Source organism: Lactuca sativa, chromosome 6 (genome assembly GCF_002870075.4).
Source record: "Lactuca sativa cultivar Salinas chromosome 6, Lsat_Salinas_v11, whole genome shotgun sequence".
Classification (NCBI taxonomy): Eukaryota; Viridiplantae; Streptophyta; class Magnoliopsida; order Asterales; family Asteraceae; genus Lactuca; species Lactuca sativa.
The window spans coordinates 159,404,267-159,548,445 of NC_056628.2; the positions used below are offsets into that span (position 1 = coordinate 159,404,267).

General features: G+C 38.5%; 1 protein-coding gene across 2 annotated transcripts in view; it reads left to right on the top strand.

Moving 5' to 3' along the window:
• The first annotated feature begins 143,992 nt into the window (after positions 1-143,992).
• LOC111903728 (amine oxidase [copper-containing] gamma 2) overlaps positions 143,993-144,179 on the top strand; it is a 3,504-nt gene continuing 3,317 nt past the window's right edge. For both annotated transcript variants that reach the window (XM_023899489.3, XM_042895922.2), the window contains exon 1: positions 143,993-144,179. This exon is cut by the window's right edge and continues 1,206 nt beyond it. In XM_023899489.3, the coding sequence (XP_023755257.1) occupies positions 144,090-144,179 (90 nt within the window). In that variant the 5' untranslated portion in view covers positions 143,993-144,089.

Consider the following 144,179-nt stretch of genomic DNA (forward strand, 5'->3'; position numbering starts at 1 on the left):
TCCCTCATCTTTCGTCTTGGCACTCTTTTGGACCTTTGTAATGTCCAAGATCCGATTTTTCTCATTCCATGTTGCTAGGTCTTGGGTTTTGTCCCTTTAGCTTCCTGTTCTTGAGAGTTGGAAATGTTAGATCTCATAAAGTTTGCAACTTTATGAATCCCCAGGTCAAGGTGACCTTGTAGAGTATTGGATCTGGCTTATAGTTGAGTTTTGATGTCATGCATTGAGATTAGTTCATAATCCTCATTATTGAACTAATATGGATTCAAGACATGCATTGGACATGCATGTCTATAAAGCACCGACCTTTGGGATGATTTTAGTGCTAAAACTTCTTCTGGAAAGTATTGGACATCAACTTTAAGGATTGAGTGCTTATTGGTTAAGTCCTTGCATCTTCTAGCTTTATAGATGGGTTTCGGACCCTTTGGAGTAGTCCCAGAGGGATAAAGTTGGAAAATTTATCCTCCTTCATATCATTTTGTGTAACACCCAAAATCAGAAAGGTCAAGAAAGGAAAGGAAAAACCCTAAGTTGAAGAGGGTTGACTCGTCGAGTCCAAGGAGAAACTCGGCGAGTCGGAGCGGGATCCGGATGTAAAGCAATTGACCGACTCGGCGAGTCGGCAAGTGGACTCGGCGAGTCAGGTCTGGGTTTGGAAACCCTAATTTTGGGGCTTGGTACCCTATTTAAGCATCTCATTCTCTTTCCTAGGGCTCAGTTGCGGCTCTATAGTCCAGAACCAGAAACCCTAAGCCTCCATTGTTGCTCATTCAAGCTTTCTTGCCATTTTGGGTGATTTGAAGGAAGAAGGAAGAAGGCACACATTAGGGATTCAAGAATTGGCAGTAGATCCAGAGTTTGTGAGGTCTTCCAGAGCATTTGAAGGTAATGAGTCGTTACCTTCCCTCTTTTGCATATAGATAAACCTTTATCATAGGATTTGGGGCTTTTAGGGCAAGTTCTTGAGCCATTTCGAGTTAGAAGCCCATATCTGAAGTTGCTACTTCAGATCTATGTGTATCTTGGCCTAGAGAATCATAAAGCATCAGTCTATGGGTTGATTGTTGAGCCCCTTTGCCTCAAACCCTAAGTTTATGGTGTATGGAAGGGTCACAAACGTCAAGAATGCACAGTAGAAGTAGAGTTATGCCATCGTTGTCATCAGCCTGGCCATGTTAGGGTGAACTGCCCCGTTCAGCGGTTGGGACAACCTCATTGTCATAGTAGGGTTCGAAAGTCAGAGGGATTTGAGGATCCTTCAGAGCAGGTTGCGGGTATGATTCTTTTCCTTCTATTTTATTATTTATGATATTATTGCTATGTTGCTGCATTGATGTCAATAAGCATATGTGTTGGGTATTATGTTATCTGCTTGTGTCGGAGATCTATGCCATCTGCATACCTTGGAGTTAGAATAGTGAATTGGAGGTCGTTCCCTCCAGATCAGGTTACTTCGGATACAGTAACTGTAGCATGTATGTGTAAGATGCAGTAGTGCCTTACTACTTGCGGAAGGCGTTAGTCGGGTAATGATCAGTTATATTCTCAGTTGTGATAGTTCAGAGTTTTTAGTGGAGTAGCTAGCGGTCAGTAAGAAAGTGGGTTGGGGAGGTGCACCCCAAACGCAGATTCTCGGGATGTAGTCCCTAAAGCAATTACAGTTAAGGACCGAAGGGTGCTCAGTCAGATAGCAGGAAGGGTGCGGATCTGGTAAGAGTTAGTTGGAGCGCTGGCAAGGATAAACGTCGGCGGACAGCATATCGCCCTTCTAATGAAAGGAAGGTTGGAAATCCTTTCGACCAGTGAGCAGTAAGGATAAGAGCCACGTGGACTCAGAATGAGTGCGCGGCCTCTGAGAGGAAATGATAGTAGCACAGTGATCGATGGATCGAGAAGTTCAGAATTGGGAGTTCGAGGACCTTCCCAGCAGTTAGTTCATGTAATCGAGATGGGTAGAAGCTGGTTGAGAATCCAGGATTGGAGGACCACCTGTAGAGGCTCAAGTGAGTCGGAATGAGGATCCGGAGAACGGTTAGCAAGAGATGTCTACGTATTAGTAGCCAGTGTCAGCGTCAGCATGCAGGATTGTGTAGATTCAGGAGTTGGGAGTTTGGAAACTTCCCAACAATAGCTTCTTGTATCCGGATTAGTGGACGGTTGGTTTGGGAACCAAGCCGAAGAGTTCCTCGACGAAGCGCTAAGTATATCAAGGATATAAGATGTCGAGGACGATGCAGTATTCAAAGATTGAGGGCTGGTTTTGAGAAATCGGGATGAGGAATCACTAGCGAGACTAGGGATAATCAGGATGTCCTCGAGTAGTAGTAGTGTTGTAAGTCTGCGGGGGTAGCCGTAGCATTCACTAGCAGTCAGATAGTAGTAGTAGTGTTGTAAGTCTGCGGGGGTAGCCGTAGCATTCACTAGCAGTCAGATAGTAGTAGTAGTGTTGTAAGTCTGCGGGGGTAGCCGTAGCATTCACTAGCAGTCAGATAGTAGTAGTAGTGTTGTAAGTCTGCGGGGGTAGCCGTAGCATTCACTAGCAGTCAGATAGTAGTAGTAGTGTTGTAAGTCTGCGGGGGTAGCCGTAGCATTCACTAGCAGTCAGATAGTAGTAGTAGTGTTGTAAGTCTGCGGGGGGTAGCCGTAGCATTCACTAGCAGTCAGATAGTAGTAGTAGTGTTGTAAGTCTGCGGGGGTAGCCATAGCATTCACTAGCAGTCAGGTAGTAGTAGTGGTGATGTAAGTCTGCGGGGGTAGCCGTAGCATTCACTAGTAGCCAGATAGTATTAGAGAGTTGTAAGTCCGCGAGCGTAGTCGCAGCCTTTATCAGATTGGTAGGTAGCATGAGCGCGTGTTGGACGCAGGAAAGCAGTAGTACCCACCAGTTCGAGTGCAGCAGTGAGGATATGGGAATCCACGGGTTAGATTTCGGATTTCCCAAATGGTTCAGTTATGGCTAAGTCAGCAATTTTGGCTATAGATCGTCGCATCAGTTATGAGATTAGAGTAGCAGTGGACCGTTGGGGTTCGGGTATGTTAAGGGCTACCGTCAGTCTGGGAGCCATCATGTTGTTAGTCGTGGAATTGATGATGTCAGGATGTGACGTATGGACCCGATCGGTTGGATCGGAAGATTGTTAGAGCCGTAGTGACAGGATAACTAGTGGAAACTAGTTCCCAAGAAAGATTTTGTTTAGAAGTCGTGGGAACGACTAAGTGAGGAGTCCTTCGACTCTACGGTTGAGCTGGAACTCAGTGTTTCAGGCAGTTCGGTGTATCAGGCGGCTCAGTGTTTTAGTCAGATCAGTGTTTCAGGCAGCTCAGTGTTTCAGTCAGATCAGTGTTTCAGGCAGCTCAGTGTTTCAGCCAGTTCAGTGTTTCAGGCAGCTCAGTGTTTCAGTCAGTTCAGTGTTTCAGGCAGCTCAGTGTTTCAGTCAGTTCAATGTTTCAGGCAGCTCAGTGTTTCAGTCAGTTCAGTGTTTCAGGCCGTTCAACGTTTCAGTCGGTTCAGCGTTTCAGGCAGTTTCAAAGTTTCAGGCATGTTCAGTATTAGTATTTGATTTGGAAATGGCAAGTCCCCCTCAGCAGGATCAGTCGAGCCTTCTGCCAAGTATAAGTGATCTGTAAGGATAGCTAGGCAGGCAGTTTTTCCTTCAAGATGGAAGACTCGAGTTAGTAGGAGTTGAGTAATCAGATGAGAGATAAGCAGGCTGGCTCCAGCAGCATCGTTTCAGTATGGATGGCAGAATGGAAAGAACAGTTATAGATAGTCGAAGTATCTTCAGGAGTCGTCGGGAACGACTAGGAGATGGTGTCGGAGTACAGTGACCGGTGGAAGTCCGGTAACTCAGATATTGACAGATTAGTTAGACCTGGGTAGTCTCAGTGCATCCGGTAGGCGGATGAGGGGCAACAGGATTTCAGTCGGAGGAAGTAGCGTAGAGGAAATTATAGAAAAAAGAAGGATTCAGTATGTACCAACAGTAGTGACCGGCACTGTGAGTGGCTGGAGTGATGGACAAAAGGGTGTTAGTTTTTCCAGGCAGAGAGTTGGAGGCAGTTCGCAGAACAGTTGGCCATAGCAAACTTCGAGGATGAAGTTTAGTTTAAGTGGGGGAAAGTTGTAACACCCGAAATCAGAAAGGTCAAGAAAGGAAAGGAAAAACCCTAAGTTGAAGAGGGTTGACTCGTCGAGTCCAAGGAGAAACTCGGCGAGTCGGAGCGGGATCCGGATGTAAAGCAATTGACCGACTCGGCGAGTCGGCAAGTGGACTCGGCGAGTCAGGTCTGGGTTTGGAAACCCTAATTTCGGGGCTTGGTACCCTATTTAAGCATCTCATTCTCTTTCCTAGGGCTCAGTTGCGGCTCTATAGTCCAGAACCAGAAACCCTAAGCCTCCATTGTTGATCATTCAAGCTTTCTTGCCATTTTGGGTGATTTGAAGGAAGAAGGAAGAAGGCACACATTAGGGATTCAAGAATTGGCAGTAGATCCAGAGTTTGTGAGGTCTTCCAGAGCATTTGAAGGTAATGAGTCGTTACCTTCCCTCTTTTGCATATAGATCAACCTTTATCATAGGATTTGGGGCTTTTAGGGCAAGTTCTTGAGCCATTTCGAGTTAGAAGCCCAGATCTGAAGTTGCTACTTCAGATATATGTGTATCTTGGCCTAGAGAATCATAAAGCATCAGTCTATGGGTTGATTGTTGAGCCCCTTTGCCTCAAACCCTAAGTTTATGGTGTATGGTGCCTAGATCTCCTTCTCTACACGTAAAGTTTGCAACTTTACGTGGGGAATAGGCTTGGGAAGGGTAGATCTGCAGTATGGAGTCCATGGATGGCTCAAAAGTCCTCTGCATGTATGAAGATCTGAATAGACTCGACGAGTCCTTCGAGTGGACTCGGCGAGTAGCTTGAAGATGAGGAGGAACTCGACGAGTGAGATGAACAGCTCGTCGAGTCGGATGAAGTTAAGCATGAACTCGGCGAGTTAGAAGAACAACTCGATGAGTTGGTTGAAGATTGCCATGGACTCGGCGAGTCTATTAGTGGACTCGGCGAGTCAGGTCGCGAAACCTCAAACCCTTCGAGTTAAGATTCGAATCAGTGAGTCGGGTGGTGACTCAGCGAGTTCGACAGGTCAGGACTTGGAACTAGTTGGACTCGGCGAGTCATAGAATGACTCGGCGAGTCGAGTCGCGAATAGAAAGACCCTGAGCTTATGAACTCGACGAGTCATTAGGAGGACTCGGCGAGTAGGGTTGACCTGAAAGGTTGACTTTGACCAGGATTTTGACTTTGACCAGAGTTGACTTAGTTGACTGTCAGACTAAGTGTTATATGTATATTGATAGCTCGGAGAGCTAGAGGAGCAGCGGTTCAGGGGATTGTCAAGTAGCAGCCAGAGGTTTATCAGCAGAGCTCAGCAGTTCAGGTGAGTTTCCCTTCAGTAGGAACGGGTCTAAGGCCACAATGCCGGCCCGTTTAGCTAGCAGTAGTTTTCGGACTTCGGTCCGATGTAGGGGACAAAGGTCCCAGTCAGCTTCAGACTTCGGTCCGATGTAGTAGTTAGTATGTTTGATGCCTTTGTGGCTCAGACAGGGTTTATGTGTTTATGCTAGTTGATATGTTTATGCTATGTTCAATCAGCTTCGGACTTCGGTCCGATGTAGGGGACAAGGTCCCAGTCAGCTTCGGATTTCGGTCCGATGTCAGCTTCGGACTTCGGTTCGATGTAGGGGACAAGGTCCCAGTCAGCTTCGGACTTCGGTCCGATGTCAGCTTCGGACTTCGGTTCGATGTAGGGGACAAGGTCCCAGTCAGCTTCGGGCTTCGGTCCGATGTCAGCTTCGGACTTCGGTTCGATGTAGGGGACAAGGTCCCAGTCAGCTTCGGACTTCGGTCCGATGTTGGGAGCAAGGCCCCAGTTAGTCCGAACTTCGGTCCGATGCAGTGGGCAAGGCCCAGTATGTGCTTTATATGTTATTGTGTGGTATGTGGTAGATTGGGGAGCTCACTAAGCTTCGTGCTTACGGTTTTCAGTTTTGGTTTCAGGTACTCGGTTTTCAAAAGAGGAGCTCGGGAAGATTGCAGAGCACACACCATAGTCAGTTAGCTTGGGAATTTTTGACTCTAATAATGATATTATGTTTTGAATTTAATACTCGAAAGTTATGTTTGACTTATGATACGCTTTTATAAATCTAGTTTTAGTAATGTTTTAAAAGAAATTTTTTAGTTGTGATTTTTGGGTTGTTACATTTTGGTCCAGATCTAAGCTTTGGAGCTCTGGGAATCGAAGGAAGCAACTTAATGGATTAAGCTGCTAGAACTCTGGAAAACACAACGTGTTTGCAAGTCAACACGATGTGTGGGTTGGGTTTTTCCCGACTCTTTGGATGCGGGAAGCACACGATGTAACGCCTGTAGATCAGGGCTAGTCAATTTAGAGACAATAAGAGTCAAAAATGACTTTTTGATAGAAGATTATTCAGGATGAATAATCCTAACTAAGTTGTAGTATATGTTACAAGGTTTCCGTGCATATAAAGAACGCCAAAATCCGAGTTATAACAAAGAAGTTATGACCTGTCGAAGTTTCGCGACAGAACCAGCACGACGCAATGCAACGTAAAAAGTGAATTTACGTTAGAGCGGTATTTAGCCGAAGCAATCTAAATGAGAATCGAAGATCTCATTGTTGGTATCGAAGCGATAAAAAGTTAGGCGAGAACGGACGTCAAACGAAGAAGTTATGAATTTTTTAACGAAAGTTTCTGTCCCGGCCTATTAAAAATAAATAATAAAAATAAAAGTCAAAATTAGCCGACGGAGTCTAAACAAAAGTTGTAGATCGTAGTCTCACCTTCGCGTGGATATAAAGAACGTCGAAAACGGAGTTCGTATGAAGAAGATATGAATTTCCGAAGATTATTAAATAATTTGTATTTATTTTTAATCTTTAATTCGGAAGCATTATCCGAAGGAGTCACCGGTCTGATCCGAGGTACGCCCCGCGTACTCTGAAGTGTCGACATTCGCAGCAAGTGGCTTCGGATGACGAACGCAGTGACGTTTTTCGGACCAGTACGCCCCGCGTACCCCGAGGCTCCAGCCTCCTATAAATAGGATGCGAAGGCAGCCGACCCAATTGCCAATTTCTTCTCTTCTCTCTCCCGTTTTGCATCGTTTTGCGTGCCAGAAATACCCCGACACCCCGGTATTATTCTCTAGCCCCGAGGCAAGTCCCGAGATCCCGAAGATCCCGAGAAGTGCGGTTCCCGAGCCGAAGCTCTGCCCGCGAGAAGTTCGATTTTTGTGGAGATCTTCCAAATCTGCGGTGGATTACTACTTCTGCAAGTCGTAGTGCTGTCCGATCATCTTCTGATCAAGTGAGTGTATACTACCTTTCATAAACACGATAATAATACAAGTATGGTTTGAGTGTATTAAGTATATTGTTGTTTATATGTGTGGGTGTATAGTTGTTTTCTTCTAACACATCAATATGAAGTATTTGCTATGAAATACGTGCTATGTGTTTATATGTTATTTGTCTATTTGAGATGGACATGGAAATTGGAGTTTTATACAGGTGTTAAATGATTTAAACTGTGTAAGTAGTTATATCTACAAAATTGTTGGGTAGAACAAGGGTAGATGGGATAGTTGGTGACTATGGAGTTAGCGCCTATTGTATAAACCTTGGTGACTATGGAGTTAGCGCCTATTATTAGGTAAACCTTGGTGACTATGGAGTTAGCGCCTTTTGTATAAACCTTGGTGACTATGGAGTTAGCGCCTTTTGTATAAACCTTGGTGACTATGGAGTTAGCACCTATTGTATAGACCTTGGCGACGATGTAACTTCGTGCCTATTTGATGAACCTTGGCGACTATGGAGTTAGCGCTTGTCAAGTGAACCTTGGTGACTATGGAGTTAGCGCCGCTTGAGTGAACCCCAACGACTATGGAGTTAGCGTCTGATAACTATGGATTTAGTACTCGATAGATAAACTTTGGCAGCAATGGATTTCGTGCCGATTCCTTAGGAATAAGTGAATGAAGAATAGTTGGTTCTTAGGGTGAAACATTAAGAAGATAATGGGGATGGGTATTTGGGTTGATTGTTTGATAATTGAATATAACAAATGTATTATTGTGGGTTGAAAACCCTATATGCTCACCAGGCTCCCAAGCCTGACCCACTCAGTTTTCTTTTCATTACAGGTAATGACACAAGAGTATAAGTCGGCGGACTTGACGAGAGATTTTGGATTATAGATCAGTAGTTGAATAACTATTGTAAGGTCTATTTTATATTGTTTATGCTTTTGGTCTGTAACGAACATGACATCCCGAGGTTTTATTATTTAATAAAAATACATACTTTTCGAGAAATGTTTTGATAAAATGGTTATCATATTTTATTTTGGGAACAAATTCCGCAACCGTTTTCTTTAAACGATCACTCTGATTTTAAAAAAACAAAGCATAAACAAATCGGTCTTTTCTGGCCATGAAATTGGGGATGTCACACACGACATGTTTGTAAGGCAACATGGTGTGTTGGAGTCAACACGAACTGTTGACTTTAACTTTTGACTTTGACCAAGATTAACCTTGAGGGTTATTTTGGGTATTTTAATGGTTTTTGGTCATTTGGATGGGTAGGTATTGGTTGGAGCTGAGATTCAGAGTCAGGGCCTCATCAGCTATGGATCAGATTGGGAGGTGAGTTTTCCTCGCTATACTTTCGGGTCGAAGGCACCAAGGCCGGCCCACTGGTTTGATAACCTAATATTGTTGATATGCTGAGTATAAGATAGATGTGCATGCTCTTTTTGATATGCTAGTCTGGTAAATCTATAGGACTACCTATGATTCTGTCTGCATGATTATCTATATATGTTTGTTATCAGTCGGTATATTGTGTTGGGTTGAGGTTGTACTGCTTCGTGTTGTAGCTAACAAACCCTGGAACATTCCATATATGAGCTGAGGGCTGGGTAGGGCATGATAGACTCATACTGAGGGCTCAGTAGCATTCCAGATACGAGTTGAGGACACGGTGGTATGCCAGAACCGTATTGAGGGCTTGAGGGTATTGGAGCAATCTAGATATGAGCTGAGGGTCGGGTAGGGCATGCCAGACTCATACTGAGGGCTCAGTTGCATTCCAGATACGAGTAGAGGATCGGTTGGTATGTCGGACTCGTACTGGGCTGAACATTATATGCCAGTCTAATGAATGATTGGGCTAGGGAGTAAGCCAGACATAAGCTGTGGGCCTCAGGGGCAAGCGAGACTTATGTTGTGGGTTCAAGAGCAAGCCAAATATGAGTTGTGGGTCTGATAGGCAAACCATACTCATATTGTGGGCTCAAGGGTAATCCAGTCTTTTAGCTGTGAACCCAGTACATGTTGTTATATTATGTGTGCTATTTGATTGTGTGTTGGTACTTTGCGGGGAACTGACTAAGCTTCGTGCTTACAGTTTTGGTTTATGGTTTCAGGTACTTCAGTGGACCGTGGCAAGTTGAAGGCGTGACCGTACACATCCTTGTGTTTTTGGAACTTATCCTTCCGATTTTTTTTTTTTTTTTTTTTTTTTTTTTTTTTTTTTTTTTTTTTGTAATTACCTCTTTAGTGAATGGGTTGTTTGAAAAGTTAAAAATATATTGAAAATTTTAGAATGTTACATCTAAATTAATCATATTTTTCATTTCATAGGATTATGATATACAATAATTTAAAATTTTTATCAAAAATTCTATTTTTTTTTTCTTATAAATACACTATAATATCAACATACTTTCATATTAATTTCTGATTCTCTAATTTCTAATCTTTTTGATTTCGTATCTTATGTCATGAATCTTTCATTTCCAAATAACTTTTATTTGAATTTCGATGGCTCTCAAAATCTTCCAAATACACAATGCTATGAAAAGTCTCTGTTTTTTCTTTCAAATTCAAATAAAGTATGTCACTAACCATCTTCAAGTCTCACAAAATATTAAAAATTAATATTATTAATATATTTAATTAAATAAAAAAGAATTATAAATTATATTTATTTAATAAAAAATGATTTGGGTTGGGTTATTAATGGGAATGGAAGTTTAGATTTAGTTGGATTGTATAGATAGAAAAAAAAAAGAAATTAATTTTTTAATTAGTAGTTGGGTTGAGTTTGGTTGTGAAAGAGAATAATCTAAATACTAATAAATTTTGTTTTCAATAAAAAACAAATATTCAAAAACTAATTAATCTTAATTATCTAATATTTTTGCAAGAATAATTTGTTGAATTCCCGTACTATATACGAATATATTACTTATTAGGATTTTAGAATTGTGTTTATTTAAAATTGGTAAAATTGGATGTAAAACAATATGTTGAAAGAACTTGTTACATTCCTAAATGGTATGTGGACAATATTTTCATATTTAGTATGTATTCTATTAATAAAAAAAGAAAAAAAAACAATGATTATTTATTAGATTATTTATAAAAACATTTATGTAATGATTTTAAAAAAGTAAAATAATTATTGCAAAACATGTACATGCAACTATTCAAAAAGGCGAATTTGATCATCACAATGAGTCATTGCCAAAGGATGGGTGTTATGTCACAAAACCACTTTATGGTAAAGCAATCCCTCACAATAATTAAAAAAGCTTCTACACCATTTTACCTTTTGAACCTTTTTTAATATTAAATTCTAAGTATTTTCCACATAACCTAGTTTCAGAATTTTGAAATGAGCAAGAAAACCGCATTATATATTGAATTATAAATTCAATCAATGGTCATAAAACCCACCACTACCTCTTTTTGTTGGTATTTATCTCATTACAAAATTGATAGGATTTCATTTTGTAAGAATCCAAATGTCTTATTCTTATGAAGCAAAAATAACACATATTGTAATTTGTTTGACAAATATTGAACCCAAGCTCAAATTGATTTCAACATAATAAAATTATAACTTGTATCCTACAAAAAAGAAAATAAAACAATATGATAGAGACTCCTTCTACATATTTTGTCTTTTCAGATTAATAGATTAATCATCCTTATTTTATAAATGAAAATACATTTAGAAACTTTATTCATTCCAATATTTTTTATGAACTGATTCATATATAATAATATTTCTTTCATATATTAATTTATGTTACATAGAATTATACAATACAATCCGATAAAACACAAATTACTATGTATCGAGAAAAACTTTTATATATAAATTATTTCTCTTTTAGTTATGTCATGTATAATATAAAAGTAACAAATGCAAATGATTCATGACTTACATAAAACAAAATAAAGATAAAATACTTTTATGGTTGAATACTACTATAAAATTTTTTTTTATAAGATTACAACGCTAATTTCTATGTGCTTATATAACATATTTACAATCATCTTTATCTAACAAGATAACCCATATCTATATACAACTTGTATATGTAAAATGATATCAGAAAACTTATTTTTGTTTTTACCTACTTAAAAATACGTAATTGCATATAGCATGCTTTCATTAAAAAAAGAATTGAATTCAACTAATTTTGTTTTAATAGATTAGGTGATTCATATGATAGTTTATTCTAGAAAAAGTTGAATAGAAATAAGAACATTGAGACCGGATGTGTGACATAAAAATCACTTTTTGGTGAGTGAAATGAGTAGAGTAGAAATAATGGAGGGGTGTAAAAGGCAATAGTACAAACAATTAGGTACCTTTTTATAAACGAGGGGCCTAGTTTTTTAGTATTCACCAAATTAATTACCCACAAATTCAACTTATTGTCGGCAACACCGATTTTACAATAATTATTTGGGGTATTAACACTGACCTCTCAACAACTATTAAAAGAAAAAGGGTATGTATGAAATATTAAATTTGAATAAGTATAAAATTTTAAAAAGACAGTTGTTTATGTAACTACATATTCGTAGTGTTAAAAGTTAAAACTTAAAAAAAATGTTTATTTAACCCTTTTGTGTTTTTTGGTGAGACATAATGTAAATGTGTTAAAAGGGTGTAGGGTTACGACATTTACAAAATTCGATTTAGTTTGGTCATATTTTTGTTATTTCGAAAAAGACGGAGCGAAATTATTTAAGAAAACTTGGATTTATTTTAACATATTTTAGTTAATAAATATCTCCATGCTTGTTTTAATAGATCAAAAATAGTATCATGTAAATGAGTTATTATTTTAACCGAGTTACCTTAATCATGAGATTTATGTATCCCAATCAATTTGTTGATCATTTTCCAGATTTTATTGTTGGAGTCGCATATATTAAAAAATAAAATAAATATGTATTAGTGTTGTAGAATAATGATGATATATAATTATGACAAATAGTAGTTAATATTTAAAATCGATATGTGACATGTAATAATATATAAATTACCATGGATGTAATTAACTCGAATCAACTTGTGAGATATTTGAAGCCAATTCAAAATATATTTGAAGCTGAGTCGAGTAGAGCTGAGCTACTCAAGTATATTATCGAATCGAACTCAAATATTGAAATACTCGGCTCGTGAAGCTAACGAACGTTAATCAAGCTTAGCTAGGGTTTAATTTCGAGGGACCTGTACAAAAAATAAAGTGAGTCCTAAATATATTATATAGTTTTTATATATAAGCAGAACTGTTTAATATTGAGATAAGTCGAATATTATAAAACCAACTTAAGCACAAGAATGATTATATGATATATATAATCTTACATAATTACATAAATCGCGAGGCTTTCAGAACATTCTTAGAATCAAGGTTGGTAAACTCTTCATAATCATTACTCTCCAATATATCGTTCTCCATAACTATCATTGTCAATCCATTAAATCTTTTTTGAGACATCATGGACTGTAAGTAAGACTTTAACAACAATTTTAAGAGCCTTCTTTATGCGGACACTGATGTTACTGGAATAGTCTTCAAGATTTTATATGCAATGATTGCAATAGGAAAATAATCGATTTTTTGCATAGATTTTTACATAGGTGGGGTTGATAGTTTCACTCAATAAGAGCTTTACCATACAGAACCCTCTTTCTCTAAATTACTAGAAGAACTTAATCAACATATCTACTTATTTGATAGTAACATCGAGAAATATATCATTTGATTGTAAATTTTTGTTGAGCAAGTTTACCATTCATAGTTTTTAGCTTAAACTCTTGGAATAGAAACAAAACATGAGCTTTTGTCTTTGGATTACCAAATTGACAATCGTTCGACGTGGGACTGAGTTGAATGTAAAACTGGCCCTCCACGACATGGGACATGTGTAATCGCCCACCTTGCATACCTTTAAACAAGTCCCTTGAGCTTAGTTATATTTATACCTTTACCGTTTTATTTTATTCACAATTTACATAATCGAACAAAGTCGAGTCGACCTCACGAGCTTAGTCGTACTTCTATTTCAATTTAATATAATTTGATATTTTTAATAACTAATCGAGTTGAGTCAAGCCAAACTTGAACGTGCAATTAGTTTATTAAGCTTGAGTCCGGATTTAAAATTGATGCTTGAATCAAGTTTTAAGTTTTTTTAGTCAAGTCAGTTTCAAGTTTGACAGTAGTCGACTTAATTCGACTAGATTACACCCCTATACATTATACAATACCATTTGTTTCATGATAGTAAAAATGATATATTTAGGGAAATTGACTTATTAAGGTAATTAACTTTTTGGTTTGTTCACATATGGGTAACTATTTTTTTTACACATCTAGGTAACAGACTTTTTGGAAGTGTTCACATATGACCATTATGACCGGCTATAGCAGGTTAAATCCGGTCATAATGATTATATGTAAACACTTCCAAGAAGTTCGTTACCTAGACGTGTATAAAAAATAGTTACCCAAATGTAAACAAACCAAAAAGTTAATTATCTTGATAAGTCAATTTCATTTACTTTTTATTTTACCTTCTAATTTTGATTTAGTATAAAATTTAACCTAAATGGTAAATATTTTTAAAACCATACCATTTTGGTAAATATTTTTTTTAAATATATTACTTAGGTAAAATAACTTTAGATTTGACATGAAAAAAATATATCGTCCTTTTATAGAATTTTATTATTTAAGATATTAAATATAAATATTTTAATTTACTAGAGACTAAAAATATCAAAAATGGAGACCAGTAATATAAAAAAACACACATTTTGATGAGTTAAAGTTTAGAATGTTGTTAATAGAGTTTCAGGTTTTGATTTACATTTCAAGTTATGGTTTTCAATTGATATGGTTCTCTAAATTTTATTTCTGGTATCAATTTTCTTTTCCTGCAAAGATTGTGATGCATTATGTTGTGGTGGTGGAAAATTCAATGAAAAGACAATGAGTTGTGGTGTTGGTTCACCGGAGTTGAATGATTGAAAGAAGAAGGGATGATGAAGATGTCGATGTCACTAAACTAAAGATGAAAAGAAAATAAAAGTTGAGGAAGATGAGAGATGAGATGATGGCTGATTGGACCCAGATTAAATTTCTCAAATGTGGTTTCAAGTTTAGAGTTAGAAAATACAAATATGTGAGGTTTATTATTTTTTTTTAAATAGAATTAATTTATACATAAATAAGTCAATTAATTAAAAAGTAAATTAATAAGAGCACAATAGTCTTTTTAGGTAAGACAATGACCAAAGACGCAACAAAATTAAACAGTAATTTGAGTTAAAAAAATAAATTAAGGACCAAAGATGCAAATTACTCCAAGCCACAGAGATCATTCATGTAATTTACTCTTATATTTTTGTTTTGTTGATATTTAGATAAGTTATTTTATTGTTTACAAACTTGTTGAAACTATTTATATATAACATATGACCGGATGTAACATGTTTACATATACGAATGTTTCTAAATGAATTATAAATATTATTAGCGTTATATTTACAATGGATATCATTCTTCTTACCGAAAAGTTAATAACATTAATAAGTCAATTTTCCATATATTTACAGATTACAATGTATATCATTCTTCCTAAATGAATTATATATATTATCGACATTAATTGAAGAGAAAAAGACGGATATGACAAATAGTTTTCATTCGCTAGTTCAAGAGAAAAAGATGGACATGGCAAACTGTTTTCATTCACTAATTTCATTAGAATTGATTTAATATGTTAAAATACAATCTTTTCTTTCTATTCTAATAAAAAGAATAGTTTTACTATCATTTTGCCATGTGTCATTATAATAAACATCCTAATTAATACCAAGTCATGTATCACTTTATTGCTTCTCAATTTTAAATTTACCCCTCAATCAACAATAAATGTGACTTAAGAAATCAAGATATAATCTCATAAAATCAGCATTCCTTTTTCAAAATACTATAAATAAACAACTATCAAAAACCTAATCAAGTATACTTTAAATGATTAGATGTGTAAATTATGTAAAAAAATATTTATTTGCATGATTAATGATTGTTATTCTTATAGGCTCTATGTTATTTTATTAATATTAACCAAGCAGTACACGAGTTATCACCTAATAAAGAATATATAAATATTGGAAGACATATATGAATAAACTGTTTCAAATATAATATAAAATAATCGAAATTTTATTTATTACTAATTAAATAATACACCCCCAAGATGTATGAAAAACATTTAAAAACTGATTATTTATTATAAATAGCTATTTAAAAGCATATTTGTTGCTTCATTCTTTGCATTTTATAAAAATGTTTTAGCTTTTTTGAATAAAGGTAAAGCAGGTATAATGATTATTGCAAGGATGACAATTTTTCCTTTTATACAAGAATCTTTCCTTTTTCTATGCTATACTCGGTCCCTTTATCGTTGGTTTCTCTCTGTAAAAATAACTAGTTGGTAAATAATTTATGAAACATTTAAATATCCTTTTTACCTTTTGCTTCTACTCATCTATAGTTTTATATTTATATTCTATATTATACTATAAAAAATTATTTTTTTTACTCATGCATTTAAAACCTTCAAATTCTTTATATTTTATTATAATATATCTATTTTATAATTTGAAATGTTTTATTAAATATCAAATATTATCATATTAATGGTGGATGTTTTTTCCATTATCAATATAATATACTTAAAATGTTAAGTTAAATGTCATGTTAAATCCAAAATATACTATATTAAAAAATAAACATATTTTTTTGTCATATATATTTGAAACCTACAAATTTTGTATATTTCATTTTAATATATCTATTTATAATTTAAATGTTTTATTAAATGTGAAATATTATCATAATAATGGTGGATGTTTTTATACTTAAAAATGTTAATTTAAATGTCATGTTAAATCCAAAATGTAAATCAAAATATCAAATAAGCTTAAAAATATTGAAAAGTATTATTTTAAATAGTTTAAAATGTTTAAATGTTTTAAATGTAAAAGTAAATTGATATGTCGATTTAACTAAAAATATCAAAAACAAATTTTTTTATAATAGTTAAAAACTTCAAAATAAACACTTTTTAAATTAATTAACAATAACAGTAGTTAAAATAACATAACCTCATAAATTACATTGCATTACGTTACACAAAATGTCAAATAGACAATTTTTAAATTAGTTAATCATAACGTTAAAAATAACATTAAATCAAGAATTATATATTGAGTTTTATTTACACGTTAGTTGTGAGTAGCGACCATTGAATCATAAAAATTAATAGATGTTATATAATATGGTTAAAAAGCATTACAAATTTATGTAACAATTTAGTGTAAGAAACTATTATATCATAGTTGATATCAATAACATAATTACTTTCAATATGAACTAGCCAAATTTTAATTATATAATTTAATTTTGCGCAACGTATGAATATTCGACTGGTATAGAATAATGACATGTTAACATCATTAATTTTTTCTCTTAATTCCCTTACTCATTTTGATATTTGTCTTTAAGGGATTTTCTTATATGTGCCTAAGGGCACATATAAAAAGTATTAGAAATTAAATAGTTCTTACATTTTCTTCCTACATCTTAAATAATGACATATGTCATATTTAATGAAAATCATAATATGTTAATATTTTTATGTGACACATGTCACCATTTAAGATAAGAAGATATATAGGAAGAAATATAAAAGGATATTTAAATGATCAAAAAGTATTAATTAAAGTATTAATATATTTTATATTTAGTTATGGTAATATTACACATAATTAATGTTTATCATATTTAATTATGGTAATATTTTGATAATTAATATTTAAATTAATGCTTTTTATATGTGCTTTTAGGACACATATTAAAAAATCTTCTGTCTTAGTTTAATGAGTAAGAGAATATGTAGAGTCAAAAAGTAAAAAGATATTTGATTTCTTATAATTTATTTAAATTTAGGCGAACATGTTCGAAGTCAAAGTTTAGGAATAAGTCATATTTGTTTGGTAAATAAAAATTAGCTTAGTTTTTTAAAAAGATAGTCATATTAGTATTAGTGTTTCAACGAGTTTAATGGATTTTTTAAAATTCTTCAAAATATATCCTTTATTAATCATATGTAGAAGAGTTTAATCAAGTATTAGAATCAAATCAGAGTAAAAAGATGTAAGATGAACACACGAAGTAAATAAGATTCGGTTCAGCTCATATTATTCTCAATAAACACGAGTACAAAACGATAGTAAAAATGGAAAAACACTACCATCAACTCTATGTCTAGCTCCTATTTATAGGAGGCTGAAAGTACAAAAAATACTAAGGCTAGACATTACGCTTCGTTAAAATATGCCTTAGCAAATACATAGAAAACATACGAAATTGACAGATACACAGACTTCAACATATTACAAGATATTTTGACTCTACAATCTCCCCCTTTGTAATAATGTCGAACTTCTCAATTCGTGAGAATCTGTGCAGCAAAGTGCATCATCCTTCGTATCTCTGAGTACCATGTCAATATCTTTTTCAACTCATCTTTATCTCAATCATTATTCTTCTTGCAATTATTCATACGAACAATGAAATTCGTATATTGCGAAGTAGTGTATCTTTCCACTTCACTTGCTTGGAACAAAAACCTCTTAGCTTTGCCATTCTTATCTTTTCCTACAAAGACCAATCCAAAAGGTTTTAAGCAAATCTCCCCATCAGCATATTTCTTCAATTCAGCTTGGGTCTTCGACAATTCCATAGCAACTTGCACTTCCCATCCCATTGCTGATGCTAACTCCTCATCAGTCAATGTTAGACAATCATAGTAATTGTCTATGAAGATTTTGATATGAGAAAGACCAAGCCTCAAAACATCTTTGTCAGTCCCTTGAAGTTGCGAAGCCTTCATTTCTTTCAAAATTAATGCAACTTGAATCAGGTCATTCAAGTTAATTAGAGGAAAATCAGCAACTAAGAAATCACAAACTTGATTGTTCGCCCTTACAACATGATACCGAAAATTTAGTATCATATTCTCGAACAATACATCTTTTGTTATACTGACAACCTTCTTTATCTTCACCAAAGACCATATTTCTTCTGGTTCTTTTCCCACAACTGCATGAAACCTAAGTTTCATATGGATAAAATCATCCTTATTGTCGAACTTCTCAACAATCTTGTACTAAGCCATGATAAACACCATTTCATTCACAGGAAAATCAAGTTGACTCATATCAGTGTTAGTGATAGAGTAGCTTTTCTTAGGCTTTTTATCAAACGCATACATTCGATTGTAAGCAACTCTTGCTTCAATATTCTCATAACTGAACAACTTCTTTGGATCTCCCTTATCCATACCAGGTGGATCACTTTGACGAAGTCTTAATATGCTCTGTATCTAACTTTGTTTTTCCATTTCAGCTTCAAGTTCAGCCTTCTTCTCTTCTTTCGATTATTCAATCAAAATCCCCTTCCCTTCTCCATCATCATCAGAAGGTTTTCGTTTAGACGAACTTGAACTTACTCCTTCAGTAGAAGTGCCTATAACAATTCCCTTCAAAATAGGTTTTGTTGTTGTCTTGATGGCTTATGTTGTAATCACCTCTGAAACTATAGGTGTTGGGACTTGAGTAGATACAACTTTCGTTACTTCACCGGTAGTAACAATCTTCTCTATCTTTTTCAACTTTTCCACTCCTTTTGTAATTTTCGAAGATTTTCCATCTTGAATTTTCTTTTCTCCCCATTGCACCCCTGTAACAATAGGAGGGGCACCGGTTGGCAACATGTTGGCAAATTTCGTAATTGGAGCAACAGCCTTCTGAATAGCTTGATCCAAACCATGTAACTTCTGAGTTAAAAATTCAGGAGTTAAGGACTGTGGAGCAGGCTTTGAGACAAATTCTTTATGCTCGCCAAGTAACACCTTCAATTGATCGAACTGAGCCTTATCGTCTTTATCCTTGGCTTCGAAAGAAGGAATATTCGACTGAAAGGTCTAAACAAAATTTGTAACTGCTCCTTCTATGATGTCTACCTTCGAAAGAATGGATGAGTAATTAGTACTCAAAGTGTTTAATTCTTTCGATACATCAAACTTTAACTCTTCTAGCTTCTGATTGACATCTTCACGAACTTTCTTAACATCTTGTACAAAAAGAACATGGTGTTCTTTTGCAACTTTCCAAAGCTCCTAGATTTATGAATTAAATGAATCATCTTGAGCTTTGACACAAAATTCATTATTCTTATCAATTGCATCCAAGTGCTTTTGCATTCTGAGCTCAACAGCCTTGATCATCACATCAACTTCTATCCCCGAAACCAAATTCATGGCTCCAGAATTAGCTTGTGATTGAAGGATAGAATTGAGTTTTCGATTGAGAATCTTAAACTGCTTCCCTGACATCAGCATATGATCAGGTATTTGCTCCTCTTCGGAATCAAACTCCAAATCAGCAAATGTTCCTTCGAAACATCCTACATCTGTTTCATCATCGAAATTTGGTTTGGTTGATCGGTGGATTGGGATTGGAAAAGTGTAGTGATGGGTTGTTGTAATATGTTATCGAAAGTAGGTGAAGTAGGGGTGGTTGAAATATGTTGAATTAAAGGTGGAAGTGAAATAAATGTACTTGAATTAGGTTCGGAAGAAGATGTAATAGGAATACCTTGAGATGATGGATCAACACTCACAGAAACATGTGCACTCGTATTAGATACGTTTGAAACAATGTTAGAAATTGGAACCTCCCCAGTATTTGATTTGGTAAGAACAATTTCGAGTGGAACTGTTGTTGTTGGCAGTGAAACAATTGTGAGGATTAGTGGTTGTGAGAGTTTTGGGGAATTCGAACCCAAAGGTGTTTCTGGTACGATCTCACTATCTGATGACTCATCACGAATTTACCAAATTTTGTTTCTTTGTCTTCTTGGTGATGTGCTTCACCACACCCTCAACTCTTCGCTTCTTTGAGGGTGGTGAAACTGGTGCAGGAATCTCACGAACTTTTACTCCTTTTCTATTAAGCTGAGGTTTGCGAATAATAGGAGATTGATCTTTTGATGAAGTTTGTTTCGTATAAGAGAATTTCTTCACCCTTTTGAACACACCATATTTCGAAGGGATCAATTCTTTCGATGATTCATCAACAACCTTATCCTTAGGCTTCTCAGTTTATTTTGTAATCTTATTCGGAGACTTAGTCTTAGCTTGTTTCTTGGGGCTTTCGTGGACAGCATCATCAGCTCCCTTCTTCAATTTCTTAACTTTCTTAGACGATCCTTCATCACTGATTTTCAGCAAAATCCCAGTTTCGATTGAAGGGTTAACACTTTTCAAGTATGCCACCAACACTGAGTTTGTTGGATCAACTTTCTTCAACATACCATCAGGAATTCGAGCAACATTAGGGAATACTTCTAAATCATCTTTAACAATATTTGGAAAATGATACTTCATGAACTCTGCCTTAGCCTCATCTGCAGGAACTTGAATTTCTTCTTTTTCGTAAATCTTCTTGAGGATTAAACTCCAGTAACGAGCACATGAAATCCCTTTCACCATGTTTGCGTTTTCCAAGCTTTTAACAAACTCCTTCCACATCTGAGTTGCAAAATCTACATTCAAGTCATAATACAATCCTGCTACTATAGCATAAATTTCCATTCTCCACTTGTCAAGCCCTACACTTCGCCCAATTAAGCAACGAAGGTATATCCCAACCAAGAAATTCCAGATGCAAGGTAGACTAGACTTCTTGAAGTCACTAATCTTAACAGGTGGTGGTTGATGACCCATCTCGTTAAACATGAACAGAATCTGAGTACTAGAAGGTTGAAAGAATGGAGGTGAATTCGGAATCTCCAAGATTTGAGTAAACATCTTCTTCATGAGACGAATTCTCTTTTCATTCACCATATTAAAGGAGATACCATTAGTAGCTTTGTTGTAAGACACAGTAGAACCAACCATGGATAACCAGGTCATCGGAACTTCAAAAGAGTTAAACATGGTAGTAGCAAGAACAGAATGTTGAAGAGCAACAATCAACATCTTCAACTCCTTAGGGTACAGTGAGACATCGCCTTCAACATGATAATTAGTGCTTTGGATCTTCATAATGGGTTGCGATACAACTTCTTCAGTAGTGGTAGTTGGATCAGCCGCCATTGATTAGGGTTTTGAGAAATTATTGAAGAACAGAGAAATTTAGGGCTTTTTGATCGTCTGTGAATTTGAATGCATAATTATATAAGGAGATAATAACTTCCTTTTATATGTGTCCCCAATTGAATTCCAAACATTTTCTTTAAAGTGTAAGCCACGTCTGTCCTTGAATGTCGCACCATTAGCCGTTAAACGCGCCATGTCAGATAAAGTACCTTGGAACTTGCACCACGTTGCAAACGGTCACATCAAATTGTTTGTGAGTACCAAGTGGATAAGATCGAAAAACCTTCGGTATGGAGGTTAGGCTCTTTCGTTTTTGGGTATAGAAATGAAGTCATATGCTAGACTATCGAAATCATCAGCCTGAGTTGGTCATACTTAGAACCTCAAGGATTTCGTGAGTGTAGTGTGCCAATAGAATAAGATAAGAAGCAAACTATCGAAAATTTGGGATCTGTGATGTCGAAAAATAAGATTTTGACACAAATGCAGTTAAACCCCGGGCAAAGGTTGCTTTGTTAATTATCAAGAGAGATAATCAACAGCTTGTGTGGTTTCCCATGAATTACAATCAAATACTTATAAAGAAGTATCGAAGGGCTTCTTTTTCAAGGCTTTGTGGGTGGCTTAAAATTTCGTTACATATCAACCTAAACATAAGGTGAGTAATTGTAACAGAAATTACTTGTGTGACCAGTGTAGTCGGTGAAAAGTATGCTTTAGATTAATTTGAAAGTGACAATTGAAAGAGTTGATACTTACACGAAAATCATAATCAAAGAAAATTAGTTTCAGCTGGATCCTGTTGGGTAACAAATGTTGTGGGTTACAAAAATTTGATCAAGACCACTCATAACGAAAGAATATGATTTAGAGTATCGAAAATTTGATACTAAAACAAATGTTTCGTGAAAATCTGGAACAGAGTTCCCCATCAATTCGTTGAAAATTTAGAAAAGTGGGTTTCACTTTCATCACGGCCTCATGAATCAAGATCATAAACACAGAGTTTTGATATGTATAAGTCATGATTGGTTTGATCAATGACCTCTTAGATATATGTCATTGTGTGTGAACCGTGTTAGATGTTTGAGATGAAAAAGGTTGTTTCGCGAATTCAATTGTACCTCTGTTATGTTTGGACCAAACATAAAACTCTTAACTCATTTGAGAAGATTTAGGTAGCTCAGTAGACTAATGTGAATGCAAGCTTGATTGGGAAGAAATTTTCATACTGAAAAATTTCATTAAGGCTTTCGAAATCACACATTGAATCAATGGAGGCTTGGGTCGACATGCTGCAACATGCTTCTAGGGACATTCTAACTAGTACAAAGTTTCGAAAATTTACCTTCCCCTAGAAACGTAACCATGACCCTTGTAAAACTTTCTTGATTCTGCACTAAGAAAGAAAAGACAAAGTACAAAAAAAAAGAAAAATCTTTTTGGATTTTATATTTTTGAAAAGAAAAAAAGTATTTTTGTGATTTTGAATTTTTCCAAAAGAGAAACACATAACAAAAGAAAATCTTTTTGGTATTTTTAATTTTTTGAAAAGAATACAAATTAACGAAAATATTTTTGGTTTTTCCAATTTTTCAAAATTAAAGAACAAATGAAAACGTAAGAATGAACCAAACTAATGAATCTTTTCGATCCCAAATGTCGAAAACGAAGCGTATCGAAGCATTGAACGTGAATAGTAACATCTGAATGGTTAATACTATTAGTCTCTGAATGAATCATTATTGCCTCTGAATCGACACATTTGCTTATCACTTCTTTGTCATTCTTTCGAAATTAGTCCTGGAACAGAGTTTGCTTCAATCATCCCCAAACCTTGCAAAATTCTGACAAATGATTTTCTGTCCAATGGTTTTGTAAAAATATCAGCAAGCTTATTAGTTGTGTTTACAAAATGAACTTCAATGTTTCCATCTTCCACATGATCTTTAATGAAATGATAACGAAGTGCAATATGTTTGGTTTTCGAATGTTGTACTAGATTATGACAAATACATATATCACTTTGTGAATCACAATACAATGTAATCTTTTTCATATTAATTGCATAGTCACGCAATTGACTCTGGATCCATATGATTTGCGAAGTAAGCGGAAGCTGTAACATACTCAGCTTCAGTAGTTGAAATTGCAACACTTGTTTGCTTTTTCGATTGCCAACTTACAAGCTTCCCATCCAACAACTGACATCCTCCACTTGTACTTTTTCTATGTAGAGTACATCCTCCCAGATCCGAATCTGAAAATGCTTGAATGAAAAATCCTAATTTCGAAGGATACCACAATCCTAACGAAATTGTTCCCTTGAGATAACAAAAAATATTTTTCACTGCAGTCAAGTGTGGTTCTCTTGGATTTGCTTGATACCTAGCACAATTACATGCAGAAAACATGATATCAGGTCGAATTGTTGTAAGATAAAGCAATGACCCTATCATACTCCTATATAAAGTAAGATCAATAGTAGGTGTGTCTAACGAAGGTGTTAGCCTTGTTCCAACTGCCATTGGTACTCTTAACTTCGTGCTATTTGTCATTCCAAAAGTTTCAAGCAAATTCCTGGTATATTTTTCTTGATTGATGAAAATTCCTTCTATGCTGTGATGAATGTTTAAACTAAGAAAATTATTGATTTTACCCATAATGCTCATTTCGAATTGGCTCTTCATCAAACATTCGAATTCACTAGACAAAGCAGGGTCAGTAGAGCCAAAAACAAGCATTAGATGATTCCCAACTTTCTTTCAAAATAATTCGGGGTCAATTGATCCTTGTTTAAATATTTTGATTATTTTAAGAAATTGGTAAGAGTTGCATACCAGGCTGTTGGTGCTTGTTTTAACCCATATACTGCTTTATCTAAAATGTAAACATGATAAGTATATTCTTCATTAACAAAACCCGAAGGCTGTTCCACATAAACTGTCTCTTCCAGTTCTCCATTCAAAAATGCACATTTCACATCCATTTGATAAACATCAAAGTCTTTATGGGCTGCATAGGCCAAAAATATTCGAACAACCTCGAGTCTTGCGACAGGGGCGAAGGTTTCTTCATAGTCTATTCCTTCTTGTTGCGAATAACCTTTTAGTACAAGCCTATCTTTATTTCGAACAATATTACCATTTTTTCTATTTTATTTTTGAAAATCCATTTTAATCCAACTATCGAAACATCTTTTGGCTTAGGAATTAGTCTCCAAACCTTGTTTCGATCAAATTCAGCAAGTTCAGAGTGCATAGCAACAACCCAGTCAGAGTGTTCCATTGCAATTTTCACTGTCTTTGGTTCTATTTTTGAAATAAAAACATTAAACATGCAAAATTCTTGATGAGTATTCAGTACCTCATTCTTTGCACGAATTTGAGCTCTAGTCAAAACACCATCTTGTGGATTCCCAATGACTTGTTCTTTTGGATGATTTCTTGTCCATTTTTCCAGTAGTGGATATGTTGGATCAAAGTCCAATGGTGCATCTTCGTACATTTCTTCATTTTTAGATCCTTTAATCGAAAAATTATCATTTAGTTCATGAAATTCATCGTTTTGATCAAGATTTATGGTTTCAGTATCATTATGCTCCCCCTCAACATAATTGTCATTCTGATGCCAATCACATTGTTTTTAAACTTGGAACCATTATCACTTTTGATTTTTCTAACTTTCTTCTTTAGGCTCGTCTTAGTTTTTTTGATAAATTCGATCATTGTTTGAGCGACTTCATATTTTAACCTGAGAAAATACACCTAAGTAAATCGTGAAAAATCATCAACAATAACCAAAATGTATCATTTCTTGTTGAGTGTTTCAACAGTTGAAGGTCTACAGAGGTCAATATGAATAAGTTCCAACGGTTCAATAATTTTCAAATCTATGACAATTGGATGCCCTTTCCGATGTTGTTTTCCTTGTTCGCAAGCTGCACATAAAGTATCATTGTCAAACTTGAGAACAGGTAAACCTCGAACAAGATCCTCTACCACCAATTTATTCAAATTTCGAAAGTTTAAATGAGAAAACGACGATGCCACAACCAACTAACATCAAATGGAGCTTTCGAAAGCAAACAAACTGAGGGTTTCCCAACAATTGGTTTGATGTTAAGAGTGAACATATCGCCATATCTTTTTGATTTCAGCAATACTTCATTCGTCTCAACATTAGAAATAATACTTCCTTCTTCGTTAAACACAACTTGATTGCCAGTGCCCACAACAAGTTGTGAAACACTTATCGAATTATGTTGAAGACCTTCGATATAAGCAACACAATTTACAGTAAACTGTCCTTTCGTTACCTTCCCATATCCTTTTACTTGAAATCTGTGATTGTTCCCGAACTTCACAACACCAACATTTTCCAAACTTCTAAAATCTCTTGTGACACCCCCCCTCTGGCACGTATCACAATATTGTCCGCTTTGGGCCACTCGGCACTAGGACTTCCCAAGGGGTCACCCATCCTGGTACTACTCCCGCCCGAGCACGCTTAACTGCAGAATTCTTATGGGATCTGCTGCCCTCACGGCTTTAAAACGCGTTGTGACAAGGAAGGTATCCACACCCCTTATATGGAGATGTTTAGTTCTCCTTCCAAGCCGATGTGGGATCAGATCTAACCCACTTTCACCCCCCATTATAGGGTTCGACGTCCCTGTCGAACACAGCGACCTGTGCCCTAGCTCTGATACCATTTCGACTTGGAAGGAGAACTAAACATCTCCATATAAGGGGTGTGGATACCTTCCTTGTCACAACGCGTTTTAAAGCCGTGAGGGCAACAGATCCCATAAGAACTCTGCAGTTAAGCGTGTTCGGGCGGGAGTAGTACCAGGATGGGTGACCCCCCTGGGAAGTCCTCATGCCGAGTGGCCCAAAGCGGACAATATTGTGATACGTGCCAGAGGGGGGTGTTACAAATGGTATCAGAGCTAGGGCATGGGTCGATGTGTTCGACGGAGAAGTCGAACCCTATAATGGGGGGTGAAAGTGGGTTAGATCTGATCCCACATCGGCTGGGAAAGAGAACTAAGCATTCCTTATAAGGGGTGTGGATACCTTCCCTATCACAACGCGTTTTAAAGTCGTGAGGGCAGCAGATCCCATAAGAACTCTGCAGTTAAGCGTGCTCGGGCAGGAGTAGTACCAGGATGGATGACCCCCTGGGAAGTCCTCGTGCCGAGTGGCCCAAAGCGGACAATATTGTGATACGTGCCAGAGGGGGGTGTTACATCTCTGAAATTTTCCTTTCTTCTAGTCATGTGACGTGAGCAACCACTATCAATATACCATTTCTCATCATATTGCTCGTCACACAGTACCTGCAATCATTAAAAGAATTTAGGTACCTAAGGCTGTTTGGGTCCTTGGTCATTAGTTTAAAAAAAGTGAATGAAATTTAGAACCTAAAGCCCAATTTCGAACTTTGGTTTTGAAAGTATCAATTAAGTCAACATCATCAGTTAAAGATATCGAAACATAATTTTTCGATAGTTTTGGACTTTCACTTACTTTCTTCTTATGCTTCTCAGTGTGCTTGTCCTTTGAGATTGGTTGCCATTTTTGAACTGGAGTATCTGATTCTTTCGAAGATGAACTTCCATATGAAGTATCATTCAAATGTTGTTCATAGGCCTGCTTGATTTGATGTTGAGAAAACTTTCCCGATTGATACTTTTTCCCTTTTTCCTCAAGCCAATGATTGATGGTTTCCACCCCATACGAACCTTTTGTGTGCGAAACTTTAGTGGCTTTGTGTGCAGATGGATTCAGAAAATTTGGTTGTTGTGGAATAAAATTTCCAGATGTTTTGGATTTATCATTCACAAATGTTTGATTGTCTGCAAACTTTCGAACGTTTTCAAATTTTCAAACATTTTCAAATATTCGAACATTCTCAAATTTTCGAACATTTTCAAATTTTCGAACATTCTCAAGTGTTCGAACATTTTCAAATTGACGAAGATTAGCAAAATTTCGATTTGTTCTATTTGAAGAAAATCTGTTTTGATCGTTTGTCGGTTTTGGAAAAGATGAATTTGAAGTTCAAAACTTTTGTTGACTTTTTGAATGAAATTTTTTTTGATGAGCATTTGTTTGAAAAGTCTTTGAAGATGATGATTTTGAAAACTTTTGAGAATTAGACGAAATTGGTTGAGCGGGATTTTCCGTTTTATCCGAATGAGTTGAAAACTTTGTTTGTGCAGGTTTAGACAACCATTTTTCAGACATTTTCTTGATTGTTATTTTTGATTGCTTTTCATTTGACACATCTTGCCAAAAAGTTTTCTTTCGAGCCTGTCTTTTTGAAATTCCTTTTTCATTCGAAAATTTTTCAACAAGATCCTTAAATTCTTGTGAATTAAATTTCACATTCTCATTTGTTTCATTTGATTCTTGTTTCTAAATTTCTTTTGCAATTTCTTGTTTTTCAACCCATTTTCGTTGTGGTTTTTGTCTTTGAAAAACATACGAATTCTTTGTTAGATTATTTTCGACAATGCTTTGATTTGAAAAGAATCATTCGTCAGATGTTTTTCTTGTTATCTTCTTCGACCATTTTGTTGAACTCCGTTTTGATGTTTTTAACATTCCCAGTAGTGACAACCACCTGATTCGGGAATACAACATCATCTGTACACTTAAAATTTGGATACACCATAGTGTTCGTTTCCAGAAAATGAGCACCTTGTTCGACACTTCGTCTTCATTCTCATCATCACTACTATCCGTTTGACTGTCTCTTACACTCACATGATCAAAGTCACAAACATACGAAGTAGATGGTCTATCAGTGTCACCCTCAACCATCTAATCATCACAAATTTCTTTACCTTTTGACTTAGATGTGACGTTAATGACAGATAATTGAGAACAATTGATACTTTCCTCCTCAATTTCACTGATTTCAGTAAAACTATCAGTATTATCATCGATATCAGTAAAATTAGATTGAGAGTCAAGTTTCGAATTCTCAGTTCTTTTCAAAATTTTTATTTGTTCACTTGTCTTCAAAGTTTCATTCACTATCAGGCACTTTATCGAATTCTGCTATGGTTTTCTTACAATCGTAGGACAAACTATCCACTTTCTCTCTATCGAAAACAAGAAAAGGCAATAATTTCCTATGTTGTTCTTTGCATATATAAGATGAATGATGCAATGAAGTCAATTTAGCATATAATCGACTTGCTAAATTACAATAAATGTTTCTCTGAGTAAGTAACATTCGAACTTCATTATCTAGATTTTCCTTATCCTTATTCACATTATTCAATTGCAATTCCAGATACTCTACTCTGCTTCGTTTCGAATCTAGCAATTTTTGGGTCTCTAGCAACTGGGTGTTTAGTTTCTTAGCTTCATTACTAGCAGACACCACAATTGTATCAAAGTAAGCAACAATATCATCAAACGCAATTATTTCAGAATCATAAGCTTGTAAAGGAATGTTAAAAGATTGAAGAATAGAACGTACATTCGTTGTCATCGGTGATTTGTCTCCTGATTTGGTCATGAAACAATGACCAGTCACCATTTTGTCCTCACCCTCTTCAAATTGTGCAAACATAGCCCCATGCGTCGGATTACGCATCTCTTCATCATCAGATCCCGAAGACCATATCTAATACATGCCATCTTCCTCACTTTCTCCTCTTGCAACCAATGACATCCCTTTCGCTTTTGTTTGTACCTCTTCCAATTTCTCCACATAATAGGCTTCGTCCTTGACCCTATTCTTTTTCTCTTCCTTCTTACGAAGCATGCAATCATTAGCCAAATATTTTTCTCCGTTGTAGTAATGACAGTCAATGCCCGAATCTCCATTAAGTTTCTTCTCACTTTTGGCTTCAGTTTCCTTCACATCATTCTTCTCGAATTTCTTCTTCTCCTGACCCACAAACTTATTCACGAAACTTGCTTTAGCATCACCTGGCTTTACCTTGTTTGGGTCATGCTTCGAACCCAAAAGCTCTCATCTGACAAGAGCATGGAGAGAGGCTCTAACACAACCCTCAACCTGGATCCAACCAAATATTTGTTATCCATCACTACGAATGCGCCACCCAATCGTTGAGAGTTTCTGAACCCCCAACCTTGTGCAAAAATCTATCCAGATTGCCACTTGAACTGGTTTCCCTCTCGACTAGGATGTGGAACTCATCCTGGTTCCACACCTAGTTATATCCTCATAATCCAAACGGTTCTCCCCGACTTGTATTTAACTACACCCTGCCAACCTTACTAAAGACAACGAATAATGAACCCCTTTACTAGAACTTACGTATCGCCATTCCAACATCCCACTTACCGAAGGACTTTTGCATTCTAAACATCTTCAACCAATATAATTCGAAATTCCCTTTCCAATTCTCGCTCACACGACCATCATCATTATCTACTCATCACCGCTCCTTCCCTAATAACGGTAACGATAAGACCCGAGAGTCCATTAATAAACCACATCCGTTCATACTAAGCGATGCAAGCACTTTTCAACTTTGACTTTTTTGTTGCAAGACGGGACAACCAACTTCCAAGAGATCTTTTGCTTAAGCTTCTAATGCAAGGACTACCCTCATGTCTTGAGAACATTGAATTGTCGGCAACCCTCTTGCACATAAATCCTAATCAATCCTCTACACCGCACATCTATCTTGAATTTCCAGAAGTCAACGGACTTGCATTACAACTTCCTCTGCCCCGATGTTGAACTAACACGCTAATCTATCTTCTAATCTTCCAAGCGGTAACCCTAAATCGCTTCCACTAATGGGCCATAACAAAGTGCCCGACAATCTAATTCCAGCTCAACAAGACGTGCCCCACTCATAACTCTCGGCATGAAAAATGACATATAACGCCCCTTGATAATCTTAACCAGACAATTACAGAGAAACTAAACCGAAGACAATGACTTACGCATACAAGCACATGATTAAAAAGAACATATATACGAAAAATAAAGCACACGGGAAACAAAAGATAACATACCCACGATAGCACCTAATGAAACTCTGGCCTCTCCCGACTGATGTTGTAATGTTTGAATCCTCACTGCTGGAGCTTCCTCTATGTCCTCATCACCGTCAGTGATCCTCAAAGTAGCTGGAACAGGTTCCCTCACTGATCCAATCATCAGCGTTGGGCAATCGGTCTTCTTGTGTCCGACCTGATTGTAGTGTAACCACATCAGAACCAATCCTCATGGGCAGTCCCTACTGAAATGACCCATCTGACCATAACTGAAACATCCCCTCCTTGTCTCTTGACAATATCCCTCAAGGGTCCTCCCACACTTGGCACAATGGCCCCGGACCTTATGGCTTCCCAGACGCAAATCCTGAGTCCTGGTCCTCTTCGCTTGCCCCACTGCGATCTAAATCTGCTCTAAATTCCTTTTCCCAGGGTACTCCAATACAATCTCCCACTCTCAGGCTCTAGCAATCATATCATTCAAGTTCTTTCCCCCTGACAAGCTCACAAACTCCCTTATGTCATCTCTCAACATATCATGATACCTAACATTCTCCATCTCCTTATCCACCGCATACTGCAGAACCAACAAGCCCTCTCCCAAAACTTGGCAGTGATCTCTGCCACAGTCTCAATACTCTAATGAAGGTCCTAAAACTTCCCTCGCCAGTTGTTGCACCTCAATTTCTGGTGTGAACTCCTCCTAAGACATTGCCACAACGGTCGTATATCCAAATGCACTACCTACCTCCTCCTACCAATCACGAGCTAAGTCTCTCAAAAGACAAGATGTAAATCCCACTTTCGCCCCCACGGGGCAAAAACTCACCCGTCGAGCATTCTCCATGTCAGCGATCCATCGACGGCTAGCAATGGGGCCCTTTGTCCCAAGGAAAATTAGAGATCCGCTAGCCAAGAACTCCCGAAATGAGGGTGTCCACATTCCCAACTGTCCTGCTACGATCTTGGGCCAAAAATCCCCGAGTCGATCATACAACAACTCTATAACCCTAACGTGATACGTGACCAGACACTCTTGCTCCATCTCCATGATCCCCTCCTTAATCGTACCAAAGATCACAAGATTCTTTTCCAAAATATTGCGGGTGATCTCCGACGAGAGGAACTCCCGCATCCGCTCATCAATCTGCTTAGCACCAGCACCTGAGCCTGAACTAGAACCCAAACCTCCTCCACGAGTGCCCATCACCATTCTCAAAAGCAACCAAACAATAATCATAACGTGCTCAAAGAGTCCTCATCCCATAGGCTTACTAAATTCTCCGTGACCATCCTTGATTTGAGTATGGATCCAGTGCTTCTAGTAGTATGGGTCCAATACTACCTTCCATGCCTAACCATACTTTCCTCAAGAGTTTTCCCAAATCCTCTAAGTTAACCTCTCAAACTAGTACTCTAAATATCTACTAAATAGTGCATCGATACCCAGTAAAATACCTCATAGGCTCTCATAGGTTCCTCATCCTCACCCTGCCATCAGTTGCTGAAGACTTTCACTAGTGTCAGCTAACTACTTCATGAATACAATCACATGCACACAAAGCTTAGATAATCCTTCGATTAAAAGACTCAATCCTAAAACAGTTGGACTCAGACAAGAGCTGCGCAATAGGGTCAAATCCATCACTCCGAGATTATTTAACATTTTCAGCATGCAATTTCACATATTCATAAAATAATTAGCTCATATTAATATGAGTCCCACAAAGCACAAAGCATGCAGCATTTGGGCATCGGAAAAACTAACCATCGCATCACCTAATCTGTCCATTCTATTCCAATCATCTTAAATTCATACTAGTAAGCAATTCTAAAAGGTTAAATAACAAGCATATAAAGGCATCTCTCCTAATCATGAAATCTTGAGCAAATCCTTAGCCATATTCTAGCATGCAATTCTCATAACATATATCATAACAAGCATGTATAGGTATTCTGGGAATCACTTACTTGAGTTGGGTTGATTGCACATATCACACCACTTTTTATTTAGGAAAACAATCTTTTTTTTCAATTTGTTTTTCTTTCAAAAGGTTACCAACTGCTCAGTTTGAGTTCGGATACACCTGAGAGTGTGCCCGAATCCTTCAAACCAAAGCTCTGATACCAACTTGTAACATCCAAAAAAGTATAAGGTAAAATTTTCATTTTTAATTCAACCTTCAACACCATTTATCCTTTTTTAATCATTCAAAAGCACATCAAAGTAAAATTAGTTATCATAGTGCAATCCCAAAATCACAAAGTGCGGAAACATGGGTGGATGCATTGCGATCTTGTCGGGACTTTCCCTTACAAACTAGAAGTACATGAAACCATAACCATAAAACTGTAAGCACAAAGCTTATGAGTTCCCCAAAATACCACATACCAAACATACATACATCTATCAGGCCCCGCCCGACATCGGGTCTCGCTTGGTATTCATCACTCCCCGCTCGACCTCCATCAGGCCCTGCCTGGTACAAATATGTCAATAACATGTGATGGGTCCTGCCCAATACACTCATCAGGCCTCGCCTGGTATCAGGCACCGTCCGAAATACATACAACACATGCAAGAGTCACACAGAGAACTAGCATACAAATAATAATAATCCATGGGCCGGCATTGGTGCCTTCGACCTGCCAAACACTGGGAGGAGACTCACCTCAAACCGAGATAACCAAAACACACGCGCTGCTGCTACCGAGTTCCTTACACTAAACACAACCAAATTATCCCTAGTGAATAATTAAGATAATTCCCCCTAATCAAAGTTCCAATTCAATCTCTATCATTACAAAGGGTAAAAGAGCATTTTACACTTCCCATATCTGACCCAACAACTCATGGCCCAACTTACAAAAGACCCAAGGCCTAAATGGCCCGATTAAAGAACCTTGCGAGTACACCCTACGTACCAGACTTGTATGCCACTCATATTGCTCGTTGATGCTTAAGGTACAACTTGCCACAACATGAAATTGGGAAGAAATGCTTTACGATGAGCGTACGTATATGTACACCCAACGTACCCCTTGGTGACCATTTCTCATTTTAGGACTTAATGCTTAAGACCAAAACTTCCAAACTCGGATCTAATCTCAAAACATTGACTTAATTCATAAAGTTTCCACCTTTATGACTTTCCTTGGTTTTAAAAGGTCCAAAAGCTAAAACCCTAACTTATTTATCCATTAAGACATCTTAACTCTTGCATGGAAGGGATAATAGGTCCAAGATCACATTTTTATGGTTCCTAATAACTCCATAATGGAAAAAGTTTCCAACTTTATAATTAGAATAGTCCAAACAACCAAGATCTAGTCTTTAGGTCTCCAAGGGACCAAAAGTTCATCTTTTTCAACTTAATCCATTAACTCCAAGTCTCCAACCTTCAAATCTGAATCAATATAATGTTTAGATGGATAAAGTTTCCAACTTTATCCATAACAATGTTACAAACTTTCAAGATCTAAACTTTATGCACTAAAGTGACCAAAATCTCATAACACCCAAAACTAGTTAGATCTAACAAATGCATCATCAAGATTCAAGCTTTATACATATAAAAGAAAGATCAAGGTGAACAAAGTCTGGATCTACAAGCTCCAATGCATCCAACACTTCTCCGATGAGCTCCTTCTTCTCCAAGATGCACCAAAACACTCCAAACTTAAAAGCATCTTCTCTTTGCTCACAAGGCTCAAACTAGGGTTAGGGTTTCAAGGGATAGTTTTGGAGAGGTGAATGATGAGAATGGAATGAGTTTGGGGAAGGTAAGGAGCTTAAATAGGGCTCAAACCACGAAAATAGGCTTTGGGCACTGATTGTGTATGCCTAACGTACTCAGGGATATCCTAATACGCCCAATGTACTTCCCTGTATGCCCAGTGTATGCCGCTTAACTCAAAACCATCCTTACTTCAAAAGGTCATAACTTCTTCATTTCAACTCCGATTTCGACGATCTTTATATCCTCATAAAGGTATTAAGGAGCTCTACAACTTTATCTAATTACTTTTAACTTAAAACATATCGAATTAAAACCTGAATTCATAAAAATAAGTCTGAAACACCATATTTCCCATTATACCCTTTGGCTCCAAAGCACAAACCGAACTCTTGGATCACATAATGTACATTACCCACATCCAAATTGGTCTAAACCTCTCCTTCCCTAAGGCCCGAAGACTTATGATAATTGATCTTCGGGTCACGACCCCGAACTTTGGAACGAATCGAAACAGGGTGTTACAAACAAGAGCCTAAATATCATTGGAGTTGGGAATGTTGTCCTCAAGACAACTTTGGGTCCAAGTGGACTTTAAAGATTGTCAATTTTATTACGAACATGAAAAGGATGTTGATATTAGTGGGGGGACGTTGGATGACGAAGGATAACACGTTGATTTTGACAATCACCAATGGAAAGTAACAAAAGGGAATCTTAAACTTGCTTAAGGTCAGAAGCGATTGACATTGAATGTGGCCGAAGCTTCGAAAAATAGGGTGAACTCAATGGTTAAAGATATAAAGACTTCTACTCAGTTACATGAGTGAGAAATGAATCAAGATGTAAGCTTAAAAACATGTAATACCGGAATTGAGAAGTACATCGATAGAATTCTATGAGCCATGTGTACCTGGAAAACATGAGAAGGTTACCTTCACCACAATTGGTTAAACACCACAGGCCAATAAGCAATAACTTGTTCATTCATACGTTTTTGGACCAACTTCTATCTCTTCCACAATAAGGTCTCAATACTATATTACTTTTGAAAGATGATTTTGCATGGAAGGTGTGGATTTATTTTTTTAAGAATAAATCTAAAGTCTTTACCACCTTCAAGACTTGGAAGGTTTCTAAGGATGAGACGAATCTCAAAGTCAATTGCCTAAATTCAGACAACGGTTTTGGAGTCACCTTAGAAGAATGACATGTCGAAGATGATGAACAGAACATTGAATGAAAGTTTGAAGCGAATGAGACTACTTGGAGGGTTCCAAAGATGTTATGGGTAGATGCAGTTAGTATTGCAACCAAGCTAATCAACAGAGGACTCTAAGTACATGTAAGCTTCAAGGTTCCAGAAAAAGAATGACTAGCCTCGCTCATCTAAAGGTCTTCATGTGTGTCTTTTACATCAAAATAAAGAACACAAATAGAGAAAAGCTAGAGGCAAAGGAAGATAGGCGAAGCTTTATTGGCTACCTATTAAATTCCATGAAATACAATTTTTGGGATAACCACAACAAAAGGGATATCCAAAGCCGAGATGTGACATTAAAAGAGAATAATTATATAAATATGATCTAGCTACTACCTCCAAACAGAGTGAAAAATCCAAAGGAAAAAACAAAGTGACTTTAGATGGGATGTCAGAAGAAGACATCATGAAACTTTCTAACATGGGAGTAAAGCTAAAGGAAGTGGGAGCAAAGAAATACCCAGAGATACCAAAGTGAATAGGAGTAAAGCTAAAGGAAGTGAAGATCCAGTCAAGAATAGAAAGCTTCAATTCGATATTCTCCTTTAGCAAATTATTTGATGCTGATCGAGAATAGAGAGCCAAAGACTTATCCAGAACCCTCGAGGATGAACAGTTCCATATAATAGGAAAAGGTAATGAAGTGTGAGTTACGCTCACTTGACAAGAACGAGACTTGGTCCTTGATCAATTATTAGCGAAAAAGAAGGCACTACATAAGTAGGTATTTTCAAGTTCAAAGACAAGGTTGAAGGACGTAAGATAGACATGCTAAATTGCTAGTGAAAGGGCACTAATAGAAGATAGGAGTCGATTACAATGAAAGTTTCTCTCTAGTCGTGAATATGTCTACCATCATAGTGATCCTTGGTATTGTGGTTTTAGAAGATTTGCATGTAGAGTATCTAGATTTGTGGTTTTAGAAGATTTGCATGTAGAGTATCTAGATGTGAAGACAACATTCTTGCATGATAACCTTGATGAAGATACCTACATGGTACAATCAGAAGGTTTTCAAATTGTTGGGAAAGAAAAAATTGGTGTGCAAACTAAAGAAAAAATATGTATGGCAGTGGACATTGGTAATTAAAGTTTGGTGAATTCATAAAGAGGAACATGTACATGAGATCTAAGAGAGATCACTACTGTTAACTGAAGAAGTTTAACTCATTTTATATCATCCTCTTACTTTATGTTGATGACATATTGGTTGTTGTGTCCAAAATGCAGGAAATCAACAAGTTAAAGAGGAAATGGTCTAGAGAGTACAATATGAAAGACTTGGGGTTTGTGAAGCAAATTCTTCGCATAAGCAGGTTAGATTTAAAGTTTTCGGAACTCTAAGACCTTTTCAAGAGAAGTATATATGCAAAGTGTTAGAGAAGTTCAACATGACAAATGCTAAGGCCTGAAGTATACTTCTTGGGAGTCACTTGTAACTCTCCAAAAGTCAATCCCTAAAGACCGAATAAGGAAAAGCAGAAATGGTGAAGGTTCCTTATGTGTGATCTGTTGTTAGCTTGATGTATGCAATAATTTGCACTGGACCAGATATTGCTCATGCAGTGGGAGTCATCGTCAAATCTATGTCCAATCTGGCGAAAGAACATTGGGAAGGAGTCAAATGGCTGTTGCGCTACTTGAAAGGAACTTTAGACGTTGCTTTATATTTAAGAAGGGAGAAGATCTTCCTTGAAGGCTTTGCCGATGACCTCGTAAGTTGTGTGGATTTGTGAAAAAACACTACGGGTTATGTGTCAACAAATTGAAGAACAATCACAAGTTATATATCAAGGCTAGATAAGAGTGTTGTTTCTTCAACCATCAAACTTAAGGCCAAAGTGTATAAGGATTGGTCATTTTGGCCAAGTGTATAAGGATTGGTCATTTTCCAAATGTATAGGTTACTTGCACAAACATAGCAAATGAACCACTTAATATAAATCCAAAGGTGGTCATATGGGATCATAAAGATAAAATACATAGTTTAACCCCTGAGTATGTTTATCCATGCAGAGCTTAAGAATATGCATCACCTTTTACTTCTACAAGAAATTTATCTGCTTTTTGTTTAACATTAATACCCTAATGTCTTTATGCATGTACATGGCTACATTTTGTATATTCTTGCCGTGTTTTTTTATCATCTTTTATTTTTCCGCATACATGAGGATTTGATTTGATCTCCAGCGGGAAGGATACAATCTAAGCAGTTATCGCGGTCCAAATTTCAATAACGGTCACATGCCGCTATTTGAAATCGCGGTTATCGCGGTGGTATAGCAGTGGTATAGCGGTTTTTTAATAGTATGTATAATTTATATTATATATTTATACAAAATTTATATATTAGATTATTAATACTATATGGAATTAATATCATAAAAAACCATACAAAAACATAACATAATCTATATATAATATTCTAATATAGTTATATGGAAACTAAAAAGTATCAAAATGTCATTACAGCTTAAGTCGTTCGTGATTTCTAAGTACTGAAACAGACGAGTAAGGGAAGTTGTCATTTGTTGATTTGCAGTTTGTAATTAATTATATTTATTATTTGGACTTATTAAGACAAAAAGTGTAGTGGACTAGTTAGAAAAATAAAGATTTAATAATGAAATAACACACAATCGTTTTTTTTCTTTGTCAAAGTAGCCAAATATGTACGAAATTGTAAAAGCGGGTGTAGCGTCGCTATAGCGCTGATGAGTTTCGCGGTAAATAGCGCCGCTAATAACGCCACCGCTATTTGTCAACGCTATTTTAAAATAGCGGTTCAGTAACACCGCAAAGCGCTATAGCACCTCTATAGCGTGTTATTGATAGCATAGGATACGATTGAGATGTCATAACATGTTTTTATATATTTTGCGGCTTTTTTATTTTTGTTGAGGATTTTATAAATGTTTTTATTATTTATTTATTTATTTATTTTTTGTCAAGAGTATAAACTGAGATGCTCCATAAGGGGCGCAATTGCGATTCGTATAAAACAAAATCACTTGAGAGATTACATCTTAAGATTTTTTAAAAGTTTTTGATGAAGTTTCAATTTGTTTGGGTTATATATAAGACTCATAAGTTCATATGATCCTTTTACTTGTTATTTACGTGGTTTATTTCTCCAATATATGGTTGAGTTTTGTTGAAGTTGCCTCCAGTTCAATTTCTTTATTCCATAAACTAGAGAATTCAATATCGATTTCGATCATTTAATCAAATGATCAATGCAGCATCTATAATAGTCTTTTTCATGTTCATTTGAGAAATTGTTACCTCAATTCTTCTCCAGATATTCATTTTAAGTAAGCCTTACATTAATGATTAAACCGGCTTCTTTACATTTTCTAGCAATTCGATATTGATCGATATTCAGAGATTCTTATAAATTTCCAAATTATACTTTGTGGACTGTGCTTAGTACGACTCTACCCGTAAATAACTCTAATTTATCGTATATGCTAATTGCATAAGCGGTTTGAAAACATATGTAGTGCGGAAGTATTTTAGTTTTGATTGTATACATAGGATAGATAAATATTGTGTACGTGGATAAGCATAATTAATTAGTAATGGTTATTGGTGGATCATCAATAGTTATTTTTCAACGATCGTAATAGTTTCTCTATTAGTAGGTTCAATGATATTAACTGGTTATTTAATAACAATTTTTTTTTTGGATTGTATATTTTTCAGATCTTTGTGGATTGTAATTTCATAAAAGCTAAACTTAGGATACTCCAACAAGGTCCTACAAGTTCCCTACTATAGCCTAAGATATAGAATACAATTTATACTCTAATATTTCAAGCAGTTATATTATTATTTAAAATATTTATTATGCTTAAATTATTTTAAATTTATGAAAAATTTCAAGAACTATGTTGTTTTTAAAAGATTTAATATATGTACATGATAAAAGACTCCATATTTCTAGTGTATTTTAAATATATGAGAATTATCAAGAAGAATGTTGATTTATGCGATTTAAATATACGTACATGATAAATGACTCCATATTTTTTAGTGTATTCAGAACAAGTTTAGTTATTATAGAAGCCAATATTTGGGCTTTAGGCTTGAGGGACTAGGTTTGGTAGAGTGTGCATTTATTTACCACGTCAGCTTGGAATACCACCTCTTCCTGTTGTAGAGACCGCACTGTGGCACCCTAAGACCATTTTCAACTCATCTCCATTCCCCTCCATAAACGGAGTAAAAAATAAGGTAAATAGTGTTTCATCTCCAACCTATTCTATTTTCTACCATATTTTTTACTCTAAAAAATATATTCCTAGAATATTTTATTTTTATAACTTATATATATATATATATATATATATATATATATATATATATAATAAAATACACCCCTCTACTAATTAGATTTTAACAAATATTGTAACGCCCCGATTATCAGGTATTGTTCAAATTATAGTCTCTTGGTTTTGGCCCTACTCGACGAGTCGGTTACCCTACTCGTCGAGTAGCAGCGCGATTGGATCGCGACTTAAGTGACTGACTCGGCGAGTCCACTAGTGGGACTCGTCGAGTAGGATCTGGCAAGTGAAACCCTAATTCCCGGGGTTTGTGTCCCTATTTAAAGGAGCCCTAGCCTCCCTTGGGTCTCCTTACATGTAACAACGTAAAATTCCAATTAAATTTTTAATTTTTAAAACCACCAAATGTATATCATATCATAATTTCAAATCCGAAACAACAGTGTTTTCAGAAACAAATCCCAAGATCTCTGTACATAATAAACTCCATCGGTGTGTGTACGTGTCAAGCCGTCGCCTTCCCACGGTCCTCGCTGGTATCTGAGACATCAAACACAACAACTGTAAGCATAAATGCTTAGTGAGTTCCCCAAAATACCACATACCACAAATACGCCACTCAAGGCTAAATCCGACCCTCTGGTCTAAATGTATCAGCGGGACCCTCCAATCCCGCAGCTCGTCGGACCCTCTGGTCCAATCATAGCTCATTGGGCCCTCTGGCCCGTTCTGAATCGTTGGACCCTCCAGTCCGGTCTATATAGTCATACATCATACAAATAACACATAGCATACAATCTCATAAATAGCACATAAGACCCTCTGGCCAAACCAGAATACCACTCAAGGTAACGTATAGTGAGAAGACTCACCTCGCGTGTCTCGGTAACTCGTAAATCTCTCAACCACTAGTGCTCGATCTCCCGAGCTATCGTCCTCCTACAACACAAGTGTATTTCTACTTAATACTACTTGACTCTAGCTGACTAATACCACGAAGTCAAACCAGTCAACACTGGTCAACGGTCAACGATCAACGGTCAATGGTCAACGGTCAACCCGACTCGCCGAGTCTGGCGTGGACTCGCCGAGTTCCTACGGGAACCCGATCCCTCTGAATCTCTTCCGACTCACCGAGTCACTCACCCGACTCGGTTACTCAACCCCTGGTTCGAAATCGTTGAACAACCCGCACCAACTCGCCGAGTCTGGGGAATGGACTCGGCGAGTGCATTCCATGCACAACCCCAAACGACCTTCTGAGGTCAGATCCGCTTCACTAACTCATAGATCCAGTCTCCTTAATCTTATTGACCACGTAAAGTCCAAGTCTTGATGCTCATCAAGCATTGAATAGCTCATGAATGGTGATATAGCCTCAAATACATTGATCCCAAGCCAATACCTCCATGGATGTATATAAAGCTTTGGCAAGGAGGTGCTCTGGACCTCTATGGGTCCAGGTCCAGGACCTTAATTCGCTAAGGGACCACAAGGACACTAGATCTAGCCACCCTAAATCTACATGAACATCACAATAACACAGAATGATTCGAGATTGTACCTCAGCTGTGATGTTCTGGACCTCAAATCTTCAAGAATCCACCCCTCTCTTGCTTCCTCTTGGCTAGATCTCCTCTTTCCTTGCTAGACAACAACTCCAAGATCAATAATGGCTCCTTCCCTCACTTGAATCACTCAATCGCTCTAGGGTTTCACTCTGGGGACTGATGAGTGCAAATGACGGCCATAAGGCCCTTTAAATATGCCTCAGACCCGAGAAATTAGGGTTTCATTAAACAGCGTGGACTCGCCGAGTCCACTCTTGGATTCGCCGAGTCCGGACGCGAACCCGCGTCCAAATCCGCGGTCATACTCGGCGAGTCTAGGCTCCAACTCACCGAGTCTCCTCTCAAATTACCAAAATAAATAAATGAATAATACCTGGGAATCCGGGCTGTTACATTACAGTCTTAGAGAGTCCCTGATTCGAGTGAGTGTGCGTGTTGAGTGTGTGAAGCTTGATTTGAAGATTTTGAGGGAGAAGGCTTGAAGGAAGAGGAGGTTGGAGTAGGATAGGTGGGGAAATCAACACTATTTTCAGTTATCATCTTCCAGAGGTATCCTAAATTACCATCTTTTCTGTGAGTTTTCCTTTAATTGAAGTTCTAGGGTTTTCTATGGACCTTAAAGGTTGACAAGTTGAACAATGAGTTGGATCTGAAGTTGTAACTTCAGATCTGAACCCTCTCTAAGCTCTAGAAACATAAAGTCTCAGAATTGATCATGTATGAGGTCCCACTTGGACATGAAGCCCCATTAAGAGCTTAGATTTGGCATTTAGAGCCTTAAATGCAATGCATGTACGTAAAGTTTGTGACTTTACGTAATAAGTATACCATAGAAGCCTAGATCTATAAATTAGAGCCACTGCATGGCTCAGAATAAGTCTGTATGGAAAGAGACCAAACGGACTCGGCGAGTCACAAGTATGACTTGGCGAGTCTGATGAAGGGAGCTGTGAAACTCAACGAGTTGGATGAACAACTCGGCGAGTCCGATGAAGAAAGCCTTGAACTCGACGAGTTGGATGAACAACTCAGCGAGCCCGATGAAAATCGTCATGAAACTCGGAGAGTAGATGAACAACTCGGCGAGTCAGATGAACTTTCCCAAGGATATGCCCACGTATGCACCCGTCGAGTTTTTCTTAGGAAACCCGACGAGTGGCTTTAGAGTTCAGTCGAAAACGAGGGAAACTCGACGAGTCACTCAATGACTCGGCGAGTGCACCGGAAGCCAAGGAAACTTGGCGAGTCAGATCAACATGGACTGTTGACCTTGACTGTTGACTTTGACCATTGACCTAAGTTGATCTATTGACTTTGAGGACAGTTCTAGAAGGATCAGAATCTTACGTATGCAATTTGTAATCGATATAGGAGGTGGGATTCGTGACAGTAACCTGAAGGTTGGAACTAATTTCTGTGAGTCGACGTTTCGAGGTGAGTTATCATCACTATACTAAGGGGTGTAAGGCACCAAGGCCGGCCCATTGGAATTGATATCTTAATAGTTATTGATATGTTGAGTTTGAGTTAGTGATGTATGCCAGTTGATATGCTAGTCTGGTAGATCTGTAGAACTACCTGTGATAATGGCTGATTATCTGTATGTGCATTTATCCGTTACATGTCGACATGTTATGTGGGATGGGTTGAGGTTGTATTGCTTCGTGCGGTAGCCAACAAACCCTGGAGTATTCCAGATATGAGCTGAGGGCTCGGTAGGCATTCCAGACTCATACTGAGGACTCGGGAGCATTCCAGATACGATCTGAGGGCCCGGTAGGCATTCCAGACTCATACTGAGGGCCCAGGGGGTAGTCCAGTTTGAAAAGTTGTGGACCCAGTGCATGATGTTCTGTTTTGATTGATATGATACGCTAATGTTGATATTGCTATGTGGACTGTATGTGTATCGGTATTTTGGGGTGACTTACTAAGATTTCGGGCTTACAGTTTCAGTTTATGGTTTCAGGTACCTCAGGAGATCGTGGCAAGGCCAAGGCGTGATCGTACAGCTCCTCCTACTATGTTATGTTTCTGGGAAAAGACTCTGATAATTAATGTTTTGAAATCTAAATTTGTAATGTTTTGATGAACATGACATATTTTTAAAAGTTTAAATTTGCTTGAAATTTTGGATGTTACAAATATATATTCTATTTTTTCATTACAAAAATATTACAAATTATATTATAATAAATAAAATGTTTGTATATAAAAATTTAAATTAAGTATTACTTTATTATAAATAATTATTAAATAAATAAGATTATATTTATAATAAATATATCAAGATCACGAACATATTTGATTACTATATTTTATAAATTATATTATCGTGTTTAAGTCTTAAATATATATTTAATTTTTTATATGGATTCGATAAATAAATATTAAACTCTATATTTACGATTAATTAATATAAATTAGCATAAAACATGATATTATAAATATTTAAATTATAATTAGTAGATAAAAATAAATTAAAAATATGTAAAATAAAAAGAAGTGAGACTAAAATTGACAACCGAAACTTCAACTTCATTTTTGAAGATATGAATAGTATTCCCCCAATGTGGGGGAATACTATTCATATCACCCAAAATAGAGATGAAAATGGGGTTATGGTTTGAGGAGAATAGAGGAAAAAATAAGGGAAAAAATAGAAAATATGGATGGTTTGGAGATGTCCTTAGGGTGCGCTTCTTTCTTCATATTGTCATTCCAATTGACCGTTGATTGGTTAGATTTAAAAAAAAATGTTTTTTTTTTCTTTTTTAAACTTTTTAAATTGAGTGTGGCATCACTCTGGGTGTGGCATGAAACCACACTTTTGTGGTAATTGATGATGTGTTGCTTACGTGACAGCGAAAGAAGTGTAACTTTTCTGATACCACTTCTTCTGGGCTTAATCAAAAGATTAGTATAGAACTCATGCGGACTTCATGTTATCACTACAATCCATCCAATCAAACTACAAAATCGTTTCGATTCATTCATTTACCTCTTCAAATTTATATTGCAAGATGTATATTGTTTTAAATCAAATAATATATTGAAGTTGGCGTTCATTTTCATGAAGCCCAATGTTTATTATTGGACTATGAATGGATTACATTCAAAATTGTCGAAAAGCCCAATCTTATGCTTTTTGAGATATTCACTAAAATATCATGCTTTTTGAGATATTCACTAAAATATCATGCTTTAGCCTATGGTATTATAAAATCATTTTTTTATTTTAACCAAATGTATAATTATTAAGGTTCGAAAGAGTGTGAGGTATGGCGACGTGAGACAGTGAAGTCTTAAGTTTTACCGGTAATGGCGATTCATGACTTTTTTTCAATGCACATACGGCTTAACGCCACAATTATATATATATATATATATATATATATATATATATATATATATATATATATATATATATATATATATATATATATATATATATATATATATATATATATATATATATATATATATACACAAAATTGCAAAAATGGTCCCTGTGTTTGTCAAAATTACGTGGTTTTGGTCCAAAAAAGTTTGATGGTGTATCGGTGGTCCAATTTTGGATAATCTGTGCGATTTTGGTCATTATAGTTAGCATTTTCGTGTGACTTTGGTCTATACCCAACCTAAAATGACTAATATGCCCTTAAAAATATTTTTTTTCTATTTGTTTTAATTGAATTCTAATTCCTTTAATTAAAAGAAAACAAAAAATATATATCAACCCACAAATCTCTCTCTCACACACAGAACTAAACATTTTAGATCAAACATTCACCCAAAAAAATCATATGTGTTCTTCAGTGTTCTTCAAGGTGTTCATCAGAAAAACAAAAAAAAAATTATCAACGATTTCCATTTTATGATAAACAAAAAACTCCTCGTTATCTTCAACAGTTAATCATCAGCAAACTTTTAGATCACACAGCTCATATCTCAAATTGATGTACCCCTCCTTCTCTCACAATCACAGGTACTCTCCTTCCAGTTCTAGCTTCAATCGATAACAACCACGACCCTCCCTTCCTCATATTTTGTTCTGATTTGATTCTCACCCTACCTTCTTCGATTCAGATCACACGATCTTGGTGATGGTGTGTCTGGTGGTGCTAAATGGAATTCTGTGGTAAATCAAGAAGAGATTAAGGTTGGTCAACATGAGAGAAGAAGGTGAGGAGGGCTGATTTGAAGGGGTGGTGACAGGATGGTTGTCGGATCTCCATTATTTTTCACCATTATCGAACCTCCATCATTTCCCACCATAGAGCTTTCAAACGACGGTATAAGTAGAGCATGAGCTTTAAGATGATGGTGGAGGCAGATCAGGAGCTTTAAAGCGACATAAAAGTTCAATCAAACAAAACAGAGCATCGAAAAACTAACTTAGAAAATGGATGAGATGGATCCCCTGTGGAGGAAGAGAAGCACGATCTGACGCAAGACCTAATTTTAAAAAAACGGGTTCAGGGGGACTTGGAAGAATCTTCGATGGTTGATGATGTTAACGGAGAAGCTCCGAAGGTGGCTTTAAAGAGAGGAATTTTGGAGAAGCTCCACCATTATCAGACATTGGATGCCATGTTTCAATTAATGGTCATAAGATGTAGGAGAACGAGAACCTGTGGAAAACAGTGTAAGGGTTGATGAAGCAAGGAACAAACAAGTGGGGGATACAGGGGGTAAGTCGAGTGGTGATCGTATAGAACAAACAGTAACGACCTAAAATGCAGGTCCTAGCTCCGACGATAGCTTTGATGCATCGATGTGGATTTTGGGTGAGTGTGTGTTCTTGAGACTATATGTTTGTGGAGTAATGGACTCCGATCTAGTATCTGAAACCGCTTGCTTACAGTAAAATGCAAATGGGAGAAGGCCACTGAAACCCTAGAAGTATCGGGGTCAAATGGAACCGGTGATGAAGGATGTTGGTTCCAGATAATGTTGTTAGTTCCAGATATCAGTGATGAGGATGGAACCGGTGATGAAGGGCTTCTTTCTTTAAGATAAGAGTGGGGAATGGGTTATTGTTTTTATAATTTTTGTTTTAAGTTAAAAAGATATAAATTAAATTAGTTTATGTATTTCAACAATTAAAGAAAATGAAAAATATAAATTATAAGGGCATAACTGTCATTTTAAGTGTATAGGGACCAAAACCAATAGAAAAATCTAATTTTGGACCAGTGGTGCACAAACATTTCGTTTTGGACCAAAATCATATAAATTTGCCAACCACATGGACCATTTTTGCAATTTTGTCATATATATATATATTGAGAAAAAATAAAAAAGGTTCAGAATTAAGGAATCATTTATTTTTGCTGCAAAACATTCTGGTGTACCGAACCGACGGAGGATGAGTAATATTCATATATGAATACACCACCTCCCCTTCGCCACCAACCACTACCTCCGCCACCACCACTCCCTCTACAACCAACCACTAACAACAACTGCCACCGCTGCTACTATCCACCGCCGTTATATTCATATATGAATAATTAATTTTGTTATACTTATTCGTGTATGAATATATATGTATTCATATATGAATACACCTATTCATATGTATTCATAAATGAATATGATTTGTTCCGTCGACCCGATACGTTGGTATGCTTAAGGGGTAGATTCGAAATGAGTAACTCGGATTCATTCTCTCGTTCTCAACTTTTTTTTTTCTCAATTGAACCCTCCATATATATATATATATCAAGAAATATCATAATTATAGATTTATATAAGATGTATTAAGTGTTTAGAAGAATTATATAAATACCTAATAACAAAAAAAACACTAAATGCTTTGATGTTCGATCAGAAAAAAAGCATCATCAAAAGAACCTCGCACCACAACGAGTCTTGGTTCACCATGGCATGCGCCACACCTAACATCGCCCTTATGAAGATTTCAGAGATGGCGTAGCTACACCTTGCCACCATGACATGCCTTGGTGATTCTTTTAGAACCATGATTATTATCGTAAAAACAAAAACGTGAAATCATGGCGTTTTCTTGTTTAGACATGAAGCATGTCAATAAATTTTAGTAAGTTCAATTTTATTCTTCTTGAAGAATACTTATGATAATTCATGATCCCAGTCTAATAATGCTCAATAATGATTTGCGTGCTAACTTTTTTCCTTGTGAGTATTTGTGTTGTAACACCTATCTTCCACAATGGACCAACGAAAGTCTTAAATGAGCCAAAGTTATGGTTTTTTGGAGAAAACCACATGCCATTTCGTGGTGGATTGATTACCACGACATGACATGGAAAATTAGTGAAGAAGGTGTTTGGTTTGTTTGTCACGACATGGTAGTTGTTGCTGCCCAAGCCCATGATTTTAGGGTTTCTCCCATATTTAAAGACCTTAACTTTAGGGTTAGGTCATTCTCTTCAGCCTCCACCCTCATATCTTGAAACCCTAGTCCCTTTTGAGTGTTCTTGAGGTGCTATTGGTGTTCTTGGCCATTTGAAGGCTCATTTCTCATGTCTTGGTGTGGAGTTTGAAGATCAAGTTGTTTGAAAAGTGTTTTAGTGAAGAGTTCAAGTGTACATCTAGCAAAATGAATTCATTTATGGACTTTTATGAGTATAAAGCTTCAATATTTGCTTCTAGTTTGTTAGATTTAGCATATTGTCCATTTTTATGTTTTTGGTCCCTTTTTGGTGGTGTGGTTGGAGTTGAGGTGATTCCAGCCCCTTCTAAGCAATAACGATTGTATTCTAGACCTCTTCTTGTTTGGAAGTTGGTAGCTTGACCTTTTCCTTGGAGCCATTAACGTTGTGTGAAGGATTTATGACATTTTTGGACGTAGGGTGGTAGATCTTTCTTTGGAGTGAGGTCCGAATGGATAAAGTTGAAAACTTTATCCATTTAGTCAATGAGAAGGATTAGATCTGAATTTTGGGCATTGATATGTAAGGATTAAGCTCTTAATGAAGAATTGTAGAATCTACAAGCAACCACGACGTAGGCAAGGACTTGCCACAGCGTGGTGTAGTCCAGTTCCATGTTTTTATCCTGACATGTCCATGATGTAGCAAAGATGGCCCACGACATGGTGATGTCCTACATGTCGACTATTTTTTCTGAACATGTCTACGGTGTGGCCAAGAGGTCTCCACGCCGAGTTGAGCATTGACTCGCTTTATAGTTGACTTTTTTTGACCGTTGATCATTGAATTTTGACCAATTTGACTTGGGGTCAAACTTGGAGGATTTGGATTTTCGATTGAGTATTTATCTCTTTTGGTGTTAGTCGGTTTGCGAGATTTAGCAATGCAAGGTGTAAGAGTGTTTTTGTGCTTCTTCGGTTCTTTGGTTCAGGTGAGTTTCTTACCATGCCACGTATCTAATTGTATATCCTTTGCATGGTAGGATAGAGGTACTATTAGAGTACAAGTATGCTAATTGAGTAGGATAACTCCTTGTTATGCATGTGCAGTTTAGGACACTTGGTGTCTTGGTATGCTAGACCGGTAGGGTATTGCATATGGATCGTATGAAACTTTTTAGAGTTATGTTTGGTTAGGGTAACTAGGGTAGGACAGTTATCAGGATTATGTATGATTGACCATCGAATGAATTAATTGATAAGTGGTCAATGGCAGGGTAACTAGGGAAGGCTAGTTGCTAAAGGAATGGATATTCTAGTATCTGTTATGTGTTTATGTTACATCATTATGTGGTAATGTTAGCATTAGTTCTATGCAGTCTAAGTTGGATAGACTGAGAACTCTTGGTCTAATGCCTTATTGCGATGTTTTTATATGATTGTTTGCTCTCGAGTGGATCATCTGTTTGAGTGTCTATCTAATCTTTGACTTTTCATGACTTTATATTGGTATGAAAGACCAGGATTTGTCCCCTGGTACCTATATGTAAGACCAAGATGTGGCCCCTGGCATTGTATGGAAAGACCATGGGAGGACCATGACATTTATATGAAAGACCAGGATTTGGCCCCTGAAACTTGTATGTAAGACCAAGATGTGGCCCCTAGTATTAGAGGAAAATACCATGGAAGGACCATGGCAATCGTATTGAAGACTCTAGGAGCACCATATCATTCACACGTTCTCTACTGATATGTATGTTGATAGGTCGGCGCTAGAGGCGAGGACTTCGTTTCGATGCAAGGTATGTATGATGGAATATGTGGTATATTGGGGAACTCATTAAGGTTTATGCTTAAAGTTGTGCATTAAACATTTTCAGGTCGTTCGTGAGAATAGATCAACAGGACTGTACACACGCATCAAAGATATCCGTTTTCATGGTTTTGTAAATTTAACTATGATAATGTATGATTTTCAACCAATCAAATGTTATTCAATGGTTTTTAAAACAAGGGTTTAATTGGTTAATCTATTTTAAAAATGAAAAATCTCTTTGTAATTTTCGAGACAATCTGAGCTTTGGTATGAGTGATTCGTGTGCACCTTGCAGTGTGTCTGAACTCAAACTAAGGACTAAGAGATTTTCTAAGGTGTTGTTTGTTTTTTGTCTGCATGTCTTCTTGACCTCTTCTATCTACGCCGCGTAGACCATGCACAAACATTAGTCTTCACAAACTGTTTGTTTTCTTGAATACTGCAGACATAAAAATGTATGTGTGTCATCTTCTTAGCGCATATGTGGACTAGAGTCTTCTAACATCTTTAGACGTCTTATAGCCTAAAAAGCACATATGTCTTTATTTTTTTTAGTTTTTTATTTTATATTTATTCCAATTTTAATATTGATAAAGAATTTGAAAAAAAAATACAATACTTAAAAAAAAGGTACGACGACACAAACATGACATTTTGACAAATTTATAAATTAAGATTTATTACAATAATGGTCGTTGAAGTTGTTTATATATATATATATATATATATATATATATATATATATATATATATATATATATATATATATATATATATATAAGAAAAAATCATAGTGTATTTTTATATTTTTTGTACCAAATTTTATAAAAGATTATCTAATACAATATTATTAACTTCTTGAGAAAATATTTATGGTATGTTTTTTAATTGATTTAATTGAAATAATCGAAGTTTATTTTCATCCATTTATGTATCAACCTCTTTTATTCCTACAGGGTTTAGGTATAACTTTGCGACCAAAATTGTGAGTTTTTAGCAAATGAATACGTTAATTTGTACCATTTTATTTTCACTTTTTATACAATAATACATAAAAGTTGATCAAGATTTGTTTATTATTTATAACAAAGTCATAAAAATTAAAAAAAAATCACTTTGAAGTTTAAAAAAAATCAGTTTATTTTAGTAGCCTGCAGATGTTAAAAAAACAAACAATCTTCTTTTTTCAGACTGCAGACCTTTGATCCACCTCTTTTATTGTAGAGGTCCATAGATGTGGTCCGCAGACTGCAGACATTTTGCCCCCAAAAAAACCAACAACACCTAAAAAAGTTTTGTAACGAGAATGCTTTTATTCCAGAAAATGATTTTTTAATAAGATTTTATAAAAAATTAGAGCAAATGATGCGTACAGTTGGTTGGAGCTCAGGAAGTAAGTAATTCCTAATCTACCCATATATTTTTGTATTTGTGCTATGAATTGTTGTACATGCTAGATTGTTGGCTGTAGATCTGCTCAGGAATTGCATGATAGAATTCCCTAACATTTGTGATGCCTTATAACCTAAGGAATCCATTTTTATGTGCAACTTGAAGTTTAGATTGATAATGTTAATTGATAGGTGTATGTTTTAGAGTTGTACACGATTAGGATTATCTAGCCTTAGAATGATTGATTTAGCATTATTTCTTGTTCCTTTCTTGGTTGTGGGGGGTAGGGTAGAATCACTTATTCGTCAGTCTATTTGATCTTTTATTGTGTATAACTTGCATGCACGAGGCTACCAATGGTGTTGGTAGAGATTTCTAGCAATGCAGGAGTGAGTGGGAAGGGAAAAATCCTAAAGGGAGAGTCTTGGAACTGTAGTATTATGCATATGGCTAGACATATGCATGCATGTGAGGAATTTAGAGGAGTGTTGCGAAATTACTTGGGAGTCTTGGAATAGTCCTCGGAAAAAGTATGGATATGTGTGGAAGGTAGTATTGGGCCCGTACTACTAAAAGCACAAGATCCATACTTCGATCAGGGGGTGTTTCAGGAATACCGAGGAGCTTATAGGTGGGTACGTATAGTGTGGGTTTGTATTGTGAATTGGTTTTGATGTGTCCTCGTTATCTTTCAGATTCAGGATGGTAACGTTTCGTGTTGGAGAATCAGGCCTAAGTGAGAGGGATGTTCGCAACATCATAGTTGCATAGATTTTTAGATTCATGAGAGAGAATTTTCCTGGTTTGATCAATTTTTTCAAGAAGGAGATTATTTTCGTGATATATGAGCACCTTAGGAATCTTCAGGCTGATTTGGAGGCCACTCGACTTAGGACTTGGGAGGTTTTCTTCCGGGAGGTGGATGTTTATGGAGCTCCTCGTTTCTTTGAGGGAAAGGATGTTGGATTAATGTCTAAGTCCATAACTATAATTGGTAAGACTTGACCCGACCCGGCATGGTCCATTTGGGTTGCATGGCATTGGGACAATTGGATTGATAAGATGAGGAAAAAGGATACTAGTGATTTATATTAATATATTATAAGTTCTAATATATTAATATAATCATATTATTTAATTAGTATTGATCAAGAATTAATTTGTAATTAATTAAGTGATCAAAAGGAACTAATTAAATATGGACTCTTAGATATATGTGTGTGATGGGCCAAGTTCATTTAGGTTGGGCTAAGCTTTTAGGGATAGTCCATGGAGTGTTTAACCTATGGATCATATAAAATGAAAGGTCATGGTTATTAGGGTTTAACCCTAATCTCCACACTATATAAAGATGTCCTTGGTTGGTGAAATGGTAACTAGTGTGTGTACACAAAAAGGGCAAGGCCGATTTCACTAGAGAGAACCAAAGTATACTTATTCTCAAGGTTATTCCAAGTGTTCATGGTGTTGTGTGAACCATTTGAGGTGTCACACTTGGGGCACTAGGCTCTCGAGCATCAGGAGTCAAGTTACATCAACAAGGTATGTATTGTATCTAGTTTTTTGTTATCCTAGTACATATGATTATATGCTAGTTAGGGTAATACCTTGGAATATTCATATTTGCATGTATAATAGAAAAAACATAGATCCAAGGTATTTAGGGTTGCATGTACACTTAGGAGTGTTAGAATGCTCAAAACCCAACAAAGGAGCCTATCCTTAGTTGTGTTGGATTGTCGACGTGGAGAGCGCCTTTCGCGCCAACATCTATCCAGTGGATGTCAAGGTCAGATTTGCGACATGTATTCTGCACGACAAAGGTATGGATTGGTGGTGCGAGGTTGTCCATAATCTCGAACCAAGAGAAATTGAGTCTTTGAAATAGGAAGATTTTGCCACCAAATTCAAGAGAGAGTTTGTGCTAGGAATTGAGGTTCAACAGTTGTCTCGGGAGTATTTGGCACTCTAGCTATAACGACCCGAAAATCCATCTGTAAAAATGTTAGATTTCCGTTGCTCAAGAATCAATTGTTGTAAAAAATATTTTGATTTTAAGAGTATTAAAATGAAAATAAAAAAAATAAAAAAGGTGTTATTTAATATCTATAAGAACTAACCAGGAAATAAGAGGGATATAATCCAATTAAATTGGTTTACGGGATTTATAAGGTAAATATAATTTATTTAATTGGTGTAAATAATGTTGAGGGGCTATAATGTCATAAAAAGAAACTTAATTTGTCAAGGTTTCTAGGGTTAGGTGGGAAGGAATTAACATTCAAAATTTGAGGGACCAATTAGTATAATTTGATTGTAACCTACAATGCAAGTTAGCGATTCTTTTCCCTACGTCCGTTCCATCTAACTCTTGTGTGAAGTATATTAAAAAAATGATCACAGGGGTAGGGGTTATGAAAATCAATCCAATTGTTGGTAAAATTCTCTACTTGTTCTTCTTGTCATGTTTACATCTCAATTGCTTGTTAATTGGTTGAGTTGTGGTGTCAAATCTCTTTCTATTTGGTGTTAATGATCACATTTTCTTTCTCCTTGCAATCCTTTAATTTTCATATGGTTAATTTCCAGATTATTGGGTGTATTTTGATGGCCAATTTCTATCAAAATTTTGCTGTAAACACCCTTAAGACTTTTAATGGTCATGTTCTTGAATTACTCTATGTTTTGGGGACATTGTCTTCTTTGTTGACTGTTAAAATTCATGTTCTTGCTATATTGATTCAAGAGGATAATTTTCGGTAAAAAGACAATTTTTTGATACATCTAAAAGGTCTTCCAAACATTCCTTAAATGTATTAATATGAGGGTTGATGGTGGAGGAAACTCAAGCCCTAGTGGTGTTTCTCTTTTAGTAATGAACTTTGTTTTTCCTATAAAAGTAATGTACTTTGAATAATGTCTTGAGGTTGAAATTGTTATTTTAAATTCTTTACATATTGCTACTTTCAAGAACTCAATTCCCATCTTTATAGTTGATTTTGGTTATGGATTAAAGGGTTAATTTGTCAAATAACCCTTAAAATGCAAAGCTGGGAATTCAGGAAAATTCTCATTCTGTCCCTGTTTTAAAAAAAAAAAACTTTACAAAAATCATCAGAAATTGGATTAGGGATCCGTAAACTCTCAAAGTTTTCTTTTTGAGCTTAGATTGTCCCTGATTTTTCCCAGGACCTGATGTTGTGTCTAACCAAGGTGAAAATCGTCATTTTTCACTGAGTGGCCAGAAATTAGCTGCATTGGCATCCCATTTTGTAAAATTCATAGAAAAGTTTAGAAAAATCATATGGACTTGTGCGAACACTTTCTGAAAAGATAAGACTCCAAAATACTAGAATATGGAAAAAATTTATGACTTTTGTAGTCTTTGGTTGTGCTAAAGTTGCATTGAACAGGATGTTGTTTTAGGTCAAAATATGAGAATTTGGCCTAGTAATTATTTTACATGTTTGGAGTATAGAATAACTATCTGTGATCTTGCAGACTTATAGTAATATAATTATTTTTGATGTATTAGCGGAAAGCTTGATACCTCAAGTTCTACAAGAATTGGAGTGTGGAAAGGGTGCTTTTTTACAAAGGTGGGTCATTTCTTGTGTGGTTGAAGCACTAGTTTGGAAGGATAGCATGCACCTATACTTGTGTTCTTGTCTATTTGATGATATAAACTAAATTTCAAGGGTAAATTATAACATGTACATGTAGTGTTATTGATGATGGTACTGAATTTAGGAATCCTCGTATGATAAAGTTCTTAAACTAACCACTTGATGCCATTTGAGAGGGTTAGGTCCATGCTAGATGGGAGGACATTTTATATGCTTATAATTATGATGATATGCATGTTATATTTTTGTTTTTTCACTTTTGGTTAAAATTAGGATATGCATGCTAGAAGTTGTTTGGTTGAAAGTTGTATCTCCTTACATGTTACCACTTGATGCTATGTACATTTATGTTGATATACCTTTGATGCATGTTTGGAAGATGTAGTATATCAAGGAATAATTATAATAATAACTCACTAGCATGATTACATAATGATATTAGTGAGGTGTGTGTTTTCCCATGTGAGAGGAATCAATTCATTATATAATTAATTAAAATAAAAAGGGAATACACATAGCGAGGTTAAAAGGGTAGTAATCTAACTTAGGTACATGCCCTTACGAGATATCGCAGTGCAAGGATATTGTTGGAGGAAAAGAGCTTAAGACAAGTCTACGTTGAATGGTATTCTAGTTGACATTGAGGAAAAGAGATATTAAGGCATGGTTCTGGTGCACATTGTGTACGGGAATTGGAGTGATGTTGGCTACTTGGGGATGCTGGATCAAACATCGCATTGTCTTTGTATGTGCACTGTCAGAGTAACGAAGGCGGAGAACCAAGGACAGTGTTACGGGTGGGAGTCGCACCCTATTTGGTGCACTGGGTCGCCAGGTCACGTTAGTAGTGAATGTGGTCTTTATCTGGGGAGTGTTGGCAATGTAGTAGACCCTAGTTGGCGAGGGACATTAATAGTAATTAAAGTGAAGCTAAAAAATTAATAATTACTATGATGAAAGAATGTCCGGATTAATGTATATACATATATATTAATAATTATCGATATATGTTGCATAGATTAATGTGTTTGCATGACTTGACATGATGTATATGTATGCTTTGTTTCCTTCTTACGTGCTTGAGATTGATTCACTGTGCTGATGCGGACACTTGTTTCTTGCCTGTTGTTGTGGCTTTTTCATTGGTACAGGTAGCTTGATATTGATGGCCTGGTGAGGTTGGGATATTTTGGGTAGTTATAGTTCTTTGATTATTAGTGATGATAGCAATTTGAGACATGGTATGATGTTTCATTTACGTTTGGTTTTAACACTTGTTTGGCTTGGTTTTTACAACTTTGGATTTTGATGGATTGTTTTTCAAAGATTTTCTAAGTAGCACTAATGATATTTTCTTAAAAAAAAGACTTCCGCTAACGTTTTCTGATTAAAAGTTGTAAAAAACAAAAGAAAAGTTTTGGGCAAAAAATCACGGTGTTACACTAGCAGAATTTGGAGACGGTGGCTGAGATCACCACCAAGTACAAGGAGAGAGAGCTAGAGTTGGAGACCCAGCAACAGAAGAGGAAGCAGGATTAGATTCATGATTCAGTAGACACAGTCAAGAAGACCAAGGTGACTGGCTTTCAGTTATGAGATTGAGAGAATCGCGGGTTTTAAGTAAGGTATGGTCTGGCTTATTGGGGGAGTTTGTCGCGTGCCACTTTTAGGATGTTCCAGATACGGCCAGGAAGGTCACTACATCCGAGATTGTACTTAGAGGGAGTCTAGGGTATGTATTTTTTGCAATCAGCCAGGCCATGTGAAGGCCAGATGTCCTCTGAGAACGGATGGTGTGGTTTTGGATCCAACATGTTTGGCTTGGTAGTTACTGGATGGACGAATTGGGATAGCAGGTGTCTCCAGGGTTGGGGTTTGAGTTATTAGTCCTCTCCAATACAGTCTGCGCAACATTTGCTGGAGTCATCAGTATCACTTATGGTATGTTTTTTAGTCTCAATTACAATCTTGGACAATCTATTTAAATGATAATGTCTTAATCAACTGTGGTTATGTTTTGATTAATTATTTAAGATTAGGTTGTTGTCGTTCGGTGTGTAGTTTTATGTGGGAGCTCTTGAGTTTTGATTAAAGAATTCAGACTCACTTATGCTTTTGGACATCAGGCGTGGTTGTTAGGAACCACGAGGTGAGGTTACTTTGTTGGCCAGGAAGTTCAAAAGATTATGAAGTCATCAGAGTTTAGGCAAATCCAAATGGGGGAGAATCGCCTTGTTAAACTGAAATTTTCCGAGCAGGGCATCCTAGAGTTTCTTATTCAAGGATAGGAGGATAGCTGGTTTTGGTTATTGTTCGGATTGAAGCTTATGTAAGGAATGATGTCCAATAGTTAGTTACGAACAAGAAAGCAGATGTAGAGGATTCAAGGTTATCTCGTCATGAAAGACTTGAAGCATCAGTAGCAACACAAGATAGGATTTGTAGTTAGGCTCGGGTTGAGGGTTGCGTGAGGGCCTATCTTCCTGTTCTTGTCTGATGAAGGATTTTGGGTTCGAAGTACGAACCGAACACCTGATGCGGTCTAATAGACTAGGGGTCCTTCTCGTGTCAAATTTGCTTGCTATCTTTGTAGATTTGTTTGAAAGACCATGGGGGAGCCCATGGCAATTACAAGAGTGTTGCATCACTATGATTTGGCTTGTAACATTCACTTGGATGAAATAGGTCGGAAGTGATTGTAAGAATATGGTTGGATCATAACATTCACGTATGGAAGACCATGGTTGGATCATGGAAGGAAAGACTGGAGTCAGGATGTAGCAATGTTAGTGATTTTAAGACTATGGTTGGATCATAGCATTTACATAGAGAAGACCATGGTTGGAACTATTGGGTTTTGAGCAATCTAACACTCCTAAGTGTACATGCAACCTTAAATACCTTGGATCTATGTTTTCTCAATTATACATGCAAATATCAACTTTCCAAGGTATTGCTCTATTCTAGCATACAAAACTTTGAATAACACAAGTTAGAATAACATACCTTTTGTTGGTGCTTGTCTTCATGAAGGTTGAGTGCCTAGTGCCCCAAGTGTGACACCTCAAATGGTTCACACAACACCATAAGCACTTGGAATAACTTAGAGAGAAATTAGAACACTTCAAGAGTCGGCTTGCCCTCCATGCATATCTAGTCACCGATTTCTCACATCAATAAGATGCTTATATAGTTGTTACAATTAGGTTAAACCCTAATTGTCATGGCTTTCCATTTCCTTGGATCCATGGGTTCAAATACACCATGGAGCATCCAACGGGTTTGAGCCCAACTTGATAATCCATGGAGCATTAGCCCACTATATAAGTATGGATGATTTACACTATCAACCCATATATTTAATTAGTCTTCTTTTGATCACTTAATTAATTCTAGATTAATTCTTGATCAATACTAATTAAATAATCTCTATTAATATATTAGAACTTATAATATATTAATAAACCTTAAGTGTTATTTCTCTCATTTTATTCTATCCAAGTGCATGATGCCATGCAACCCAAATGGACCATGCCGGGTCGGGTCAAGTCTTACCAATTATAGTTATGGACTTAGACATTAATCCAATAGTTTCCCACTTGGATAAGTCTAAAACTATTATTGCAAGTATGACTTTAGAACCCGACTAGCAATCGTAGCTCTCAAAAGCTTCTGTCGAACTCTGACCTTGTAGATGAACTCTGTCCTCTGTCAATGACTTGTCCATTAGATAAGTGATCATATATTCCTCCATTCTAGATATCATATGGACTGAGACATGGATTATAATCATTCTCTCTGTCCATTTGTTATTTCCCGATTTCTGATTTATGACGACTGACTAATTGAACAAATCAAATCAGTCCAGGCCCGGGCGAGCACTTACTTTTGTTATCACTAAATCATCGAGGGGACCATAGATATCACTTTTATCCCGAAGGTAAAAGGAATGGATAAACTTCGACTCATATGCTTGTACTAACTGTTTGTTGAATCATACATAAAGGCACGTTTTATAACATCGAGTTACCAATGCGTTTACGTGCAATCAATGTATAACCAACTCATAGTCAACAACTCATATCTCTAGGTTTGAAGAATATAAGATATTATCGTCTCATGATTCACTCGTGATAAAATCCATGAAGTGAATCCAAATGAGCGTGGGTTGAATCCAATACTCAGCCCTTATGAGTACTCATGAATGTTGTAGCAACAATTGCATTGTCTAAAGCACTTTAGACAAATCATACAAGCACAATTCACGACAGTCTTGATTCATATCTACTTCCAACATATGACCGACTGTGGATGGTTTGAATAGCTTGGTCATTCAGGAGAATGACCTAGTTATTCTGGAAGTCAAAACATGCAAACTGAAACACAAAATAATACTAGTCCTATATGGCCTCAACACTTTGAGCGTAAATAAAACACCTTTTATCTAAGCACCATATTGATCACTCATTATTCATGTTTCGATTAATCAACTTAATACTTGAATTGAAACAATAGTGATGCCATGCTCCAAGCATGCATACTATGTTTCTCTAAACAATAGCTATGCCATACTCCAAGTATGCACACTATGTTTACATATGGTCATCTCTTTGTGAAATGTATATCAATTGAACATGACTTCAATGATTCTCATTTCACAATCCCAATCCTTATTGTAAATGTAAGAATACCAAGTTCTTGTCATTTACCGTAATATATGCAATGATCCTCTTGTAATGATATTCACACAAGTCACAAAGACTTGGCAACAAACATCACAAAATATTCCAATGGAAAGCAATTCCATGGAGATGAAGTCTCAAATTCAAAGTACATTCCTTTGAACATCCTTCTTTGCATTAAGTTCTTTAATCTTACACAGATTCAAAGAATAACTTCCACCTATGGAAACAATTCCATATTCCCATCTTGACCATCACTTTTGAACAAGAGTTGCCTCTTTCCAAAATATGTCAATATGATCCTTACTCTATACTTCCAATTGTCCATGAGTAACCAAACTTTGGAAAACCCCAAATTGTTCTCGACAATTGCTTAATCATCTTAGTCATATCCAGTTCTATCTATACTTCCAATTGTCCATGAGTAACCAAACTTTGGAAAACCCCAAATTGTTCTCGACAATTGCTTAATCATCTTAGTCATATCCAATTCTAATCCCTTTTCCCTTCTTAACGCCCTAAGCATTAGGAAAATTTAGAATGGCTGGATATTATAACACATGCAATCGATCCTATATCCGAAGCATATGGGATACGATTCATGCTATAAAATTTTATTTGGCATGTTCTCATAATTCGAACTATGAAGAGGGATGCCGTAATCATAATCGAATTTTGAGAAAGCAACATATATAGAAATTCCTTATGTGGAACCATTCCAACATAACATTCATATATATTCTTGACTAAAGTTGATTAAAATCTCAATCTAAGCTTGTAGAATTGAAATGAAGTATAAATTTCTCTCCGTTAATTATAGTAAAACAACTTTTCAAACCGAGTTGAAACTTTTGTTTTCTATAATTAACATTGCTAACTTGCAACATAATCATCATGCTCCCACTAGCATAATGATTATTATCTAACTAGCATAACACTTTATGCTCCCACTAGCTTTGACATGTACCTAGAAATCAGTCAGATTTCTGATACTAGATTGCCTTGATAAGTCTTTATCAAATCATACACCTGGAGTCTAAACCTTTCCTTAGATAGCTCACATGTGAGTCTAAACCTTTTCCATTCTCATTAGTTAGTGTGCCGGTTAACCACACACGCTCCACTAACCACATGAGAATGCAAACTTCACACTTGCTATCCACTTAAATCTACTTAGTGAAAGAGTTTCCTCACTATCATTTTCATGAATCGGAGAGAAACCTTATGACACTTAGATTTTGATGGTGTATGTGTTCCTATCCATGTGAATTTGACATAACCATAATCACACGACAAGGTTAATGACAAATCCAAACTCATATTGACTGAACTCAATCTAATTTCTTGCCACCTGGCAGCTCTAGGGCCTGCCATTGCTTCCAAGTTGTTATGCAACCAATTGAGAACTCTTAGAACTCCAATGCAAAACCAACTTTAACTGGAATGGGCACATAATATGTCAACACGATAGGTTACAAACCTCAAGTCGTGGTCTAGTGATTAACAAAACTCTTGATTAGTTCTTGAATCTATCTTAAGATCCTTTTAAGACTCCCACTAACCTCTTGACATACAAGATTCTCTTTGTCAAGAACCATTCGTTGACAAAAACGAATATTCAAGAGTTAGTGTAGATTCTTATCAAGTTAAACACTTCTCACAATTGGTCTTAGTTGGTCTTTGTTTTATCCAAAACATCACAACCTACCAATTTCAAATGTACAAGAGTAAGAACACATTTTACTCTACATTTAACAAGTGTTTTAAACCTTTCTTAAGATTATGTCACTCAAGGCTTAATCTTGGAGTATGACTCTAGGATTTAATTTTTGGAACGAAGTATAATTTATCTTTTGATCTAACCATTTCAACAATTCACGATTCCACTCCTTAGCCAAACAAAATGAACTAAGGTGTCCTTAGAGGATCAATTGTGACATGGTTTCATAATCACTAAGATAATCATAAAACAAGATACTCAAGTACTCTCCCATCTCTTCAGATTAGAGAAACTTTTATCTTTCTGACTTATTTGATCAGCGCACACCCAAGTGTATCCGATCCCTTTGTCCTTCACTTGATTCACATGTACATGTGAACATGGAATTATACTTAATTTCCCAAATATATAAAAAAATTCTCATGATCATATAATACAAGTTGCATGATTCCAAGTTTCTATCCAACTGAAACTTGGGTGATGAGAATCTTTCCTTATTTGGTAAATTATGACACTTCCACTAATGAAAGAATCAAATCCATTTACCCATATTGCTTATCAATGGAAATATATAATCAACAATTTTTCACAAATGCCATTGTAAGGATACTTAAAATAAATAAAATCAAAACCATTTTTCTTTTTATTTTAAAACTTTGCGGAAAAATTTATCCTTACAATCCATATGGAAAACTTGTTGTTATCTATTCCTATGCAATATATCATAACTCTTAAGTAACAGCTCAAAATTCTGATCACCGAACCATGCGATCGAAATCCATCTTCGCGATCAGAATCAGCATATACTTCCTTTAAGTTTCTTCACCTTTTCTTTGATTCTTAAAACATCAACATGTGACCTCGTCACATTATGCAATAAGAATCTCAGAATAGAAACTTAATAGAGTTAGACAATGGACTTTACCTGAAGTAGAGTCAAACCTATTGACTTTACCATCCTTAAGATGTTTCAGGTAAATTTAGCAGCTTCGCAACCAATGTCTTTCCTTTGGCAATAGAATCTTATGGACTCTTTGGAAACGGTACATGGGACTATCACAGACTTAACCTTTCTCTTTACCATTTGGTCAACCGAGTTGACTATGGCCGATCCCTTTCCATTGGGAAGAGAAAGTTTTTCCTGGACCTCCAATGTCACCATTTTCAATGTCCAAATAGGTTTGGAAAGTAGATCTTCCAATCCAATTTGCTTTTACTAATGCTCCAAATCATTGTTGATTTAGCATCATCAAGCAAATAGGTAAGATCATTAAGGGTCTTGTCGCGACCTGTCATCAAGGAGTGACTGAAGAACCAAGTCAGCAGCCAGCTACCTCGAGACTTCGACACCCGACTCTCCCGACTTGTCAATATGTGGCTTAATCCCCAAGATCTAAGCACATATAGACTTTGCTTGCCAATAGGGATTGAGTGACTTAGAACTTATCAAGTCTTAAAACTTGTGGGGTAGGGAGATTTATTCGAGGAGGTGGATGAAGTGAAGTATGATTTCTAGTTCCATAAATGCCCAACAAAGGGATTGATCTTTCACCTTGATTGCCATTTGGGATATCATCTTCATTAGGAAGCTTGTTCCTAAAGATTTGGGAAGACCATAGCTGTCTAAACTAGACATCTATAATGGGAGAAATTCAAGTTAGTTGATAAAAAGTCCTTAATATAACACCCAATATGAAATATTAAGGCTAGGACCCAACAACCTATTTATAACTGGAAGAGGGATGTCGTAATCCAAATTATAAAATAGTTGAAGGTAGGTAAATGACGATTTACCAATTTCCACCATGAAAACGAAATATTTTATTATTAGGTTTTATTGGTTTTGAAACTCCTAGATCTTTTGAGATACATTGAACTTTTCAATGGCATGTTTGAATCTCGATTGTGCCCTCTCAAATTTGTGACTGGGATGCCGAGGATCACAAACAAGGTGTGAATAACCATACAAATTGACTTGGTACCCTTAACAATATTACCTAATTGATGTGCCGGTTAACCACACACGCTCCACCGATCTATAATAAAGTCAAGTCACCCTTTTCCACTCTTACTAGTCCATGTTAGTGTGCCGGTTAACCACACACGCTCCACTAACGACTAGGTAAGGTACAAAGTGTAATTTTATGGGCTAGCACCTTTTCACATTTTCCTAAGTAACTAAGATTGGGAATTTATAAGTGTTTAGTTACTTAGTATTTTTCATTATAATTTTAATGAAGGGAGAATTATAGTCCATTCCTACCCGTTCGGCTAACGACCCTCTACCAGTCAAGGAAGCGGTGGGTGAGAGTGGACACCCATTAAACTGCCATTTTATAGGCAATAACCTTATACCCCACTTATAGACCGGCTTCGTGGATGAGGCCTACTAACGGTAAGATTGACTTCCTCTTATACATATCTATATAATTAAAATTATAATAATAGTATAAGGGTTGAATTTTAAACTTTTTAAAATTTCAATGTTCAATTTGGAATTAAAGTATACATGAGGAGTAACTTTTTCAAATTCCAAAACTTGAGGGCAAGTTTTGAAACTATTTCAAGACTCTTTAAATCATAACTTATGAGTTTAATGGTTCATTAAAATGAAGACTCTTCATTTTAATGTAACCCCTTATTCTTTAAAAACACTTTAAAGAAGTGTCTCTTCAACATCCATAACTTGAGGACAAGTTATGGAGTCATTAAACTATTTAATGGAAAAACTCTTACATTTTATGTAACCTACAAAACTTTTATGAGTTTTTAAGATTCATAAATATGACTTTTCACATAACTTGAATACAAGTTACAAAAACATATTTTATGAACTTCTTTTAGACTAATCTGGATTGAAAACAACTAAAACATAATTTTTCATTATCAATCTAAACTAACTCATAAATAAAGGAAGCATAAAATTCTTGAAAATTCATAACTTGAGGACAAGTTATGAACTCCATATAATTTTCAGCAAGATCATGAATTATATCAACAAACAATTTGCACACAATTCCTATGATCTAGCAAAACTCATAAGCATGATCATTCATAATCAACAATTTTCAAGAATAACATGAACACATATAAACTTGAAACTTTTATTATAACATTGAAATTGGTTTAACATAATCATTACCACATTCAAAACAAGTTTTATAAGCCCAAAACAGTCAAAGGTAATGATTCTAGACCAATTCCAGCACCAAAACTCGAAAATATATTGTCTGGGGGTCCAACTCATCGAGTGCATGAACAAACTCGGCGAGCTGGATGCATTTTGCCTTGGAATCGTCGAGTCCCTTCATGGACTCGGCGAGTCTGCTGGGTAGACAGCACCAAAAGTCGATTTTTAAGCAGTTTAAGCAAGTACAACAAGAAAACAAGCCTAGGCTCTGATACCACTGTTGGGTTTTGAGCAATCTAACACTACTAAGTGTACATGCAAACCTAAATACCTTGGATCTATGTTTTCTCTATTATACATGCAAATATCAACTTTCCAAGGTATTGCTCTATTCTAGCATACAAAACTTTGAATAACACAAGTTAGAATAACATACCTTTTGTTGGTGCTTGTCTTTATGAAGCTTGAGTGCCTAGTGCCCCAAGTGTGACACCTCAAATGGTTCACACAACACCATAAGCACTTGGAATAACTTAGAGAGAAATTAGAACACTTCAAGAGTCGGCTTGCCCTCCATGCATATCTAGTCGCCGATTTCTCACATCAATAAGATGCTTATATAGTTGTTACAATTAGGGTAAACCCTAATTGTCATGGCTTTCCATTTCCTTGGATCCATGGGTTCAAATACACCATGGAGCATCCAACGGGTTTGAGCCCAACTTGATAATCCATGGAGCATTAGCCCACTATATAAGTATGGATGATTTACACAATCAACCCATATATTTAATTAGTCTTCTTTTGATCACTTAATTAATTCTAGATTAATTCTTGATCAATACTAATTAAATAATCTCTATTAATATATTAGAACTTATAATATATTAATAAACCTTAAGTGTTATTTCTCTCATTTTAGTCTATCCAAGTGCATGATGCCATGCAACCTAAATAGACCATGCCAGGTCGGGTCAAGTCTTACCAATTATAGTTATGGACTTAGACATTAATCCAATAGTTTCCCACTTGGATAAGTCTAAAACTATTATTGCAAGTATGACTTTAGAACCCGACTAGCAATCGTAGCTCTCAAAAGCTTCTGTTGAACTCTGACCTTGTAGATGAAGTCTGACCTCTGTCAATGACTTTTCCATTAGATAAGTGATCATATATTCCTCCATTCTAGATATCATATGGACTGAGACATGGATTATAATCATTCTCTCTGTCCATTTGTTGTTTCCCGATTTCTGATTTATGACGACTGACTAATTGAACAAATCAAAATCAGTCCAGGCCCGACCGAGCACTTACTTTTGTCATCACTAAATCATCGAGGGCCCCACAGATATCACTTTTATCCCGAAGGTAAAAGGAATGGATAAACTTCGACTCATATGCTTGTACTAACTGTTTGTTGAATCATACACAAAGGCACGTTTTATGTCATTATTTGTTAGTTAGTTTGTTGCTTGTTTGTTAGTCGTCCCTCGTTTAGACATATGGGCTATTAGAGTCGTGTTGATATATAGGCTAGGCCAACCTTTTTCTGTTGGATGTTTGTTCAAATGTTTTGATTTGGCATCTGTGTCCGAGGTTGTTAGCGGTTGGTCATGGATTCCATTCTTCACTTATCAGTAAGACGACGTAAGGTCTGGAAGGTTTTGGTTGGATCAGATCTATGAGTTTTTGGTCAGCATGATATTTATGTGTGAAGGTGGCCTTGTTTGCCCTTGTCTATCTGGAAGTCAGACGTGATCTTAGAGTCTTCAAGTAATGGGCGAGGAAGTTAGATCTTCTCGATGTCTGATAGTCGTGATGAGTTAGTGTTCATTTCTCGCTAAGGATTGAATTGGATTTTGGGATTGAGGAAGTGTTCATTTAGAGCATTGTTCAAGTGCTGCAGCGGACATGATTTTGAACTTTGGGAGTTTCCCCATGGGTTTGGTATATGCACCTGGTTTTGATTATCCTTATGTTTATAGTTGCAATTTCAAGGGATCAGAGTGTTGTCGACTCATTCAAGATAGGAGTGGACTTGGAAGAACCCACTAGGGGTTCAGAGGTTGTTTTAAAAGTAGTATGTAAGGACATATTTAAAGGATGAAATCTAATTTAAGTGGGAGAGAGTTATAACACTCATGTTCCATAATAAACAAGCTAAAAACTTAAATAGGCCAAAGTTATGGGTTTTGAAGAAAACCACATGCCACGGCATGACATGGTAAATTAGTGAAGAACGCATCTGGCTTGTTTGCCATGACGTGCTAGCTATTACATCCCAAACCCATTATTTTAGGGTGTCTCCCATATTTAAAGACCTTAAATTTTGGTTTAGGTCATTCTCTTCAGCCTCCACCCTCCTATCTCTAAACCCTAGCCCCTTTTGAGTGTTCTTGAGGTGCACTTGGTGTTCTTTGCCATTTGAAGGCTCACTCACTACTAGAAAAAAATGCTTTTTATGACATACATTGTATGTCATAAAAAGGTATAAACGTCACACAAATGGATGTCATTAATGCGCCTGTCATAAAGGAAGAAGACACACATTTGCATGCCATAAGCTTATAGCGTGCATTTACAACACACATTGCACATCATTAAAGCAATTGTCATAAAGGAAGATGACACACAACTTGCTTGTCATAAATTTAAGTGCTTTTAAAAAAATAGGTTTACTAATTTTTGAATTAAATAAAAATTAATGTCTCATAATACCAAAAAAAACCATATCATACACAAAAAAAGAAAATCCTTTTTTCTCTCTCTCTCTCTCTCCCTCTCTCTCTCTATATATATATATATATATATGTGTGTGTGTGTGTGTGTATGTGTGTGTGTGTGTCAATTACAAATAATCATTGAAATTGTAAATAAATTTAATACATTGCTAATATTGGTTACATATTCCTATAATTTGTAAAAGTTCAGAAAATTCTCATATCACCTTCTCTTTCAAAGTCATGTATTACATACCTTACAAAAGCATTTATCAGAACCTTCTAATGCTATTATCATCAGTATTAATAACATGAAGCTTTCTGTCCTTTCTAAAAAAACATGTGACATGAACCTTAAGGATTTGAGGTTGATGAAGATGATCTACTACCCAAATAAGGCTACACTTGTTTATAACAAACATATATATATATATATATATATATATATATATATATATATAAGTAAAATCCAGAAACTAAACTAAGTACTCAGCTTAAACATTCTCACAACATATATAGATTAACTCATGTTGTAGACATTTAGTTGTAGTTAATCTACAAAATTGCCTTCCTTTTACTATTTGTATGATAAGATTTTTCGTTTCTTGTACCAAAACTGCTACTTACCTGAAAATATCACAGATATCAGTGTTACATTCTTACCTATTGTTAGTCTCACTGATTATATATTAGATTTAGATTTGATGATGACATTATAATATAAGAACATTCATATTTTAAGTTTTGGTACTTGTTTAGGTTTTTGTTTTTCCAGTAGCTGTATTATACTAGTTATCCTTTATGTTTAGTATAAATTAGTTCATGTAGATTGAAGTTTTTTTTAAATATTTTACCTTTACAACTGAAAGTATCCTTCCAGTATATTTTTTGTCCTTTGTTTCCCTTGTTCTTCCTACGTATATATGTGGATTGAGTTGAATTATCTCAACTATACCCTAGTGAATAAGGTATAATCAGCAACCTACAATTCTTATTAGTTGTTATCTTTCATTCTCATTTCTATCCTCTCTTCTCGTGCTTCCCTGTTCAGTAGCACAACATTGTATAAGAAATAGATCAAGTTCTAAACCTTGTTCAGACCTGAAAAAGAGAAAAGAATGAAAATCAATCTTACAAGAAGGGTAAGAGGATCTAATTTGGAATTTTTTGCATACCAACTAATAGAACGATACCATTCATAAGATAATATTGCAGCATCCATGTTTTTTTCTCTTTGTTGAAAAATGCTCCAACTACTACTAACCGAGTGAATATTTGTAATTGAATGACCTAACAGAGCATGAATATTTTGCAATTGAATGACCTAAAATGAAAGGTAAATGCATGTTTTAGTTTACTTCTTCTACATAATATTTGTTTTATCTTTTTTAAGGGCTCGTGCCTTAGAAAAAATCTAAAAGTTTCATCCATGTTCTTAAGATATCACGCCTGTCACATGTCATGTATTTTTGTATTGTTGAGTGGCCCAAGGCAAATCGAATGTATTCAACCACACGGTGAATTATTTCACATAATTTTCCCTATTTGGAAACCTGGAAAAATATATTATCAACATTTTCATAAAATCTATCGCAAGCCTAGTCTTCCAACATTAATAAACTCATAGATGATAGAGCTAAAGACGGAATTGTCAAAAGGGTATTTATATTTCTCATCAGTAATCAATTCTAAACCTTATTTTGCTCCATCCGTCTTGGTAAAGAAAAAAAATCATGATTTGTACAACCCGAAAGAGCCAAATAACAACACATCTCAGGAAGGAAGATGTACACAACATGTTACATGGCCAATGTTTTTAGGCTTCAATGGTGGTGGCAGTAACTTAGGATTTATAGAGAGAATATAAGGGGAGAATCAAGGTCGTGGGAGTTCATAGGAAGGCGGGGTACTTCAATGTTTTTAAGAATTTCGTTTTGTCCCTAGATATTAAGAATGAAAGATGTGGGTTCTCAAAAATTTATAAAACGACGACAATTTTTAGGACACACATTTTTGCGTATCATAAAATTGTGTGTGTCATGGTTCACATGTCATTAAATTCTGATATTCTAGTAGTGATTTCTCATGTCTCGGTGAGGAGCTTAAACATCAAGTTGCTAGAAAAGTGTTTTGGTGAAGAGCTCAAGTGTACATCTAGAACAGTGACTTCATTTCTAGACCATTGTGAGTATAAAGCTTCAAGATTTACTTCTAGTTTGTTAGATCTAGCTTATGGTCCATTTTATATGCTTTTGTTCCCTTTTTGGTGGTGTGCTTGGAGTTGAGGTGACTGCAACCCTTTCTAAGCACTAATGATCATTTTCTAGACCTCTTATTGTTGGAAAGTTGGTAGTTTGACCTTGTCCTTAGAGCCATTCATGCTTTGTGAAGGATTTATGCCCTTTTTGGACTTAGGGAGTGAGATCATAATGGATAAAGTTGGAAATTTAATCCATTAAGCCAATGAGAAGGATTATATATGAAGTTTTGAGCATCGATCTGTAAGGATTAAGCTCTTAATGAAGAATTATAAAATCTGCCAGAAACCACGACGAGGTGATGTCATGTATGTTGATTATTTTGTCTACGATGTGGCGATGTCCTACATGTTGCCTGTTTTGTGTGAACATGCCCACGATGTGGCCAAGAGGTCTCGACGCCGTGGTGAGTGTTGACCCGCATGATCGTTGAATTTTGTTGAACGTTGAATGTTGACTTTTGACCAGTTTGACTTGGGGTCAAACTTGGAGGATTTGGATTGTTGATTGAGGATTTATCTCTTTTGGTGTTAGTTGGTTCACGGGATTAAGCAGTGTGGTGTAAGAGTGTGTTGTGCTTCTCTGGTTCTTCGATTCAGGTAAGTTTATCACTATGCCACGTATACCATTATATATCCTTTTCATGGTAGGATAGAGGTACAGTTAGAGTACAAGTGTGCTAGTTGACTAGGATAACTCTTTGTTATGCATGTGTAGTTTAGGACACTTGGTGTCTTGGTATGCTAGATTGGTAGGGTATTTCCTGTGTATCGGATGAAACTGTTAGGAGTTATATTTTGTTGGGGTAACTGGGGTAGGCCATTTATCAGAATTATGTATGATTAACCAACAAAGTAATTAATTGAGATTTGGTCAATGGCAGGGTAAATAGGACAGGCTAGTTTCTAAGGGTATGGATATATTAGTATCTAATATGTTGTAACAACCCAAAACAGTGATAAAAATTTTCATTTTTCTAAAACCAATAGTTTCATTCACCAAATATCTCCAAGTTAATAACCAAATACAATATTTCAATATCAAAATATCATAGTACAAATATCCTAAAAGTGTGGAAATCATGAGGGGAGGATATTGTGTCATCATGTCGGGCCCTTCCATTTCGTATCGAAAGTACCTGAAAACCATAAGCATAAGTTATAAGCACAAGGATTCATGAGTTTCCCAAAGTACCATATACCAAACATATAACTGGGCCCAACATCGCGGTATATTCCAACCCAATATGAACATATGGTTTAGCCCTGGGATTTCTTCCAACCCATCATATACTCATGGGCCCATCCATGGGGTTTATTTCAACCTAATCATACAATAATGGGCCCATCCCTAGGGTCTATTTATGAATGATTATAAAAACATGTAAAAGTTATATAACATTTAGAATTCTATATAAATAATATGGTGGGTCGACATTGGTGCCTTCGACCCACAAGCACAGTGAGAAGACTCACCTCTAACCGAAGATAACTGAACCACACACTCGATCTGCTGCTATCTCAGATCCTCACACAAATCAAAACCCAAAGACAACCCTAGTTAATAATTAGGGTTTTAACCCATAATCAATGGTCTAAATCATAATTTATCTTCCAAGGGCAAAAGACCCTTATTCCCTTCCCATGCTTGACCCAAAGATACAAGGCCCAAAATCCCTAACAACCCAAAGACCAAAAATGGCCCAAGAGGGTTTTCTGGAAGGACTATATGTGTACTGCTTTTTACACTCAGCGTACCACTTCAAATTAGAAGGTTTACGGGGAAGCAACCCAATACGCCCGACGTAGGTTACTCCCAACGTACCCTTCAAACGTCTAAAATCCATGTTGAAGCATTATTTCATTAAGACTTAATGTCTAAACTTCAAATCTAATCCTAATCAACATTTAAAACCATAAATTTGCAACCTTTTTGCCTTTTCATGGCTATAAGGAGTTCAAAACCGAAAACCCTAACTGATAAACCATCTAAGACCCCATAACTCTTGCATGGATGAATATAAAGGACCAAAAATGTATTTTTATGATATGAAACACCCACAAATGTCCCAAAGGACAAATCAAATGGTCTGGGGAAGACTATACTCATAGGACTAAGGTTTTTTGTAACATCCCAAAAATACAGGCCAAAAATTTCATTTTTAAATACGTCATTATAAAACCAACAGTGTAATAAAACATTTGTATTATCATGTCATGTCAAAACCAAAGTAGGAATAATCAAACATGTTATCATAAAACAATATCAGAGTGTAATCCCAAAGATCTCATGTGCGGAAAACCATAGTGTGATGCGCTGCGATCAAGCCGACTCCTTTCCTTTAAATACGAAGTACCTGAAACCAAAACTGAAAACCGTAAGCACGAAGCTTAGTGAGTTCCCCCATCATACCACATACCATACAATCACATAACATACATATTGCCAGGCATTCCTGGGGTGCCCGACCTACCTGGTACGACCTTTATGGGGTGCCGACCTACCCATGTGACCATTCTGGGGTGCCGTCCTACCCGTGTCAAGCCATTCTACGGTGCTGACTACCCATGCGACCATTCTGGGGTGCCGTCCTACCTGTGTCAACCCATTTTGGGGTGCTGACTACCCATGTCAAGCCGTTCTGGGGTGCTGACTACCCTTCGGTCCTAACGACCGAACCTCGGGGACTATTTCACCCCCTACTACTACTACTACTATTATCACATATCATAACATAACATATTATCAGACATATCTGGGGTGTCTGAACTACCCTTCGGTCCTAACAACCGAACTCGGGGACTGCTCCCCTCCTACTACCTCAAATTCATATAACAGGTCATGCTAGCATATAAACATAACATCACATACTGTCAGACGTATCTGGGATGTCTGATTACCCTCCGGTCCTAACAACCGAACTCTACTACTATCACATATAACATATCATGCTAGCATATAACATATCAGGTAGTAGCAAACCTAGATGATATCACAGAGACAATCATCTATCATATGTCTCCTACTGGTGGGCCGGCATTGTGGCCTTAGAACCACCGCTACTGGAAGGTAACTCACCTCACACTCCTAAAGTCCCGAAGACACAATCCTACACTTGCTGAAGTCCCGCAGACTCGACCCCAGCTGCTGGCTGACAGATTCCCGAACTGTCAACACCAAAATAACACCCAATTAATAAATGGGTCCCAATACATAACCATACGTACATTATTTGGGTAATTACTACATTACCACTCGCTTGGCTTATTTAGGCCCAAGGCCGAATCCGTAGGCCCAAAGTCAATTAGGAATCAAAGCCCAACACATGGCCCAATTTTCCAAATTGGGCCTAGGCCTATACATGGTCTCATTCTAAGGCCCAACATCATGTACTCATTAAGGCCCAAACTATGGCCCAATTTTCCAAATTGGACCCAAGCACCTTACATGGGCCTTACCCTAGGCCCATTAACTTATTCTAGTCCAATTGCTTGACTTTGGATGGCCCATTAATAACCCGATCATCAAGGCCCAATAATAAACCCAAATGAGATTAGGGTTTCACATAAAATGACAATTAGGGTTAGGTTTCCTACTTAACCCATTAAGGACTTAATCCTCTAAGGACTTTAATCCATTAAGTCTAATATCGTTTAGATTAATCTTTGTCAATGATTATTATTTAATATCTCAAGTTATTAAATAATTTCCGTGTGTCCCGATTAATTCCCCCAAATTAGGGTTTCATGGCATTAGGGTTTTCCAAACCCTAATTAGGGTCTCCAACCAAATACTAGCCCATTAATTAATTTGTTGGGCTTTTAGATCAATTAGGGCTTTATTGGGCCTATTAAGCCCACTAGAATATTATTAAGCCCATTAAGGTTTCATTAGGGTCCATTAAGGTTTTATTATGCCCATTAAGTCTTATTGGGCCCATTAGGGATTCCTTGGGCCCATTAGGGTTTCAAACCCCCAAACGAATCAACACAATCGAGACAAGGCACACCGCCACCCGACACGGTGGCGGGAGGCGGCAGCCACCACCTCACGGTGGTGGTTTTGATTTTTCCTTTCATTATTCCAATTTTTTTTTACATTTTACAATGAACCCATGAACTAAATACACACACCCACTACACTAAAATAACACACACGCAGCCACCTTGTGGTGGCTGGCGGCGGCAGATGGTGGCAACCACCACCTTACGGTGGTGGTGGTGGCGATTCTTCAATTTCCAGCCAACCAACTATTACATACAATATTACACTCATTAAAATACTCATACACACACTAAACACACCTACACGGCGGCATATGGTGGCAGCCACCACCTCACGGTGGTGGCAGTGGTATCTTTTGGCTTCCAATCACGCAGCAACACAACACACGAACTTGAAGCTGAGATGCACACCACCCAAACCCACAGTCGCCAACCACGACACCAAAAATCGAAAAGAACGAAGGAATGGGAAAAATAAACGACATATGACCCTACCAGCGGCTTCTCGGCAGATCGCGACTCGAGCAGCAAAGAAAGCAATGTATTCCTCGTTCCTCGGTGGTCCTCCGGGTTATTCCTGACGTCTCCGGCCGGCAGCAGCGTCTCGGCGGCGCTCTAGTGACGAAATGGTCGCTGGCGGCCTCGACGGATCAGAAAACGCACAAGAAGGAGAAAGAGATGGCGGCTGAACTCGGCTTCACACTTCGTCTTCAGTAGCAGGGGTCGTCGTGGCTCACACCGGTGCGCAGTATGCGAACGGTGGAGCTCAAATCGACGGGAAATGGCGGCCTAGGAGCTCTCATGGCGGCGGCTGGAGTATTGCATCCTAGGGTTAAGGGTTTAAGATGCGCGATGGGAAGGCACGGGTGTTATCCCATGTTCCATTTGAAACTTCAAAGCATTATTACAAGTCTGGCCCCTGACCCCACAAATCTTTTCAAATTTGATAAAAAAATTTACTATTCAGCTCCCAGCTCCCAAAATCTCTTCAAATTAAGTCTAGATAACTTACCAAGTGGTCCCTATCTTCATAAATAATTATAAACTTAGTCCGGAACTTACACTTTTAATCCCCGACTTCTAAAATTGTGATCAATAGCTCCCCGAGACCAACACCTTGCTATATAATTATTTATTTTAGGGCTACTATTCGTTCATTAATTTATTTATTTATCAAATAAATAAACAGGGTATTACAACTCTCCCCTACTTAAATTATATTTTGTCCTCAAAATCATTCCTTACTCGCCCAACCACTCTAGTAGCATGGTCAAGAATCTGGGCACGCCCTAGCCTTCCCAGGGTAGCCACGACCAATCCTCGTAAAGCCCTAAAATCCGTAGGCACCGAATTCCTTGCAACAAGACCACATGTACTCTGTCAGGAATCTGCTGTCTCGAGATGGTCTGAATCCCTGACAAACCACTCATACTAAATCATTATCGATGATTCTAGTATGTTCATCCCTTAACTGACTACTTAACTTCTGATAACATGTGGTTCCAGCCATAAACCTAGATGACAAACCCAATTATCTCTGCATATCACTTATTCTCGGCTAAGGCTCAGCTAATCCCACTGTGGGTGACTTGTCACTCCCCAATAAACTAGTTATTCCGTGCGCATATGCAACTAAATCACACATACTATCACTGCCCAAATGTTGAAACTGCTCGAACACTGAACCGCCTAAAGCAGCATACGCTGCTACATAGTTGCTTACAAAAAGCTACCAAGACCTCATGGGTCTTAATTCGCTTGCCAATCCTCTGAAATACTAGGTTTCCACCCGACTGCGGAGCCAAAGGACTTCCTACTTAGTCGCCTCACACGACTTCTGAACGGAATCCTTCTTTTGAACTAGTTTCCACTAGTTATCATGCCACTGTGACTCTAACGACTTTCTGATCTAACCGATTGGGTCCATGCATCGCATCCTGTCATCATCCAATCCAAGAATAAAAGTGATCGCTACCTAACCAATGGTATCCTTACATCACCAACGCCCTTACGCAGTCCATTACATCCCCGGTCTCACAACTGTAGTGGCGTTCCTACAGTCTTATCACTGGCTCAACCAGATCTAATCCATCTGGGTAATACCGAAATCAAATACCTGGATTTCCATATCCTCACTGCTGCACCCGAACTGGTGGGTACTACTGTTCCTTCCGTGTTCTAACAACACGCTCATGCCATCTACCAACCTAGTGAATGCTACGGCTACACCCGTAGACTTACAACACTCTAATACTATCTGGCTGCTAGTGAATGCTACGGTTACACCCGTAGACTTACAACACTCTAACATTATCTGACTGCCTGGTGAATGCTACGACTACACTCGCAGACTTATAACACCCTAACACTATCTGCCAACCTGGTGAATGCTACGGCTACACCCACAGACTTACAACACCCCTCACACTATCTGCTGCTAGTGAATGCTACGGCTGCCCCCGTAGTCTTACAAGACTTTCCATACTATCTGACCGCTAGTGAATGCTACGGCTACCCTGTAGTCTTACAGCACTTTCCAAACTGGGTCGAACACGCACTTGACCTAACACACCACTACACTTGAGTCCTAACCAGAACTCTAACCTGATTCCCGAAACTTGCTATCATGTGACCCCACTGTATCAGTACCGTACCCATGCCCGTGATCTAAGCGTCACAGTAAACCATGAAACCATCTATGCCCTCCTGTAGGGTGAGAATCAGTGCCTGGCACAACCACCGTCTGGGGGTCTCGAAGGCTGTCTATTGCTCAGGCCCCCAATGAAAGGTCACCGACTTCTTGGTCATTCAGGTCAAAGGAACCACAATCTCGGAGAAGTCCTGCATAAATCTCCGGTAATAACCCGCTATACCCAGGGAAATCTGAATCTCAGATGGAGACCTCGGAATCTCCCACTGCATCACAACCTCTATCTTGGCCGAATCAACTAGAATACCCTTCTGGTTGACAAGGTGAACAAGATATTTCACCTTGCGCAATCAGAACTCACAGTGGGAGAACTTTATAAAAAGTCTCTCCCCCATTTAGATTTGACTAAGTCTTCACATTACATGAGAATTGAAGGATTTCTAATCCTCCTCGCTTTCTAATACCCTACTGATGACAACCTGTGTCTGCCAATGATAGCGTTTAATCACCGATTATACCTTGAGATCTCACATCCTCAGAAGTCTCGATGAGTAGTCTTGAAATCTGATCCAGTCTGACACGTCACTCCATTTAACATGCTATCAATTGAAGACTTTAATCTTCACTCCAGCTGACGAATCCTCATTCCCACTGCCAATCTTGCAGTACCACTAAACTCTAACCGAACACAGCCCATGCGAAAACACAATTCTCTTGAACATCCAGTGACCAACCACTTATGCATCTAACACCCGCGACTGACACTACCCTCTTCCTGTCACCAGTTCTGTCCTAGCAACGGTAGTGCCTTGAACTCATAAGTTCATCCATAAACAATTACCGACCATACCTGAACAATGATAGAACCTTTGAATGCTGACTTCATTGGAGAACAATCACTCCAACCCTGATCGAGTATCCTCTAAATAATACTCCTGCATAGATCCTGACAAGGATCCGAAATGATAATGGTATGTGCGGAACCCACTTCTCAAGATGTGTCCCTCTGTGGGTTCATCAAGGACCTTCCGACATGCAAGATGGCATATACAGTCCTTGATAACCGAACAATTGCAGAAAACTGACTCGAGATCCGACTTATCCAAACTCACTCGCAATCCCAACGTGATACGTATTCCCATTATCCCTCTAATAAGATGACATACCCGCAACATCTGGAGAAATACTAATCACCTTCTGTTGACATGATCAACCCTGCTACCCAGAAGTAGCCTAAATCCTCGGAGCGACAAACTCCCTTATGTACATTATCATACACGCTGCTCTGACTCAGGCTCTGCTGGCCTTTCACCCGATGATCAGAAGTCATGGGTCTCTTCCCGGGACCGTCTACTATACCCACCTAGCACAACCCTCTCTTTCTAGGGTGCTCCAAATCGATCTCGCATCTACAACCTCTTGGAAATCATATCCTTCAGGGTCTGACACCCTGTCACACTCACTATCTCGCTTGCCAATGGCTAAGCTGCAACAACTGGAACATCCTCTGTTCCCAAACTGGGTCACAAACTCTTCCCTGAAGCTTCTTAGATTCTCCAAGTCTCTTACTGATTCGAGTATGGATCCTGTGCTTTCAGTAGTACGGGCCCAATACTACCTTCCACACCTATCCACACTTTCCTCAGCAATCCTCCCGGATCCTCCAAGTCACTTCCTCAACTGGTACATCCAAGTGTAATTGAGCCTCACTACTAACTCACTGAACTATATCCTAGGTTTCCCTAGGTTCCCGAACCCACCCAGTCCTCAGCTGCTGAAAGATTCCAAGTAATGTCAACTAGCTACCTCATGAATATAGCCACATACAACCAAGATCAGATAATCCTTCGAGTAATAGACCCATACCTAGAACGGTTGGACTCAAACAAGAGCTGCGCAATAGGGTCAAATCTATCACTCTGAGATTATCCAGCCTGTGCCACATGTGACTTAGCATATTCACTTAGTAGTTAGCTCACATTACTAAAAGTCCCACAAAGCACAAAGCAAGCATCATTCAGACAGTGGAAACTCTAACCATCATATTTCAATCAAATCATTCTATCCTCTATCATATTTCAATCAAATCATTCTATCCTCTAATCAGGAATCTGTACATGCAATTCAAAGGCTCATACAATCAGGCATAACCTAAACAGGCTATCCTATCACTGACTGATCTGTACTAGCATGCAAGTCTACAATCACATATAGTAGGCATATAAGGCATCCTCCTAGATCCTTAGCCCTAATCTAGCATGCAGTTCTCATAATCATATCATATCATATCATAACATGTATGGGTATCTTGGGGAAAACTTACTTGAGCTAAGCTGATTGCACGCATCACACACTTTGTTCTTCTCAAAGTTCTTTTCTCTTTTCAGATGCTTTTCAAACTCCTTTTATAAAATGGTTTTACTTTTGAAAACTTTCATACCAAGCCCTTAGTTTGAGTTCAGACACACCCGAGAATATGTCTGAATCCCTCAAACCAAGGCTCTGATACCAACTTGTAACATCCCAAGAATACAGGCCAAAAATTTCATTTTTAAATACGTCATTATAAAACCAACAGTGTAATAAAACATTTGTATTATCATGTCATGTCAAAACCAAAGTAGGAATAATCAAACATGTTATCATAAAACAATATCAGAGTCTAATCCCAAAGATCTCATGTGCGGAAAACCATAGTGTGATGTGTTGCGATCAAGCCTGCTCCTTTCCTTTAAACACGAAGTACCTGAAACCAAAACTGAAAACCGTAAGCACGAAGCTTAGTGAGTTCCCCCATCATGCCACATACCATACAATCACATAACATACATACTGCCAGGTATTCGTGGGGTGCCCGACCTACCTGGTACGACCTTTCTGGGGTGCCGACCTACCCATGCGACCATTCTGGGGTGCCGTCCTACCCGTGTCAAGCCATTCTAGGGTGCTGACTACCCATGTGGCCGTTCTGGGGTGCCGTCCTACCCGTGTCAAGCCATTCTGGGGTGCTGACTACCCATGTCAAGCCGTTCTGGGGTGCTGACTACCCTTCGGTCCTAACGACCGAATCTCGGGGACTATTTCACCCCTACTACTACTACTATCACATATCATAACATAACATATTATCAGACATATCTGGGGTGTCTGAACTACCCTTCGGTCCTAACAACCAAACTCGGGGACTGCTCCCCTCCTACTACCTCAAACTCATATTACAGGTCATGCTAGCATATAAACATAACATCACATACTGTCAGACGTATCTGGGGTGTCTGACTACCCTCCGGTCCTAATAACCGAACTCTACTACTATCACGTATAACATATCATGCTAGCATATAACATATCAGGTAGTAGCAAACCTAGATGATATCACAGAGACAATCATCTATCATACGTCTCCTACTGGTGGGCCGACATTGTGGCCTTAGACCCACCGCTACTGGAAGGTAACTCACCTCACACTGCTGAATTCCCGAAGACACAATCCCACACTTGCTGAAGTCCCGCAGACTCGACCCCAACTGCTGGCTGACAGATTCCCGAACTGTCAACACCAAAATAACACCCAATTAATAATTGGGTCCCAATACATAACCATACGTACATTCTTTGGGTAATTACTACATTACCCCTCGCTTGGCTTATTCAATCCCAAGGCCCAATCCGTAGGCCCAAAGTCAATTAGGAATCAAAGCCCAACACATGGCCCAATTTTCCAAATTGGGCCTAGGCCTATACATAGTCTCATTCTGAGGCCCAACATCATGTACTCATTAAGGCCCAAACTATGGCCCATCTATGGCCCAATTTTCCAAATTGGGCCCAAGCCCCTTACATGGGCCTTACCCTAGGCCCATTAACTTATTCTAGTCCAATTGCTTGACTTTAGATGGCCCATTAATAACCCGATCATCAAGGCCCAATAATAAACCCAAATGAGATTAGGGTTTCACATAAAATGACAATTAGGGTTAGGTTTCCTACTTAACCCATTAAGGACTTAATCCTCTAAGGACTTTAATCCATTAAGTCTAATATCGTTATATTAATCTTTGCCAATGATTATTATTTAATATCTCAAGTTATTAAATAATTTCCGTGTGTCCCGATTAATTCCCCCAAATTAGGGTTTCATGGCATTAGGGTTTTCCAAACCCTAATTAGGGTCTCCAACCAAATACTAGCCCATTAATTAATTTGTTGGGCTTTTAGATCAATTAGGGATTTATTGGGCCTATTAAGCCCACTAGAATATTATTAAGCCCATTAAGGTTTCATTAGGGTCCATTAAGGTTTTATTATGCCCATTAAGTCTTATTGGGCCCATTAGGGATTCCTTGGGCCCATTAGGGTTTCAAACCCCCAAACGAATCAACACAATCGAGACAAGGCACACCGCCACCCGACACGGTGGCGGGAGGCGGCAGCCACCACCTCACGGTGGTGGTTTTGATTTTTCCTTTCATTATTCCAATTTTTGTTTACATTTTACAATGAACCCATGAACTAAATACACACACCCACTACACTAAAATAACACACACGCAGCCACCTTGTGGTGGCCGGCGGCGGCAGATGGTGGCAACCACCACCTTACGGTGGTGGTGGTGGCGATTCTTCAATTTCCAGCCAACCAACTATTACATACAATATTACACTCATTAAAATACTCATACACACACTAAACACACCTACACGGCGGCATATGGTGGCAGCCACCACCGCAGTAGTATCTTTTGGCTTCCAATCACGCAACAACACAACACACGAACTTGAAGCTGAGATGCACACCACCCAAACCCACAGTCGTCAACCACGACACCAAAACTCGAAAAGAACGAAGGAATGGGAAAAATAAACGACATATGACCCTACCAGCGGCTTCTCGGCAGATCGCGACTCGAGCAGCAAAGAAAGCAATGTATTCCTCATTCCTCGGTGGTCCTCCGAGTTATTCCTGACGTCTCCGGCCGGCAGCAGCGTCGCGGCGGCGCTCTAGTGACGAAATGGTCGCTGGCGGCCTCGATGGATCAGAAAACGCACAAGAAGGAGAAAGAGATGGCGACTGAACTCGGCTTCACACTTCGTCTTCGGTAGCAGGGGTCGTCGTGGCTCACACCGGCGAGGCAGTATGCGAACGGTGGAGCTCAAATCGACGGGAAATGGCGGCCTAGGAGCTCTCATGGCGGCGGCTGGAGTATTGCATCCTAGGGTTAAGGGTTTAAGATGCGCGAGGGGAAGGCACGGGTGTTATCCCGTGTTCCATTTGAAACTTCAAAGCATTATTACAAGTCTGGCCCCTGACCCCACAAATCTTTTCAAATTTGATAAAAAATTTACCATTCAGCCCCCAGCTCCCAAAATCTCTTCAAATTAAGTCTAGATAACTTACCAAGTGGTCCCTATCTTCATAAATAATTATAAACTTAGTCCGAAACTTACACTTTTAATCCCCGACATCTAAAATTGTGATCAATAGCTCCCCGAGACCAACACCTTGCTATATAATTATTTATTTTAGGGCTACTATTCGTTCATTAATTTATTTATTTATCAAATAAAGAAACAGGGTATTACATTTTTGGGACAAAAGGCTATAAGTTGCAACCTAACAAGATCTAACATGGAAAGCATCAAGATTTGAACTTTATACCTCCGGGAGATGCACAGAGATGTAAAGAATCTGGATCCAAAATCTTGAGTGCAACACCACTTCTTCAAGGATCTTCCTTTACCACCAAGAACACTAAAATAACACTCAAAAACTTCAAAACTCACACACAAGAATTAGGGTTTCGAGATGGGGGCTAGGAGGGATGGAGGATGGAGGTAAGAGACGGTTCAAGGCCATAATGTTCTTAAAATAGCATCCAAACCCTAAAAATTAGGGTTTGGAATCTTTGTGAGTATGCCCTGGGTACTCTTACATACGCCCATCATCTATAATAACATCTCGGCCATCCAGTTAATGAACTATGCTCGGCGTACCAAAAGGTACACCCTACGTAAGGACTGTTTTTGCAAATATTATTATACTAAAAGTAAAAAATGAAAGGTACCTCACCCCACATATCTGATCTTCGACTTTTCATGACTTTATGTTGGTATGAAAGACCAGGATTTGGCCCTTGTCACCAATATCTAAGACCAGGATGTGGCCCCTGGCATCAGAGGGAAAGTGTGACATCCCCATTTTCACGGTCAGAAAAGACCGATTTGTTTATGCTTTGTTTTATAAATCAGAGTGATCGTTTAAAGAAAACGGTAGCGGAATTTGTTCCCAAAATAAAATATGATAACCATTTATCAAAACGTTTCTCAAAGAGAATGTATTTTCATTAAATAATAAAACCTCGGGATGTCATGTTCCGATACAGACCAAAATCATAAACAATATAAAATAGACCTTACAACAGTTATTCATAACTACTGGCCTATAATCCAAAATCTCTCGTCAAGTCCACCAACTTATACTCTTGTGCCATTACCTGTAATGCAAAGAAAACTGAGTGGGTCAGGCTTGGGAGCCTGGTGAGCATATAGGGTTTTCAACCCACAATAATATAATTATTATATTCAACCATCAAACAATCAACTCAATTACTCATCCCTATAATCTTTCTTAGGATTTTACCCTAGGAATTCAACTACTCGTCATTCATTCATTCCTAAGGATTGACCTAAGGAATTTACACAAACTTCCATTGCTACATAAGGCGCATCTGCCAACATTATCCTTTAAGCGCCTCTGCTAGGATTACGTCATACACTATGAGGCGCAACTGCCAGGTTTATGACATTCTCTTTTAGGCGCATCTGCCAACATTATCTTATAAGCGCATCTGCCAAGATTATCCTATAAGCGCATCTACTATTGTTATGACAATCTCTATTTGGCGCATCTGCCAAGATCACGACATTCACTACTTGGTGCATCTACCGATATTATTCTCAAGCGCATCTGCTAGTTTTATGACATTCTTTAATTGGTGCATCTACCAATATCATTCTTAATCATCTTTCATACCTCATCATTTTATCACATACCAACTATCTCATGTACCCATGTTCTACCCAACATATTTGTAGATATAAAATACATATACAGTTTAACTCATTTAAAAACTATATAAAACATTCATTCCATACTCATCTCAAATAAACAACAATATATAAACACATAGCACGTATTTTATAACAAATACTTCATATTTATGTGTTAGAAGAAAATAACTACACAATCACACGTATAAACCACAATATACTTAATACACTCAAACCATACTTGTATTATTATCGTGTTTATGAAAGGTAGTATACACTCACTTGATCAGATGATGATCGGACAGCACTACGACTTGCAGAAGTAGTATTCTTCGGTAGATCTGGAAGATCTCCACAAAAACCGGACTTCTCGTGGGCAGAGCTTCGGCTCGGGAATCGCACTTCATGGGATCTCGGGAGCGTAAAACTTCCTTCTTAACTTGGATATGAGATCCGGGGTGTCGGGATGGCTTTGGGGGTTTACACGCAGGGCTTCGACACAAAAACGAGAAGAAATGAGCAAATCAGCCCGGAACCCTCGTATCCTATTTATAGGAGGCTGGAGCCTCGGAGTACGCGGGGCGTACGCCTGTACGCGGGGCGTACTGGTCCGAAATCATCATTGCGTTCGTCATCTGAAGAACTCGAGTGCGAAGGTCGTCATGCTTCGCTGTACGCGGGGCGTACAACAGTACGCTGGGCGTACTTCGGATATGCCCGGTGACTCCCCCTTCGGATAATACCGGGTTTTATAATTAAATTTAAATATTAATTATTTAATAAACTTCGGAAATTCATATCTTCTTCATACGAACTCCATTTTCGACGTTCTTTATATCCACGCGTAGGTGAGACTACGCTCTACAACTTTCATTTAGACTCCGTCAGCTAACTTTGACTTTATTTTTATTATTTATTTTTAATAGGCCGGGACAGAAAAACTTCGTTATAAATTCATAACTTCTTCGTTTGACGTCTGTTCCCGCCTAACTTTTCACCGCTTCGATACCAACAATGAGACCTTCGATCCTCGTTTAGATTGCTTCGGCTAAAAACCGCTCGATCTCAAATCGAGTATTTCAGGCTGCATACTGCTAAGTCGATACTTCGAAAAATCATAACTTCCTCATATGAAGTCAGATTTGGGCATTCTTTTTATGCACGCTCATGGTTTAACGTATTCTACGACTTTCAGTTAGATTGCTAAGGCTAAATATTGCTCTAACGTAAATTCACTTTTTACGTCGCGTTGTGTCGTGCCGGTTCTGTCGCGAAACTTCGACAGGTCATAACTTCTTCGTTATAACTCGGATTTCGGCGTTCTTTATATGTACGGAATCCTTGTAACAGATACTAAAACTTAGTTAAGATTATTCATTCTAAATAATCTTTCATCAAAAATTCATTTTTGACGCCTATCGTCTCTAAATTGACTAGCCCTGATCTATGGACGTTACAGAAAGACCATGGGAGGACCATGGCATTTATATGAAGGACCGGGATTTAGCCCCTGACACCTGTATGTAAGACCTTGATGTGGCCCCTGACATTGCAAAGGAAGACAATGGGAGGACCATGGCAACTATATGGAAGAATATGGGAGGACCATAGTATTCACCAATGTTTGATTTTAAATCAGTCAAATGTTATTCAATGATATTTGAAACAAGGGTTTAATAAGTTATTCTTTGTTAATATTTGAAAAATCTATTTGTAATTTTTGAGACGTTACAAGTGTTTTTCTCGTTCCTAAAGTATTGTTAAAGAGTTGCCATGAAACATATTTTTATAAATTTTAAGGTTTGGAAATTAAATTTTTATCTACTCGTCTAATACTTGAAATATTAATTTTTACTCCCTTTGAATTGTTGGTCGATCATTATCATCTCAGCTAGATTGTGTTCCCATAAATCAATACATAAGTATGTTGCTCCCAAGTCGATACTGATTGTTGGTGCTTTGCTTCATCCTCATGACATTACTATATGTGTTTAAGATATATATGTTGGATTAAGTGTCTAAGGTCTTAACTAAATTGGTATATTCTTAGTGAATATAAGTAAAGTCCTTTTTCAGGTTCTCTCATAACCAGGAAGTGGCTTGGATTGATATTAAGATACCGACAAATGATATATTAATATATTCTATGATTAGTATATTAATTAAAAATAGTCAATAATTAATAAAGAATTAATCAAAATTAATTAGAATTAATTTTTGGTTAATTAGATTTAATTAAAAGGTGCAAAGGAGGAATTGCAATTGATCAATAGTTGAACAAGGAAGACAGTTCTAGAACCCTCCTACCAATTGACAATTTCGGTTGATCTTAGGAGGGGTTCTCGAAGCCTTCTGGATAAGATAAGGAAATTATATTTAAAAAAGATTCAAAAACTATTATTTTAATATTCAATATAGGGTTTCAAGGTTATCTGACAGCTATATAAAGGGTCATAACCTGTAACGCTTTCATTTTCTCGGTAGACATTGATAAGATGAAATAATTGTAATAGTCAACAATTGCAACCTTTATATAAAGTAAATAAAGAGAATTATTGAGTATTATGTGTTCTATGTATAGTATATGTAGTATAGTGCTAAAAGCAATATATTAAAATAATAAATAAAATTTGCGTCTTAAATAGAATAATAATTAGGCCAAATAACCTTAATGAACATCGAAGTAGTCGTAATGAGGATTCTATGGATATAAGGAATGCTCAAATCAGACTTAGAACAAATAATTTACGATTCATTGAAGTTTCGTGTTCGAACCGATATGACATCAAGTGTCGTAAATAGTGAATCAGAGATATATCGCTTATTAGCCTAAGTAATTGAAATGAAAGTCGTAGTAATCATAAAACCAAGAGAGTGCACATAGAGCTCGCCTAAATCTGACTTCATGAGAGGAAATTATGAATTTTCTAATATTTCAGCGTAACTGTGTTAGCACAGAAATCGAATTTTAGATCGGTTAATTTTTAGCCAAAACAATCTAAACGAGAGTTGAAGATCTCGTCAATACCTATCCGACAATATAAAGACAGTTGGAAACATACGTCAACAAGAGAGTTATGAATTTTTAACGGACTTTAACAGTCTAAGCCTGTTAAAAATATAACTTTAAAAATAACGTCAAAATTAGCCGATGGAGACTAAATGAAAGTTTTAGATCTCATCGATAGCTACTCATGGATATAGAACCCGTCGAAAACGCAGCTCGTATGCAGAATATATGAGTTTTTTGAGATTTTATAAAAATATGTGCGCAGCCGCTCACACAGACAAAATGTGTAGCGCGCATCTGACATTCACCCAAATCTCGACATGTGGCACCACTCGGAGAATGACACGTCAGCACCCCGACCATGTGCACAGCGAGCCCTAACTGAGTGCGCAACTAGGGATGAAAGTGGGTCTAAACCCAGACCGGAAAACCTGGAACTGGTTAACGGGATTTTGTAGAACCGGAAACCGGACCGGTATATAGGAACTGGTTCCAGTTCGATTTCGGGTATGGTTCCGAGTAAAGTGGGTCTAGAACCGGAAAACCCGAAAACATCAAAGTGGGTAGGTTGGAACCGGATAAAGTGGGTTTAGAACCGAAAAACCCAGAAAAACCGGAATTTTTTGTTAATTACTTACTACTTAGTGGGTTGAACTTTGAAAATTTTCATATTGATATCCCGACTTTAGGGGATTGTAACTCATTGAATATGAAACCAAAATTAACAAAATTATAGTCTAAAATCATGTACAAACTCTAAAATAAACTTTGGAAATAACCGCATGTCAATCCGACTTTAAACGAATATGATATGCATGTGTTAACATTTTCACATAGTACAAAGTACAAAAATAAATAGTTGAAAAGTTGAAAATTTTTAGTTTTGATATCCCGACTTCGGAGGACTGTAAATCTTTGAATGTTAAACCAAAAATGAAAAAATTAAAGTCTAAAATCATGTACAGACTGTAAAATACAAGTTGGAAAAAACCATATGTCAATCCGACTTCAAAAAAAAATTAGATATGCATGTTTTAAAAGTTTCACTGAATACAAAAAAACTGAAAAATTAAAAACTTCCAGCTTTGATATATCGACTTTGGGGGACTGTAAGTCAATGAATATAAAACTGAAAATGACAAATTTATAGTCTAAAATCATGTACAAACTCTAAATTACATGTTGGAAAAAACCGTATGTCAATCGGAATTGAAACGAATGAGATATGCATCTTTTAAACGTTTCACAAAAATGGTTCCGGGCCTAAAAGTGGTTCCGGTTCCAAAAACCGGTTCCAGTTTTTAGACCCGGTTTACCCAGACCTAATAGACCCAAACCCGGATTACCCAGAACCCGGATAAAGCCAATTTTTAAAGCCGGAACACGGTTCCGGTTCCGGTCCGATTCTAGTTCCGGTCCGGTTTTCCGGTTCTAAATCTCATCCCTATGCATGACACACATATGTTTTCAACTATAAATACCCGCCTCCATATATGCTTCTCATATCTCATCCCTATAGCTCAATCCCTCGAGTTATCTCTGCATTAGATCCAAATTTCCTTAGTTTCTAGAATACCAATGAAGCCTTACGACCCCTGAGTGCCCGAAAAGTAGTAGCCTTCGAATAGAAGTGTAATGTCCCAAAAATTAAAAAAAAATCGATTTTTATATTAAGTAAACCATTATCCATAACAATATCATAAGACCATAGTGAAATCAGAGTGTATCAAATAATATCCCAATACATCGGAGTCATGTAAAATGTGGAACAATGTGGTGTGTGCACTCCAATCATCCAGAGCTCTTCCCTTTCGAACCAGAAATACTTGAAACATAAATTGGAAATCGTAAGCATAAAACATAGTAAGTTCCCCAAAGTACCACATACCATACATATCAAACATAGAATGGGCCCTGGCTGGCATCGAGCCCCGCTCAAAACATATATGTTATTCATCAGGCCCGCCTGTCATCGGTCCCCACCCGTTTTACATACAAACACATAAACACATGCAAAATGACAAAGATAAATAGCATACAATATAATCATCAGGCCCCTCCCGACATTGAGCCCCGCCTGGTAAACATATCAGAAAACATACATGTAGGGTCACACAGATAAAATCTCGGTCTTCTTATCCAGAAAATCCTTGTGCTAAGATCATCAAATAATATCCAATTAATAATTGGATATCAACCCATAATCATTAATCTAAATTACTTTTCAAACATCCAGGGTAAAAGACCATTTTACCCTTTTTCTTACTTAACCCAAAACCAAAGCCCAACCAATTTGCTCAAAAGGCCCAAATTCCTAAATGGCATCTAAAGCCCCAATATGGCCTAACTTCCAAATTGGGCCCAATCATCATGGACCTAATCCCAACAAAGTCCATATCCTATGGATGGCCCAAAGTCAGAAGTCCATTGGTGCAACAAGGCCCAAACCCTAAAATCCTAATATATGACCCAAACCCATATAAGTCAACTCAAAAGTCAACCAGCTTAGTACGCTAGGCAAACTCAGACTTACACTTCGCGTACTCCTTTTGGGACCAGTACGCTCAGCGTACGAGCTGAGTACACCCCGCGTACTCTGTAGACAGCTAAACCAACTCACTAAGCACTTATTCGGTAAATCCATCATGCGAAACTCTCAGATCTGATTCTAGAAGGTGACATAACACGTAAAGTTGGCAACTTTACTTCCATGCATGTCATAATAAGACCCAAAATTCAAAGAGAACCATGAAAAGGAACCTAACAAATGCATGGACAAAAATAACTTATAAAGGTTGCATTATTATGGACAACAAACATCAAATGTGCTAAGACCTAACCTCAATGGCTTCTGGAGTAGACCATAATCTTAAATATGGCCTAAAAGACCCAAAAATACATAAATACCACCCTAAGTTAGATCTAGATCGAACAACCATCAAGATGAGAGCATTTTACCTCAAATGACTTGCTAAGATGAAGATCACCTTGGATCTACAAGCTCAAGCGACTCTCAAGCAACCTACAAGTGTTCTTCTTCTTCTATTTCTCCAAAAACGCCACCAAAACTCACTTTCAAGCTCAAATCTCACAAATGGCACTTAGGATTTTGATATTAGGGTATAGAGAGATGGACGTTGATCCTCAGAAGGTCCAAGGGTGCTATAAGTTGCTTAAATAGGGCACAAACCCTAAAAATTAGGGTTTGCCCCTGCCTTGCGTACGACATGCACACTCCTACGTACGCCCAGCGTACGTGGGTACATGCGTGATCCAAAAATGGGCTAATACGCTAAGCGTACTCATAGAGTACCCCCACATACTATCTAAGGACTAAAATGAGATATATTTTTCATTAAGGGTTAAAAAGGATACATACCAAATCTCGAATGTTACCATTCTCCCCCACTTGAATCAACCTTCGTCCTTAAAGTCTGCTGCCTCAAATAACTTTGGGTAGTGCTCCTTTATCTCGTCCTCACGCTCTCGTGTCCATCCTGAACCCTTGCGGTGCTGACACTGAACATTCATCAACTCAATAACCTTGTTCCTCAAGCTTTTCATCTTTCTGTCAAGAATTGCTACCGGTCTCTTGATACTATTCAGGCGATCATCCTCCTAAATATCCTCCAATGGAACCACCGTGGTATCATCCACTAAACACTTATGCAACTGAGATACGTGAAATATGCTATGGATCTGACTAAGCTCCTCGATATGAACCAAGCGATAAGCAACCCGGCCTACTTGAGACAAAACCCTAAAAGAACCGATATACCTGGGGCCCAACCTTCCCTTCTTCCTTAATTGAATGAAAACTTTCCAAGGTGACACATTCAGGAGAACCATATCTCCAACCTGGAACTCTAGATCTAATCGGCGCTTTTTGGCATAGCTCTTCTACCGACTCTCAGCTGTTTGGAGTCTACCCCGAACCTGCTGAATCAACTCGGTGGTCTTGAGTACCACTTCGGTACACCCAATGACTCGTTGACTGACCTCACCCCCACATATCAGGGTCCTAAATTTCCTCCCATAGAGCATCTCGAAAGGAGGTCGATCGATGCTGACGTGATAATTGTTGTTAAACGAAAACTCCACCAAATGGAGATATGTATCCCAAATCCCACCGAAATCCAATACACACGCCCGAAGTATATCCTCGAAGGTATGTATAGTCTGCTCACTGTGTCCGTCAGTCTGCGGGTGGAAAGTCGTGCTAAATGCAGACGACTACCCAACTCTTCATGGAACCTCTTCCAAAATCCAGATGTAAAATGAATGTCCCTGTTAGAAGCAACAGTAACCGGCACCCCATGTTGTGTCACAACCGCCCTGATGTATATGTCGCCCAACTTCTCTGCAGATATACACTCCTAAATTGGAATATAATACATGTTCTTGGTCAATTGATCCATGATGACCCAAATCAAATCCACTATGCACGTTGTCCGAGGCAACTTTATAATGAAATCCATGGTGATCTCCTCCCATGTCCATATAAGAATGTCTCACGTCTGCATCTTTTCATGAGGCTCCTGATGCTCGGCCTTGACTTTCATGCAAGTCAAGAACCTCTCCACATACCTAGCTACATCATGCTTCATACATGGCCACCAATAATCAGGACGAAGGTCCCTATACATCTTCATATCCCCGTGATGAATGGAGAATCTCGATTTGTGAGCCTCATCCATCAGAACCTGACGTGCACTACCCCAATAAGGAATGCACACCCTCTGATGGAGAGTCAATAACCCCTGACTATCATAATCAAAATAAGCCACCTGAACCACTATGCGCTCATTCTTTCGATGCTCTTCCTTCATAGCCTCAACCTGAGCCTCTCGAATCTACTCCTAGAGTGAAGTAATCGCTATCATCCTCACACAGATATCCATCATCAGAGTCGCGACTACCTTGTGGTTGAGAGCATCAGCCATCAGGCCTTCCGTGGACGTTAAAGGATCTCACAATAATAATCCTTCACCACATCCAACCACCGACGTTGCCTCATGTTTAGATTCGGCTGATCCATCAAATAGCTCAGGCTCTTCTGATCAATGTAGAGAGTATAGTGGACTCCATAGAGGTAATGTCTCCATATCTTAAGGGCAAAAACCACAACCACCAGCTCTAAATCATTTTTGATAATTCGCCTCATGAGGCTTCAACTGCCTCGAAGCGTATGCAATCACGCGACCCCTCTGCTTCAGAACTGCAACTAAACCTGTGATTGATGCGTCACAATAAAACACAAAGTCCTCAACACACTCTTGCAGGGTCCAAATCAACGCTTCACATAAAGAAACTTTGAGTCTCAAATGGAGACTTTGGAACCTCCCATCCTATCACGGCCTCGACCTTGGTCGGATCGACCAGAATACCATTCTGGTTGACAAGGTGCCCCCAAAATTGCACCTCGTGTAACCAGAAATCACACTTGGATAAATTTGTATAAAGTCTCTCCCTACTCAGAGCCTCCAACACCTCCCTCAAGTGCTCCTCATGCAACTCAAAGGTCTTGGAACACACCAGGATGTCATCAATGAATATAATCACAGACTGATCTAGCATCAGCTTGCATATGCGGTTCATGAGGTCCATGAACGCGGCTGGAGCATTTGTGAGCCCAAAGGGCATCACCACAAACTCACAATGACCATAGTGAGTCCAGAAATCCGTCTTCTACACATCATCCTCTCTGGACCCTCATCTGATGATAACCCAAACACAGATCAATCTTGGAAAACCAAGATGCACCATGAAGCTGGTCAAATAAATCATCAATCCCCGGTAGTGAATAATGGTTCTTCACCATTGGCTTATCTAGCTCCTTGTATTCAATACACATCTGATGCGACCCATCCTTTCTCTTCACAAACATGATCAATACTTCCCATGGCGAACTGCTTGGCTGAATGAACCCCATGTATAACAGCTCCTATAGCTATGTAGACAACTCTTGCATCTATGAAGTAGCTAGCCGATATGGAGCTTTGCCTATCGGAGTCGCACCCAAAACCAGGTCAATCCTAAACTCCACCTTCCTCTCTGGAGGCACCCCAAGCAAGTCCTCCATGAATACATATATGTATTCCCAAACAACCGGCATGTCATCCACAATCGCCATACCCTTCTCTCGGGTATCCAAAACATAGGCAACACATCTGGAACAACCCTGCTGAAGCTAGCGCCTGGCCCTAGCTACTGAACATAGAATGGGACCGCATTGAGCACTCCCTCCTTAAACCACTAACTCTCCCCTACTTAGCGTCCGAATATGTACCAACTGATGCTCACAATCAATCACCGCCCTATTGGCGCTCAACCAGTCCATCCTTACAATAACCTTGTTACCGCACAAAGGAATGGGAACCAAATCAACCCGATGAATCCTCGATACCCAGACATATCAATCATCCACAATATCAACTTCTAAGGGACAATCCAGCTCCCCTAGAGCTCCAACAAACATCTTGCTAAGATCAAGCGATACAAAAGATCAGGTAGCCCCCGAACCAAACAATATCAATGCGAAGATATTATTCATGAGGAACAATCCTAAAATAAAATACACAAATATAAGTAGGAAAATCAATTTAAATAAAGAGATAAGGAGAAGACATTGTTGGATTAGTGTCTAAGTCTATAACTATAATTGTTATGCAGTTGACCCGATTTGGCATGGTCCATTTGGGTTGGCATCGGAACGGTTTGGATAGACTTTTGTGAGAAAAGGATATTTATGATTTATTAATATATTATAAGTTCCAATATATTAATATGAAATCTTATTATTTAATTAGTATTTATCATTAATTAATTTGGAATTAATTTTGTGATAAAAAAGAGACTAATTAAATATATTGGGATTGATTGTGTAAATCATATATAAGAGTTATAATACTATATGTAAAACATAAAGTCAATCAAAACAATAAATGCATCGCCCAACTTCAAAATGATGGAGTGTTGGAATCGTTTGACCTAAAATCAGACGATGATTGTGAATCTTGTCTGTTAGGCAAGATGACTAAACAACTTTTCAATGGAACTTGTGAAAGAGGTGAAGGATTGTTAGACTTCATCCATACTGATGTATGTGGTCCTTTCATATTCTCCACACGAGATGCAAATTTCTACTATGTGATGCTTACTAATGATTATAGTAGTTATGGGTATATCTATTTAATCAAGCATAAATCAGAAACTTATAAAAAATTTAAAGAGTTTAAGCACGGAGTGGAGAATCAATTGGGCAAGATGATTCGATATGGTAGAGGTGGAGAATATATTAGTATTAAGTTCTACGACTATCTTAAGGAATGTGGAATTGTTTCACAATTGACACCTCCTAGGACACCACAACTTAATGTTGTAGCTGAGAGGCATAATCAAACCTTGCTTGACATGGTTTGTTTCATGATGAGTCGAGCTTCACTCCCTATATCGTTATGGGGTATGCCTTAGAGATAGCCACCCATATTCTCAATATTTTTCCTACCAAGAAGGCTTCCAAAATGACTCATGAGTTGTGGACAAGGAAACCTCCCTCGCTCTTACATATCAAGGTCTAGGGTTATGAGGCTATCATAAGGAATGAGAACCTGGAGCTCAGAGTTGAGATGTGTATTTTCATTGGTTATTCAGAAATGTCTTTTGGATTCTTATTCTATAGACCATATGATAATGTGGTTTATATAGCTCAAAGAGGAGTCTTTCGTGAGAAAGAGCTCATATCCAAAGATGAAAGTGGGAGTGAGAATGATCTTGAATAAATTCAAGAGTCATCCAATGAAAGAACCATAAATGACACTAGCTCACAACCAGATGATGAACCTGTTGAGCCCATTGACAAATTGGTACCTCTTCGTCGATCTTGTATAGTTGGTATGCCACCTGAGATTTATGGTTTCCATATGATAGCAAATGGGGACACGTTTATCTGTGATAACACACTGGTAAGATTAGATGAGCCAGCTAAATAGAAGGAAGCGATGGTAGGCATTAAGGATGCTAAATGGAAAGAGGCAATGGATAGCGAGATCCAATCCATGTATGATAGCCAAGTCTGGACTTTGGTTGATCATACACTTGTTCGAAAGATAGTAGGTTGTAAATGGATCTTCAAGAAGAAGACCGACATGAATGATAATGTACATACCTTCAAGGCAAGCTTGGTTGCAAAGGGCTTTACTCAAATCCTAGGGCTTGACTATCATGAGATCTTTTTTCCAGCTGAAAATATCAAGTTAATTATTGTAATGCCTTCCGTAACTGCTTATCATGACTATGAAGTATAGAAAATGGATGATAAAACTTCTTTCCATAACAGGAAACTAAATAAGGATTTTTACAGGGTTCAACCATAAGGTTTTAAACATGAAAAATTCCTTAATAAGGTGTGCAAGATTGAGATGTCCATCTATGGACTTAAACAAACATCTCGAAACTGTAATCTTTTCTCACATGAAAAGGTCAAAGAGTTTGGATTTTCTAGAGGTGAGGATAACTCTTATGTGTATGTCAAAACTAGTAGTAGTGTATTGACCTTTCTAGTTTTTTATGTTGTTGACATACTCCTTATAGGAAAAAATGATATAACTTTGTAAGATGTGAAGTCTTGGCTTGGAAAATGTTTCCCTATGAAGGATCTAGGAATGGCAATGTACATTCTTAGAATAAGGATTTATAGAGATAGACAAATAGGTTTTTTTGGGCTTACCCAAAGTACTAACTTTGGATAAAATATTAAAGCGATTCAATATAAAGAATTCCAAGAAAGGGGATTTAGCCAGACATCATGTCTAACATCGCAAAAATCACAACAAATTTTATGTTTTCAAAAACAACAATTCAATCCACGATGTTTACAAAACCATTGTTTCAAAAGTGTTTCTTAGTAATCAGAGTGTCCCAAAACTCCAGATAACATAAAATCGAAGGATGTGCACGATCACACATTTGACTTGCTACCGTCCTCAGAAGTACCTGAAACAAAACTAAAACTGTAAGCCAACGCTTAGTGAGTTCCCCCAGAGTACCGCCACATAACATAACAAACAAAAAAAATGCATACAAATCCTATGGCATGACTGGATTGCCTCACCGGGCCTTCAACCTATCTGGACTGCTCTCTGGGCCTTCGGGCTGACTGGACTATCTTGCAGGCCTTCAGTCTATCAGGACCGCCCTAGGTATCTTGGCCTTCAGTATCAGTTGGTCCTCCTCAGCCCAGTAAACAATAACATATGGATATATAAAACTATCAATCAATAATAGAAAACACATGTAGTCTTACAGATCTACCAGTCTAATCACATAACTAGTAACCACATATCTCCGCATAACAACATACAACAAATAAGGATATATATAATCCAATGGGTCGGCCTTGGTGCCTTCGACCCATAAGTATAGTGAGGAAAAACTCACCTCTCGGTATGAATACAGTCTGAATGAATACCTACTCCGACAACCGGCTCTACCCGACCCTTAATAATCAAAACATTTCCCATTCTAGATTAATAACCATTTCCAAAAATACCCTTGGTCAAAATCGGTCAAAATCAACAAAATCCGTCAAGTTAACCGAACCGAGTCAACCTAGACCTTGTAAGTGGGGCGTACTCACTGTCCGAGGATTCGGGGCTTGTACACGGGGCGTACTCACTGTCCGGGGAGTCGGGGCTTGAACTACATACGTGTAGCGTACCAAATGATATGCCCAACATACACAACTAGACTTCTCTTAACGAGTTAAGAGTTTAATACTTAAGCTATTATGACCAAATTGCATATCCACGTCCCAAATATCATCCTTGACCATAAAGTTTCCAACTTTATGGTCTTCATGGACAATAAGTGCTAAATGCTAAAAACCCCATCCTCTTAACCCATTAATACAAACAAACACATACATGGAGAAGGATTAAGAGCCAAAACCCTATTTTTATGCTTCTAAACCCCTCAAAACATTTGAAAGGACAAATACAATGCACTAAAGCATGTCATACTCCAAAAATGTCAAGACTTGGGACAAAATGCTCATGAATTAAGAACTTAGCAAGATATAAGGAAATACAAGACAAGTTTGAAACTTTATACCTCTTGGAGGTTGCTAGAGAGGTGAAGATCCGAGATCCAAAGCTTCTTCAAGTTTCCAAGGTGGTTCTACTTCCTTCTTTTTCATTCAAGAACAGCAAAGACACACACAAGGGTCAAAAATGCTCAAACAAATGGCTAGGGTTTCCTAAAATTGATTGGAGTTGTTGGAGGTTGGTGAGAGATGAGGTTGGAGGCCATAAAGATGTTTAAATAGGGTCCAACCCCTAAAACTCAGGGTTTGAGAACCTCGCACGTACGTCCTGCGTACGCGATGTATACCCTACATACTAAACCCTCGCATGTACACCCATCATACACAATGTATGCCCGGCGTACTAGACCTCAATATGAAATTACAAAAATGTCACTATCGGTGATTTTGCAAGCGTTCTCATACACAAGGGCTAAATACCATAAAACTTCATACTTAAGGGTTAAATTTGGAAATACCTTGTTGTCGGGACATTACAATTCTCCCCCACTTGAACTAGACTTCATCCTCGAAGTCTTCTATTGTGAACAAGTTGGGTAATGCTCCCGCATCTCAAACATGAGGTTCCCATGTCCATTTGGAACCCTTCTGATGTTGCCACCGAACCTTGACCAAAGATAACACCTTGTTATGCAAGGCTTTCGTCTTCTGATCTAAAATCGTCACTGGTCTCTCAATGTAATTTAGACGATCATCAACTTAAACATCATCCAAAGGAATAACCGTTGAATCATCAGCCACACATTTTCGCAGCTATGAAACATGGAAGGTTCTATGAACCTAACTAAGCTCCTCAGTCAAATCCAACCTATAAGCTAACTTGCCAACCCTGGCAATCACCTGAAATGGTCTGATATATCGGGGCCCCAATTTTCCCATTTTCCTGAAGCATATTACACCCTTCCAGGGTGATACCTTCAACAATACCATGTCACCAACCTGAAACTCCAACTTAGATCGATGTTTTTCGGCATAACTCTTTTGCCGACTCTGAGTTGTCTGCAACCTCTATCTAATCCGCTAATACTCTATGATCAATCTTTCCGCAACATACTTGGGTGCGACACTTCCTCCCATAAAGAAGCTTGAAAGGCGGCACACCGATAATTGAGTGATAGTTTTTGTTGTAAAAAAAATCAGCTAAGGGAAGTTAGGAGTGTCAGCTCCCACCAAAGTCTATGACACAGGCTCTCAACATGTTATCACATTTTTGAATGGTCCGCTCACTCTAACCATCAGTATGTGGATGGTAAGCAGTGCTAAGATGAAACCTCATACCTAGTTCCTGGTGGAACTTCTGTCAAAAACGAGATGTGAACTGAACATCTCGATTAGATACAATGGAGACCAGAATACCATGTCGAGCAACAATCTCGCATACATACAAATAGACCAATTTATCAGCTGAAGAACTCTCTTATATGGCTAGAAAGTAGCGCTCTTGGTCAGATGGTCCACAATAACCCATATCGCATAGAATCCCTTAGCCTTCTGAGGCAACTTGGTGATGAAATCCATAGTGATATGTTCCCATTTCCAAATGGGAACCTCCAATGGCTGCAGCTTGCCAGGCGACCTCTAGTGATCGGCCTTGACCATCTGACATGTCAAGCACCTATCAACATATCAGGCTATCTCTCTCTTCATGCATGGCAACCAATTACTAAGCCTTAAATTCCAATACATCTAGGTGTCTCCGGGGTGTACCGAAGACCTGGTTTTGTGTGCATCCTCCAGCACATATGCCTGACCCCACCAAAATCTGGCACCCAAACCCATCCATACCGGTTCAATGATCCCGACTGTCAATGGCGAGCCTATCAACCTCACCCTTGAGTCTCTCCTTCTTATAATTCTCCTTCTTGACACCCTCAGCTTGAGCCTCCCTAATCAGATCAAGAAGCAAAGAATCAACTGATATTCTCATACACAGACTCTCAATAAAAGAACTAGCCGTCTTGCGACGCAAAGCTTCAGCGACCACATTCGCTTTCCCAGGGTGATATAGAATCGTGTAATCATAATCATTGACCACGTCAAGCCAGCTACGCTGTCTCATATTCAGATTCAATTTATCCATGAGATATCTCAATCTCTTGTGATCCATGTGAATAGTACACCCGAATCCATTCAAATAATTTCGCCAAATCTTAAGATCAAACACCACTTCTCCCAACTCCAAATCACGAGTCAAATAATGGACCTCATGCGGCTTCAGCTTCCGAAAAGCATAAGCAATAACCCTCCTGCGCTGCATAAGCTCCGCTCCCAGACTGGTGATAGATGGATCATAAAATACCACAAAGTCCTCAACACTTTCTGGGGGGTCAACATTGGTGCCTCACACTTCTGAATTGGTGTCACAAATGCAGCATGCTGCTTAGGCCCCTAATGAAAATCCATGCCCTTCCTCGTCATACAAGTAGGGGTAATGCAATCTTGGAGAAATCCTGAATAAATCTCCAATAATACCCTGCTAATCCGAAGAAATTCATGATCTCCGAAGGAGATTTTAGGACCTCCCACTGCATAACCGCCTTAATTTTGGTCCGATTGACCAAAAACCCATCCTGATTAACGAGGTGTCCCAAGAACTTGACCTCTCATAACCAAAGCTTACACTTTGAGAACTTGTCATATAGTCGTTCTCACCTCAAGACCCCTAGAAGCTCTCGAAGGTGCTCCTCGTGTTGCTGCCTAGTCTTGGAATACACCAAGATATCGTCAATAAACACAATAACTGATCGATCGAGCATCGGCTTGCACACGTGATTCATTAAATCCATAAATAATGTAGGCGCATTGGTGAGCCCACATGGCATTACCACGAACTCATAATGACCATAACGAGTCTGAAACATGATCTTCTCCATGTCCTCCTCTCTAACCCTCACCGGGTGATACCCTAACCTCAAATCGATCTTGGAGAACCAAGATGCACTCTACAACTAATCATAGAGGTCATCAATCGGTGGAAGGGGATAACAGTTCTTCATTGTCAACTTGTTCAACTCCCGGTACTCAATGCACATCCGGTGCGAACCATCCTTTTTCTTGCATAACAGCTCCTGGAGCTGACAGCACAACTCTTGTATCTCAAGCGGTGCTAGTTGGTATGGTGCTTTGGCCATCGGTGCTGCACCTGAAACTAAATAAATCCTGAACTCAACCTGCCTCTCTGGAGGCACACCGGATAACTCCTTCGGAAACACATCAGCAAACTCCCTAACGACTGGCACTTCTAAAACTAAAGTCTACTTCCCACCCAAGTATCAATCACATATGCAAGATATCCCATACAACCATGTTGAATATACTGACAAGCCCTGGAAGCAGGAGAAAAAGCCGACCCAATCCTGGTACCCTCTCCGTAGATGACCATTTCTTCCCCTCTTGGGGTTCGAACTACCACTCACTGACTCTTGCAGAATATCATAACACCAAACGTGCTCCGCCAATCCATCCTTACTATCACACATACATCCCCCATGGGGATAAGAATCAAATAAATCGGATAATGCACCCCGAAAATCTCCAAGACACAACCCTAATAAACTCTAGATGTAGAGACCCCGTGCTTGCTGGCGATAGAAACCCACAACGGACACTCTAACTCCCCAATAGGCATATCAAACCCCCTACTAAACATCCGGGATACAAAATGTTGACTCGCACCCGAGTCAAAAAGCACAATAGCACGCAAAGTGCTCACTAAGAAGGTACCTAACATAATCATAAACATAAGCATATCATAAAATAACTTGATAGAATATAAATAGAAACATACCAGTAACAATGTCTGGCGCCACCCTGGACTCCTCGATAGTAATCTGGAAAGCACGACCTTGAGCCCTCGAGGGTTCTGCCCTACCCTGGCATCCATCAGTGATCCTCAAAGTGGTTGGTGCTGGAGCCTGCACCAGCTTGGCTGCGAGCAACAAACAGTTGACCTTCACGTGGTCAACATGATCACAATGGTAAAAAAATCATGGCGCTCGGTACTAGGGCTTGCTGGAGACAATCCCTCGCAAAGTGCCCCTCCTTGCCACATTTGTGGAATCCAACAGATGATCGGAAAGAACCCTCATGAACCTTACCGCGTTTCCGCAAGCTACGACTACATAGGGTCCTGCCCCAGCACCCTCGACTGGAGCTCCATCTCAATATCCCACCTCCTTGCGGCCTCCTGTAACTCAATGAGTTAGCCATATCGCTGAGTGGACAAAAACTTGTGGATATCCATCTTGAGCATACTCAAGTATCGGGTTATTTGAGCCTGCTCAAAAGCAGCAAACTCAGGGCAGAAAAAAGCCCTCTCCGTAAACATCTTGGTGATCTCAGTCACCATCTACATCACCCGCCTCAAATCTGGATACTCCTAAGCCATCCTCTCCCTCTCCACCGAAGGGAAATATCTCGAGCGAAACATCTCAACAAACTGCTCCCATGTAACAATATCCCTCTTCTCAGGAGTATACGAGCTAGTAACTAATCTCCACTAATCCTTCACACCTGAACAAAGAAGGTTTAGGGCACACTTGACCTTCTAGTTAGCAGGGTAAGAACACATGAAGAAACAATCCCTCCATATCAGATAACCACCTCATCGTCACGGTCGTATTCTGAACTACATCAAACTCTGTGGGCTTCATGTTGTCGAAGTCTCGGTACTGGAAGGCTCTAACCCCCCCCCCCACACACACACACACACACAAATCCCCGCAACAGCAACAACCGTGGTAGTTGTAGCAGCGGAAGCCTTAGAAAGAACAACATATCAATCATCAAATAGCTCAATCACAATAGTCTTGATAGACCCAAACATCTCCGGTATAGATCATCGGACAGCATTAGCCACCTCAGTGGCGATAACCTCTTGAATCTGGTCACCAGTCATCCTCGCCCCATCCTAGCTGGTCGCTCCAGATCCAGAACTTGATCACTACGTGAACACCATACTGAAAATAAACTAGGGCATATCAGAATTCCATAATTCAAATAATCACAAACATTCCTGACAGACGAACTCATGGGGTTTGTGACTTCCTTGAGACGTGTACGACTCCTGTTCTTTCAGTATTACGGGCCCATACTACCTTCCATGCCTACTCACATTTGTCCTAACAATCATCACAACTACCCAAACAGATACAACAACTAGGATACGCAGACATCCTATCCTCGCCCTCTCGAGGGCAGCTAAACATTTCTCCTCTAACTGGATGCTCACACAAATACTCACCCATGAAACTTCCACTAACCCTGTAGCACTCGCATATGCTAATCATACATAACACTGGATCCTATAGACAATCGAATACTATATTCTACCCTAAGCCCACAACCAAAGAAGGAACAAGAAATAAGGCAAAACAAAACATTTTCAGGCTATAAAATCTTAGTTACGTATAATTGTGATGCATAAATTAAGAAACTATAGTAATGATGTCAATTCCATAAAAGAAGTAACCCTAGGCTATAATGCATAATATATCAGACAATTCTATCATGCAATTCCTAAAGATCCCTAGCCTATCACTAGCATGTTATTCTACCGTAAACATCATATCAAATAATAGAGTGGTAACTTGGGGTATCCATTCTGGCTCCGGCTGATCGTACACATCACATCCTTCATTGGTCACTTTTTAAAACAATTTTTGAAATCCAATTTAAAACTTTTGTAGTTCCTTAGTTTGAGTCTGGATTCACATGAATTCTCCTCCAATTCACTCAAACCAAGGCTCTGATACCAACTTGTAACATTGCAAAAATACAACAAATTTTAATTTTTAAAAAACAAAATTCAATCCATAACATTTACAAAAACATTGTTTCAAAAGTGCTTCTCAGAAATCAGAGTGTCCTAAAAATCCAGGTAACATAAAACGAAGGATGTGCACGATCACTCCTTCGTCTTGTCACGGTCCTCAGAAGTTCCTGAAAGAAAACTAAAATTGTAAGTCAACGCTTAGTGAGTTCCCCCCCCCCCCAAGTACCACCACATAACATAACAAACAAACAATAACATGCATACAGAGCCTTCAACATGACTGTACTGCCTCACTAGGCCTTCAACCTATCTGGACCACTCTCTCAGCCTTCGGCCTGACTGGACCGCCTCGCAGGCCTTCAATCTATCTGCACTGCCCTAGGTATCTTGGCCTTCAGTATCAGCTGGTACGCCTCAACCCAATAAACCATAATATATCAATATATAACATTATCAATCTATAACAGCAAACACAGGTAGCCCTACAGATCTACCAGTCTAATCACATAACAAGTAACCATATACCTCCGCATAACAACATACAACAAATCAAGATATATAATCGAATGGGTCGGCCTTAGTGCCTTTCACCCATAAGTACAGTGAGGTAAAACGTACCTCTCAGTCCAAATAAAGTTTAAATGAATCTCTGCTTTGACAACCGGCTCTACTGAATCCTAATAATCAAAACATTTCCCCTTCTAGATTAATAACAATTTCCCAAAATACCCTTGGTCAAAATCGATCAAAATCAACAAAATCAGCCGAGTCAACCCAGTCGATTCAACCTAGATCTCATACATGGCGGTAATTCGGATGTATGCGGGGCCTACTCACTGTCCGAGGAGTTGGAGCTTGAACTGCGTACACACAGCGTACCAAATGGTACGCCCAACGTATGCAGTTAGACTTCTTCATAACCAGTTAAGAGCTTAATACTTAGTCTATTATGACCAAATTGTAGATCCGGGTCCCAAGTATCATCCTTGACCATAAAGTTTCCAACTTTATGGTCTTGCATGGCCAATAAGTGGTAAATGCTAAAAACCCCATCCTCTTAACCCATTAAGACAAACAAATACATGCATGGAAAAGGATTAAGATCCAAAACCCTATTTTTATGCTTCTACACCCCTCAAAACATCTAAAAGGACAACCACAATGGATTAAAGCTTCCCATACTCCAAAAAGGTCAAGACTTGGGACAAAATGCTCATGAATTAAGAACTTAGCAAGATCTAAGGAAATACAAGCCAAGTTTGGAACTTTCTACCTCTTGGAAGTTGCTAGAGAGGTGAAGATCCCAGATCCAAAGCTTCTTCAAGTTTCCAAGGTGGTTTTACTACCTTCTTTCTCCTTCAAGATCACCAAACACACACACAAGGGTCAAAAATGCTCAAACAAGTGGCTAGGTTTTGCTAAAATCGAATGGAGGTGTTGGAGGCTGATGAGATATGAGGTTGGAGGCTATAAAGATGTTTAAATAGGGTCTAAACCCTTAAATTTAGGGTTTGAGAACCTCGCATGTATGCCATGTGTATGCGATATATGTCGTGCATACTAAACCCTTGCATGTACGCCCAACTTACTAGACCTTGGCCTGAAATTAAAAAAATGTTATTATGGGCAATTTTGCAAGATTTCTCATACACTACGGCTAAATACCATAAACCTTCATACTTAAGGGTTAAATTTGGAAATACCCCATTGTTGGGATGTTACGCCGTGTTGTAAAATATGCAAGGCTCATTGTTCAAGTAGTGATAAGGAAATAGATGTAATGAGTTGAGTTTCATATGCTTCGGCTATAGGATCCATCATGTATGTTATGACCTGTAATCGACCTCAAGTGGCTTAGGCTTTGAGCATGGTTAGCATATATTAGGGAAATCCTAGTGTAGCTCATTGGACAGTAGTAGAAAACATACTTAAGTATTTATGAAAAACAAAAGATATGGTTCTAGTATTTGGTGGCAAAGACAAACATAAACTAATTGGTTATAATGATGCCAGTTTTTAAACACATCGGGATAGTAGTTATTCATAATTTGGTTGGGTATTTCTATAGAATGGTGGAGCGGTGACTTGGAAGAGTTCCAAGCAGCAAACGGTGGCTGATTCTACTTGTGAATCAGAGTACATCGTAGCAAGCGAGGCGGCATCGTTAAAGAATTTCATTGGATATCTTGGATTTGTTCCATCAATCTAAGATCTCATGGAGATTTTTTGTGATAATAAAGGTGCGGTTGCTTTAGCCAAAGATGTAATGTCCCAAAAATACTACCAAAAAATTTCAATTTTAAAATCATCAAACCATACATCATGAGTTTCAAAACCAAACATATTACAATATATCAAAGTTATCAGAGTAAAATAATCATTGATGCGGAAATCATAAGGGCATGTTGTGCAGTCAAGCCAAGGCCTTCCTTTTAGAACTAGAAATACCTAAAATGTTAAACCACAAAATCGTAAGCATGAAGCTTAGTGGGTTCCCCAAGATACCACATACCATACATAACTTTGGGACCCATCCATGTATTGGGTGCCACCCATCATAACGGGCCTCGTTGAAGATACAAACGGGGCAACATAAAAATGGGCCCCGCCCAACATACATAATGCAAGAGTCACAAAGATAGCTAGCAACCTACATAGTATAACGATAAGGCTCACATGCCTCACATAATCAGCTAACAACACAGGTCACTACCACCTAAACGACACTATAACACACATATTGAATCAAACAAGGTCCCACCTTAGTCTAACCTCCAAAACTAGCTAATTTGACCAAAAGTCAAATCAATTCAACGAGTCAACATGCAAGGTGAAAGTCAACGTTCAACATCAACATTAGTAGGCCCTCACATTGTGACTAGTCCATGGTCACTTCATGAGAAACACATTCCAATCGGTTCCAACTCAGCTTCCATCCAATTCAGCCAACTCAGCTTCCTTCTAACTCGGCCAACTTAGTCTCGGTCATTTCTTCTGTCACGTTGTAAGAACGGGGTTTTTCATGGTTTAATGGGTTCATCTCTCAATCTATCAAGCCTTCCTACCAATCCTTCCTTGAGGCTTTCAAACACCTAGGGACACCTAAAGGTCGGTGCTTTTTATCCAAACAAGCTCTTAATGGATCTATGTAACACTCGGTTCCAGGTATGAAATTATTTTGATTGCGTATGATGTTTCTTTTGAGGGCCATGGCGTGGTGAAGCTTAAGCATAGCATGGCGATGAGTTTTGGGCTACATGGGTTTAATGAACCACCACAACGTGGTGACTTTGCCACGACGTGGTGGTGGCTGTTTGGGAAAAAACCTAAAGTTAAGGGTTGATCCCTATTTGTAACATCTGGTTTACCAAGTATATTGTTTTAATTATTTAAGTTAAGGATTTTGGAGAGAATTGACGAGTTGGTGCGTCAACTCGTCGAGTAGGGTCGCGGCTTGGTGACGTGGATAATAAATTTACTCGACGAGTCAGAGAGATGACTCGCCGAGTCAGCGCTGTTGGTAGAAACCCTAATTCTCTCGGGCTTGGGCCTATTTAAATGCATTTAAGGCCTCCTATTGCGGCTACCCTTCAGAAGAGAGAACCCTAAACGAGTCCTTAGTGCTTTGGGCAAGAAAGAGAGCCATTTTGAGCTTCTATAAGCAAGAGGAAGATTTCAAGCCAAAGGGGGAAGAGGAGGTTGTAGATCCGCAATTTGCAATCAAGGAACATCAGTTGGAGGTATCAATTCGGACCCCTTTCTCCCCCTATTTTGAGTAGATCTTTCTTTTGTGGATTGGGGCTTATATTACCTTCTTGGTGGGTTTTGAATCCATTAAGCCCCTCTTATGAGCTGGTAGCATAGATCTAGACCTTGGAGGGTCCAGAGAGTCTGAAAGTGGAAAGCCATGGTGGAGCAACCATTGGGCTTAAGCTAGGAACCATTAATGGAGTTTTTATAGTTTATAATGCAAATACGCCATGAATGGACATCAAGATTGGGCCTTTACGCGACTTTTGGGTAGTAGGAGGTTAGATCTATGAGTTAGATCTACAGATCTGACCTCACGTGGCTGAGTGAGTAATCCAATGGAGTCCCCTCGCCGAGTCCATGGGATGACTCGACGAGTTGTAGTGGGTGTGGCCCAGTAGTCTTGGCCAGTGTTGACTTGTCGAGTTGGGAGTCAACTCAGTGAGCTGAGCGGACCCTATGAAGATAATGGAGAATTCGAGGGGACGCGGCGAGTCACAAGTGTGAAATCAACGAGTCAAATCAACATGGAATGTTGACCCAGGTTGACTTCTGTTGACTTCATGAGTGGACCAGTAAGGGGGCAGGTGGGGCCAAGGAGGGGTAAAATGGTCTTTCACCCATCCTAAGGGTCAAAAGAGAAAAAGAGGATTTAAAGTGTAAAGAGTAATAAGGCAGATAATGATTGAGATGTTTGTCTTATGTGTTAGACGGAGGCTACTCCAAGATTTCTGAGTGCTTATCGGTTACCTGCTAATTGAGGTGAGTCTTCTCACTATACCTTACCTAGAGTGGTAACTATGTGTGACCAGAGGGTCTTATGTGCATGCTTGATTTATGCATGATTGTGTGATATGTATTGTTTGTTATATTATTGTTGCTTAGACCGAATCGGAGGGTCTAATGAGCTATGAGGCCAGAGGGTTCTCAATCTGACCGGACTGTAGGGTCCAACGAGCTAGACCGGAACAAAGGGTCCAACGAGCTACGGGACTAGAGGGTCCCGCGGAGACACAAGGACCGGAGGGTCCTACAGAGTACAACCTCGAGTGGCGAATTTGTTGTATGTGGTATTTTGGGGAACTCACTAAGCTTTGTGCTTACCGTGTTATGTGTTATGTGTTTTAGGTTTCTCATGGCCGCGGGACGACACCAGCTTGATTGTACACACAAGAGAAAGAGTTATGTTTGTGGATCCCGGATTATTAATAGAGTTGTGTTTTGTATTTCGGATAAACGAGATTTTTATACAATATGTTATGAAAAGTATGCGATTTTAAAATGAAAATTTTGTTTGAAAATTTACGTCGTTACAAGTTGGTATTAGAGCCTTGGTTTGAGGGATTCGGATGCACCTTCGGGTAAATCTAGACTCAAACTAAGGATTTGAGAAAATTTCAAAGAAATGATTTTTCTAAAAAGAGCAAGAGTTTCTGAGAGGAAACGAGAAGGAGCAGTGTGTACAATTAGCCAGAGCCCAAACGGCGATTTCCCAAAATACCCTATTTTGTGTTATGAGATATTTTGTGATATTTTGCATGTTAGAGGATAGGCTAGGTATTTCATATTTTAGGACTAGAGTGGCTTGATTTGTGATGCCTTAGCCTAGGAGTTGTTGTTATATGTAATGTGATTTTAAGTATGTGCTGAGTAAGAGTATCCAACAGGAATATTATAGAGGTAGAGTTTCGAGTAGAGGAGTAGTCTAGGAGAGATACCTAAATGAGCATTGGGGGAGCCTTCAGAGAGAGTAGTTAGATGCCCGCGTGGGGTAGAGTTGCTTGAGTTCGGTGACAGCTGTTGAGTATGAGTAGAGCAAGTGGAGTTGTAACCTAGAGGGGTTTTACGTGTTGGTGAAGATTATTTGATGCCCGAATGTTGCTTGCTCCGTGCTTTGTGGAACTCTCGATGATGGGAGTCAGCTACTAAGTGAATATGATGGTATTTAGGAGGTAGATGGTTCGCATCATTAGGAGTTCTTCACCAACTGATGGCAGAAACGTGTGAGCACCTAGGAACAGCCTAGGGGGTGACCGTGGTCAGATGAGTGTGCTGACGGGGTAGAGCATTTCGTTGGGGAGCAAACACGTGTAACGGGATAGACGAACGGGAAGGTTGCACCGCTACTTGGGAAATTTGGGATGGTCCGTGTGGAAGGTATGGGTAGATGTCGCATGTAGTATGGGCCCGTACTACTGAAAGCAGAGGACCCATACTTGATGCAGGAAGTATTCTGGAGATTCTAAGTAGCAGATTGATTGGTGATGTCGTGGTTCGAGTACCATGCTTTGTAGCAGACTGAGAAGAGAGAACATGGTTCGAGTACCATGATCCGTAGCAGATTAAGAGGAGATAACATGGATCGAGTACCATGGTTTATGGCCGATCGAGAGGTGGCCACATGGTTCAAGTACCATGACCCGTGGCAGTTAGTGTTACTGGTTCTACCAGTTATTCCGTTGTGATTGGATAGACCGAGGTCGGATGCGATAAAGTATGAGGTCAGAGGGCCATGTGGAACAAGTTCCAACGAAGCGTCCCTTGGGAGGGAATTCGAGATGATTCCAAGGCATTTTTGGTGAGATATCAGATGAAGTCGCAAGACTCAAGGATGAGTAGAGATGGCGTTTATGGAGGATTGCAGCATGAGTTGAGCAATCAACCGATAGTGGAGATGTCACCTTCTGTGACCTGGGTGGTGTTATTTCCGTTTCCTGTGGGAAACATAAGAGGTGTCGAAATTTCGATTTTTGAGCTTGGGGGTAAAACCCTACGGGTGAGCATTGATGGCGACCTTCCATCAGAGTATTCGGGCAGTATGTCTGCCGAGAGGTAATGATGGAGCATGAGCAGGTTGTCAGTGGGGACTAAGGTGGTTAAGGACAAGGATGCACCCTATTTGAGCATAGTAGGGCATATATTAGCTGCAGCGGCGGACGATCAAGAAGAGGATACTGGGGCGGTGGCTCTTATTGTATGTGATGAGTATCGAGTGTGGTAATGAGGTCTCCGCTCTTATTACAATCCACGTGATGGTACGTTGGTTAAGGAGTATGATAGTTCATTATTTTCAGATTAAGAGTTAGAGTTATTACTGGACAGTTTAGGTGTCCGGTAATGGGATGGTATGATATTCTGTGTGATTAGAGGCAATCATGATGAGAAGTTTCTGAGGATTTCATCTGAGATTCAGGATATTTGGAGTTGCGGGGTCTCTATCGGGGAGATCATTAAGCATTGCGTAGTACCTTCCATGAGTAAGTGTGATGTTCCTGGTGGAAACAGTCTGTGGAATAGATTATTGGTGCGCCAATTGGTGATGGTTCGAACCCTGGGTGGGGGAGAACCGGGCATTTTATTGAGAGGATCAGAGATTTCTTCAAGAGAGGTTAGGGAGATGGATAGAGACATGCACTATGGATTCATGAGACCAGGGTTATTGGTGGTCGAGGTGAGTTGCAGAGGGAGTTAATGCAAGTTGTACGCGTTCAAGAAGGCTGAGTGTCTGCACGGCAGGTGGCCGTTGGTCAGAGGCCTTGTGGTAGATAAGAATTTTTCGAGGTGGTTCGTTCATAGGGATACTTCGGCAGTTGGGAAATTTCGGTTTGATAAATGGATTATTCTACGCTCTTTCGAAAGGGTAAGAGATGATCGGGCAATCAATTTCTGGGTCAGCATGCGTAATCTCGCTTGGTTTTGAGCAATAGAGGAAAGAGTTTCTGAGGGTCATCTTTGTGTTCTGAGTCGTTGGCGATTTCTCCGTGCTTCAAATTGGGAGATGGAGTATTCTAGGGGTTACAAGTAGCACGAGAGAAAGATCGGTTGCGAGATTCTAAGGTAGCAATGCAGTATCTGAGTATGATGCCATGAGTATGAGATCAGTGGTAGAGTCAAGATACTGCGAGCCGCTGTGACGGTGTATCGGGGTATCTGAGTTTAATGTCCTAAATCTCAGATTATTTTGAGTTTTGAGTTTGAGATGGCAAGTGGTGTATCAAGTATCTAGGGTTCCAGTGGGAGCCCTTCAGCCAATTGACATCAAATGAGATTATTCGAGAATGTGGATTGCAGCAGAGAAAGGTGTTTTGTTATAACAGATGTCGTCAGAAATAACAATGCATAATTTGGGTAAGTTTGTACACCTATCTATGGTTGGTCCTCAGGGCATGAGTTAATGATCGCAGTGTGGCGTCGACCTGAGGATGAGATTGTGAAGTGGTAATAGCAAGTGCGGTAAGACTGCGGGGAGCTGCAGTTTCAATGAGTTAGAGAGAGGTTGCAGTGATGTTGCGGGGAACCGTAGTACTCACTATTCAGTGAGAGGTTGTTGTGATGTTGCGGGGAACCGTAGTACTTACTATTCAGTGAAAGGTTGTTGCGATTCTACGGGGAGTCATAGTACTTGCTAGTCAGTGAGAGGTTGTTGTGATACTGCGGGGTGCCGTAGTACTCACTAGTCAGTAAGAGAATGTTGTGATGAAGTAATCTCTGATCAGTGCACGACACAGAAGAGTTTTCGGCTTGGGTATCCCTAATATTTGAGTTTGTGGGAGCCTGGTGGTCGAACCAGGGGCGAGACTGGCGTCTCCATATTTGTCGGGAGTCGTTATATTCTGAATTGAGTAATGGTTGTCGCAACCAAAGGGAAGTGGATAAGTGAGGTACGCATGGGTTGCGGGCCATGAGTCATGAGTTGAGTGGTTCATTGGGACGAGTGGTTCCAACTCTAGGTCATACCAAATTCTCGAGTTTTGAGTTTGGCTCTGGTAGTGTGTCGGGCAAGCAAGTTGAGATTCCGGATTCAGAGATGAGTTCCATGTTGAAGGGTATTGGTTGTCATTTGGTGTCTTAGACCAGTATAGGTCAGTGCTTGGTTCAGGAGGTACCGCGAGATGCATGGAACTAATGAGTCGTAAACAACAGAGGTCAGGGGTGAGCCGATCTTCGCTGGGGATTTTAGTATTCGCTTGGGATAACGAGAATTTCATGACTGGTGTGTCACAATGGACCGAAATAGTCGTTGAGAAGGGGGAGGCGGCGAGACGTTTTAAGGCATGTAGTGGGTAACCTTGGAGGTCCGAGTGTAGGGTCCAGAGTAGACCAGGTGCTAAATGATAAGAGAGATATCTATGAGAAAGTGAAGGATTGCGATTTTGGAGGTTGAGGACTTCCGAGCGAGCATGGTTATTTCTCTTGTGTCTGAGAACAGGGTGATGATAATTTATTGTTCGGATGGGTTCTAATTATAGTTTAGTGGATGAGCCCCTGGCGGGATGTGAGTCCTTTCGTTACTTGGGACGTGATTCAGATCATTTTGTACGTTTGGTATGAGTGATCGATCGCCGATTGTTGGACTTTGTCTTGTGTGAATCAGTGGAGCAGTGAGTTATCAGGGTTGTTGTTCGAGGAGTATATATCATAGTGATAGCTTGAATGGGCGGTCTGGCGGTGGGCCAGGCCACTAGAGTTCTAGATTTGGGAATTTCAGAAAGGGGTATCTTAGCGGTAAAAGGGTTGGTTTGGTTCTGGACTTGGGAATTTCTGTGTGGATTCAGGAGTCCATGGAAAAAAACATCTGTGTGGTATGAGATCCTTTCGTAGTGCCTTTTGGGTTGTTGGATTCAATCTTTGTGTGGTAAAGGAGCAATTTCAAGGACGAAATCTAATCCAAGTGGGAGAGAATTGTAACATCCGATTTACCAAGTATATTGTTTTAATTATTTAATTTAAGGATTTTGGAGGGACTCGCTGAGTTGGTGCCTCAACTCGTCGAGTAGGGTCGCGGCTTGGTGACGTGGATAATAAATGGACTCGAAGAGTCGGAGATATGACTCGCCGAGTCAGTTCTGTTAGCAGAAACCCTAATTCTCTCGGGCTTGGGCCTCTTTAAAGGCACTTAAGGCATCCTATTGTGGCTACCCTTCAGAGGAGAGAACCCTAAACGAGTCCTGAGTGCTTTGGGCAAGAAAGATAGCCATGTTGAGCTTCTTGGTGAGTGTCTTGCAAGGAAGAGGAAGGTTTCAAGCCAAAGGGGCCAGAGGAGGTTGTAGATCCGCGATTTGCAATCAAGGAACATCAGTTGGACGTATCCATTCGAACCCCTTTCATCCCTATTTTGAGTAGATCTTTCTTTTGTGGATTAGGGCTTGTATTAGCTTCTTGGTGGGGGTTTGAATGCATCAAGCCCCTCTTATGATCTGGTATCATAGATATGGACCTTGGAGGGTCCAGAGAGTCTGAAAGTGGAAAGCCATGGTGGAGCAACCATTGGGCTTTGAAGCTAGGAACCATTAATGGAGTTTTTATGGTTTATAATGCAAATACGCCATGTATGGACATCAAGATTGGGCCTTTACGCGACTTTTGGGTGGTAGGAGGTTAGATTTATGAGTTAGAGCTACAGATCTGACCTCAGGTAGCTGAGTCAGTAATCCAATGGAGTCCCCTTGCCGAGTCCATGGGATGACTCGACGAGTTGTAGTGGGTGTTACCCAGTAGTCTTGGCCAGTGTTGACTCGTCGAGTTAGGAGTCGACTCAGTGAGCTGAGCGGACCCTAGGAAGATCATGGAGAATTCGAGGGGACTCGGCAAGTCACGGGTGTGCACTCGACGATTCAGGTCAACATGGAATGTTGACCCAGGTTGACTTCTGTTGACTTCATGAATGGACCTGTAAAGGGGCAGGTGGGGCCAAGGAGGGGAAAAATGGTCTTTCACCCATCCTAAGGGTCAAAAGAGGAAAAGAGGATTTAAAGTGTAAAGAGTAATAAGGCGGATAATGATTGAGATGTTTGTCTTTTGCGCTATGTGGAGGCTAGTCCAAGATATTCGAGTACTTGTCGGTTACCTGCTAATCGAGGTGAGTCTTCTCACCATACCTTACCTAGAGTGGTAACTATGTGTGACCAGAGGGTGTTATGTGCTTTCTTGAGTTATGCACGATTGTGTGATATGTATTCTATGTTATATTATTGTTGCTTAGACTAGACCGGATGGTCCAACGAACTATGAGGCCAGAGGGTTCTCAATCTGACCGGACCGGAGGGTCCAACGAGCTAGACCGGACCAGAGGGTCCAACGAGCTAAGGACCGGAGGGTCCTACATAGTACAGCCTCGAGTGGCGAATTTGTTATATGTGGTATTTTGGGGAACTCACTTAGTTTTGTGCTTACCGTATTATGTGTTATGTGTTTCAGGTTTCTCAAGGTCTCGGGACAGCACTGACTTGATTGTACACACCAGAGAAAGAGTTATGTTTGAGGATCCTAGATTATTAATAGAGTTGTGTTTTGTATTTCGAATAAACGAGATTTTTATACAATATGTTATGAAAAGTATGCGATTTTAAAATGAAAATTTTGTTTGAAAATTACGTCGTTACACTATTTAAAGATCCTTAACCCCTCATAACCTCTCTCCCATCAGCCTCCATCTCTCCAAATCGTCCCTTGCAAACTCTAGATCCATTGTGTGAGTTTTTGGCCTTAAGGAATGTGTTTTTGGTACTTGTGAAGGAAGAAGGTGGTGGAAGATCACTTGGGGAGTCCAAAGTAAAGAAGATCCAAGAGTTTGCCTTCCTCTAGCATCTCATGGAGGTATAAAGTCTTTACCTTATTGAGTTAATGGATAGATCTATGGATTTGACAACTTTTCTCTATGTTTTGTTGCCTTGGATGGTTGAAATTTATAAAGTTTGCAACTTTATGAATCTCCAGGCCATTTGGAGCATTTGACTCTTGGGATCTAGCTTAGAATCGACTTTTGAGGCCATGCATGGAATCTTGGCCTTTTTTTCCCTATTTTGACCTTATAATAGTTTAAGACATGCATTGGACATGCATGACTAAAAAGCACCAATTTTTATGGTGTGTTTGATGCTACAAACTCTTTTGAAGCTTTTGTTCAAGTAACCTCTTGGATTGGATGATTATTGCTTAAGCCATGAACTGTTTTGGATCTTAAAGTTGAGATCGAAACATTTTGGAGGGTTTAATAATTAATTGGATAAAGTTGAAAACTTTATCCATCTAGACACTATTTTGGACTAGATATGAGTTGGATACCCTTTGGAATCAAAGAAAGTGGTTGAATGCATTAAGGTACTGAAAATCCCATTACCACGACGTGGCAAGGCCACCACAATGTGGTGGTAGGGTAGATCGTGACTGTTTTGTCGTATTCAGCTTCACGACCTGGTACAAGGGGACCATGACATGGCGACCAACTACGTTGACGTTTCTTGACCTTTTGACCGTATGACTTAGTTTGACCCATAAGGGGTATTTTTGGTTTTTTTTATAATATTTGATAATTTTTCTTTAATGGTTAGGAGTCGGTTAGAGCTAAGTTTCGAAGTCGGTATCTCATCAGCTATTATTCAGATTGGGAGGTGAGTTTTTCATTGTATCAATGGGTCGAAGGCACCAAAGCTAGCCCATCCTTTGCGTTAAAGTATGCGAATTATTTGTGTGAAATGTGTATGAAAGACCAGGATGTGGCCCCTGGGAAGTATATGAAAGTCCAGGATCTGGCCCCTAGCACTTGTATGTAAGATCGGGATTTGGCCCTCAGCAATAATTGTAAGGCTATGATTTAGCAAATAACATTAATTGTTTATTCGTATGGAGTACTTTGGTTTCAGGTACTTTCGGTACTAAGGGGAAGGGCCCAGCATGATGGCACATCATTCTCTCCTGTTATTTCCACATTTTTGATATTGTACTCTGATGACATAACAATTATACATTGTGATGGTTTTGGGATAAATTTTATATCTATGGTACTTGTCTATTTTAGAAAAAAATGAAAAATTTTATTCTGGTTTTTGGGTTATTACAAATTGGTATCAGAGCTGGGGCACGGGTCGACGTGTTCAACGGGGACGTTGAACCCTATAATGGACGTAAAGGTGGGTTGCACCTGATGCCACATCAGCTGAGAAGGAGAACGAAAATTTTTATAAGGGGTTTGGATACCTTCCCTAACACAATGCATTTTAAAGCTGTGAGGGAAGCAGATCCCATAAGCTTGCCTGGGAGAGAGCAATCCAGGGATGGGTGACCTCCTGAGAAGTTTTCATGTTGGGAGCCTAAAGCTGACAATATTGTCATACGTTCCAGAGGGGAATGTTACAATCTAGATCTCATACTTGGTCAAAAGTGAAGAAATGTCACCAAAAATTGCATATATAGGTCCAAAACTCTCCCAACTTCTAGATCTGAACCAAATAATACTCAAGGGGCCCCTAGAATCCATAAAGTGGCTAACTTTATGGATCCAACCAATCAAGCATGCTCAAACAAGAAGAAAATGAAGCAAAAACCTAGATCTAGCCAAACTAGGGCAATAATGATTGAGTCTTGGACACTTACAAAGGTCAAGAAATAGTATGAGATGATGATGATTAGGTTTCTTTGCAAGCTTCACTACTAGAACACCTTCTCCTCCTCCTCCTCCTCCTCCTCCTCCTCCTCCTTCTTCTTCTTCTTCTTCTTCTTGTTATTCATGCTACCAAGTGCACCAAAAGGCCAAGAATCACCAAGAGGGTTATGATTTGGGTTTTCTTAGGCTTGAGAGTTAGGGAGGTTGAGGGTGAGCAAACCCTAGCCCCCTTATTCGTTTAAATACCCAAAAACCAGGATTTTTGGTCTCTAGGTGTTTGCCACTTCGTGACACCAAAAAAATGACCATCCCACGAAACACGGCCATGTCACGACGCGATGGTGCATCCCTCATGCCATGACCCTCTCAAATCACACAAATTACCTATAATTTAGTACTCGAGGATCCAGATGTTACAACGCTCCCCCAATTGAATTAGACTTCGTCCTCGTAGCCCATATCCACAAACAACTCAGGATGACGCTCTTTCATTTCTTCCTCGGGTTCCCAAGTCCACTCAGAACCCTTCCAGTGTTGTCATTGCACCTTCACTAATCCCACTACCTTGTTGTGTAATGTCTTCATTTTCCTGTTAAGGATCACAATCGGTCTGTCCACATAGTTCAGGCGCTCATCCACATCAATGTCGTCCAAGGGTACTACTATACAATCATCCACCAAACATTTACGCAGCTGAGAGACATGAAAAGTGTTGTGAGTCTGGCTAAGATCATCAGACAGATCCAAACGATACACCACTTTGACCACTCGAGCAATAATTCTGAAAGGACCAATATACCCAGGGCCCAACTTGTCCTGCTTCCTGAACCGAATGACACCTTTCCAAGGTGACACCTTCCTAAGCACAAAATCTCTAAGATCAAACTCGAGGTCTAAACGTCACCGGTCAACACAGATCTTCAGGCGACTACGCGGTCCGCAGCCAATCATGCACCTGCTGTATCAACTCGGTAGTCATGATTACTACCTTCGTACTCCCCATAACCCGACACCCCACTTCCCCCCCCCCCCCCCAAAAAAAATGGGGTCCGATATTTCCTCCCATAAAGCTTCTAAAAGGGAGGTCAATTAATAATGGCATGATAAATGTTGTTGGAGGAGAACTCGGCCAAAGGAAGGTAAGTATCCCAACTCCCGCCAAAATCTAACATGCATGCCCGAAGCATATCGTCAAGATTGTGAATAGTTGACTCGCTAGGGTCATCGGTATAGGGGTGATATGTTGTGCTAAAGTGCAGCTGAGTACCCAACTCCTCATGAAACTTCCACCAAAACCTGGAGGTGAAACGGACATCATGGTCAGAAACCACCGAACCCGAAATCCCGTCCCAAACCACTACCTACATTATGTATATGTCGGCCAAATTCTTGGTAGATATACCCTCCATAATAGGAATGAAATGAACACTCTTGGTCAACCTATCAACAATGACCTAGATAGAATCAACACCACATGTTGTCCTCGACAACTTTATAATAAAATCCATGGTAATCTCCTCCTATTTCCACATGGGGATGGGTAACGGCTAAAACTTCCTATGAGCTCTCTGATGTTTGGCCTTGACTTTCCAGAAAGGCAGGCACCAGTCCACATACCATGTTATCTCCCTCTTCATATAGAGCCACCAAAAACTTAACCTTAGGTCTCGATACATCTTTATGGCCACGGGTGGATCGAAAACTTCGCCTTATGAGCCTCTTCCAATAATGTATTCCTAACCCCACCAGCAACCGGAACCCAAACTCTACCACACTGAGTCAATAACCCATGATTATCCCTGAAAAATAATGGAATATGAACCTTGAATCTCTCTTCCTTCCAATTTTCCTTCTTCAACCCTTCTACTTGAGCCTTCTTGATCAACTCTAATATTGGTGAGACTATAACCATCCTCGAATATAAATCTCCAATAGATGCACTTGTTGCCTTGCGGCTCAAGGCATCGGCGACAACATTGGCCTTCCCAAGGCGACACAAGATCTCATAGTCATAATCTTTCACCACTTCTAACCATCTCCACTGCCTCATATTCAAGCTCAGCTGATCCATTAGATACCTCGGGCCCTTGTGATCCATATAAATAGTGTTCCTAACCCTATACAAATAATGCCTCCAAATAGTGAAGGCAAAAACCACCGCCCCAACTCCAAATCGTGCGTAGGGTAGTTCGCCTCGTGAGGCTTCAACTGCCTCGAAGTGTATGAAATCGCATGACCCCTCTACACCAACATTTCTCCCAAACCTGAAATCGATGCATCACAATAAACCATGAAATCATCCACACCCTCGGGCAGAGTCAGGATCGGAGCCTCGCACAACCTCTTCCTCAAAGTCTTGAAATCCGCCTGCTAATCAGGCCCCTACCAAAAAGTAACGTTCTTCTTCGTCAATCGAGTCAAAAAAATAGCAATCTTGGAGAAATCCTGAATAAATCTCCAATAATAACTTGCTAAACCAAGGAAGCTCTTGATCTTAGATGGTGTCTCCGATAATAACTTGAGCACGGAAGGCAATTGTAGAACCCTCCTACCTATGGATGGTTTTGGTGGAGCTTAGGAAGGGTTTTGGAAGCCTCCTGAATCAGATATAGAAATTGTATTTGATTCTAATTAAAATACTATTATTTTAATATTCAAATCTAGGGTTTTAGGGTTATTTGACATTTATATAAAGGGTCATAACCCTTGTGAAAACTGATCCCTTTCCCTCTTTTAAGCATAAATCATATTTTCTACTATCCCCTTCTCTTAAATATCGATCCTAGGGTTTTAGGTGTGACACATTAGAGACTACCTCACTATAGGAGTTAAGATTTCCAAGGAGATCTATAAGAAGGTTTCTAGCATCAATTGCTTGTTGCTTAATGCATGATTATAACCCTAGTAATTTCGATTATAATAGGTTAGAAGTTGTTTCATAAAGTATATTGCTATAACAGTGAAAATGCCATAGAAGTTCTAGGTTGCATGTGTCCATAAGAGTTTATGTGTAAAATCCATTGTGAAACTTTTTTGTTGTAACCTAGAAAACCTAACAGTTATAAATTTAGTCCTTTAACTATTCACTATATATATTTTTAGACCTGAAAGATGAAAATACCCCTGTGTGCAAGGCACATGGGGCACTTATGTAACATCTCGAAATTCAAGTAAGGGCATTTAGCCCTTCCTTTTTGTCAAGTTGTCAAGATTAGTCGTTGAGTGGGTTCTTGAAGCACATGAGTATGCTGGCCGTACCGGGGTACGTTGTGCGTACTCATGCACTTAATTTGGACGCGGACTCGCCTGGGTACGCTGGGCATACCCAGGGTTACGCTGGGCGTAAAGGTTCCAAATGCAAACCCTAAATGTTTGGCTTGTGCACTATTTAAAGGATGCTAAGGCTCATTTCCCAGCCTCCATATCAGTGAGTGAAACCCTAAGAGAGAGCCTTCCATCGTTCTTAGCTTGAGTGTGTGTGTTTTAGAGCTAAAAGTGTCTTGGTGTGTTAGTAAAGAAGAAGGAGAAGAGCTTGTGGAGACTAAGGCTTGAAGTGCAAGTTTGGATCTGAGATCTACAAATAAAGGAGCTTCATCTAGAGGTATAAAGTTCAAAACTTTCCTCTTTATTTAGTTTGATGAGTGCATGGACCATTTCTAGGGTTAAAAGTCCCAAAGATGGAGACTTTATGAGTGTAATGTACTCCATGGATCTAGATTTGTCCCATTTCAGTGATATTTGTGTTATAGAGCCATAAAGTTTACATCTTGGTCGTTGTTATGAGGTCATGCTTGAGTTATGAGCTTTCTAGAGTTGGGAAGTGGAATGTTATGGGTGTTAGTGACTTGTTCAGCCATGCAAAGGCTTAAAGTCACCAACTTTATGGATTAAGAGGCTTAGAAATGGTCAGATCTAGAAGTTGGATGTGAGTCTTAACTGTTTAAGACCTCAAGAGCTTAGAGTCTGAAACTGGGATTTACGCAGGGCGTAATTCCAGTACGCGCGGCGTAAGGGGTCGCACATCTCGTTTCTGTGAGGACGTCGGGTACGCCCAGCGTACATGTTTGTTACGCGCAGCATAACCCGGAGGGTTGACTTTTGTTGACTTTTAGGGTTTGGTCAACTTTAGGGTCTTTAAGCCATGAGAGGGGTAAATGGTCTTTTACCCTTCTGAGAGTACTAAGAGAAGGAATAGTCTAGCCTTGAAAGGTGTATTGATTTAGAATGTTTATTTCATATGATTAGGCGGAGGCTAGACCCGATTTCACAGAGTTCGAGATTTATCGAGTTACCCGAGGTGAGTCTTCTCACTATACTTTACCTAGAGTGGTAATTAGAGTTATGTGATAGAGTATTTTGTATGCTTTTGCATGATGATATTTCTATGTGATTTATGCTATGTATGTTACAGAGCTTCAGAGTTAGGATCGGAAGGTCCACAAAGTTAGGGCCAGAGGGCCCACACAGTTATGGGACTGGAGGGTCCCACTAAGACATATTTACCAGAGGGTCAAACAGAGTTATAGCCTCGAGTGGCTAATATGTGTTGTGTGTGGTATTTTGGGGAACTCACTAAGCATTTATGCTTACAGTGTTGTGTTATGTGTTTCAGGTACCAGTGAGGATCGCGGGAAGGCGTCGGCTTGATCAGTACACACACGGGGAGCTTTTACATTTTATGATCTTGGGATGTGATGTTATGAATTGATTATGTGATACAATGATATTTTATTACGATTATGAATGAAAGTGTAATTTTTTAAATCTGAAAAATTATTTGAAAATTTGGGTGTTACAATTTGGTATCAGAGCCTTGGTTTGAGGGATTCGGGTGCACCTTCGGGCGTAGCTGAACTCAAATTCAGGATTTGAGAGATTTTCAAAAAAAAATCACAAATTTTTTCTCAAGTGTAAAAAGTTTTTGAAAGAGCAGAGCAGAGTACTCTGTATCATCAGCCAGCACCCGAACGGTGATTTCCCAAAATACCCTTACATTATGAGTTATGAGACATGTTATGATATGATATGCATGCTAGAGTAGGCTAGGTATTCTCATTAGGACTAGAGTGGCCTGATTTGTGAAGCCTTAGCCTAGGGATTTTGCTGCTAGGAGATGCTTGAGAGTAAATAGATAGCAGCGAGGAGCTTATGAGAGATCTGCTAGAGAGTAGACTATATATAGAGAGAGAATAGAGTACTTGGGATGTGGGATCTTAGGAGGAGGACTTGGGGTGAATATTGATGTGGTATGGACGGTAGTATTGGGCCCGTACTACCGAAGGCACCGGATCATTGCGCATCCCAAGTAAGAATCCTTAGGGTACCAAGGATCAGGTAGGATTGGGATATCAAGTGTGTGTACATTCAGCGGGTCTCTGATATCTTGTGTTGTATTTCAGAGAGACATCATGGTGGGGACACACCACAGGCCAGGGACTAGTGAGGGGGGTGTGTGCGATGAGGAGCTCCACCAAATGATTCATGATGAGGTGGCTGCTGCCATCCACGCTGAGATTCCAGAGATGTTCGGGTCTATCAAGAGCACGCTGATTGAGACTTTTGATGAGCGGTATGCTGCTCTTACTGATGCTGCTGTTGCTGCAGCCACTACGGCCGTTGCTGCTGCCAGGCCATAGGGGGTGACGCGTTGCTGTACCGGGAGTTCAGCAACACGAAGCCACCAGAGTTTGATGGGACTCAGGACCCGATAGCTGCAATGAGGTGGATCTATGACATTGAGGGGTGCTTCTACACATGTTCATGTCCGGAGCATCTGAGAGTTTGGTTCGCGCTGAACCAGCTTCGCTTGGGGGCGAAGGACTGGTGGAAGTTTGTGACAGCGCACTATTCTTCTACAGAGCTTGCTGCGGTGACCTGGGAGAGGTTCACCGCTATGTTTCATGATGAGTACGTTCCCCCGGTGGAAAGGGAGCGTTTGGCCCAGGAGTTCTTGACCCTCAAGCAGGGTACTGAGTCTGTTACTGTGATCAGCAGGATGTTTCATGAGAGGGCGATGTTCTGCCCTGAGCATGTGTATTCCGAACAGGCACATATGAGTCGGTATTTGACTATTTTGAGGAGAGACATCCACGAGTTCATGGCAAAATCGACGTACCTGACATTTGTCGAGCTTCAGGCAAATGCCCGGAAGAGGGAGATTGAGCTAGAGACTCAGGCCAAGGACGAGGCGGAGTCTCAGGGGAGGGATCGGCGACCTGCACAGTCCCAGCCGGCTGCCAAGCGGGCTAAGCCCGCTGATTCGAGATCAGGGAACCAGAAGGGCCGCACTTGTGGCAAGTGCGGCAAGAGTCATGAAGGGGTGTGCAGAGCAGGGTCTTGCTACAAGTGTGGCAAGGAGGGGCACATGGCCAAGGATTTCCCCAAGGGGTTTGCAGTTTATTTTCACTGCAACCAAACCGGACACCAGAAGGCCGAGTGTCCGCAGTTACGAGGGTCAGCTCAGGGATCTGTCCCTGCTACTGTTAGAGCTACAAAGAGGTGGTCGGTGAAGGCCGAGGCACCAAAGGCTCGCGGGAGAGCCTTCCAGTTGAAAGCAGAGGAGGTCCGCGCAGCACCCGATGTCGTGGCTGGTATGTATTCTTTCCTTTGTTTATTTTGAGTTTGTAGTGTTATGCTTATGTTCTGATATGCGTAGGTACATTTCTTGTGTGTTCTGTGCCTGCTTTGGTGTTATTTGACTTGGGTGCGAGTCGGTCTTTTGTGTCGTTAGCCTTTAGTCAACACATCAGTATTCGTCGCGAGGCGTTGAGTCGACCTTTGCGAGTTTCCATAGCTAACGAGAGAGTAGTATATGCCACTAATGTGATTCGAGGATGTGTACTCGAGATCTTCGGCGTTGAGTTTCCGATTGATTTGGTCCCAATTGCTATGAGAGATGTATATGTTATCATGGGCATGGACTGGTTGAGCATATTTGGAGCGGTTATCGACTGTGAGCGACAGCTGGAGACCATACGAGACCCTAGTGGGGGAGTTCTTACGGTTTATGGCGAGGGTACCCATTCTGGGTCGGCGTTTTGTTCAATCGCAAGAGTGAGGCAGATTCTACAGCGGGGTTGTAGTGGGTATGTGGCTTATGTGGAGGATATGAGAGTAGGTGCAGAGAGACCGAGGTCGGTCGATGAGGTCCCGATAGTGCGTGAGATCCCGGATGTTTTCCCCAAGGAGTTTCCAGGTGTGCCTCCCGAGAGGCAGGTGGAGTTCCATATCGATTTGGTTCCGGGGGCAGCGCCTATCGCCAAGGCACCCTATCGCCTTGCACCTCCAGAGATGCAGGAGTTATCCTCGCAGCTTCAGGAGCTGCTGGGAAAGGGGTTTATACGACCAAGTAGCTCGCCGTGGGGAGCGCCGATCCTTTTTGTCAAGAAAAAGGATGGTTCACACCGAATGTGCATTGATTAGCGGGAGTTGAACAAGCTGACGGTCAAGAACCGCTACCCCTTACCGAGGATCGATGATTTGTTCGATCAGTTGCAGGAAGCGTCTTGGTTCTCTAAGATTGATTTGAGGTCTGGATATCATCAGATGAAGGTGCATGATGAGGATATCCAGAAGACAGTGTTCAGGACTCATTACGGGCATTACGAGTTCGTGGTGATGCCTATCGGGCTCACCAATGCACTGGCGACATTCATGGATCTCATGAACAGGGTGTGCAGGCTGATGTTGGATCGCTCGTTGATCGTGTTCATTGATGATATATTGGTGTATTCGAGGTCCAGAGAACAGCATGAGGATCATTTGAGCGAGATCCTCGGAGTTCTGAGATCGGAGAGTCTTTACGCCAAATTCTCCAAGTGCAATTTCTGGTTACGAGAGGTCCAGTTTCTAGGACACCTCGTCAACCAAAATGGGATATTGGTCGATCCGGACAAGATTGAGGTGGTGATGAGTTGGGAGGTGCCGAGATCCCCTTCGGAGATCAGGAGTTTCCTGGGGTTGGCTGGTTATTATCGGAGATTCATCCAGGATTTCTCTAGGATTGTTGTTCCTCTCACCAGACTGACCCGGAAGGGCGTGGCTTTCAGTTGGGGCCCGGAGCAACAGGCCTCATTCGAGACACTTCGCCAGAGATAGTGTGAAGCCCCAGTGCTGGCCCTTCCGGAGGGAATGGAGGACTTTTTGGTATATTGTGACGCGTCGATATCGGGATTGGGTGCGGTGCTGATGCAGAGAGGGCATGTGATAGCATACGCATCAATGCAACTAAAGCCTCATGAGACGAGGTATCCTACTTACAATCTGGAGTTGGGGGCTATGGTGTTCGCCCTCAAGATCTAGCGTCACTACTTGTATGGGGTTCGGTGTACCATATACACGAACCACAAGAGCTTGAAGTATCTGATGGATCAGCCCAACCTGAACATGCGTCAGAGGAGATGGTTGGATGTGGTAAAGGATTATGAGTGTGAGATCATGTACCATCCGGGCAAGGCTAACGTGGTAGCCAATGCCTCGAGTCGCAGGGCAGAGAGTGCCCCTTTGCGAGATGTTTGTATGAGGTTGACAGCGATGACTCCGGTGTTGGACACCATTCGAGAGGCCCAGGTGGAGGCCATGAGACCGGAGAACCGCAAGCGAGAGCGGGTGATTGGTCAGATATCTGAGTTCAATGCCGATAGACGGGGGCTTATGACCTTCCAGGGTCGGAGTTGGGTGCCATTTGAGGGTGGGGCACGTGCCATTTTGATGGAGGAGGCGCACAGGTCGAGGATTTCAATCCATCCCGGGGCCACTAAGATGTATTTGGACCTGAAAAGAGATTATTGGTGGCCCTGTATGAAGAGTGACGTGGCGTGGTTTGTAGAGAGGTGCTTGACCTGTTGCAGGTTTAAGGCCGAGCACTAGTGTCCTCATGGCAAGTTGCAGCCGCTTGAGGTTCCCCAATGGAAGTGGGAACAAATTTCCATGGATTTTATCACCAAATTGTCGAGGACAGCGAGAGGCGTCGATGCAATTTGGGTGATCATTGACCGGATGACTAAGAGCTCTCATTTCCTTGCTATTAGTGAGAGCTCTTCCGCAGAGAGGTTGGCAGAGGTGTATGTGAGGGAGGTGGTATCGCGGCATGGTGTACCGATCTCGATTGTGTCAGATCGAGATGTCCGTTTCACTTCCAGATTCTGGAAGAAGTTCCATGAGGAGTTGGGTACTAGGTTGCATTTTAGTACAGCTTACCACCCACAGACGGACGGACAGAGTGAGCGGACGATTCAGACGCTCGAGGACATGCTTCGGGCATGTTTGTTGGATTTCAGAAGGAGTTGGGACACATATCTGCCTTTGGATGAGTTTTCCTATAACAACAGCCATCATTTGAGCATTGGTATGACTCCCTTTGAGTTGTTGTATGGGAGGAGGAGTCAGACTCCCATTTGTTGGGGAGAGGTAGGGCAACGAGTGATGGGAAGCACTGAGATAGTGCTTCAGACGATAGAGTAGATACAGCAGGTTAGAAAAAGGTTGCTGACGGCCCAGAGTCGCCAGAAGAGTTATGCGGATAGGCTTTGACCCGAGCTCGAGTTCCACGTTGGAGATTTTGTACTCCTGAAAGTGTCTCCTTGGAAAGGAGAGATGCGATTCAGGAAAAGGGGCAAGTTGTGGCCCCGGTACATTAAACCATTCAAGGTGATTGCGAGGGTGGGCAGGGTAGCATATCGATTGGAGCTACCTGTGGAGTAGAGTCAGATTCATGATACCTTCCACGTGTCTCAGCTGAGGAAGTGTATATCCGACGAGTCGGCAGTGGTGCCATTGGAGGATATCCAGGTGGACGCGGGTCTGAATTATGTTGAGAGACCGATCGCGATCTTGGACCGGAAGGTCAAGGTTCTGAGGAACAAGGAGGTGCGTCTGGTTCAGGTCCAGTGGTGGCATCGGAGGGGGTCCGAGCTAACTTGGGAACCGGAGTCAGAGATGCGGGAGCAGCATCCGGGGTTGTTTTCAGCATGAGATTTCGAGGGCGAAGTCTGGTTCTAGTGGGGGAGAATTGTAACATCCCGAAATTCAGGTAAGGCCATTTAGCCCTTCCTTTTTGTCAAGTGGTCAAGATTAGTCCTTGAGTGGGTTCTTGAAGCACATGAGTACGCTGGGCGTAATGGGGTACACTGCACGTACTCATGCGCTTAATTTGGACGCGGACTCGCCTGGGCCAAATGCAAACCCTAAATGTTTGGCTTGGGCACTATTTAAAGGATGCTAAGGCTCATTTCCCAGCCTCCATATCAGTAAGTGAAACCCTAAGAGAGAGCCTTCCACCGTTCTTAGCTTGAGTGTGTGTGTTTTGGAGCTAAAAGTGTGTTGGTGTGTTAGTAAAGAAGAAGGAGAAGAGCTTGTGGAGGCTAAGGCTTGAAGTGCAAGTTTGGATCTGAGATCTACAAAGAAAGGAGCTTCATCTAGAGGTATAAAGTTCAAAACTTTCCTCTTTATTTAGTTTGATGAGTGCATGGACCATTTCTAGGGTTAAAAGTCCCAAAGGTGGAGACTTTATGAGTGTAATGTACTCCATGGACCTAGATCTGTCCCATTTCATTGATATTTGTGTTATAGATCCATAAAGTTTCCATCTTGGTTGTTGTTATGAGGTCATGCTTGAGTTATGAGCTTTCTAGAGTTAGGAAGTGGAATGTTATGGGTGTTAGTGACTTGTTCAACCATGCAAAGGCTTAAAGTCACCAACTTTATGGATTAAGAGGCTTAGAAATGGTCAGATCTAGAAGTTGGACGTGAGTCTTAACTGTTTAAGACCTCAAGAGCTTAGAGTCTGAAACTGGGATTTACACGGGGCGTAATCCAAGTACGCGCGGCGTAAGGGGTCGCGCATCTCGTTTCTGTGAGGACGTCGAGTACGCCCAGCGTACATGTTTGGTACGCGCAGTGTAACCCGGAGGGTTGATGATATTGCCATATTTATACCTATTTTAGGCAATATTTAAGTACATTTTTATTAATAAGTTGATAATATGTTTAGAATAATGATACTTATGACTTTAAATTGTTATTTTTAGTTAATTAGAAGTATTTTCGAAGAGAGGGACCAAAAGCGACAATCTATAGAACATGGGAGACTTGAAACAAAAGAGATGAAGAAATCCACGGAAATTACTAAAACCACGGCGTGGTATGGATATCCACGACGTGGCATGAGTATTCTAGAAGATAAAGATCGCGTGAAGAAAGAGTCCTTGCCCGATACGGATAACTTGGGGATCACGACGTGGCAGAGATAGCCACGACGTGGCGTAGGATTTTTAAGGATATTTAAGCACTCTTGGTCATTACGAATGAGAGAGACTTTTGGCTAGAGAAAGGGATTCCAGAAGGCGATTTTTAGCAGAAGAAAGGTTCTGGAAAGAGGTTTCAACACAAAAAGAGTGAAGGTCATTAATTTAGTTTACTTATTTGTTACTTAGGAACATGTTTCATTATACTTTGATTTGTGTTAGTGTGTTAGTTGCTATTATGAGCAGCTGAATCTAGCTACTCTTGTTTAGCTAGATGAAGCTTCCAACTTATGAATAGCTTAATTTTATATGGATTTATTTAGTTGGTAAATTGCTTGTGTTTGATTTATAGTTACCGAGCATGCTTATGTTTGTTTCTCTAGTTGCTTAATTTCATGTTCTGTGTGGCTTAGTGACCATTAACTGCATGAACTTGTTTACCTAATGATTTAGTGAACATTAAATTGTTAGAGCTAGGATTGACCAATATTAGTTAGTAACTAAAGTAAATAAACTTAGTTGTGCTAGAGAATGTAGATTATGACTATAATTGCGTTTACATAATAAATCTTACATAGCATATTCATATTCATAATTGGTTCTGTGTTTAATTGTGTGTGACCATACATAGTTTGACATGAATTAATTAATTATTGGTAAAGTTAGACTTAAATTACTAATACAATTAAAACTAACTTGATAATCCATAACTATTAGCTACAATAAGGACGAAGTGGATTCGATCTAAACAAGAGTGTTTTTACTTGTTGATTGAATTTGAGTTAAGTTCGTATGATCTTGTAAAATCAGGTAAAACCCTTTCTAAATCTGTTAATAATTAGGTTAATTTGATATCAAGTAAATTAATTAGTAACACCGTTCCCTGTGATCGACATCCGACTTACCCAAGCTATACTGTAATCTGACTAGGTACACTGCCTATAAGTGCATAGTTAGTTTAAGTTTGTTAGGTTATAAATATTAAAATTAGTGGGTACTTCCGTGTACATCAGTTGACTTTTGTTGACTTTTAGGGTTTGGTCAACTTTAAGGTCTTTGAGCCATGAGAGGGGTAAAATGGTCTTTTACCCTTCTGAGAGTACTAAGAGAAGGAATAGTCTAGCCTTGAAATGTGTATTGATTTAGAATGTTTATTTCATATGATTAGGCGGAGGCTAGACCCGATTTCACAGAGTTCGAGATTTATCGAGTTACCCGAGGTGAGTCTTCTCACTATACTTTACCTAGAGTGGTAATTAGAGTTATGTGATAGAGTATTTTGTATGCTTTTGCATGATGAGATTTCTATGTGATTTATGCTATTTATGTTACAGAGTTTCAGAGTTAGGACCAGAAGGTCCACAGAGTTAGGGCTAGAGGGCCCACAAAGTTATGGGACTGGAGGGTCCCACTGAGACATATTGACCAGAGGGTCAAACAGAGTTATAGTCTCGAGTGGCTAATATGTGTTGTGTGTGGTATTTTGGGGAACTCACTAAGCATTTATGCTTACAGTGTTGTGTTATGTGTTTCAGGTACCAGTGAGGATTGCAGGAAAGCGCCGGCTTGATCAGTACACACACGGGGAGCTTTTACATTTTATGATCTTGGGATATAATGTTATGAATTAATTATTTGATACAATGATATTTTATAACGATTACGAATGAAAGTGTATTTTTTTTAAATGTTATAAATTATTTGAAAATTTGGGTGTTACAACTTAACACATAAACCACTATTAGCTAACAATGATAGGGATTAACCATGCAAGGAAATGACAAATTAGGGACAATCCGAGTTGATTTTTGAAAACAAGGACTAAACATGTATTTTGACTCCTACACGAGGGACGATCCATGTAATTTACTCTTTTATTTTATTTTTCCATTTTCCATTTATTACAAGAAAAAAAAAATACTAGCCCTACCCCTTATATTTTACAATGCTCAAAGGCTACCACCACTAGTGAACTCTGCCACCACTAGACCTCCACAGTTACCGAACATCCATTGTCACTGCTAGAGATCATATCCATAGCATGCTACCACCACCGCCACCACCACCATCACTATTGCCACCTCCACCTGTTTGAGCTAAGTTATCAATACCCATAGATATCAAATCCATGAGTCCTTCTCTATCTTCGGCTCTGGGACCTGATGGGCAACGCCCCACTTGGACGACGATATGAGAAAATAGATTTATCATTGCTACCATGCTTACATCAAATTAAAATAGAACTCTCGTCACTACCACTAAATCACTCAGATTAAAAAAGAAATAAAAATCCATTCGACAAGAACATCATCATCTTTCATCCAATTTTGAGCATCAGTAATGAATAACCAATAAATCGATACGTCCACATAGATAGACAACATAATTAGGCCATAAATCCAAATTCAATCGATGTAAAAAAAACATAATCTAAGAGTAAATAGCAAACACAAATCGATCCTTCATGATAAACCAATAAGAATCATTAATATTGCAAGAGATTTATAATACATATTTAACGAGATAAATAAGACAGTGAATACGTTCGTGAATTTGAAGAAAGAATTTAAAAAAAAAAAAAAAAAAAACAGTTCAAGATCTGCCCATTAGAACAAGATCTAATACTCTCCATGGCCCCATGTTCTAGATCTATAAGCAAGGCCCGAGGAACATATCGGCCACTTGAAGCTTCATTGAAGTAAACGTTGATACATTCTAGTTGTAGATCAGCAATGGCTCTAATATAACTTCCTGGTTGATCAATGTTGTGTTCATCACATATAATTTCCTAGAAGTTGGTGCCAATTTGGTAGTCGCATTGACTTCCTTGGATGTACAAGATTTCTCTCATGATTTCTAGAGAAGATGATGCGAGAGCAAGATTATAGTTAGATGTTTAAACATGAATGACCAACTATGATAGAAATTAAACTATATGGACTTCCTATAAGGGAGAAAATGTTAGAGACTAAAACCAGGTAAACCATATATAAACATGAATGACCAACTGTGATTTTAAAAAACCAGGTAAACATTTATGAAAATTACTCAAAAAAATATAATTCTATTTATAAATATGTTATTTTTTTATTAGAATATTGGATGTATTTGTCATGATGTCAGTGTTTTTAATGTATGGTTGTCATTGAAAATATATTTAGCCTTTAAAAATTATTATTTTAATATTTTTTATGTAATGGTTAGAGTAACTCTTGAACGTCGATTTTGTCGTGGAATGATGTTTGCTTGCGTTCCTCCTTTCCTCTCCATCTATCTTTTCAATATTTATTTATTTGAAGAAGGACAAATCACATAAAGATTGTAATTATTAATTTTAGTTTTTAATATCTTGGTATTAGGTGTTATTTTTCTTTTTTAAGGTTAGATTGTTCAAATGATATATTGAATTAGAGAAGTTTATCAATAGATTAGATTTTTCGTTGAAAAAAAACTAATTTTATGATCATTTACTATTTTTAACATAACAAATTTTATTTTTATTTTTTTAGTGATATCGGATTTCGTTATCTAGTAATTAAAATGGAAAAATACAATCTAACTCTTAAATTAGTATAACTTATACAGTTTTATCCAAAATAGACTGACTTTTTTTTTTTTTTTTTTTTTTAACGTTTATACCTAGATAAGATCACAAATCACAAATCACAAATAATAATAAAAATATCCCTAAGTTACTTAACAAGAACACGTGTTCATAAAATATAGCAAAATGTCAACATCGATGACCTTTAAATATAGATATTTTTTTCCTTGATGTATACCTGCTCGCTTTCTTTCCCTTTCGTCTTTTCAACACTTTTTAAAATTTTGTTTACTTCTTTATTTTTAACACTTTATTTTATGTTATTTCTTTTTATAAATAAGTTATATCTGATTTTATTATCATGTTATTGAAAAGATAGGTAAAAAAAGTCGACTCAGAACGAATAATGGCATTTCCCTTGAAAGGATATATAGTCAAATCCATCACATAAAATAATGTTTCATTTCTTTTAAATAAATCTAAACGAAAAATATTTTCAATAGTAAAAATATATAGTTAAAAATAACATTTACAAAAATAATATGCATGCACTTGAGCTAATTGGGGTGGCATTTTTTTTCTTTTCACCACGGGTATAAGGTGAACAGATCTACTAGTGTGTGTTGATACGAGGTCCACCCTCACACAAGGTGGTATCCACGCAAATCTTTTTCTTCTTCATTCCAATGGCTAGGTGGCAACATGTATATTTAATTTTTTTAATTAATCATTATAATTATCATAATACTTATTATTCATTTCACACGTATAGTACACTTTCTACTCATTTCACACAAAAAACATATTTTCTACCATCAAAAAATGAATCCAAAAACCCTACCACCATTCGCACTCAAGATCCGGCCAAAACATGTCGCATCAAAGTGATTCAACAACATTGGCCGATATCGATCTGTCGGTTTACCAACCACAACTTGATATCCTTATATTTTCACCTCATCTCAACCTCACCCCTAACCTCAACTGTTAGCTTAATAAAGTTATTAGGCATTTTTCTTGTGTACGCCTTGTTTTGTTCTTTTAGATGTTAAACCTAATTAGCTATCCTATTTAGATTGTCTACTTTTTTCATTGTTATTGTACCTTTTTTTTTTTTATGATTCAATAATAAAATCCTACCAATATTTTGTTCATTAGTTTGCATGGTAACAGAGTTGTATTTGATCTGTTATTTATTGAGTTCGCTGGAGGTACGAGGCATCACGCCCTGTTTCGAAAATTTTGATGATTTTGAATGTCTTTCTGATCTACGACTATATTTGGTTTGTTTTTATTTGTTTGGATTGTTCGAGAGTTTTGAGTATTGTTGATTTCGTTTGATTTTGGGGTTTTTCGTCGTTTTTCACGCCACGATTTGGGTTCCGCTACCGCGAATTTAATCTTTTCGTTGATATCTCGCCGCAATTCTATATTCGTGTCGCGAAGATATCCTTTTCGTCGTTTTCTCGTCACGACTATATATTCGCACCATGATTTTTGTCCAGAGTGCATTTTTCGATAAACGTTTCTGCTTGTTATAATCACTATGGCTCCAAAAGATGATTCTCTTCGATCTATTAGTACTTAACTTGATGGCAAGAACTATGCCTACAGGAGTATGTTATGAAGAATTTTTTGCGAGGAAAGAGTATGTGGGGAATTATGGTCGGCACACAAAGCAAACCAACATATGAGAATGCTGAAAATTATGCAACCTTATTGGAATCATGGGAGACTAATAACTCCAAAATTATCATTTGCATTAACACTTTTGTAATTCAGTCTATTGGCACACAGGTGGAAGATATGACACTGCAAAGGAAGTTTGGGATCATTTGGCTAAACTGTATACACAATCTAATTTTGCAAACCAATATCAGTTAGAGTTTGATATTCGATCCCTCCAATAGAACACTTTGAGTATTCAAGAGTTTCATGCTTCTATGTTGTAACGGCCCGATATTTTGAATCAATGTATGTCAAACTTGTTCAATAAAAGTTTAAAGTACAACTGTATACAAGTGAAATATCACATCATAACATTTATACAATAAGAACTTGAAAATGTCATAAGGGCATGTTTATATAAGTTACTGTATAAACATACTTTGAAAACCATACCTATATAAATGATACATACTTACATTTTGAAAACTATGCTTACATGGGTTATATATATAAGTGTATGTGTGAAAATCATGTTAGATTTAATTATTAAAAGTGAATGCAAGTCAAAGAATTAAATCAAAAGCATGGAATGTACACCACCACCTAGGACCGAAATCTAATACTTTTGTGGTGCTAGATCCGAAAACACCCCCCCCCCCCTTCTAGAAGATCTAGGCCGAAAACTCTTGCTTTTGGGGTGCCATGGTTGAAATCACTTTACTCTTTGAACCTTATGACCGAAAACTCTTTACTCTTGGGATATATTGGCCGAAAACCCTTTACTCTTGGGATATTATGGCCGAAAACTCTCTTTTGAGAGTACATATGTGAGATTTTGGTCATACTTGGTAGTAAACACTTCCTTATGGCCGCAAACACCTTCATTAGGCAGTAAACTCCTTAAATATCTTATCCTAATTTAGATTCCCTAGATGATAGTTCCAATAACCAATGCAAACATCAAATCAACCTCTTATCTATTTGTAACATCCCAAGTTCAAAAGAAAGAAGTTGAAGGGTGCTAAGTGAAAATAAAGGAAGGGACTCACCGAGTAGGTCTCCTGACTCGCCGAGTCGAAACGGGTGCCTGGCATGGGGTTAAGTGGCCTGACTTAGCGAATCGGCAGCTAGACTCGACGAGTCAGTGTTGGTCGAGGAAAAACCCTAATTTTTGGGGTTGCACCCGATTTAAAGGACTTAATGTCCTCCCCTCAGCTCCCTTAGCCCCTTTTGAGATCTAGAAGCCCTAATTTCGTTTATGAGAAGACTTGGAAGCAAATTGGTGTGATTTGTGAAGGGATCTTGAAGATCAAGAAGCTTGGATCAAGGAGACTTGAAGAGATCTGGATTATACTTCAGTGGGAGGTCATTTGGAGGTAAGGAATCGTTATCCTTGGCTTTCTCCTTTCTAGTTCCATTTTCATGAAGTTTTAGGGTTTGGTTAGAGAAATATTGATGAGATCTTGAAGCATGAGTTAGATCTGGAGTTGAAACTCCAGATCTGAGTTCTATATGGATCATTGATGCAGAAAGCCTTTCTAGTTGTTATGCAAAAGCCTTTCCCCAAGATTTAAGTCCCTTTCTAGCTTGGTTTTTGGTATTATGGGGCAAGAAGCACGTAAAGGTAGCAACTTTATGTTGCTAATGGACCTTAGAGACCCAGATCTATTGTTTGGAGCAAAGGAGTAGCTCTGTGACTCGAGATTATGAGAATGCACATATGGACTCGGCGAGTCTGGGAGATGACTCGGCGAGTCGGGCTAAAGGTCAGACTTTTGAGTCGTGTAGTAACTCGACGATTCGCATGGGTAACTTGGCGAGTCTTATGATGCTGAGCTTGGACTCGACGAGTTGGAAGAACAACTCGGCGAGTCTATTGAGGATTTTTGTGAACTCGGCGAGTCTGTTCTTGGACTCGGTGAGTCTGATCGCAGAACCCAGTCTCTTTTAGGTTAAAGCTTTCGATTAAGTGAGTCGGCGGACGACTCGGTGAGTTGGTCAGGATGGGACTGAGAGATCGTTGGACTCGACGAGTCTTGGGGCGACTCGACGAGTTAAGTTGTGATATGAGGGTTTTCTGGGTGTGGGAACCCAGCGAGTCGACGGGGTGACTCGGCAAGTAGAAGTTAACCAGGAAGGTTGACTTTGTCCGAGGACTTTGACTTTGACCAAGAGTTGACCAGTTTGACTTCCAAAGGTATTTTGGTAATTTTGGGTATTTATGCAATTGGTCCTTTGGTAGTGTTCGGTGGTGAAGATCGTGTTGATGGCTGGAGTAACTTGGTCTTATCTTTCCAGTTGACAATTGTAGGTGAGTTATCCTCACTATATCGACAGGTTCTACGGCACCAAGGCCAGCCCTTTATCGGATGGAAATCCGGGTATTGTTTGTTATGTTATTGCTTTTCTAGATCTGCATCCTGGTATCTAGGATAGTGTTATGATAGTGACCTAGTTAAGGTCGGTACCCGGTATATAGGGTAATGCTATGCTAGTGACCAGTTAGGTCGGAATCCTGGTTAGGATGTTGATATGCTATGTGATCTGTTAGACTGTTTGTCTGGTTAAGGATTTGTTATGTGATTAATTGTTTTATGTGCACATGGTTGTTTGATGGGGGTTGGGTTGAGGCAGGTCCTGCTTTGTGCTGTAGGCCAACATACCCAGGGCGGACTGGATATTCTGAAGGCCCAACAAGCGGTCTGGATAGGCTGAAGGCCCTAAGAGGGCGGACCTGACGTGCCGAGGCTCGGAGAGTGGACCAGGCCGACTGAAGGCCCGGTGCGGGCGAACCAGTCATACTGTAGACTCAGAGAGTGGAACAGGTGGATTGAAGGCCCGGTGCGGGCGGACCAATCACACTGTAGACTCGATATACATGGCTAGACTCGGAGGGTGGACTCGGTGGACTGAAGGCCCGGTGCGGCGGACCAGTCCCACAGTAGACCCGATGTGCATGGTTGTTCTATTTGTGATATGGTATGAGTATGTTTATGTGTGGTTGGTATTTTGCGGGTAACTCACCAAGCTTTCGGGCTTACAGTTCAGTGTTTTGTTTCAGGTACTTCAGGAGATCGTGGCAAGGCGAAAGCGTGATCGTACCGCTCCTCATGTTTTATGATTTATGTGATATGGTTCTGGGGGATACTCTGATGTTTAAACTATTTTGAAAACAAATGTATGAACTTAATGGCTTTTGAATGAATTAAAATGTTTTAAATTGGTTGAAAATTTTATGGTTGTTACACTATTCCTTCATATATAAGTCACACTTGAGATCATTCTTCATTTTCACTTCCAGTAAATGAAATCACTCTCATTTCTCTCTCAAATATCAAACCCATTTCCCTCATAATTAAGATCGAGCAACCTCCAGGAGATCTTCACTTCAAATTAGTTATAAAGTTTGGTAAGTTTTACTCATAAAACTAGCATTATAGAACACTTATATTAATAGTATCATTTTAATCACACATTATTATGTGCTTAAAACCATTTGGATCACGAATTCCTTCCCGTATTCTAGCTCGAAGTCACCGTTACTAGCTCGTTAACAAAACCACTATCACACTCGAGGTGAGTTCATACCCCTACATTTTCATAACTCTTTCTATGTTTTAAGGGGGAGAATACAAGTAAAACACAAGGAAATTTGTGTTAATATACAAACCATTGTTTATGTTTTCTTACATTTTATGTATCTATTACGTGAAAACATCAAATATGCAGAACAACGTTATTACCAAATTTGCAAACAATTACATGCAAAACATGCTCAAATGAAACGGTTATCATTTTCGACGAAACATACATTTTAAACTATAATAGGTATAGTTTGCAAAACATTCACAATATTTTACCCTTTCGAAGAAAGGAAACGATTATATAAAAATACGATTATTTTTATATATTATAAACATAACGAAAGGAGTAACAATTTCATGTAAGAATATTTTCATTTCAAAAACACGTATCTCGTTGGAAATTTGTGAGTCATTCGTCTTCATCATACCTACCAAAGGTATACATGGAAGTCCTGTTTTATAACCAGAGTCTCCTCCCGAAGAGCGTGATACTTGTGTATAGATCTATACGGGACTGATGATCCCACACTCTGACTACTAGCTACAGTCAGGCCGGTAGGTTATGGGTGACAACTGTCATAACATTTCGACGCCTGAAGAACGTCAAGGCAGGCAAATTCATTACAGCACGGTTATGAAAACTCTCATGATAAACGACAATACATTATTTTACATGAAGTCGACAATACACATATTTTACGTAAAAACACATCCCTTCAAACGACTTTATTTACGAATAAAACTACATATTACTAAAATTAAGTATGACATATATACTTATACTTAGTCTTGGAAACATTTAAGACTACAGTTCAGTTTTATGGAAAATATAGGATTTTCCAGGATAAATACTCTTGTTTTATAAGCAAACGACTTACAACTCAATTTATACAAAATATCGGATTTTCTGGAAACAAGCGTGATTTCATCTCAATGAATGGAATACAGTTATTCATACAAATGCTTATGAACTCACCAACTTAAATGTTGACACTTTTTCAATATAACTTGTATTCTCAGGAAATCAGTAAAACAGGTTATCAACAGCTTTTGAAGATTTGGCGCTAAGGCGTTAAACAAAACTTTTGACGTCATATTGTAATTGACTTTTGAAACATGTAACACTTACAATGATGTAACTTTCTGAATTATGTATATGATGGTTGTGTTTGCTTTCTATACTATTCAATTGTTATGATATTGCACATGATGTCCTCTGCCCCCGAACGTTTCCGTCGTTCAGGTTTGGGGGTGTGACATATGTCTGAATTGTGAGATCAGTTGGCTCTTACTGAATCGGTTTACCTAAAAGCTTTCCAACCTTACATTACCAGAAGGGATGAGTTGTGGTTGGTTCAGTTCTTGATGCATTTACGTTCTAATTTCGAAGTCCTACGTGCATCTAGCTTGCATTGTACACCTCTACCCACTATTGATTCGGTTGTTCATGAATTAATTAATGAAGAAACTTGTATCAAGTCTCATGCTGTCAAAGGGTTTACTACTGACACTACTCCAGTTGTCCTTGTTGTTCCACAATGCCCTCAGAACTCTAATCAGAATCGATCTAGAGTTGCATTCGATGAGTTCGCCTTTTGCAAAAGGAAAAACCTTTGGAAATCTCAATGCCCTTTTTTTGTTAAGCAAAGGAAATCAACAACAATAAATCAGCTCATCTGGACAATTTCAACATCAACAAAATCAGTCCCATGGACAGTTTTCCTCATGCCTCTCTTTTCCACCTCTTTGTCCCCCACAGTCCACTGTTATAGATGCATCTTCAGTAGAGCACGAAACAAATGTTACAGGCCCCTTCATTTGTTAAACCTAATTAGCTCTCCTATTTATATCGTCTTTTTTCCTTTCATTGTAATTGTACTTTCTTTTATGATTCAATAATGAAACTCTAGTAGTATTTTTGTTCATTAGTTTATACCAACAACTTCACTATTAACAAATACCACAATATTACTCTATGCCACCCCTTAACCCAACCTTATTCCAAAATTTTTACCATCTCCCTGGATACGTTCCGGGAAGCCAACCCCTGAAGGAGCTGGAAGTCGAATTTGTTCGGGAAATGCAACCAGAACCCGAACTCATTCCCGTACCATTCGACCCCCAAAGAAGGGTAAAGGGAAAAACTTAGGTTAGGAAAAGGCGACCCTAAAACAATGGATGCCAGAAGAAGAGATTATGTTAGTGGAACCATGGGCTGAATATTATGAGGATCCTGTGATCGGAAATGCATAGCCTACTGATCATTTGGTGACGAACTACATAGTGGTTTCACAAGGAATTGGATCATGATGAGTACCATACAAAGGACCAATGCACAACCAAGTTTCTTGACATGAACAACACGGTGACAATTTAACAAGGACATATAATAATTTGATGAGTCAATAAAAAAGTGGGGAAAATTATATAAACATTTTAGAGACGATGCTTGAAATATTAAAAATAGACAATAATCAGAGACCATTTAAATTTATTGACATTTTGAAGTTTTTACCCGCTTCTGCAAATTGGAAAGATTATAGAAACGAAGAAGAAGATGGTTCAAAAAGAACAAAAAATTCTTAAAAAAGCTACACAACTTCATCGGAAGCTCGTTTTGGGTTTGATTTGAACCAAGATGACGAGCTTGAACTCGAAGAGATAGTTCGCCTGATTGGTAGAGATAATGCAAAAAAAGAGGGTCTTCATCTAATCTATCAGGATTCGACAAAAGTGATGACATCCGCAAGGTGGCAAGTAGCTTTGAAATACATAATTTGAATTTCGAAAATCATTTGCAATTCAAAAAAGAGAAATTGATTGAGAAAAGAAAAGCGCGAGAGGAGAAGCAAAAAACTCGACAAGAAAGAACATGAAAATGTATCTATGCTAAAAACCATATGCAATTCACGAAAGAAGATACGATTGAACGTGAAAGAATGTAACACTAAAAATGCAAGTTCTTTTGTTATTTTTTTTTCCTAGAATTCAGGCTAATTTACTGGAGGAGTTAGGCATGCACCATGCAAAATATTTGGAGTGACATCCATTTGATGTGAATGTCACATAATGAAACACATTTAGTGGTCAATATGTCAAGAAAGAACGTGAATCCCCGTGATACTTTATCAACTCTGAATAACCAAAATTCAAAAAATGTATCTACGCTAAAAACCATATGCAATTAACAATAGAATGTATGAATGGACGTGAAAGCATGTAACACTATATAACATGTTTAGGAGTCGATTCTGACTTGAATTCCTCAATTCCTTGAATTTCTTCCATTCAGATATAATTGCACCGTATGAAAATTGGTTGATTTTACCTGAAACTAGTATCCATGTTACTTCAAGGTATAATGTGATATTACATTATTTACACAATGTTGTCAGTGCAACATACCTCGCTTTAGTTTAGTCCACCACCAATGCATAAACATGTTGCTATTGCAATGGACACAAATAATAACCATTATGTCACAATGGTATTAAAAGAAGAATATCTCATGCCTTCTGTTTTTTTAAATAGTATCGTTATAAAAGATCGCGTGCAGTTACATGGATTACCCTATATATAGATCGAATAAATTTTTATGCTTAATATTTAAGTTTTAATCAAAAACTTTGCAATTCTTGACGGAGGGAAATGACACATTAGCCCAACAAAGTATTTCAAACTTGTCTATTCAGTCCCAAAACTTTTTTTTGGTGCTTTATGGGGCATAAAATAGATATCCACCTGCTTTTTTGGTCGCCGCTACATGATATAACATGTTTTATAAACCATAACAACTTTGTTTTATGTTTTTTTATTTAAAACAATTAAACCTAGTACATAGTCAACCAAATACTCAAACTTAAAAGTCGAAATTGAGAATTATCCATCTATAAATATGAATAATGAAGCCCAAAAGTTTCTCTCAAATTATCCTCGGACTAGCTGGTTCGATTCGTTTTGTTGTTAACGAAGAAGAGTGGGGAGGCCTTGTAAACGGGTGTATTTGTTTTTCGGACCACATGGTAGGAAAATCAAGTTTAATTGCAGCCATGGCTAACTATCTCAAGTTCGATGTTTGTGATTTGGACTTAAAGGATGAGTGAGGCAATTCTGATACAAGGAAAGTGTTGGTTGTCACAAAGAATCGATCTATCATAGTCATCGAGGACATTGATGCATGCGGTGTAGGATTGCAAAGTCGAGAAACCGAGAACGATGGTTCAAATCCAAATGAGGAAAACGATAAGGTACATACTTGATACATTGTTATATCGAATAATCAAACCTTTTACTATTTTACATCATTAATCTTATGGGTATGTTTTCATTTGGGTATTAGATAAGTTTATCAGGGTTGTTGAATTTTGTGGAGGGATTGTGGTCAATTTGTGGTGATGAGTGGATCATCATATTCACGACGAATCACAAGGAGCGTTTGGATGCGGCGTTGTTGAGGCGAGTTCAGATCGATGTACAGGTTGAGATGTCGTACTGTAGTTATGGTGGGTTCAAGGTTCTTGCATTTACTTATTTGCAGGTTAAGGAAGAGGAAAACATGGAATTGTTTGGAGATATTGAAGGGTTGTTGAAGAAGGTTGAAATAATTATCGAAATGATGAAACATGTAATTCTTCATTTTGACTTTTAAGTTTGACTGTTTGATTGACTATGTAGTGTGTTTAATTGTTTTGAATAAAAAAGATACAACAAAGCTGACGTGGCTTATAAAACTTCTTGTTATATTAGGTAGTAGTAGGGATGAGCATTTGGATCGGGGAACCGGTCGGAACCGGAACCGGAACCCGATGGAACCGGTCGGGTCGGGACTGGGACGGTATTCTTGTGGATTTTTGAAACCGGAAACCCATAGAACCGGCTAAAACCAGAACCATATGTTGCTATTTCTTGATGACCGGTTCAATCATTGAAGACACGACAAGAACTTGGAACCAGTAGAACTGACGGTCCGGTTCGGTTCTTTATTTCGTCCGACTTCGGTTCTCGGGTCGGGTCTGGTCGGACCGGTTCCAGCCGGGTCGAGTCCTGTGCTCATCCCTAGGTAGTAATGACCACAAAAACAGGTAGACATTATTTTATACCCTCATAAAGCACCAAAAAAAATTTAGGATTGAATGGACAAATTCGAAATACTTTGTTGGTCTAACGTGTTATTTCTCTTTCTTTTCTTGAAGATATAATAAAAGTTTGATTCATTGTTTGTTTATTTTTATTGATGTTTATTTATGTTTCATTTCTTATTTAGTAAAATAAAGAAAACTAACATATAGAAGTTTGTTCGATATTTGTTTTTTTATTGATTTGTGTTCTTTTCTTAATTTAGTAAATATAAAACTAATAGAATTAATATTATGATTATTTATATGATTAAAAATCATTAAATTTTTTTTATGTTTATTAGTAAAATAAATAATAATTAAAATAAAAAATACAATATCTTATAGTTTTATATTTTGTTTATCTTAAAAGTAGAATATATATTCATTAATAAAATAAATAATATTATTATATTTTTCAAGTTTGTCAAGATTGAGATCCTAATCGTAAGATCGCAAGATCTTACGATTCTACTTATGAAAACCTTGTCGGATCATAATAGGATGATTTTATATATAAGATCACAGACATGATCGTATGATCAAGATTGGGATCCGGTTTGATCCTACCAATCAATGAAAATTGTCATATTTTAATCAAAGTTTTATTATCTTTACTCTATTCTTGTATTGTTTTGTGAACCGTAAATGACCAACAACTTTAGAATTTTTTTCTCCTTTTACGTTTTACCCTTATTGTTGGTAGAATTTGAGATTTAACTTTGGATTGTTATTAGTTTCTTCCTTGTAACACTTAAAGCACGACAAGTCGACAATAAAGGTGAATCTTTTTCCAATATCTTTTCTTTAGCTATTTAAGCTCTTTTTCGGAGCTTGAGAAATTATGGTTTTTAATTGAGCTTCAAAAATTGAAATTATTATTGATTTCTTCCTTATAGTTAAAGCAAATAACATGTTATTTAAAGCAAACAACATGAAGGTTGTGAGTTGCTACTGTTGTATGATAAATAATTAATCTTAATACTCTTTTAAGCTATTTAACCATGTCATTAACTACTACATGACCGGTTACCTTTTTGAGTTATTTAATCATGATATATGTAAAAAAGTTTTACGTATGATTAATTACCTTTTAATGTTATTTTCTATGGGATCTTAGGATCCTGATCCCAATCTTGCAAACCTGAAAACAATCCTACATAGGATCCGAAGCTTGACAACCTTGTATTTTTCTATAATTAAGATAATAAATAAAAAAACTGCAAAAACGGTCCCTATGGTATGCTTTTTTTTTTTTTTTGGTCCAAACCCCAACTTTTTTGGGTTGGTAGTCTTTTTGAGCTAGTTTCATTGCATTTTTTGTCATATGAACCCAACCCAAATGAAGATCTTGGGATGAACATTATGAAGATCTGGGTTCAGATTCAACATACACACATCTCTTTGTTACGCCCCAATAACACAAAATCAAATACCAATAAAACCTAGAATGCAAAATCAGAACCAAGATTTACCACATCTCTTTTTAAACTCAGAAAGCCAAATAAGAACCAGGAGTTACCAATAATTCAAAAATTGAAATAAATTGAAACTCGTCACATTAACTGAAACTCATCACATCTACATTAAAAGCCATCTCCAAACATGATTTTCTTTCAATCACATTTCAAGATACAATGGCAACAAAAATTCAGGCCCAAAATCACATGTATAATTAGGTATTATTTTGTGAATGGAGAATAAAATGGAAAGAAAAAAGAGTAAGAAGGATCTGTGGTCAAGGTGGGTGAAGAGTGTGGTGCAAATTTCTATGTGTTAAGCTAACACAATGTTGTTGAGCCTTTACTACTTGAAGTCGATCAAATCTATCACCTTGCTTTCCCTGCTTCCCTTGTTCATTACAAACACAATCTCGTGAAGACAATCAGATCGGAGCACGATTCTTGCTAACAAGCATCAGTGAAGAGAAGTTGAAGCAACAATAAAGACAGACATTACATTTTTCTACCACCCCCATTTCCAGACCGTCGCCACTCACCATTGTCGGACCGCCACCGACCCCCGTCGCCACTTTTCCATCCCTCATTATCACATATCTACTCAAATCCTTCTGTAATCCCATCCCCATCATCATTACCTCCACTACAATCAAACTCCATCATCCTTCGGCTACCTCCCACCCTCGATTTCTAGGGTTTTGTTTTTAGAAATGTTTTGAAGAAGAATGATTTCATATTTGATTACTGGTTTTTTCAGTCTCAAAATTAATTTTAGATTCATGAGTGTGGGTGTTTATTTTGTAAAACAAACCTAAAAAATAGGGTGTGTCTTAACTATGTGTTCTTTAGTTTTGAACACGTGTAGAAAGAGAGAGAGAGAGAAAGGTGGGGTGGGTATGTGGGCCCACTTTTATATTTAATAATAGTAATAATTATAAAAGTGAAAGAAAGATGAAAAATGAATTCATTAAGGGTATAATAGTCTTTTTAGTTTGGATATGGATGAAAGTCGTAAGTATACTTGCTTAAAAGGACCACCAACCCAAAAAGTTGAGGTTTGGACCAAAACCCGAAAAAAATGTATACCATAGGAACCATTTTTACACTTTTGTCTAGGGGTGTTTGTTTGAATGGATCGGTTTGATCCGATCCAATTAAGTGAATCCAAATTGATTTAGGTTTTCAAAACATTGATCCGAATAGTCCAAACTAAATTCAAATCTGATTCGATCCAATCCAATTACAATTCGGTTGGATGAGTTTTTATAATTCGGTTTTCAAAAACCGAAACATTTTAAAACGACATATAATTATAATATTACTAATTTTACACAAGAAGCGAAAAAAATTATTTAGTTGTGATTTGAAATTTATAAACAACTACTAAAAAGATATATTATAGTTAAATATTTTATAGATATAAAACTTTTGAGAGATAATACATATTGATGTTTTTTTATTGGGTGAAATGTTTTGAACCTATTTGAAAACATAAATTACAAAATTAATAGATAACTATAGATATATATTATAAATAAATCAATAATAAATGTTTATTCGGTTTTTTTGGACTATTCGGTTCTTATTTTATAAACCAAAACCAATCCGAAATCCAAAATAATAATTCGGTTTTGTTGAAAACCAATCCAAACATCTGAATATCCGAATATCCGAACCAAATAGTCCAATCCAAATTGTCCAATTGAACAATTCGGTTTTATCCAAATAGTGAACAACCTTACTTTTGTCTAATAAATACAAGAGAAATCTACTGAAAAGTCATTGTGTTTAGGCCTTATAATCAATTTAGTCCTTATTTTTTTTGGTCAGTTAAGCCCCAACAACTAGAAATTATATTCATTTTGACATTTTTATCCGATTAACAGATCTTCTAATTTTCAAAAATTACACTTTTGGTCCAGATTTTAAATTTTATTACAAATTTTGTCCAAAATTTACACTTTTAGCCCATATTTTAAACTTTATTATAAATTTCGTCCAAAATTTACACTTTTAACCTAGATTTCAAATTTTTTTTACAAATTCATCCTACATTTAGGATGAATTCATAATAAATTTTTTAAATATGGGCCAAAAGTGTAAAATTTAGACCAAATTATAATAAAATTTAAAATATGGGCTAAAAGTTAATTTTTGAAAATTTGATAACCTGTTGACGGGATAAAATAGTTGAAATGAATACAAAATCCGATTATTGGAACTTAATTGACTAAAAAAAATTATAAATCTATTATTATGGGTAGACATGAAAATTTTTCAAATAGGTTTTCTTAAATATAAAACTAAATAGTTTGAGAATAACAAAATGTCTAATCATCTTTACTTCGTTTCCTAAAAAGACACTAGAAGTGGACAGTCATTTTAAGTTTTACCCATTACCCTTTCAATAATAATAGACTTACCCCATTTCCCTTTTTATATGAGGCCATATTTAAGATTCCGTTATAGGCCAACAATTTTGTCGAAACATTTATGAGAAACATTTCGTCGAGCATCTGATCTCCATTCATATTATTGTAGAGAGATAGAAAGAGATGGAAAAGTCTTACTGTCTCAAATTCATCATCATCATCTCCATAGCAGTTTTCATATTTGCATATTCAAGATACCCACCTGAAAACCTC